General features: G+C 43.7%; 5 protein-coding genes across 5 annotated transcripts in view; 4 read left to right on the top strand and 1 right to left on the bottom strand.

Moving 5' to 3' along the window:
- Positions 1 to 7,589, top strand: part of mtpn (myotrophin) — a 13,384-nt gene extending 5,795 nt beyond the window's left edge. Inside the window, exon 4 of the mRNA XM_041964013.1 lies at positions 6,228 to 7,589. Within this exon, the coding sequence (XP_041819947.1) occupies positions 6,228 to 6,314 (87 nt within the window). The 3' untranslated portion in view covers positions 6,315 to 7,589. The remainder of the gene's footprint in view (positions 1 to 6,227) is intronic.
- Positions 7,590 to 41,315: 33,726 nt separating this feature from the next.
- On the top strand, positions 41,316 to 50,966 carry LOC121625976 (protein FAM180A). Its single transcript, XM_041964308.1, has 3 exons — positions 41,316 to 41,531; positions 49,155 to 49,252; positions 49,631 to 50,966. The coding sequence occupies exons 1-3, from the start codon at positions 41,441 to 41,443 to the stop codon at positions 49,958 to 49,960; spliced, it is 519 nt and encodes a 172-aa protein (XP_041820242.1). The 5' UTR covers positions 41,316 to 41,440; the 3' UTR covers positions 49,961 to 50,966.
- Positions 50,967 to 79,675: 28,709 nt separating this feature from the next.
- Positions 79,676 to 115,074, top strand: sema3c (sema domain, immunoglobulin domain (Ig), short basic domain, secreted, (semaphorin) 3C). Its single transcript, XM_041964412.1, has 17 exons — positions 79,676 to 79,811; positions 93,085 to 93,245; positions 93,845 to 93,907; positions 97,380 to 97,499; positions 100,535 to 100,625; positions 101,946 to 102,065; positions 102,156 to 102,298; positions 102,372 to 102,486; positions 103,005 to 103,074; positions 104,452 to 104,596; positions 104,859 to 105,081; positions 106,927 to 107,015; positions 107,874 to 107,915; positions 108,155 to 108,312; positions 109,183 to 109,250; positions 110,714 to 110,844; positions 112,782 to 115,074. The coding sequence occupies exons 1-17, from the start codon at positions 79,676 to 79,678 to the stop codon at positions 113,205 to 113,207; spliced, it is 2,301 nt and encodes a 766-aa protein (XP_041820346.1). The 3' UTR covers positions 113,208 to 115,074.
- Positions 115,075 to 115,926: 852 nt separating this feature from the next.
- On the bottom strand, positions 115,927 to 120,529 carry cd36 (CD36 molecule (thrombospondin receptor)). Its single transcript, XM_041964119.1, has 11 exons — positions 120,407 to 120,529; positions 119,915 to 120,075; positions 119,670 to 119,811; positions 118,546 to 118,637; positions 118,332 to 118,381; positions 118,127 to 118,196; positions 117,665 to 117,852; positions 117,424 to 117,542; positions 117,259 to 117,332; positions 116,525 to 116,579; positions 115,927 to 116,434 (listed from the first exon to the last, which is right to left on the bottom strand). The coding sequence occupies exons 1-11, from the start codon at positions 120,527 to 120,529 to the stop codon at positions 116,258 to 116,260; spliced, it is 1,251 nt and encodes a 416-aa protein (XP_041820053.1). The 3' UTR covers positions 115,927 to 116,257.
- A 4,000-nt stretch (positions 120,530 to 124,529) lies between these two features.
- On the top strand, positions 124,530 to 141,655 carry gnai1 (guanine nucleotide binding protein (G protein), alpha inhibiting activity polypeptide 1). The gene is made up of 9 exons (XM_041964365.1): positions 124,530 to 124,979; positions 131,686 to 131,728; positions 133,026 to 133,167; positions 133,401 to 133,558; positions 135,490 to 135,618; positions 137,483 to 137,612; positions 137,802 to 137,955; positions 139,304 to 139,531; positions 140,428 to 141,655. Exons 1-8 carry the CDS (start codon positions 124,862 to 124,864, stop codon positions 139,492 to 139,494), a joined length of 1,065 nt encoding a protein of 354 aa, XP_041820299.1. The 5' UTR covers positions 124,530 to 124,861; the 3' UTR covers positions 139,495 to 139,531; positions 140,428 to 141,655.
- Positions 141,656 to 144,179: the final 2,524 nt, after the last annotated feature.

Below are 144,179 nucleotides of genomic sequence, written 5' to 3'. Positions count from 1 at the left end.
TAGCAGTTCACTACTCAGTAAGTTCTTTCCTGTAAAAGTTGCTTGGGTAACATTGGCAGCATGGGCAGGTAAATCATTGATTTAAACTTCTGCTTGACACAAAACTGTTGCTTCGTTGTCGTTGTCAGTATTTTTTTTTTAATCATGGGCTTATGTTATTGTGCTAACAAGTTGGTAGAAAGATGCCTTGGTTTTCTGATATTGGGGATGCCTCGGCCTTTCCTTGGAGGTAGGTTTCCTGAGAAGGAGGAAGTACATGCTGTAGTTCAAGATGAGATCTGACCTGTTTGCTAGATGATGCATTTACGTACATAGGAGTTTTTAATATCATATGGTCGAATGTCACCCCCACATAACAGTGCTAGGCTTTGGGTTTATTATCAGCAGACTGGCTCTTATGAAAATTAAGTGTTTATTATTGACTGCAGTCATTTTCTTTTATTTCCCTTGCTACCAGTCATATACCTACAGCAACAGCACATCCCCCTGAAAGCCAGTAGCTCTTCTCCTCCTTCTGCTATGCAAGTACCACCTCCGCTTTGGAAATGAGAGCCCCTTGGGTGGACCTTAAAAAGCCTTTATTATTTATGATTTCATGCGAGACAAGACAGCTCATCTGAACGGGGATTAGGGTGGAAGGCGAAGATACAAGCAGACCCACGGGTTTGCTCCTCTCATGGCTCTGTACTCATCTCCACTAAGCACCAACAAGGATTAACACTCAGATGCAGCCAAAAGGTCATCAGTCACCACAGGGACTAGATCTCAATACATGAACCCCTGGCAGCTCTTAAAACTCGCCATGTGCCTTAACCCGAGATGACTAGATCGTCCCTCAGCCACACATTGACTGTGCTGCTGCATATCCACTCTATCTGGCAACACCTGTAGCACCACAGCCCCCACCTTGCAGTGGATAAAAGGAGCCCGCTGAGAATACTGAATTGTGAGTGTTCGACTGTCGGACGTGTTTGTGTTTGCAGACAAAATGGCTCAGCTCCCCGTCGCATCACGGGAGCAGACCCCTGCCCCCAGACTGCGTGCTGTGCTGCTGTTGGCAATGAATTATGAAAGGCCATTTTAACCCCAATAGGTGACCCAGCTGATCACGGCGGAGAGTGCTGACTACAGCCTGCAGAGATTCACCAGTTAATTTTAAGTCCACAGTGAAAGGGCACACAGGCAAACATACACACAACTTTGTCTCCTATGAGGAACTATGTACATGACTATGAAGAACCGCAGTATTATTTTATCACGTCAGTTCCCATTGTTGCCCTGTCTTCTAAACTGGACCCTGTAAGGTGTTGTTATTCTTGTGTGTGTGTGTCCTTGATACTAAGTAGGGTTGGCCATTTATTTTTCTCACTGTAGTCCACATGTAAGAATTTTAAAGTACCAAAAGTTCCAGTGGGCTTTAACAATTCGACAAGCTAAATTCTTTTTCTTTAGGAGGAGGGAGGGCACGGTCTACAGGCCTGTAGGCGCAAAAACTAGGGCGATAAAATATTTTTGGATTCCTCTTCTGTATCGTTTCTTTTCTGGTGATGTGATGCAAAAAATTGGGAGTACACTTTGCTACGGTCACTGAAAGGGTAACTAGTAATGAGCAAAATAAGATATATAGGCATTTTTCCCATAAAAAAAGTATTAGTTTAATATTCATTCCCTCCTGGTCATTTTTAATTCTCTGTCACATCACACGCGCACTTAAAATGCACAAAAACAAATCACAGACACCCAAACAGCAGTGCACCATAGATCCATTTCTTCTCACTTTATCTAACTTTATCGACCATATACACGCACACACAGACTCTCTGTCTTGTAATACAAAGTACTCATAACCACTTATGCATAAAGAGTTCAACATTTTGCCAGTTTGCTGTAGCTGTTGATGTTCCGCTCCATTCAGGCCGTGATTGGTTGGCTCACGAAAAGTGAAATTGACGAGTGTGAAAAGTTGGACATGTTTACTTTCAACAAAAGGCACCTGATATAGCTATGTAGCCAGCCAGCCAAACCCAGACCTTGCTTATCTAATCCTTATTGTCTGCTCTCTTATGGCTTCTGCTGCAAAGCTAAAGACTAACAGTTGAACTGGTATCGCTGGGCCCAGTCAGCTGCTCCCTCTCCTCTCTGCTGCTGGTGCCTTCAAGCTCACTACGCTCATCTGTTTAACTGCTAACGAAGGTAAAAGTGATTTGTTGTCAACCTGACCCGCTGGGATTTCTCTCTGTGTTCCTGATGGTTGAGTTGACTTCTTGACTTTTTTGCAGAGCGAATCAATCGTTTGTTGAATGTCCCCTTCGTTTAGTCACCACCGTAACTAACCCTGGCTGTCAGCGCAAATTCCTAATAATATGAATTGCTCTCATGGATTGGTCATACACACCAAAAATGGGCACGACGCACAGGAGGAATGAATTTTTTGTTCCCTTTCTACCTTGAGCACTGCTGTTGTAAAATGGTGCAAGGTGTCTGTAACCTGTAATACCATTTCCTAATCTTTCAGCAATCCCTTAATTTGGAAATCGTAATTACTGTTAAGACGTTTTTTAAACAATGGAACATGTCCGTGTGAAACCCAGTCAGCCTAAATTACTCTCTACCTCACATTCAAGGTTTGGTGCAGCTCCTTAACCCCTGCCATATATATTTATTTCAACCATAGCCCAGTTGACACAGCTTGCTCCAACACAGGTATTGATTTTCCTTTTAATTTATTTATTTGTTGCTGGATGTTATAACATTTGCCCTCACAAATTGGTAATGTTTGGCTACTGCCAGCAACTCAATAATCAGATGTAAGCATTGCATTTTAAGTACATTTTGAGTGACACTCAGACCCAATATTTGAAGACTTATGCATGGGAGACCTTTCAATTCCGTTCGCTTGTGGCATAATGAAAACTTAATGGACATTCTGGCAGGTCAGTGGCATTACGTTGCTGACCCAGTGCTGATTTGTATTGCTCCATAATCCATGATGATGATGATGCATCTCCGTTTGACTGGAGGACACCCTGGGAGTCTATTCTTATTCATTAGGCTGTGTCTCACTTGGCCACTAGCTTCCCTTTGACTGAATAATGTTTGGAGAGTCAGGTGTTCACAAGGGGTCATTATTCAAGTTGGGGAAAGCTCATTAATGTAAGTGGTGTCAAGAGTATGGCACTGAGCTGGATGGTCATTGGGGATGGCATAGTGGTACAGGGAGGAGTATGGGCCAGAGCTATTATTGTAACTGTACCATAAATACCCACAGGGAGTATCAATGTGTGGCAGACCCTCAAGAATACTGTACAGGGCAATTCAAGTGTTTGGTTTTCATTATGAGATTGTTCCACCTCAAATATGGTGGTATACAGAAGGTATATAATTGTATTTGTCAGACAGACGCCTTGTTTGTTCCCAGGTAAGAGCAGTATTGATGGTGAAAGAACTCAGGTCAAGGCGTAATGCTGTTTCCTGGCATCTAAATGAGGCCTGTAGAGTCGGTTACTAGGTATGGTCTTGAACCAGCAACTAATGACTTCCCCAGAGCTGGAGAAATGAGGGAGGGGAAGAGAAAGCTTCCTCCTATCTTCCCGTCCTTCCCTTCACCCCCTCAACTCCCTAGAGTGGAGAGCACAATGATTGGTTACCAGGTACCTGATATGAATCAGTCAGCAGCTATTGGAAAAGTGGCACTGCTGGTACTTTATCACTGTTTATTCTTGGATAAGCAGTGTTATTACAGATGGACAAAATAACCGTTCATATCATAAAACTATTAAAGTATTATCGGAGTGGAGGGATCCAGGTGTCCCCAGAGGAATCTGGCCTGTTCTAGATGAGATGAGACAAGATGAATTACATTGAAAGAACCCTCTGTGTATTGAAATTTGAAGACCTGGACACCAAAGCCGCCATAAGTGAGTCTCGCATTTCACACTGTACTCATGTGTCCTGAATTTAAATTGATGCTACACTGCATCATGTTTTCATGTCTGTTATGAATGCAGTGAATACAAAAGTCAAGACTAATTTTATGCAAGATGATTTACAGCTCTTTGTCTGGACCTGTTGTCCAGCACTCCAGGAAGTTACAGTTCTTAAGCATGAAGTGGTCTGGCACATACAGACTAGACGCCCATATTAAACAAACATACAGTGTTCAAGAGCTTTGGAGGTGCTGTTGCGTGGATTTTGTTATCTTTGGAGAGACCCAGGTTGGCTGTTTTCCCAGTTCCAGTCTTTGTGCTAAGCCAAGTTAGCCTGTGGCTGGCGGTGGCTTCTCCTGTCAAACTTTTCCTTTAAAGTCTCTAAAAGGCATGTCTAATCCTGTCAAATTTGGGTATTTTTGTTTAAAACACTCTTTTCAGTAGTGAAAATCTACCACGATGGGACTTGGGTCACCAGTCACTATAGTTCAAATGTTGCACAACAGGGCTTTAACATGACTGGACTGTTGACAGGTGCACACTTCATAGAAATGTGTAGCATGTTATGAATTGGCAAAGCCCTCTCTTACTTTGTCTTTCGTCCCCTTCCCAATTAGAGATGCAGATCTGACAGGTTACCCGCTCTGCTCTGTTGAATCTTTCCTGCTCGGGATGCACTGTGATGCTCCTGCGGCATGGAATATGCACCCAGACAACCATCCTCACATTGCTGGGCTCTTGAACTGGGTCACATTGTTTGATGGCTTGCTTCTCCACGCAACAATAGACTCTCTCTGCCTTGGCTTTGTAAGCCCTTTGCTAAGAGGCTAAAGTTGGCAGGCCAAACAAAGGGACGTCTCTCCACTACATCCCCCTCCACTCCTCTATTGCCCATTGAATCTACATGTGCATTCAACCCGTTGCCTGTCTCGTTCTCTCTTTTTTCACATTTGTTTTTTGTCCTTTGTAATCGGAATGATTGCGTCCACTCCCATCTTTTTCACATTCTTTCTGTTATCCTTCAGAGCTCAAATGATGTGTGCCTCGGCCTCTGTGACTTTGTTTTGCATGTGCTGTCTGGATAAAGACAGGCTGACAGGCAAGTTATTAGTGACTGAGTTAGGGAAAAATCAAAGTGACAGAAGTTTTGCCTTAGACTTGGAGATTGTCCTTTAGTTAATCGATCATGGATGGTGTCATTCTGTCAGATTTTTTTTATTTAATGCTAAAATCGGTTGCTAGATATGCTTTGGCAGCCATTAAGATTCCCGGTGGTCTGCCCAAGAAAAGTCTGTGCACTGTCATAATTATCTATATCTATATTATCTGTCAATATGTGGCTATGAATCTTAATACTGTGGCGGGCTCCCGCCAGTTAAAGGATGTATGGGAAACCCTGCGTTAAAAATCTGTCTCTTCGGCGGACACAGAACATCAGAAAGGGTTTGCTAGCTGAACTGCTAACCTTAAAGTGACTGTGGCATGACTTGCAACAGTCCAAACAAGGAAGTAGTCTGCTGGAAATGTCTTAATATGTGGCCGACAGCCAGCACTTGTGGAAGGCACTGTCGGGGCCTGTGGAGGCAAGAGTTATAGGAAGCGTTGTAGGCACGGAGTGACCAAGCCATGTACAATGTAGAGCCAACAGTATGCTGGCGTACATTGCTGCACTCTTAGGACTGTAGGCTCATGGTTGACCACCCCGATAAAGCCCTTTTCCACACCAGCAGCTTCGCCAGGGGCCAAGCAGCCACATCAGGAACTCAGGAACCTTACTTGTGCAACAGGTCTAGTTCCTGAGCCATAGAGAGCTAAATTTCTGACTTTTAAGTCAAGGCTGGCCTCTGTTCCACAAACTGCTTTATCTCAGTCTCACTGACGGTTTCCTTCCTCCACTTTCTGAAAAAGTGAAATGAATTCTGGTGTCAGCTAGCTATCTATATTTAAGATAGATGGCCATCGGCTACAGCACTTGGCGTTTGAAGTCCAATGTTTGCGACTTTGACAAAGTTGAGAACGTCCTGCTTGAGGGCAAGTTCATAAAAGAGAGTGAATGGGTGCCAATCGCCACGAAGAGCTCTTTTGATTGGACTTGGAAAAAAGTGCTCTGGAGTTGACCATCTTAACCTCTGCATGTCATCTACGTGGCTCTATGGCAGACAGCCATAAGACACTTCATTTGAAAAGAGTCTATAGATTCAAGTCTGAACCCCTGGCTCCATGAAGAGGGGCTGGCATCATACTGTGAGGAGAATGCACCTACTAAGCATATTTAATATTCATGTACCCTCTCCTCCACAGGGAGCTGACAAAGACCAAAAATTACCGGACGGCACAACTGTCTCTGAAGCCATCGAGAACGCTGACATAAAGGCTCTGCTCAAGTGAGACACCACAGTGCGGGAGGTGGCTAGACAGGTGGGTGAACGGACAGACAGATGGATGCAGTGGTCCCCTGACAGAAGATGGACTTGCCCCTTTTACCCTGATCAACCTCTGTCTTAACACTGCTTTTGTCTGTTTGTTGGGGGTAATTTTGTCTGTCTGGTGATTTCCTTTACTTTGTTTTTTTTTTTTTTTCCCCTCCCTCCTTCTTCTGTTCTCCAAGTTTTTTGAGATAGGGCTCTCTCTTCCTTTGGCCTCTGTTACTAGCCATATAACAGAAGGACTTGTCAGTTATGTCTCCCTTAGGGACCAAACACTGGGGGAGTGCTCTCACACCTGGGACCCAGAACACTGCTCAAACTAGAAATCACTTGCTAATGTAAACGCAAAGCCTAGCACTTAAATACACATTTTATACGCAATTCTCTCTTAAAACTCTAAAGGAATCAAACGGTAATAGATCAGTAGCGTGTTCACATTTTTTACTACTTCAATATAAGTATTGTATGGCGAGGACTTAATCTCATGACCAGTAATTGCACTGTACTATATTAGATAGAGTGAAAGAAAGGTTGTAAAGTTTCAGTATATTAACATTTAATTGTGTGTGGCCTCTTCCTCTACCTTGATTTGTTTTTTAACGGACCCAAACTGTCCCTCAAATCTCGAAATTTTGGAACGTTGGTTGAGAGAGGCCCAGAGGTCAGATTTTTCCTTTTCTACTTGGCATATCACTTACATATCAGATGGTGTTTTTTGACCAATTTCATGTTGGTAATGCATAAAAGATATTCTGTACTCTTCGACCAATCACCATGCTGGCTACCAGAAAGACTTGAATGTTGCAGTTTTAATAATCTGTTACTGAATCCCCTTTAGAAGCAATGTTTGCAGCACATAGCAGAATAAGGAATTTTAGAAACGTGTTAATTTTGTCATCCCTGCAGTGAGATTTCAGAGCAAAATTCCCTTTTTGTTGCAGCTTCTGTGTGTATTTTGTAATTGACGGGTCTGGGGACTCTGATGGGTAAATGGGGGTTAGAGTTGAAACTGGATGGTGGGGGCTGTTGGTATTCCCCTTGCCTTGGTTGTGGTTAGAAGCCCTGCCTGTTTTGCTGCATGTTGAAATTGCCTCTGCTTTTAAGCTATGAAATGGTCGCTGGTCTCTCTTGGTTGCTTTAAAATGAATAACTACAGTGTAATGGACAAAAAAGATGCTCTTGCTGACTTTGTTGTGACAAAAAGTCTGTAAAAACATAAATAAAAATATCGAGAAAAAATGTTTGTCATCTGAACTTAATTTCTAACTTAATCAGGTTAAGTGTGAAATGAAATCACCCATAATGTTTCCTGGTGCTAAACCAAGAACTACATCAGCTTTTAAAAACACTATAGCTCTTTAATTTACTCAGAATTTGTCCCCTTGTATTAACGCTCCTTTTATTGTGAGATAATGTTGAGTCACTCATTCCTCTGTTGTCCAGTGCCATAGAATCAGATGAATAACGGGTAATTTTCTAGTACAAGGGACATCATGGCAGTTTTACCCTCGGTGCTCTCGTAGCCTTTGGCAATCTAATCAGCATCTGTGAACTTAAGCAACTCTGTCCCAAATGTTGAAAAAACCACACACTCTAATCTTTGTTGTCATCCCAATCTATTGCCTCGAGCTGTTCCATTATGAATCACAGACTGCCTTTGACTCCCACTAGATTCGTCTGAATGCCTGGATTCAAATAAACTCTATATTATAATGGGCCAGTCAGTTCTAATACAGAAAATGCACCACAATCTACAGAAAATTCTAGCAGTCATACAAAGTATCGTCATAGTCAGTTTTTATCAGTGTGACCGCTGCATCAGGAACTCATGTCTCATGAGCAGAACAGAACTGGAACTATTGGAACCAGTTGCATTGTCAAAAACATGTACTTTTCTGAACAAAACTTAGTAAAATTATGAAACCTTTAATTGTTGTGAGCTACTTGCTAAATGCTGATTTGGCACCTGTTGCATTGTTCAGCCCACATTGCACTCTGAAAAATGAGCTTGTTGAGAGCCATGGAAGGTCAGAATTCTTTTCCCAGCCAAGAACTGGACTTTAACGGACCAAGAAGGACAACAGTGTTATTGTGGCGAGTACTCTTCCGGGGTTCTGCCCTGTGGACTTGGGACGAGCTCAGCATGGCGTGGCCTTGCAGTTCACCAGACGGACCATCTGGTGACCAGAGGAGAAGAAATCGAGCACACAAACAATCGCGCTGCCTGATAATTTTAGAGCTACTTTGCAATCATACCAGTTCCTCTCACCTCTGACCACTCTGACAGGGAGACAAGGGGAAATAGAAATTCTTCTCTTCCAGTGTTGTAAAACATCATGCGATAATTGCTAATCCTTTTTGACATGTATTCAATTGAAAACAAGACAGTATATTTAAAGTTTTACCTCATCAAAACTGATTTTTGCAAAGATATGCTTCCTTTATGCTACACCACACTTGATTCAAAACTTTAAAGGACAACTGTGTAGGATTTAAAGGGATCTGTTGGTAGCAATGGAATATAATACTGATAATGATGTTTTGATTAGAGGATAATCACCTCAAACTAGGAATCATTGTGTTTTTCTTAACTTACAATGAGCTGGTCCTCTTCCACGGAGTCCGCCATGTTGCACCGCCATGATTCTACAGTAGCCCTACAAGGACAAATCAAACATTGGCTCTAGAGAGGGCCTTTTGTGTTTCCACCTTACCTGAAGGCCACCGTAGATCCTCCTGCACTGCTACATGCCACTAAATCCTACACACTGGACCTTTAAATCCTATATAAGACATTTATGGCTACAGCACCATCAAAATGGCAAATTCTGGATGTCTTGTGAGTCACGTCAGACGCACTTCCCTGAACTTCAGCCTTCATTTGGAATGTTTGGAATTCATGGGATCTCGACCAGAATTTACAATGAAGTCGTGAAGGTTTGAACGCTGCTTGCCTGCATGATGCAAGTTTGCGACGATGGACCTGCCAAAGAGTCTGTGGGATAGAAGCGAGTGGGAGAAATCAATATAGGCATGTAACAGAGCTGTGGCATGTGGTGAAGGGTTGCATCAGGACCTGTCAAACAAGCACATCCAGAGGGAAGCTGCAGACTGAGACATGGCGAGAGAGGCCTGTGAAGTGCTCCATGAACTGCTTTGTTAATCACACAGACACATGCCTCTCTAGGCCACTTGCCATGTTTGTATACTCACGCCTGAGAACAAAGACAAATCAATTACTGCAATGTGGGCAAACATCGAGATAAAATGACTTGGCCACGTTTTGACAGCCTCGTCTGCCCGCTCCCACCTCCCAACCCGTGCCATCCTATTTCTGCTCATTTAAATTACTTTCAAAGTGAACGACCGGGGGAAAACTGAGGTCCGCTCTTGGTTGACAGTGACATTCTCGGAATATAAAAGACCCCATTTTTCCCTTTGTCGAGCCAGCAAATAATCTTGATGTCTGCAGAAGAAAGCCTGCAGTTCGGGCTGATGATAAATGTGAAATGAATCATTGGCAATACATTTTCATTTAGTCTTTGAATTGCTTTTCTTTTTGAATTGCTGCACTGGCTCCCTGGGCGATTCCCGGGCTTTCAGGGAGGCACTAATCCTGCTCGGGATCATCAGTTTAGTATCATGTTTACACTCTGTATGGAACACAGCGGTCATGCACTGTGCAGATGCACTGATTCCCAAACCTCCTTTTATTTATTTACTCCAAAAACAACCAAGAATGTGGAAGAATATTCCATAAATCACAGGAAGTGTAATGAGAAGTCGCAGGTGACTTCACTTGAACTCTGCTCCCACCTGCTGTTTTCCAAAGAAAACTGCGGGAAGTTATCCGCTGAATCTGAGGGAATTTTTCCGCACATGCATGCAGCCGCAGTTTTTATTTAAACAGTATTTAACACTGAAGATATAATTCAACGCCGCGCTGCCTTCACATAGACTCAGAAAACTGATTGTCTCTACAGTATTTACCAGATGCAGCAATTAGCACATGTGTGCCCACAGACATGCATGCACAGATATGTATGCCGTACCCAAACACACACTCTCTGTGTGTGTGTGCGTGTGTGTGTGTGTCTCATCTGGTTTATTTTTTTCCGCACAGTTGCTGCGGAGACTTTATGTGGCGCTGCCCTTGTGATCAACCAGCTCAAAATGGTGGTTAATGAAGTAGCAAATCCAAATCATTAGCATAATTAATATGGACTCCTGATTGCCTTTTGGGTATCTCTCCCTCCCTCCCTCTCATCTATTATTGACTCCTTGTCTTGTGCATTAGTTGAGCTTATGACTGATTTTCAGCAAATCTATAACTTATTTCCCCAGTTGTAGTTCAGCAGTCACGTGACCTGAAGGTGAGCCAAGCGTGAAATCAACCATTAAACCCAAGGAGTCCAACAAATTGAAAACCGCTGTACATTCTTTGATTGAAGATTTGTATTTAGGTCATTGTTGTATTTGGTTTTAATAAGGCTTGTATAGCTGCGGGGACGAGGGCGTAATCGCCACAGGCGACGGAGAGGTCACGTCCGCTGCAAAAGTATGAAAAATGCTAATGCTAGCTCATTTGTTGCCCTCAAAATTCAGACCATGCCGCGTGGTCACTGAGCTCCTTCCTCTTCGTGTTGGTTAACATGTCAACAAGCAACGGTGGCCACGTTTTCCGTCCTCCGTGCACAGTCGATCACTCACAGTTCCACCGTACAGTCTGTTTAAAACCACTGGTGAGCATGTTAAATATACGCCAGCATGTCCGGTTGGGCGTTCCTCTGCGTCTGCAGGATGATCCGTTCAGTCTGCAGTTCTGTGCACCAGAGTGTGCATCGACTGTGGTGCGCTCTAAATCCTGTGTGTGCAGCTGCTGGTTGAAGAGTTACCGCTTAAAATGCAGAGAAACACTTGGCATTCTGTCGTTTTTACTACACAGAGAGAGACCTGGCCAGCTACCATAGGCACGATAACACTGTAAATCATTTATTGAGGCTTTAGTCTGTGCATCCAAAAATCTGATGAGGCAACACGTTTGTGTTTAACTGTCGCTCCCTGTACGTCTTACATTCGGCGAAGGCACCTCCTCAGCAAATCTCTCCTCAACGTTATTCGTCGCACAACCCAGCTACCATATGTTGTTTATGATAATACCCCCAACAACCATCAGCCAATCATGACACTGGAGTAATACAAATCATGCTGTATGGGTGTATCCTTCATCAGGCAGACACTGAACATCTGTACCAGCCCCGTTTGGATGCTCTGCATTGCTTCATGGCTTCTGCATGGCACTCGAGTGAGCACATATTGGCTGTAAACTTGCAGAGCTACAGGAGCCAAGTGTTTGTTTGCGCCTCCGCTCCGGTGATAGCCGCGGCCGGAGGCATCGTGCTCTCAGGTCGTCCGTCCATCTGCACGTCCGTCCGCTCGTCCCGTTCTCATGAACATGATATCTCCGGAGCGCCTGGAGGGAATTTCTTCAGATTTGGAACAGACGTTGGCTTGGGCTCGAGGATGAACTGATTAGATTTTGGTGGTCGAAGGTCGTCGTGCACGCACACGACACATTTTTAGGCAAGAACTCAAGAATTCATGAGCTAATCATGACAAAAAGTCACACAAATGTCTAATAGGATAAAATGATGAAGTGATGACATTTTATATCCAAAAGGTCAAAGGTCACCTTCGCTGTGACTTCATAATGATCTTCAAAAACTCTTTTCTGGCCATTATTCAGCACCACAGCCCAGGAACAGAAAGAGAGATTGTGACCATGTTTCACATTTGGTCACATGCTGAATTGGTGGCACTAATCTTGGGCGTCCACCTTGAAGCTGTGCTGGTTGTAGAGATCTTCTGTTGGGTTGAAGATGTGTGTGAAGCATCCACGTTTTGCACTTTGTAGCTACTTTGCAGCACCGTCCATATTTGAATCGCTAACACAAGCTGATTGTTTGTGCTAATATTGTGAGAGACAGGTTGTAAACTTTAGCATGCGGGTATGTGCACTACATATAGTATACTGGGTGATTACATACTGTATCAGCAACAACCAGCTGGGCTAAAAACGCCCGTTAACAAGGAAAAGTTAACTCAAAACTTTGTTGACTCAGTCAAAACACTGGTAAAGTTGTATGCTCAGGTAATAAGTTGTGGGTGTGTTGGAGGTGTGTGCATTTTATTCTCATATCTGTATTTGTACAGGTGCATGTACACTGTTTGCATAAACTGTCTCTGAAAATAACGAAATTAAAATAGAGGATTGGACAGAGGTTGGAGTAATCAGTCTAGCATTTTGAATCTTCACTGCCAGCCCCAACAGTTGTCAAGTAAAAGGAAGTGATGTCGCCCTCTCCCTCCGCCCGACTGTCCTCTCTACATCTCTGAAGTTAGAGAGAGAACGATGGAGAGTGGCGGCGTTGCCAAAGGCCATTTAGCAGCTATAGAAGGCAGCAGCAAACATTTAAAAGCAGCCAGTTGCTCTCTAACAGGCCCGTGTACACATGCATAAGCGTAAATCACTTCCAGGCTATTTACTTATCGGCCCCTCTTTGTTTGTTCTCGGAGCCAGTGTGCGATGAGCCCGACGTAAATCCCACTAGATGCCCTCAGTGCAAATGTTCTTAGTCGAGCAGCCATTTGCAGAGAAATCGATGCAACCGCAATGCTATTAGGAACATTTTAATTGGATGTAAAAGTGGATTCATTATTACTGTTATGACGGCTGAGCACATCGAATGCAGCGTGGCTGGCAGCCATGGTGGTGTGCGCCACTGAGCAGGCAGAGACAGCCTGGGCAATCTGTCTGAAGACGCCGCTCCTGTGCCGCATTCTGGCTTTCTGTTTCAGCGACTCCTCTTGTCCACGTAACTTTATTTCTGAACTTCTTTGCAAAGCCAGATTCAACGAACAGGGGCCCATTTTGGCGCCCAATCGGTCCCATATAATGCCATTATGTGGTCACTAAAGATAAAGGTATATGCTTATGCATCTCATAGAAATATAAACAAAGATAAGTGGTTTAAAACTGAAATAATAGATAGATAGTGGATAGAAAATCAACCTGGAGCCTTTTTATTCAACAAACCTAATCTATAGTCATTAACGCTGATTCCAGATTCAGCTCATGCCCTCCACAGTCATAAAGAATGTGTTTCAGGTAATCATCATTTCAAAGAACCTCTGAAGCCTTTCAGCTACCCTCTCAGATCCTATAATCAGTTCATGAGTACAAGGCAATCTGCTCTATGTAGCAGGTTAATATTCCGATCAATAGGTTGATGCAATGCGCAATTAGATGTTTTGTTCGCTTATCTGATTTTGTAGACGTGAAAGTTTTAACTCTCATTAATATTTTTTTCCCCTGTAAAACAAACAGTGTATGGATTGCAAAATGTTCTGAACAAGTGGTTTTTTTTTTTCATTCCAATATTTGGCTCAAGGCAGTGTTTCCCTTGTTTGAAGTTTGCAGACAGGGCCACAGTGTTGAGCTGCAGAGCTGCAGAGCATGTGATTTAAGGACTAGAGGATGATGATTGGGGACACACATGTTGAAGAAGCAATCACGTGCAGAGAGGCATCTCAGAAATGAAGGATCGGAGTGCGGGGGCTTCAGGCTGAGACAGACTGTCCTGAGGCGCACTTCTGTCAGGTAAACACAAGAAGATCGAGCTAAAGTGGCCGAGTTTCAGTCCTGTCACCGCAATTGGATATTTGAGGAGTGGGGGAAAGCGCTGCCTCGTCCAAATGTTGGTTTCTGTTGTGACATGTTGATGACGGGGTGTGAACTTATCCATGGATCTATTGTCTGGTGCCAACAATGTAGTACTCCAGTGCCAGTACACCACCAGAGACCTTGATGTGTTTGGTGACCATGTGCACTTCAGGACCACAGTCTACCACATTTGTATCAATCGTGAAAAAGAGCTGACTGAAGTTACTGTTACATTGAGAGCAAAACTAAAATTAAGAATTAACATACATTAACATTAAACCAAATAACTACAGGCTACCTCAATATGGCGGAAGTAGAACAGGAAGTATTTTTGTGCAGCTCTGTGGCTGCACAGGCCTCTTTTAGCTCATTGTTTTGTGTTTTTGTGGCACAATTAACTGTACGATTTTAATCTGACCATTCTCTCATCTGTCCAGTTCAAGCAGACGCAGCCATTTTCATTAAGAAAAGCTCAGAATAATCCACTGTACACTACTTGCTCGGCACCAAATGGTAGACAGCTAGCTAACTAGCCAGCAAGAAACTAATTTGGCTAGCGTCAAACAAGCAGCTGAAGAAGCAGATGAGGACTTGGTGGAGATTAAAGTAAGGCTAGAAGACGGCTGTACAGTATATTGGATTTATAATCATCAGATGGCCGGAAATACGACTCAGTTGGAGGCTATTATCAGGCTGTTTCTGCTGGATGCGCAAGTACATAATTGTTTGCTAACACGTTAGCCATATGTCAGGCTCCGCGTCTGTTAGCTTGTTTCAGAGCTCCTCTGCTCTCCATTCGCCAGGAATCGGGTCTTGCAGCTTTAAAAAGCGGCCGCTCAGTGTTTCACAATAGTTGTGAACTTTCCCGGCCAACTTGCTGTACCGCGTCCCTTCGCAAAGACTTAGGAAGGACTCGCAGCAGCCATTTCTCTTCGTCAGAATGAACGAGGACACGGTACCCTCTGCGTGCTCAGACGGTGTGCGAGTCGCTCTGTACCCCACGGTGCTGTGAAATCTTTGAAAGATCTTCTTTGTTTTTCCTATTGATTCATTTGTTTTCTCAAGGCGCTGTTTGTCTGTCTGTGGCAGAGTGATAGAGGGAACCGAGTGACTAATAGTCCAGGTAGCACCCGAGGCAGAGACCGAGTCCATTACGACGGGGGCTGATGTCTCCACTTGTGTCGGCCCCTTTGACTAATGTCGGCATCTGCCGTGCTACCATGTGTCATGATCATCTCTCTTCTTGGCCTTCCATGACAGTATGTCTCTGTCCTCGCAGGAGACGGCCAGAACTATGTTCAATGAGTAAACACACAATTTTAATGGGAGTTTCTGATGTTTGTGGTGTTCACTGTGTGAAAAAGAAACAAAGCAATTACTGTAAAACAGAGATGCTCGTGAGCAGCTGAGAGAGAGCAGTCTTCAGGACATCCAACAACATGACGGAGAGATCTTTCAGGGGCTTAATCATCAAGGACCATTGTTGCCTCAGTGGTGGAGAGCTGCCTCATTAAGACCAGCGCTGTGAGCACATTAATGTCCTCCAGACTCTGATACACTCCTTTATACAGCGGTTCAGTAGCAGATTCCAGTAATGGGATACTCTAACAAACACAACAAAAGTCTGCTCTGGATGTTTTTTGTGAAAAATCAACATATAGACGACGCAGTGGAGCGTTATCTCGCCAAAAGCTGTAAACCCTGAACGAAAACAGAAACCGATCAGTGCTCACACCTGTGTGCGTGGAGAGCGGTGAATCCTCCCAGCAGTCCCAGACAGGCTGTATGTCACAGCATCGATCAAGTCATTAAACAGTCGGTGGAGCCGTGTTTATCATGGTTATTCTGTTAATAAAGCGTACCATTTTTATTGTGTGGCGGGGCCAAGGCGTCAGCTGCACAAGGGTCCCGTTACGCTGGGCCGGCGAGCTGTCGGTGGAGGAGGTCGAGTAAAGCACGGCGCAGGAGGGGTGCTTCGTCATCCGGCGAGCGGCCGACACTCTGCTATCGTGTTGTGGGACGCCCGTTCGCCCATTTATCTGATCGCGCTCTGCTTCAGTGACTCCTCCTCATGAAAGATATTACTTCTACACTCATTGATTTACAACTGCACTCTTTAAAGTAGCCTACTTCCAAGAGTGATGTAGGACATTCGTGTGGATGATACCATCCACAATGACAACTGGAAGCACACAAAACAATTTGGGCGACTGCTTGACTTCCCCAAGATTGCCAGAGCCGACAGTCACCCTGGAGCAGTTTTTATGTCCAGTAATATCTGCACATTGCAGCCACATGTTTACAGCTTAGTTGATGTAGTTGAGGTAAGTGAAAGCTCATGATGTGGCTGTTGGATCACCAAACAGCGCCTTTAGACGTTTTTGGACTCTTTGTACGAGGTTTGTTTCAAATCAAAGGGACGTGGGAACAACTCAGCAGTTGTAAAGACAGTGAGGTGTAAAGACAGACAGAGGGTTGTTAATCAGGGATCATTCCCAGATGAGTGAGGGAAGTCGCCACAAGTTGTTTGATTTTGTGGTTAATTTAGGTTCCATTCCACATACTGATACGGTCAAGCTCCTGCTAACTGGTTGTACCCAGAAAGCCGCCGTGGTGAGGGCAGCAGAACCTTTGCTGAGTTTCCATGCACAGACTCTTGTTAGCTGCATTTCCTGTTTTATTTTGTAGTGGCTCTCCTTATGCATTTCTGTATGCTTTACTTCCTGTCATAGTTTGTGTTATACCTGCTTTCAATCATCCAATCAGTTCCACCACCTGAGCTCGTCAGATCGCCTGTGACTTCCTGCAGACCAGAGTTCAAGTCTTTGTTATCCCTGCTGTTGCTTGTTCGTGTTTTTTCTCTGCCTGATGTTTTAGTTTTGATTATTGCCGGGCTGACCTTCTGTTCTGCTTGTCACCTCGAGACGGTTACATTTTTGAGTTTTTCGACTTGGAGTTTTCGTGTGATCCTTGCACCCGAGTCTCTTGGAGTTTTGGTCATTACGTTATCCAAATGTATCACAAAATTTTAACCAAATTTCCAGATAATCTGTAGAAGAAAATACAAATGGACGTTTTCATGAACAATTGCACCATTGCAGAAGATGACGGCATTAAAAGAGCGCCAGTCGAACCCCAAACTGTAAATGAATGCAGAAAACACAAAGGAAATATGACAATTCTGTTCGGTTCATGTATTAATGTGAGGAAGGTTGCATCAGATCTGTTTTGAGTGTTGACAATTGAAATGTTCGCTATGTCAGAACTTCTTTGAAAAAGGGTTTGGGTTGAGAAACTCAAAAACCACCTCAAGTGCAAACTGTTTTTTGCAAAATTGAGGAAGTTGGAACTTTCTGTCAAACTTTTCCACTGTGATACTTCAAAATGTGCATGAAATACATGGATGGGAGCTCAGCTTGTGTCTCTCCCGGCCTCAGAAAAGACAAAAACAGGGTCAGTCACTAATTTCCTGTAGCTGTTTCTGTTGAGATCGCAGCTCCACCTGAATTTCCCAGAGGCACCGCCGCTACACTCCATCGTTTCTTAACTTCTTGGGATCACTATCCAGCTACACAGTCAGTTTAAAGGACTTCAGAGTTAAGCAACTTTCAGGAATGACCATTAGATTTCTGAAATAGACCCCAGCAGAAGGTAGTGAGGTTTCAGGCTCAAATCAGGAAGATTCATCGATACAGAGGCCCCGGGGACTCCCACTCAAAGCCGTCAGACAGATCGCAGCCAATTATAGGGCTTTTTTCAAATTATCTCTGAGTCCTAAACATCCCCATGCTCTGTCAGAGCTGGCACTAGCTGCAGTGGCTAATGGCTGCTGGCAGCCAGGGCACTTGTTTAACCCATCAGCGAAAGCTTCTCGGGGGGGCTGATTATGCTTGTTTGCATCTGTCTTCTTTTTCCCTTCACTTGCTGGGTGGAATTAGAGGGAACCACAGCGCAGACGCATCATGGGTGCCGCAGCAGGCCGGCGAACGGTGGGCTGAAATTACGATGTCAGCCCCGGCCGACGGCGGAGGCTTGGGGTGCGGAAATTAAAAGGAGGAAGTGAAGTATTTACTCGCTCCAGTGGTCACCGTGCAAAGCGACGGCGGCACAAATACCTGTACACCTTCATCTCCCTTTTGTTCCTTCACTAAGAGTTGAGCTTTTCCTCCAGGCTTAGGAGGTAATTCAATTGCAATCTTTTAAGAAGAATAGATTACGTGCACTCTATTAACCTTTTCAGCACCTTAATCCTTTACTGTACACTTTATGAATATCAATGCTGCATCCTAGCTCCGTGTTTGCCTTTATGGCAGTTTTGTGTTGTACTGGATGTTGAGGGACAATAGAAGAGCGACTACGGTCGGATATGCAAAGATTCTTTTGTTGGAAGAGACTGACGGCAAGACGTTGTCTGCACAGTAGAAATTAGATGTTTTACTTGGCACATTTGCTTCACATGGAGTCTCAGGTCTGGTTTGTTGCCAATAGAATAAATGTGCTGTTTTTGGCAGACGGGATGGAAATATTTCACTATTGTTTGAGTTCAACACCACCGTGCATGCGGCGGTTTGATTTCAAAAGAATTGGCATTTTTAATCACATTGTCTTGCAGTGTTCTGCTCTTGTTATCAGTGAGTGTTATTAGGGGCTGGTGGCTCACAAAACCACAAATCACTTTTTAATGGACGGCACACAAATTGGATTTCTGAGAATTTGTTTGCTCACTTTTCTTCCTCTCTGAATCTTCTCCGGCTGCATGAGTGCATGTGTACTTTTAGCAATATTGCTCAGACTGGACTGGAAATATTACGTTTATGTCGTGTCAAACTGCTTTGGCTGAGATTTTCAATCAAATTATGCACTCAAGGCAAAAAAAAAGTGGCTTCCAGCTGCACTACTTGTCATGTTTTTCTTTTCTTTCAGCATACAAGAAATCAATGCTCTCCGCTTTTTTTTTGTGCTCACAGATTTTCCATAATAGTAATACTAAACATAATGCTTTTTATGGCACAACACGTTTTAATTTAATCTCCATCATGTTCCTGGAGTTGACGCGCCACACATAGTGTAAACAAGCTAGAAGCAGCGTGGAACTGGGACACGGCGGTTTACTCCGGTGATTGCCCGCATTGAGGACACCTGAGTTGGTGGTCACATGGGATGATAAAGGCATATATATCACCTGTGTCACTTCAGAATGACGGTGACTCAGAGGAAACAAGCGAGGAAGCGTTTGTCTGTCATTTCTTTGTCTCGCAGGACATCCGTGGCCGGCGACCATCAGATCCGGCTAATAAAATAAGACAGAACAACTCATTCAGCTCATTTAATCAACTCTTTGAGATTGATGATCAGAAGCTTCCCTTTCAGCCTGATGAGATATTTGAGAAACTTTCGACAGATTAAACTTCTGAGGGCTGGTGACAGAAGATCCTCACTCACATTTCCTGTATTGATATCAGCGGATGCACTACAGGAACTAATTGGGCGCGACAGAAGTTTTATGATTGCTCCGACTCATAATAGCCGGAGCTGCAGTGCGGCTGACCTTTACTTAAAGAACACTTGTGAAGGACTTTCTCGCTGTGTTTTCCCTCCGTCCTCTCGACGTGCCCCCTCCCCCTCTTGGCGTTTTGTTAACTTTTACCCACTTTGGCGCGACGCTCCCGCCGAGGCTGACACTGGCAGAAGGGGCGAGACACTATTTTCCCAACCATCCCTCTCCTTTAAGATCATTCCCCTTCAAAAATAACCTCACTTTAATTCCTTGTGGTCCCGCCATCTGGCTATTATCTTTACAAGTGGTGGGCAAAGCTGAACAGCAGGCGTAGGCTCGTATTTATTTATTTATTTTATTTCAGATTGTATTTTTAACATCCAGAGTTATTCCCAGGGATCTGCGGAAAGCTACTGCACACTCAAATATAGTGTGTGAAGGTTAATTTATAGACAGATGCCCCCTTCTTTATGCTGCTGACCTCCATTACGAAGCATAATGTGACACATGACATTGATGGCAACGTGTCTGAGACTCCTGAGAACATGGTGCATTACCAGGTGTTATTATGGAAAACAGGCTGTTAAGGCTCAGACGTGATCAGCCTTCCCTCCCATCTGGAAGACTTATGGTGTGCTGATCAAACCTTACAGCCATCCCATAGTCATTCCTGTCCACACTCTGACTTACACATGTCACATTCATCGCCACAACCAGGCCATTTAGCTCGACCATCACCCCTCCATCCACTATCTCCCAAGGATCAAGTGCAAGCAAACTGCACCCAAGCCTCCATGACGCTCGGGACAAACGGGATGGCGCATGTAGAGGAAGAGGATGCCAACTTTTGATTTGAAGAGTGGGCTGCTAAAACATAAATTTCACTTCCCTGTTCTCGCTTCAGAGGCCAGTGGCTCCCTGGCTTCGATCTCGTGCGCTTTAAGATGAGACAACATAAGGAAGCGAAGGGAGAGGGAGCGGCAACAGCAGCAGGAGGAAGAGGAGGAGGAGGTGTCTGTTAAAAATAGAACTTAGGATGATTAAATGGAGAGATAGCATCTCCTGAGAGCACTAAAAATTGTGGCAAATTGCACTCGGTGTAGAAAATGATTAGCCACGTGATTTTCTCACGGTAAAAAACGGCCGCAGTTTACCCCCCCGGCACACTTCCAGGAAATGACATAGAAATGGTACAGCAGATATCTTAATTTCTAAATCAATATGCCATTAGGTGTACCTTCATCGGGCGTTTACTTTGCTTTCATTCCACAAACGACCAGGTAATTGTGGCCTGAATGGGAAAATAAATACTCAAAAGTGTTCCACTTAACCCAAATAGATTTGCAGTCTAGTTAGCATCAGCTGACTCCTTTAAGCCTTCCTCAAGCCTTTGTACACATGTGCCACACACAGACCTCTAATCAGTGTCTCTATCATCTCTAATCATTCCATATGATTTCAGCTAAATTTGTAAAACAGCACTAAAGATGACATGCAGTAGCCGCGTGTGACGCCGCTGCACAGGTGTTTGCAATCTTAAAAGACTGATTTTTTCAAAGGACACAAAGGGCTAAAATGCTGACAGAAGCTCGGGAGAAGCTGGAGAGGGAACAGGTGGCTTTCAGGTGATGACTCAGAGGGAAAAAGTGGAAGGAGGGGCGGAAAAGAAAAGTGTTGTGCTGGTCCTGGATGTTAGAGAGGAGTCACCAGCTGTTAGCAGCCAGACTGACTTATCTCAACAACCACTGGATGGACGGCCATGAAAGTCAGTTCAGACATTCTTGGTCCCCACAGGATGGATGCTACTGACTCTGGTGATCCTCTGACTTTACCGCTAGCGCCCCCATGAGGTCGACATTTGTGGTTTTTAATTTGGTACAGAGAGAGAAGAGGAAGATGAAGAGGGAGTGTGAGAATATGGGCAGAAGCGTCAACGTCTTTTGATCATGAAGCCTAATGTTACTCCACAGTTCTGTGGTTTATCAGTGAAGTGCATGAGGTCCACTGCAGACTGGAGTCTGCGTTAACTGTGAAAAACATGCTGACAGATCTGCACACACCTCCTCTATGAAACGTCTGTATCCTCACTGCTCTGGGTTATTACAAACTATGCTATGCTAACTATCCAGTCCTCGTCCAGGTGCGTCTCTCCCTCTTCATGTCTTTGCAGTTCTCGTGCATTAGCCTCATGTTGTTGACTGGAGCTGCTGTGGCTGCACTGACATACAGTTTGCTGTCTGCTGTCGTGTAAAACGCTCTCAAATTGTTAGAAATTGTTGTTAATAACTATCAGATGTAAGTTATCCTGGTAATTAAAATTAAACTTTCTCTCAGCATCCCTGACTGTGACCGACTCCCAGCGTCTCTGCATCAGGTCCAATTTAAAATTTGTCTAACCCTGGATTTCCACCCTCCGTGACGTGTCTCCGATTTGTCCCTGTCCCTATTTGCTGTTGAGTTGCTCAGATTGTGTTTATTTGGTCATTTTCCCTTGATTTTTGGCCGTCTGCGACTCCTACAACAGAGCTGATCGCTACCATTCTGGACAATACGTACAACTGCACCGGGCATGTTCCATTTCCTTTTCAGAAGCGTCCCAGAAGCATATCTCCGCTCTGCAGAGAACACGCACTGAGTCAATTTTTTTATGGACAACACACAGGAAGTCAGACACAGGAACAGCTTAGTGAATCTGGGAAATGCTCAAAATAAGACCTTCTGTGCAGACTCATCATACATCAATCATACATCAACAATAAATTAAATAACTGTCACCTAAAATAGACAACCCCCCCCCACCTGCTTCTGAAATGCACCCAAAATGTGCTGCATATGCAACATCATGGAGCCGCGCCCGGCAGCAACCCTTCAGTCCCATCAGCCCCAGCTGTTACTTTGTGTTACTGTAAAATTCTGCTAATTGGCACATGTTAGCATGCTAACATGCTCAACTAAGATGCGAATCACGGTAAACAGTGTACCTGCTCAGCATTAGCACTGTGAGCCTGTTAGCATTTAGTTCAAAGCAAGATAGTGTCATGAGTCATTCTGTCCCAATAGTCATTCATTTCATGTAGTTGTTTGTTACTTTCTCAAACTTCTGTTGAAGTAGTTAAAAGTTTTTTTCCGGCGCTGGTCCAAAGATTAGAGAGCGAGAGTCACTGGAAGGTCAACTGCTGCACCTGCAGGATGAAGCTGAGCGTGGAGAGTGAAAGAGGGACCAGCAACTCAAACTGGTGCCGCTGGACGGCTTCCAGGTGTGAACGTGTAACTGCGTGTGATCGGCGCGCCACTGCAGCTAAAGCTTCCCTGAATAAATAAAGGTTAAAACAGAGGGCAGGTGATTTTTGGCAGCGAGCGCGCAGCATAAACAGCTGCGAACTGAGACGAGGTAATTGAGTATAGGTCAGGTTTAACATAAGAAATGTGCCCTTTCGTCTCATTATGTGTATGTCTCTGTTCCTGTTTGACACTTCATCATTTTCAATTAATCCTTTGTATACAGCTCAGCTGACCACATTCACCTCTCAGACGATTTCTATTAACATCCACAGAGCAGGTCAGCGGTTGTCCTGTTTATCACCACTTCTGGATTGCCAAACTTTTCTGTTTCCTGCCTTCCAGCTTGCTGCTGTGGCTGGTCTATGGTTAAAGCTTTTTTTTATATATACACACTTAGCGAGAGACACCCACTGGTTAAGAAATAGGCATCTTTTACAGTCGATATAGCAGCGGAGACTTTAGTCTGGAAAGTCAGCTTTTAAGCTGAGCACATTGTCTGTGGGCTTGTTTACAACATTCTGCATTGGGAACACAAATAGTTTTTTTTTTTAAGTTTGGAAAGTCATGACAGCTTTTTAGAGCGCACATTCATCCAGCAGTTAACAGAAAGTTGCTCTATTGACTTGAGGATGATTAAGCGCCGCGGCAGACTTGATAGACAGAACATTTCGCTTTGAACGCCTCACTGCCTTCCTTTCCAATTCCTCGGCTGTTTTACAACCCAAACCGCCACACTCTGCTTTCTCATAATTAAACAAATATTTCTTCAAAAACCGCCAACAAACAAATGCGCTCACTAATGAAAATGCTATTACATCCCTACCATGAGCCAGAGCTCAAGGGGCGACATATTCTGATTTCTATTATTTCTGCGCTGATTGTTTGGTGCAGGATTATTGTGACATTGTAGAACTGTGGATGAACACTGAAGTAAATAATAATTTCAGGTTCCTCGACGACGTGCAGACAGCGACAGGTTTTTATTGCCTTTTAATTAGAGTTTGGCAGCATCGACATGATCTTGTTGAGCGTGTTGTGGAGTGGTTTTTCACGGGCGTTCACAAATGATTCCAGCGCTTCCTCTTTGTGTCATGAAACCGGCTCTGTTTTCCAGGCGTTTCCATGAGCTTGAAGTTAAACCATTTGTTAAGAGCAACCCTCTGTTGGCACAGAGCGTCTGATTAATCTGCGGCTGTGGCAACGGCAGGCTGGGCAGAACAATGGAAAGTTTGAGCTAGTTGAAAGCCACCGCGCTCTCGGAGTGGAACGAGGGTTGACAATTATTGATTACATGTGATGGAGAGCTCATTTGGAAAGGTTGGAGCCGTGTTGCCCGACAGGAACTCCAGTCATTTTGTTTGTCTAACAAGCTGTGCAGCCACAAGTCGGTAATTTTTCTTCATTAAAAAGCCAAAATTATATTTTTGATTTATGTTGAATGCACATAAGGGTTGCACATATAGCCGTAAAAATAGATGCAGGGAGACAATTATTCAGACTTAACACGCATCGCAGGTGACAGTTATTTCCCTCCGGTCATGCATCCATGCGTTCGGGCTCGCAGGCAGACCTGTGTGAGTGTAGCTCAGTGCACGGTGCATGTGCATGTGGGTATTTATCCAAATAGCTTCCCGCCCAGGAGACATTTCTATCAGCTGGTAACTACTGAATCATCTGACCTGGAGAATTAATCTGACTCTCCTGCTGCTGTTTTATCCAGCACTGTTGCACAATATCATAGTTTCTCCCAGTTCAACGTCTGGATGCTCCGACGTTTGCATTTCTAGACTGAATGCATCGTGACGGGTCAACGAGGTCTGTCTCATTAGCGTCTGAAGGATGCAGCTTTGAATTCTGACACGACCCGTGAATCCTCGTAACCCACCATTCATTGATTTGTTTGTCTACTTGGGGGCAGAAACAAGCTATAAATACTTTGACAGACAGTACTCCCACCTTATGAGGTTGTTATGGTAAACAGTAAAGAGCCTATTAGCCTACCTATTTACATATCCAGCAGACATTATTATACATTCTACAATACAGTATTTTTTTAGCTAACTCCTTATAAAAATATTTGGCTTCAGGTTTAGTCTCAGAGCTAAAAACCCAAAAACACTGATCTGAAATATGTGTGTGAAATATGAGTCAGTTATTAACTCCCTGTGGGTCTGTCTCTATGACTAAAGCTGGATTTATGGTAGACACAGTCCTGCAGTAGATTCTTACAGTAATGCAAAAGTTTTGATTTATAGTTGAACATCAGATTTCACCAATTATCAACCACCGCAATGCCACACACACGCGTATTGTCATGATCAGGCTGTATTGTGCTTTAAAGGTCCAGTGTGCAGGATTTGGTGGCATCTAGTGGTGAGGCTGCAGATTGCAACCAGCTGAATACCCTTCACCTCACTCTGCCTTTCCAAACATGTAGGAGAACTTACAGTGGCGACATGGCGGACTCCGCCATTGACCCGCTCCCCCTGTAGATATAAAGAGCTCATTCTAGGTAACAAAAACACAGTGATTATCATTTTCAGGTGATTATACACTAATTATAGATACTGTGTTCAATTTCTGCCAATAGATCCCCAAATCCTACACTGGTCCTTTAATTGTATGTCCCACAGTAAATGCAGTATCATTTACTTTGTGGGCTTCACATCTGATAGACCTGGAGATACATCCAGCTAACGTTAGCATTATTTCACGTTGTCTCATTGCTGAATAAGACACCACTGCCATGCATTCACTGTGTTTATGTTCATTCATCCATAGATTTGTGTTACTGAAAAAGAGACACTTCCCTCATGTCTTTCCTCTCAACAATCTCTAATGAGCCACAGTTCTTGCGTCTTCATGTGGTGTCTTTGTAGTCACTGTGTCTCCAGGGGGGCATCACAAAATCCTGGACTCATTCTCCATGGGACCCTCCTCTCATCTACGGCTATTCCTTCTGCTGGGCCCTCCTCACATTGCAGTTTACCGCTGCTAAACTTCATTTAATCATCTGTTTGTGGGCAGCGTCCTAGAGGAAACCGTGGAAATGTTTAGCCTCACATGTTAATGAGGAGCATCTGAATGCATCATTAATTCTCCAGTTAATTCTCTCTGAGGCTTGACCATCTGGCTCAAGTCTTCAGTCTGGCCTTCAGGCCCCGTGAAGGGCCGGTGGTTTGTGGGCCAACTGCTTTGATAGAGTCCAGCAACAGAACAGAGACACGCCTAAAATCCCAGACAGCTAAACTTGACCCACAGTTCTGTCATCAGCTCATAAACTGGAAAACCTTTCCAAAACCCTCCACAAACCGCTCCTCGCCGCCTTCGCTCCAGCTCTTCTCTCAACGCATGCTAATGTAAAGAGATTCGTGGTATTTCGGGGGCATCTAGATCATCATTTTGTCCCACTGAGGTGTCAAAATTATACCTGCTCTTCACCATCCCCCGTGTGCTCCTGTCGGCGGCGTCGGCTCTCCAACGACACCTTTGCCGAGATCCTGTCTCATCCCCGCCGCGCCCCCTCCACTCAAGCCCTCGCTGTCAGCAGTCACTGGCTATTAATTGCACAGGGCCTCGGCTTTGGTAATTATGTTGTCAAGCGCAAAGGAGTAGTGAGTGCAAATAATGTGAATGGTACAGCGGCTGGTCTCTCTCTGCGAGGCTGATCCGTCACGATCGGGGGGGGGCACATCGCTGCAAGAGGAGAAAAAAGCAACCCAGGAAGCAATTGAGCATACAAAGAACATTGTCACCTCATTTGCAATCAGGAAACTGCGGAAAATAAAGGAACTATATTTTTCTCCTCGCCAGAAACAGAGCAGCACAAAGAGATCGTGTCTCCTGTTTTAAGGTTTAGATCATGTTGTCAAGGAGAACTGATAGCACGGGTCTTAATTACGGTGTAGCTACTTGGAGTTTAATTATACAAAGAGTTTTGTTTATCTGTGTCTCTTCGCCAGTCTTTGAGAAAGTTTTACAAAACTTGAATGCTAATTCGTCCTCATGGGTCGAAGTTCTGAATACGGAGTTGTGTTGCAGTTTCTGCCCTCGTGCTCGACGCGATTAAATATTTATGTGTTGGACAAAGCGTGGCGTCTTCAGGGAGGAGCTTGCCTACCTGCAGGTGGGAGGCTTGAATCAGTGGCGGCAGCTCTGCATCGCAAAAAAAACCCCAAAAACTGGCTTGTGATGTCATCAGGAAATTAAAACTAAACCGCTTTCATCATTCCTGATCCAGCTTCGCCGGGTGGAAACCGTCCACCCATGTTGAAATAGTGGTCGGAACAGGCAAATGAGTCCGAAGCATGAAATCCAATCCTTCAACCTCTCTGGTTTCTACTGAGCAGAGCGTGATTCTCATAATTCTCATGGACTTATAATTCCGGACACGTCATCTAACATCATCAACTTCACTGACCAGAACAGATTTTTTTTTTAAATACATAAATAAACAAGTTTCCCGACTCTACTTCCAACCTAATATCTTTTCTCATCTATCGCTCTACTGGGACTCTGCGGCTGTGTGTGCTGTACTCAGAGCTGATAACGCCTTCGGATTTAATAAACATTCTTTGTGCGATTTATTTTATACATTGTAGTAAAGTTTTATCAGTACAGAGCAAACCTCAGCTGGGAAATGCAGGATTATGGGCCCAGCGTTGCCCATTTGTGCCCTGGAGTCTGTCGGACGTAGCGAGGGATGATGGGGAGGGGAGGCGGCGTGGAGGACTCTGTTTGCTGTGGGAGAAGTGATCAATGGGGGCTCTGGCTTGCCAGCTAACTGCCAGGGTCAGTGTTCCCCTGAGCGCTGAGGAGCATCAGTGAAGAGGGGGAAAAAAATCCATGCAACCCCACCGGTGGCCTCATTCTCTCTATTCACCAACATAAACGCGTGCATGAATTCCTAGAAAATTCTATGCTAGGTTGCAAATCCCTCCCTGCAGATGAGGAGGGGGTGTGCGCAGCTGCGGTGGGACGTCTGTTCCCGGTTGCAGGGGTCAGAACAGTCGCTGCCAGAGGGCCCCAGAACGCGACCTCAGGGGCGGACCGGGAGGCGTCACAGTAGAGGACAAATGATGGTAAACAAACAAGCAGACGCACCCGAGCAGCAGAGCCAAAACAACATAATGACCCCGCATAACCCCCCCCCCCCCCCCCCCCCTCCGACGAAAGGGGAGGCAGGACCCTGACCTGCGTGCGCACCTGCACGGTTCTCCTCGCGTCTGGGTCGCCGCCAGAGTTTCCACAGCTGCGAGGCGTCGTCTGCGGTCGTAGCTGAAAACACTGACCTTGACGCCGCGAGCGAGAAGCGCATCCTCACGCCAAGAGGAAGGATTAAAGTGCGGGAAACGGACAGAAGATGAATAAAAGACAAAGAAGGTAAAAAGGGGATGGGAGGGGCTCGGGGAGTTCGAGCGAGAAGGAAACGGAGAGACATAATGGAATAAGTTATGAGTCGGCAAGATGGACGGATAGAGAGCAGGGGGAGATAAATAACAGACATGGCTGCCGGGGCGGAGAGACACATCTGGGGCAGTGCTTCCTCACAGTCTGGGCCGGTACGCAAAGTTGGGGCACAGAAAGATTAAAATGAATCCAAAAGATTATCCTGAAAAAAAAAAATGGAGGGATTTTGATTGAACAAAATCCAAATTTTTGTGTAAAGTCTCTTCATTTATCGTGTTTCTCCCCAAGAGAAACAATGAAACGCTGAAGGCGAGAAGTCAGAGGAGAGCTTACGCCACACAAATGCCCCTAAAATCAATTTGGATCATCAGAGGGAGGAAAAGAACTGAAGGAGGCCGTGTTTTGAAGAGATAGGAAGGGAAGATGTGGAGGCAACAGACTCTCCGACTGTTTTTTTTTTTTTAGAGAGAGCACGCAAGGACATTCAGATCAGCATTTTATCCTTCCTTCCTATCGCTTTGCTGATCTGGTGCAGAAACCCTGAAAAAAGCCAAAATATTCACTTTGAGATATCATTGCCTTTGTAATTCTACCCAAAGTGTGAGAGTGGCAGACACATGGCACTACATCTGTTGCACTCGCAATCGTCTGCTTACATCCTGCGCCAGTGGGCACGCACCAAGAACAAAGAATTAGTTCAACATTTTTGGGGAAGCGGGCTTTTTCGCCGTCTTGCCGAGAGTTAGATGGGAAGATTGATAACGCTGTCGTATCTGTACGGCAAACATGACGCTGCAGCCGGCAGACGGCCGGGTAAGCGTCGCCTGGCTCTGTCCTCGCGTCTCCAGGAAGTCACCGCTCCGAGCCAAGACGCAGTCCAACGCTCCGGAAAAGCAGAACTCATCTTTTATGTGCAGATTAAAGAAATGAGACATTACATGTTAATTAGTGAGCTTTAGAGATGGTGCGGCTTTGCTTTGAAGGCGCCTTTACCTTTGGGCAGACAGGCTGGCTGTTGCTGCATGCCTGTCTTTCCTAAACCAAGCTAACTCGAGCTCCTTCACAGACAGATACGAGAGCCTGTCAATCAAGCGCGCTTTCTAAAATGTTACTTTAAAGAGGAAATCATAACTGATGTGAAAAACTCACAGCATTAGCTGCTGTAAAAGGGCAGCAGAGGCCTTCAGAGAGAGAATATGAGGATTTAGCATCTGTTTAATTAATCCTAAAGGAACAGATATCTTTGAACGAGCTTCAAATGCAGTCATTTTGTCACTTTTCCACAAGGCCACACAATGAATCTTGATATTTAAGATTTCAACACACGACCCCGACTCCAAAAACACATGTGATGCTGTGTAAAATAATTAAAACAGACTGCAGTCAATCAATGAAGCTGATGAGGTCAAGCATTTAATATATTGACTTTGTGCTGTTTTCAGTTGAGTTGATGTCAAAAAGGATAGCAAATGATCACATTCTGGTTTACTTATGTATCTTATATGCTGCAAAAATTGTCCCTCCAGTTCAAACAGATTGAGATTTGGATGATTTTACAGAAGCTGTTCAGCTTTCCCAAATAAAAGACTTTGTTTAAAGCATATTGATGCAAAGATCCAATGCACATCTTCAGTCAAATTTGTCTCAGCAAATACACTGTGCCCAGAACAGTGAGGGCAGCTCTCTTAAGGCTCTAAAACACTGATAAAATCTGTGTGACTAAAGAACTAACTAACTGTTCGTTCATGACATTTGGACTTGATACTCCTCCAGCGGTCCCAGTTTCCCCTTAAAAAGCCAGCAAAAAGATAATCGCATTCACCGCAAAGGGAATCAAGACTCAACTTCCTGGACTTTACGGCTGTAGCTGAGGAGCGAGGCAGCTCCTCGATGACTATGTGCTGTCACTGACTGCTCCTGAGGATGTGAGGGACCGGGCGAAGCAACCAGAGCGTGTCTGCTCCGGAGCAGAAAACCCTGATGGAGGAAGCTCTGAGAGCTGACTTTACAGCAGTGCAGCTCGTGAGATGAACGAATGAGACGTCACATTCACAGGAAGCAGCCCGAAAAGAGAAAACACAGACAAGAAGAGGAAGAGCGTCTGGGTGCGAAACTACAACAAGCTAATCACCTGCAGTTTGCGTTCAGGCGACGTGTTCGTGCACATGCTTTTAGCAGGCGCACTTTAAGTTTCTTTGCTCACTGTCATAAATCTGAGTGCGTATGTTGCATGTTTGTGCTTTGATGAGGGCTTAAGCTTTGAAATGCAAAAATGTAGATTTTAATTGTATAATCCAGACTTTGTGAGCCGGGGATACTGCGGGAGAAGCGGCGACAGATCAGATCTAACAAGGCACTTTGCTCCGCGGTAGACAGCTTTGAGAGGATTGGGAGGAAAGAGAAGTGCGAGATTTTAACAAGGGGGAGATTTGGATTTGGTCGGCTTTGTGACTGCCTGACAGTCACAAAGACGCGCGCACAATGAAGAGAGAAAGGCAAGTTCAAGCTGAGCTGCCTCCCCCCCTCCCTCCAGATGTTGTTTTGAAATCGCATACAGAAAGTCAAAGCTTGAACGTTGTCGGCGGCTGAAAAGACGGCGCCCAGATCCAGTCACAAGCTGAGAGATGAAATGTGTTTGAAAGATGGATGCATCGTGCGTGCACACCCCTCTTGTTGTTGTTTACGAATTATTACAAAGTTAACACAGACGCGCCGGCGCTCTTTTCATGTGTTTTCCATGAAACACACCTTTTGTCAGCAGCACTGCCAAGGTCATAAGGTGAAATTGGGTTTCGAGTAATGGCGTGTCATGGAACTTTTTGAGCTTCATAATTCATTCTGCACCGACATCCAAATTCCTCCTCATCCTCAGACCCCATTTCTCAATACAAGTTGACAAAATTCCATTTAGATGATTTGAGTCTGATTTGAGTGGTATTACCACGGCGACAAGGCCACCAAAAATTATCAAAAAACATCACACCTAACCCCTAAATGTCCAAAGGAGGTGATCGCTGCTGTTCTAAACAACACGTGCCATCCCAATTCCACGGAGAAAAGTCTATTTTTGACAGACGTGGGGGTCGATCTGCAAAGAGCAGATCAGGTCAGGCAGGAAGTCAGCCACAGGAACGGTGTAGCGTTTTCAAAATAAAACACCCTGTGCAGACTCCCGGTCGTACATCAACAATAGCTAAGCTAACTCTCTGGTAAAATGGGTTGTTTTATATACATGCCATGTTAGCACGATGCAAAGAGCAGCTAGCCTAAATGGCTACATTTGTATTCACAGCAGATAAAAAAAATACATTGATGGCAATTTTGAGTCAAATTAGAGCGTATGTTGGAGAAAAGAGGGGTTACAGCAGTCTCCTCCCCTGTCATCAATGCTGTGGGACACTCGGGACATCAACCGAAGAAGAAAAACCATTTCAGATGTAAATTATACATTTTGCCTTTTAAATTATACTGCTTTTATCTATGCTGAAGGAAAGAAGGAAAACGTCGGTTTAATAGTGTAGTTTATTTGGCCGAGTTGGAGATATCGTAGATGTTCCTGATTTGGATGGAGAAATATTTTTCACTCATAATTACGGTCTGACACAACAGGAACACAACAATAAACCAAACACCCGAATGCAGGACAGCTTGAAGGCAGATTTTCTTTTTCGCCTGAGCCGCTGAGGTACAAACACAACGCGGCCGTGGCTCTCCGCCTTTATAAAACCACCTTTTCAGGATGAAAATACCGCGAGCCACAAATCGCACGCTGTGGTCGAGCATTTGCGCCATCGCAGGCTTGAGAGAAGCTGCTCTCAAAGCACTTTGAGTCATATTTCCTGACTTTTTTTTTCCTTTTACAGTCTTTCTCCTGGCTGTTTTTTTTTTTTTATGTCAGCTTTTTGGGATTTTCAGTTTGCCACACATCAAAAAAGTTCCACATCTCTGGAGTCCAGCTGTGTTGCATCGATGTGTGTCTGTCATGCGGATCGGAACACTTTTATGCGCCCATGCAAAACACTGCAAACAATATTTTTGCCTAATTTTCTTCCTCTTACTCGTCTTAGTCCTGCCTATTCAGTGTCTTCCAGGTCCTGGTGGGATAAAGCCGCCCCTCTACCTGTTTGTACTGCATGATCAGCAGAAGGCTCCAGTCTGATCCTGCTATTAGCCATCTGGGGTCTGGGCTGCAGAAGCTTTGATGTGGTGCACAGCTCTCCATTTCAGGGCCAACAGCAAACACTTCAACCCACCTCCCAAACTCACCTCCCGCCTCACACACACACACACACACACACACACCTCACAACCTCCCCGTCCTGCAGCTGACCTCATTTTCTGGGTTCAGCCGAGTCTCCTGCTCCCCATCTTTCATTCACCTGCGTGATGTCTCTCACAGGGCAGCGGTGTTGTCATGTGAACCAGGTGCAGGGAGGTTTTTGTCCGCCGAGGTTGAGCTGCCACGGGAGCCACAGGTGTCACAGAGAGAGTGATGCAAAGTCTCGAGTCATGCGCTTTAAAGGGAACTGAAACAAACAGCAGGTTATATTTTTCATGCCCTGTCTGCAGAGCTACGGAGGCCTGGGAGGGACATGGAGGAAGATATAACACTAGGATGCTTTTTATAAAGTCTGTCCATGAGCAAAAGAAATTCTTTGCATTTTGCTGAGAAACATTTTGCTGATCTTACACCAGCAGGACAACAATTCATTGAAAAGTCAGGTTCCTATGGTTCGTCCCAGTGCTCCTAATAATAACCACACCTGAATAAAAACAACCAATCAGAGCCAGTTGATTATTGAGTGTGGGCCAACCTGAAGAATCCAGCTGATCTCAGAACTCAGAGCTTCAGTTCTGTCATTTTCCCTCCAGTCTCTCCTCTTCTTGTGTACGTTGGTGGATTACAGTCAAACAGCTTCGGGATTACTGTGAAATATTTGTCAGAGTTGAAAGCTGCGTCTTTTTGCGTCCACTTGCGTCTTTTTGCATTACATGCAGTTACGCCGCCCGCTGAATTTAGTCTGAACACACAGGTGCACACAGAGAGTCCACACCCCTCCAGTCTGTTTGACGCTGTAGACTAACTTGCCTGAATATGTATAAAAAATTCATTTAAAGTGAAAAACTTTGTGTTTGAAAGGCCCGGGGCTCATAGACGCTGCTGGTGGAGCTGATTTTACTTACTGTATAAATCCACTCCGAGCAGTTTCTCAGCCTGCCGGCTGACCTGGGTGCATATTGACCAACGCTGCTGTATATTCTCTCTGAATATACGCAGGAACGGTCTGTGCAAAGAGTCAAAACTGAGCCGAGGCTCTTTCTCATCAAAACTTTCAGACTCTCTGACTGACAAGATAAGTTTTATTCGGTCTGAAGTCATTTTAGTGAGCCGTAGTGGATGTCACGAAACTGAAACACTGGTGCTGAATGAATGCCATCTAAAATACAGTTCCCAGTACACGTCTGAATATTATACCCAGTGGAAAGGTACAGATACTACCAGAGAAATTGCCTGATATCAGACAGAACTGTCAACTCTTTACACTCCATTCCCATCCTTCCCTCAATTTTCCCCAACCAATCACAAGAGAGCAATGTGCTCGCCTCAATCTACAATTTTAGGATAACGCTGATTCAAATCATCTCAACACACTAGTTTCGCCAGGCTTTTAGGAGCAGAGCGGAGTAAAAGCAAACTCCAATGCCAGCAGCTTCCGTCTTGTGTATAGTCGTCGCCATTGTTGTTATCACTCCTCCTTGGTTCTGGTGCACAGCTTGACAACAGCATGATGGCGTTGGTCCAGCCCGTTATGGGAGGAATCAGTCAACACAGTGGATTGGAAGGATTTAAAGGTCTGGACCCAGGCAACCAAAGAAATATACCACACCAGTATTATATGTGAAGCCTACGTCAGGTGCACCATCACCAACATCCCACAAAGCAGGAAAAACTGTCTAAGAGGGCTGAATCAAACCATCCGTCTTCTTCTTTAATTTGCCGAGATTACAGTTCCACAGACGCTTCCTGGAAAGCAAAACTTGTCCTTTACCTTGTTGTTCTCTCACGACTCTGGGCCCAGCCCGCCTCGGCGCCTCCGGCTCACATCCTGACAGCTCCCCCCCTGGGGCCAGTCGATACGAAGGCGCCGATGATCGTACCAAACAAACACATCCTCGTTTCTCCAGCTGGCAACGGCACCTGGAAATAGTTGGTCCGATCCATTCGTCGGTCATGGTCACAGTGATAGATGATCCCACTCTGCCCGTGTGTTCGCCTCTCACCACAACTCCATAAGCTGCCTTTATTAACATGCAGGAGCCCGCCGACGCACACTCGAGCATGAGTGGTGCAGCGATTACACAGGAAATGAGGTATACACATCCATCATTATTCTAGTTATTAGGCTGCAGCCGCTGGCAGCCGGGCGACACAGGGAAGAGAGCGCCATCCCCTCGGATTCAGACCAAGAAGCTGGAAGGTGTTCACCCTGCCGAAGTGCCCCCGAGCAAGACGCTTCATCCTCACCGGGTCTGTCTGATCTCGAGATCAAAGGAGCATTAACACCGTGCGATTTTCACTGCAGTTGCTGCTTTAGCTCCAGGCGGTCTGAACATTTTTGGCTATTCCTTCACCGGAGAACAGAATCTCCTAAAGAGCCTCCAGAAGCCTGTAAGCTCCACATATTAACATTAATTGGCATTAACAAGAGGTGTTACAAGATTTTGATTCAGGGGAAAGTCAAGCAATTAGCGCTGCTTTGTTTGCTACTACTACTGTGATATTTAACTGACCTGTCCCCCAAGGTTGCAAATAAAGAGTTCAAGTTTAATCTAGAGCTCTAATGGGTTAAATGAGCCTCTATTTAGAGGTGTTTACGCTGATTATGTTAGAATTAAAGCATCTTAAGTTTGGGATGAATGTATTTATCACTGCATCGCTGCTGCACCTCTTGTCATTGACTGTGGCCATAATTCTGTGCCGCTAGTTTAATTTGGTTTGCATTGCACACTGAACACATTGTAATAGTGGCCGCCATCTGGACTGTGAATCAGGTCATTACAAATTAATTGGTCAAAAAGTACAAGCGGGAGAACAAACGAGGGAATCAGGAACTTCACCGAGACATTGTTAATTTCACAATGGCTCTGAAGCTTTATTTACTCCGATGACTAATTACGATGTTGCACGGTTAATAAATAGTGGAAGCCTCGGCAAGGAGACAGGTGGTGTGTTTGGAGTAGAATGGCGCTGTAGCTGTCTCTGCTCCAATGTGCAGCGGCAGGCAAGGAGTCTTTGGGTTTGCCAAGTCCATTTAAAGCCTCGAAGCTGAGCCGTGACCGCGCCTCCATTCAGACGGGCCCTGATGAAACTGTTTGCAGAGGTGTGATGGACAGTTGAGGTAATTATTCTGCTTGAGGTATGATGATTAGGCATTGTGGTCGAACACTCATACACTCAGTATTTTGCTGAGTTGTTTTGATGCTCGATGTGCCTCCTGCCAGCGAGGTGGAGATGTGCGAGACAGCCGATTCCAACGCCGACCTCCCTTGTGGTGACGGCTGCCATGCTGCCGTTAACTTTGGTCAGTCAATGGATCTCGGTTTTAAACTTTCAAAGAGTTCCTTTCCAACTGTTCTCAAAGTTTTATCTCTCAGCCCAGCCTTCCGAAAAACAAAGAAGCCATAATTATCCTCACGACGCACCGTTCCCTTGCCCCCGTCCCTGCTTTTTTTCAAGTTTCCTGCAACTGCTCATTGATTTAAGTGAATACGATCCTCCAAAAACAAAAACAAAAATCACTTTCACCTTCCCTTTGTGTGTCTGCTTTATTCTAACCTCTTCTCAACCTTTATGATCAAGCAAGAACAAAGTCTCATTTTCAGTGAAGGCCCGACGAAGGCAAAAAGCTTTTCAGCAGAGCTTTGGTTGGGGATTAAAAATAATTAAAATTTCTAACTCGGAGCCTCTTAAAGGCTTTGGCTTGGTTTACACAGACTGTGAGCACAGCAGAGGTGAACTGCAATGTAGTAACAATATACACACTTCTCAGTGCATAGCTGGAGGCTGTCCTCCAGGAAGCGGGTGTGTTTTACATCCACTACATGCAGCCTGCTGTCGTAGACTCCAGGAGCCGCTGCAATCTGTCAGAAGCAATATTCAATCCATTATAACATGGCTTTAACTTTGAGCTATTACTCAGAACACTCTGCATGAGTCACGGTCCCTCAGCCTGAAAGAAGTGGAAAACCTCAGCATTTCACGGCTCAGCATTTTCTGTATTTGCACAATCAGGTCAGGTGTTTACTTATTATCCACAGTTTTGTAAAAGTGCAGCTGCAGACTTTTTGTGTGATAGCAATTTGACTATTAAGCGAGCCTCATGCAAGTTCAGATGTACAGTGGCCTCGCACCGATTTGCATATTCGAGGCATTCCAGTGATTTACAGCATAGACGCAATTAAACTAAAGGATGTCTCAAGGGTCCCCACCTGGTTTGAACCCAAACAACCCTTTGATCTCTGGTAAGTGGCTGCATTCATATTGTCAGACCTTATCTGAATAGATTTCAATTATTTCTGAATTCATGCAGCATCACCAAAAGAGTTGGGGAGCAGCAGCGATCACCGCAGGATCTTGGGTAAGTTGTGGCTCTCTGGATGTGTGTCGTAACACTGCCCCCTCATGGTCACAACCAAAAAAGCCTTCACAGTGCATCTGCAAGGACTGTGTGTGTCTAACCTCACACATTCAGGGGTCAGTACCATTTCTCTGCTCTTACAGTTGTTCCACCTGCAGGCAAACACGGAGGACCTGAGCGGCGGGAAAAGACTTTATCCCTCGGAACGCCATCTGCCTTCACCTTATGTCTCCGTCATGCGAATCACATGCAGGGAGGGGAGTTACAGCTTGTCCACTGAGGCGTTCTTCCAGCTTCCTCATCCATGTAAATGAGTTTTATGTTCTGCAGGCTTAGAGTGGTATCATACCTTGGTTGCCCATCTGCTGCGAGCAAACATTCAATCAAACATATGGCAGCAGCAGAGCAAAAGTGAAGTCATCCAGCGCCGTGTACATTAATCAAACCTTTGAATGCTACCAGATTAACACGATTATGTTTATGTCTCCTAATCAAGCAGGCAGAGCTGTTTTTTCAACTGCCTCCCCCTCTGCTCCTCACTTTATCTACCGGCATCATATTTTGAACGCTGGGTTGTTGACAACATTTTTTTTTTTCCCACACGCACACACAGACATGAAACCGCTCTGAAAGTATCGGGATAAACGTTAACGAGTTATGGCTCCCACACGTCCACTCAGCGTTTTTATCGCCCCTGAAATGAAATGGGAGCCCCCATCCTCACCTCGTGCTGCCATTTACGATTGCGTTTTTGTCACTTCAAATGCTGGTGGGAACAACAACAGGGAACATTTAGCTGGGAAAAAAATAATAACAAAGTGGCTAACCCATTGAAAAAGCAGAGATACCAGACCTCATTGCTTATTCCAGCAGCACAACCTTGATAAGGAATGGAGGGCTCTTTTCACCGTTACATTGTTAGAGTAAACATTTAAGTTTGATATCTGCAGCCTCTATTTGAATAATTAATCGTTGCTCTCTAATCTACTGATTGGATATTAGTGCCTTATGTTTTAACTGCTTTTACTCAGGACCATTACTGGAATATTGTATGTATTTTATTTTAGCAGATGCAGCATCGGAGGCTGAGCCAAGAACCATCTGAAACCCAGAGCACCTACACAGTCTATTATATGCTTTGGCACCAGAATGGGGACTTTGTGTTTATTGCACATATTCTGCGACAACAAAGAGCACAAGAGGCTGCAGAGGAGAGAGGATAAAGCAGTGGAAAGACTCTTGACAGCCTTGAATCAAGATGCTCTGAGTGGCCCTCACGTCGCTGTTGATCTTGACTGTTGTCACGTAGCTGTTTTTTTTTTATCCTTTTTGCTTTCATTGTTTGTCTGGCACACTACCTGCAATCCAACAGGCCTTTTAAGCCAGGACTTTGTTCTTTGCAATGCAGAAATGCAGTTAATTAACCTTGTATTTAAGCCCAAATACATGAAAAGAAAGGTTTGTGTGGGAGAAACATGATTTCCATTTTCAACAGAATACATTAAAGGGAAAAACAATATTAAGGCTTGGATCTTGTTGAAATAAATAACTTCATAAACTGATCTAGGATTGTTTTGTGATAATATTGTCAGGGAGTGGGGACTTAGGGAAACTATGAGGGGAACTATGAAGGAAACTATGGGTGGAACCCAGATGCAGACACAACAGGGAACATAGACTAACACGCAACACCGGGAACGAACACACGTGTACACAAGACACAATGGAGCTGGGGACAAGACTAAGGCAACACAACACTCACTAACACACAAGGCAAGACTATGGACATTACAATAAAAGGGAAAACTCAATCAGGACAAGAACACAGACAAACCAAGGAATACGCTAGATTCAAATTAAATGAATTTATTAACACAAAGCTAACTCAACAAAACCCAAATCTCTGGGAAAACACAAGAACTAACTTGGAACAAGACAACTTAGGACACTGACGAGACTAGCAACTGATGTTAACATAAAACATGGCACGACTAAGACAATGCAAGAGACACACATACATGAAACATGGCACAATGACAACACTACGGTTACAAAACTAGCAAACCAAAAACGCTCCTGAAGGAGGAAAACTCAAAGGGCTATGAAACGGAGGAATAGGAATCTAAATAACAAAAGAGAACAGAAAATCGCTCTTACGAGGAGAATAAATCGGCTATGCTATAACTATGACGAGAAAACCGAAACCATATATAACGTTACAAACAAATATCACTATGGAAGGAACAGGGCATGGAAAACTAATGAGTAATGACTAATGACTAAACTAATGAGAGAAACAGACAACACTAAAGACAGGGACCCTACATAAATCAAGACAAGATCAAAGGCAAGAAAAAGGCAAAAAACTTATTAGAACTGTGGACAATAAAAGACAAAGATGATACAAGGAACAACTCAGACCTGAACAGAAACACGGGCATCAACAAAGGAAACGCAACAAGAAACACTTACACGAAACATGACAACACTTACTAAGGGACTATGGCTTGAACTATGACTGTGAGAACGTAGACAGCAAGGTTACACAGACAACACTAAAGAAACATGCATACTCAGACTATAAGAACAACAAGAGACAATGACAAAACTAGAACCAAACTTACATGGAACACGATGCGGACATGACAAGGAATCACACGACAAACACTTACTATGGGTGCTAAAGCAAGGGCAATAACTGTGGCAAGGGGACAAGGTAAGGTAACGCTGACGACGACCCGACAAGGACAAAGGGGAAGACACGGACTTAAATACACTAGGGAGGAACACTAATGAGACACAGGTGAAACACATCAGACAATCACACAGGGGGGAAAACACAGGAAGTAAAGTAACACAAAGACACATGACATGAACCTTCAAAATAAAACAGGAAGTAACCAAAACCAGGCAAAGACAGGACACAATGGGAAACTTAACCAATGTTCAAACACAATGTGGCAAGACCATACAAAAACTCTTACATAAAATGTGGCATGACTAAAGACTAAGACATTAAGAATACACAGAGTAGAACACAGAAATGAACATGAACAAAGAAGACACTAAACAAAACCCGGCGTGCATGGCACGGGTCATGACAAATATTGCAGTCACCGTTGCTGTGATCTGGGAATACTGTCACATTGCGAAAACATAGTTCAATGGGGTAAGATGCATGAATGGTCACATGATCGCACAGCTTTTAACCAGACTAAGTGTCGACAGCCATGCTGTCAGCTCTGTGCGGCTTTACTTTGATGCAGCTGTGCTTTGAGCTAACTGCTAATGCTAGCATGGTTATATGTCATATATATTGTTTAGCAAGTAGAATGTTTAACATGTTCTCTATCTTTTTCTGTTGTGTTAGCACGCTAATATTTGCCATTTAGCACCAAACACAAAATACAGCTGATGGGCATATCACTGGGTTTTTTGCAGGTTTATTTGGTCAAAGAAGTGCACAAATTTGACTTATGACCTGATGGTGGCGCCACATGAAATTCAGAGGATCATTACAAATAACATTTCATGCCAATCCATCCAATAGTTGCTGAGATATTTCACTTAAAACCACAAATATCAACCTCATGGTGGCGCTGGAGGACAAATCAGGCGATCGCTAGAGTCAGTGGGATTCCTCTGGGGATCATGAATGTCTGTACAACATTTCTGACAGTCCATGCACTAGTTGCTGAGATATTTCAGTCTGAACTAAAGTAGTGGATCAACTGACTGACCATATCTAAATAAAAACCCAGGTCAGCCAAAACATTTGCAATGTAAAACAAGCTGAACGCTAAAATTATTGCTGGAACTCTATTCTACTCTAACTATTTTACCTTCTAATAAAAAGGCGGTTAAACGTTTGGCTTATTCACAATCTGTTAAATCATCCGATTGCTTGTTTCTTGCTTTGCCATGTAGCAATGTTTCCTTTTTCCCAGCTTTTAGCAACTTAACTTCATACGAACTTGTACGATGTTATTAGAACTGACAGAAATAATGGCCAAAACAATGAAAGTAAGGGCTGATAAGGATGGTTGATCAAGCTGGAGCACATTTCAAAGTAGAGCATCCATCTCTTGCCCGAGCACAGGTTTGTTTCCGGCTCATGGGGCGCCATTATGCTCAGTCAATGAATCAGCATGTCAGTCAGTCTCCTAGTTATCCAGTCGGTTGGAGAGTCACTCTGTAACTGAACCAGTCCGCCAGTCAAGCTGTGAGAGGAGAGTCCAGCCAAGAGGGCAGGCGCTACCCAAAAACCCTGATGATTTCCAGATGAGAGCCCAGACGGCCTGGCCTGAGTGGAGAACACACACACACACAGAGGAGAAAAAAGAAAAAGAGAGCGAGGGAGAGGGGATGGATGGAGGGAAGGAGGGAGGAGGCAACAGAAAAATGATACAGTGAATGAAGGAATGGTCCTGCATACGAAAGTAGTGCATGTGAAATGCCAAAACTCGGCAGCCTAGAGCGTCGCGCACAGCGTCGTGATGTTCAGTCACGCGTGTTGCATCGTGTGAGCAGATCTGTGCATGAGGATAACCAACATGAGGCGGTGGTGGGCTCCACTCATCGTCGTTTACCTGTCCGTCCACCTGGCGGCCGCTCAGCACCACAGGAAAGGTAGGTGGACTTGCACGGACTCACCTGCTGCATGCGTGCATTGTGTCTGCATTAGACCGCAGCGTCACGATCTCAGTGAAAATCTGATTCGAATGATCCCTCTTACACAAATTGTAATAATTTGCATCCTCATTTCAGAGATGCAAGCCTGTCAGAAAATGGAAGAACACATGATATATGTAATGTGCTTCTGTATGTGTACGCCTGTGAAAGAATGTGTTTATCTTCTATCGGGATGATTGCGACATGCAGGACATCAACAGATCATTTTCCAGAGGAAGGCGACTGGCCTGTTGTTACTGGAGCCACTCACTGAGGAAATTCCTTTCTCAAGACTCACATAGCTCTGAATCTTTGGACAAGTCACATGATGCTAAAAGCGGCTACAGGAGAGAAAAACACCGTGGCTGTTGTTTAGTTTTATTGTTTCGTTTCACAAGAATTCACGCAAAATACGTGCAGGTGCCAGAGTTTTACTCCAAACCTGCTTCCTAGGAGCTTCGCCCTCGCTGCCAGGAATCGCATTCAGCTGGAGGAAGTTGTGGAACAGCTGGATTTCATCTGGTTTAAGGAGTTTAGATTTTTCAAGGGTGCAACGAAACAAGATGCAAACACAGCATTGATATATTAAGCCCCTTTAAACGCAAATGCAACGTTAGCATTTTAGCACGTTGGTTTTTTTTGTCCTCCTTTTAACTCTTCCTCTACCACCTCCTGAGGGAAATATCTGCTTCTTTCACTGCTAAACACTCCACTATGTTCACAAGATTCAAGATTCAAGATTTCTTTATTGTCATTGAGCATGACATGTCAATGAAATTTGCATTGCAACCCCCATGTTAGAAACAAGATAATTATTATTAACAAGAAGATTATAAAATAAAATTAAGATACTAGAATAAAATAAACCAACATGCAATAAAAATATTCGTGAATGCAAAAAAAATATATCAGAAATGAAAATATACTAAGACAATAAAAATATACTAAACAATAAACAATAGAATATACCAGTGAAATGTGCCAACAGAATAAAATATACCAGTGAAATGTACCGACAGCAGCTGAAATATACTAAAATGTATATAAACAGTAAACAATAAAACATACCAATGAAATGTACCGATATACTAAAATGTATAGAATTTAGTTAAGCGTTTGTGTACTTAAATGTTAAGTACACAGAAGGTGCAGGTGGAGGTGAAGGTGTAAACGTGCAGTGTGCAGTGGCTCATAGTTCTCACAGTCTCTCACTCCAGTGAGGGGCTGCTGGGGGTGATAGCTCTAACAGCTCTGGGGAAGAAGCTGTCCCTCAGTCTGTTGGTGGTGGTGCGGATGTTCCTGTAACACTTTCCTGATGGTAGCGGTACAAACAGTCTGTGGCCCCGATGGCTGGGGTCCATGGCGATGGATCACAAGCTACTGTAGATGCTAACTCTGTTGGCCACTCGGTGCCGGGCAGGTAATGTAAAGTGGATTCATGCGGATTTATCGATGCAGACGAAAACAAGGTTGATGAGAGCCGTGAGAGTGAATCAAAACAGTAAAATAGCAGGCAGCAAAACCAAAACAACAAGCTGAAAGGCACTAAAATGCTCCGTTGAGATGAGAGGAACCAAAATTTTTTTTTTTGTTTATTGTTACAAATCATCACATGAGCACATTTTCTATTAAAAAAGAAAAAAAAAATGCAGAGCCTAACATCAACTTTTCAATCCCCAAAATTACAGTAATTTGCTTTTGCTAATCACTTTAATTTTTTGAACATTGTGGTTATTTTGAAAAAGAGCGCCTGTAATAACAATAATCTGTTTACAATGTGTGTGAGTGCTTGACCTGCAGGTAGCAGTTAATCAAAAAATTATGCCATTTGTTTTATCATGTCAGGTGGTGTGTGTTTAAGGGCTCAGTTTGTGTAAAGAAGACCAGTATGTGGTGGATGGAAAGTGGGCATATGTGACCATTTTCCAGTGTATCCAGCCTTCACCAGTGTCCCCAGTATTCTAATATCCACAGTGTCAAATCCAATCCGGTCTGGTGATTTCCTCTCATAGATTTGTCTCACAGTGGGGGTATTGTTGAGGAGGTCTGTGTTTACATTGTAAATAGCATCACTTTCTGTCCAAGTTGCTGGAAAAGTGCAGTCTGTTTGGATCTCAACATCATTTGGAGGTGAACTGAAATGCTAAGCAGAGGAAGGGCCATTGCGGCAAAGTTTTTATTCTCTCGTGTGTCCTTTTCACCCTCACTTACCGAAAGCCAGAGGCATCCAGACGTCCATTTTCTTTTGTTTTTGTTTGTTTTTCCCTGCCGCTCTCATCAAGACATCCCTGCAGCCAGGAATACTCTTTAGCCCTGCTAATTAATGGATCTTTGTTGTTCCCTCATCTCCTTGCAAGCAGTTAGCGGGAGATTACAAGTTCCCTGCCTGTGCATAATGACACTGGGGGAAGCCTGCCCAACCAAACACTGATTGTTCGGAGCGCTGGATGAGGAGGGGGCTGCGTGAGGGATGAACAGGCTTAGAGCAGCAGGAAAAGCTGAGATGCTGTTAGCAGGAACATCTATATTAGATATTCAACCTGAGACAGAACGAGACAAGTCGGCTGCAAACTACTAATGGCCTTGTTGTTTGTTTAATTTGAATATTAAATACTAATAAATAGCTTTTACTCTACGATTGGGAATACAGTACGTATAAATTCAATCTATGACCCCAGCACATGTATTTCTTAATAGAGTTACACAGTGTTTCAGTGTTCCTCATATATTTCAACACCTAAACTATAGACTTAAACTGGCGACTATCTGAATGGAAGCTGTTTGTAGCTGAGTCTGCCCTCTGTTGCTGCATTCATGTCACATCAGAGTGGCCATAATCACCACTTTTGAGCTTGTAATTCAGGATATGGTGTAATATTGTCAATGCAGAAGATGTGGACTGCATGAGAGGATGTTTCTCCCACATCAGTTTTGACATTTCTTTTCACATTTGCAGATTTGTCGTGATCCCTCGGCTTTAGGGGATGTTGTCATTGCAACTAACAGTTGCTAATTGATCTGCACATTTGACTGAAGGTCTGGTCACCCCAGAAAGGGGCTCTGTAAAATTACTCAGGACATCTTGGCTAAATATTTGAGCTCTTGGTAAACTCCAGTAGCTGCTAAGCTGACCGCTAACACTAGCCAGCTAGCCAGTCGGGCTAACAAGACAATATGTTCAGTTTGAGTTGTACCGTCAGCTCCTGGTTGCTATCACAAACCAAACCATCCTTCTGTGGAGCAGTTTATATTCCAATAAGAAGGTTAAAGAAAGCCGGATGGTGTAACGCAGTTAATAAACAAGAACTTCCTTCATTTTGAATGTTTCGTGCTCACCATTCCCTCAAACATCAGAACTACCAAGATGGCTTGTGATGGATCAACGGTGCAAATTTGCGAGGGTTGAAGCTGATGTGAAATTTTTTTGCAGATATACTTTGCCTCAGTGTGTGGATCCACTAACAGCAGTGATTCTCTCTGATTCTGCCTCCCTTGGCCCTCAGCTGTTCCCACTCCTTGTCATCACCTGACCTCCACACCCAGCTGCACACCTGTTCCCAATCCCCTCGTCAGCTCCTCGGTATCCTAACCCTTTCCTTCAGTTCCCTGCTAGATCTCTTGTGTGTTTTTAACCTTCCTCTGCCTGTCTGCCTCTCTCATTATTATCCTTTGACTGCTTTTTGGAGGTCTTGTCCCTTTTTGTACTGCCAGTCTGTTGCTGAACCCAGTTTTGGACCATCCACACTGAAAACTTTGCTTTTTAGCTCACCCGCTGGGTACAGAGTCTTGCATTTGTGTCCTCCACCTGTTTTACTGTTACAAACGTGACACATAAAATAGATTTCAGTTTCTATGCAGGAATTTTTTTGTTTATATCTTTGTAAATGAGACACGTGGCCTGTTTCTACAGCAGTGCTGCTCCAACAATGTGAGCATTAATCAGACAGTTTTATTCCAAACTGCAGTTTCTGCTACTGGAGGCATAAAACATACACTTCCCTGCATGCCAAACAACTATTGCATTACAGGAAACAATGGCAGAGAGTAGTAGACAACTTTTATGTAAGTCATAAATGATTAATTTGAAATGTAAATCAGCTTTGGGTTGGTTGTCCCAGCTGTCGTTTCCCTGTAGCTCCTCCATCCTTTAGTAACATAAACCTTGCTATAATGAGATGTTTTCCCCTGGGTGTGGTTTTGTTCACACTGACAATGTGGTGTGTTGTCATTGTGAGCTGGAGTGTCTCTTCAGTATCTGCACAGGAATTCCTCCTCCACTGCTGATTGTGCATTCACTCAATGAGGAGTATTTTTCTTCACCTACATGTTGGGATGCACTCATGGCTGCACGTCAGTGTTGGATCTCGGGAAATCATCTCACTTCTGCCTTTTTATGGTTGATCTTCTCAAATTTGCCAGTCATTGTGGAGATGGTGTTGAAAAAACAGCCTGATAATCATGTAAATAAAATTAAGAGGAAATATTTTAACATTTATATATAGTTTGAAATCTTAGAAGGGCAGTTAGATGAGAAGAATGATACCACTCTCATGTCTGTATGGTAAATATGAAGCTGGAACCAGGAGATGGTTAGCGTAGCTTAGCAAAACACATTGCTCTTGTGGTTGCCAATAAAAGATCTTTGATTATATTTAGTAAATATAAATATTTATATATTTATAAAAAGAAATATAAATTATATACAGTAAATATGAAGCAACAGCCAGCAGCCGGTTAGCTTAGCCAAAGGACTGGAAGTAGGGGAAACAGGTAGCCTGGCTCTGTCCAAAGGTAACAAGGCACACCAACAAGCACCTTACCTCTCAAGCTCACTAATTAACAGGTTTATTTTCCGTTTGTAAAAACAATACGCTGCAGTGTTTTCAGTCTTGTCATCATTGAGAGGTTGCCAGTGGAGACTCCAGGTAGTTGCACCTGAGCAAGAAATAGTCACACATCCACTAAAATAACATGTTCTTTTTCATTTTTACACTCATTTTGATTTTTTTACAGAACAAAACAAACAACATTGAACATATTATTTAGTGAGCTTTGGTGGTGCTGATTGGATTTTGTTGCTTTGGACAGCGCCAGCTAGCTTGGCTATGCTACGCTAACTGGCTACTGGCTCCGGCTGAAGCGGACAACAGTAATGAGCGGTGTCAGTCTGCTCCTCTAAATCTTGGCAAGAAAGCAAATAAACATATTCGGCAAAATTTATATCGACAACGAGGGGAAAATAGGATTTACAGACTTGTGTGGTGGCTGGATAAAAAATGCTAAAGGGTGGTGGGGTTGCACTGGGAGACTCTTGGCGTCGGTATTTCTAAAATCGAGCTATGGTCCTGTTGGTTGGGGCAGATTTGACAGGTGAAAGGTTTGAGATAATATACTGAGGATTACTCGGTTTTTAGCCAAATTGGCATGTTGTATTTAAAAGCTACAGATTTTCTTTACATCGAGAATGGTGGCTGGATTATGAAAACAAAGCTGGAGCTGCGACTGGCAGTCATCCAAGCAGGAAGCAGATACGTGGGGAGATCAGCCAGCGCATGTGGTATTGGCTGGCTGAAAAAATGCTTTAAAGCTTAGCGTATCTGGTGAGGCTGTGGGCAGCGGGGATGATCATTATGGCAGGACTGGCAAGGCAGCACACCATAGATGCCACTGTAGGGTGGATGAAGCCCACTGTTTATACTGCACACCTCATTAAGATCTGTGTGTGTGTGATCTGTGTGTTGGCTTACATGCAAAGTCAAGCACTGGATGGCAGCAGTGTGTGAAACAGCGGAAAAAGAGAGTGTGGTGTCTGGGGACGCTAAGGAAGGTTGAACTTACCTCATTATGCTGTGAATCCCCTTTCGGCTCAAATCAACTAGCTTTTCACTTCACTTTACTGAAGTACTGCATCGTATTGGTTTTGAGGCTTCGCACAATAGAGCGTGATATCATCAGTATAGTGGACATATTATGAATAGCATGAAATGGGTATTGCAGTAAGGATTAGATGAGTATTAGATAACATATTAAGACTTAAAGGTGCAATGTAAGATAAACTGAAACTGAAATTAGCATCCTAACCAGCTAGCTTCATCCCGTCCTGTTTTGTAATACCACGTAGTATCTCAAGAGGCCATACTCCTATGGTACAGCTCTGTTGCCCCCTCTGTTGCTCCCCCTGGAGCTCCAAGCTCTCAGCCGATGTGGACTAAAGTCAGCTATTAGGGCCACTAGCTGCACGGATAACAGCGCTAACCAGCTAACAGCAGCTAGTAGCTACAGCCAAAGAGTATATGCAGTCAGCAGCAGTTAGCGGTTACTCTGGTGATGCGCTGCCTCCTGTTTGTGTGGAGTAATACCTTCGACAGGTGGCCAATTCTTACACATGGCACCTTTAATTGAAGTCAAAAGTAGTCAGTATCATAAGAGATATTGTTATGTTCTCAAATTCAGAGATCTTTTTCTACTGTGGCTGACACAAGTCAGCAGATCCACTCACTTCTATGGAGCATTTAGCATCATTAAGCTCATTGTTTAGGTTTTACAGTCAGATATTTTTCTCAGGTGTTGGTGGAGGCCAAAACGGAGCTAAAAAGAGAACAAATATTAACTTAATTAATTAATCGGGTGTCTAAAATCACATCTCCAAATGAATGGTTGTATTACTATGTTACATTATGTGTCTGCTGGATGTGAAAATAAGCAACACTTTCACCACAACAACCTCATATAATTGCACGGTTATATGCTGTGGAAATGTGTTTTCAGCTTGCTCTGCTGCCCTCGAATAGTGAAAAAAGATGCAAGATGGTAATAAGAGATGTTGGCAGGCAGACAGAGCCATTATAGCCATTTCCTCATTGCTAGTGTTTGTGCTACCATAAGATAAGCTAAGATAACCACCTGCTGGCTGTAGCTTCACAGGCAACAGACAAATGTGAGAGTGGTACCTATCTTGTTATCTTACAGGATTACTTTTCTCTGCAATGCTCGAAGACAAAAGTAAAAAAACAAAAAAAATCCACTGTCGTTAGCTGCCAGTACCTCAAGACTGTACTTAAACTAAGTACTTGGGTTCATGTACTTGGTAACTTTCTACCTCTGGATAAGAGATGTGTGACCACGTGGAATTGCCTCTGGTTATCAGCTCCAGTAAAATATGGATTTCATGGTGTTTTGGCATCAGCAGCTGTGAGTGAGGTGTTTCATTCCAGCCCTGTCTGGACACCTCAGATTACGGGTCCCTGGTCTGCTACACATATGGACTGACACTTTGATTTCTAACTAAATGAAGTCAGCAACACCTGCCCCTCTGTGAGCGTGGATATCTTACCTCTGGATGCACCAGCCACTGCCACTTGTAAATATAGGAGCATCTGTGGCTCGGGTCGAAGACCAATTACCCTCTGCACAGCTGGAACCAGATTCTATCACACCTGCATAATATTTGAGCAGTAATGCATCTGTGTTTGCTCAACCTCTGGCCCACCCACATGCATGGCACATCGGATAGTGCGGTGCCTAATTTCTTTAAAACGCGGGAGATCCTCTAATCTAATTTCCTGTTCTTATGTGTTCCAGCTCTGTATCCATCCGCACATAGGATAAAACGTGGGACATATTCGCTGATCGACCCCACGTTCCAGCGTTCGGTGGAGGACGTCAACCTGCTTTTTGAGGTCAGCTTAGACCCTGTGGCTTTAGAGGTCTTGAAATAGTTCATGGCTCAGCAGTTCATTGCTGGAAACCAATTTAAATATGTTGAGGACGTGGAAAAGATGTTGCACATTTATGGTCCATTGTTCACTCCTGAAACCCCCTGATTGAAAAAATGAAGATGCTGTGTGCTGCTGCTGGCCTGCTAATCATGAACAGAAATGTGAAATATGTGTTTACCCAGAGTTTTCTGGACATTGATGAATGGAACATTTATTAAAATCTTATGTCTTCAGTTGACTTCACCCAGTGGTGCATGAATGGTGTCTTTAATCGATCGGTATACTAGGTTTTTTGTGGTCTACCTAAGCTATTTTCGCTGATGGACACATGTGTCTCAGATTCTGCTAGCCGGAATGCAGATCCAAGGCGTGGAGCACACCATGCTGATCCCAGACGAGGAGCTGGCCTCCCTGAGGAGCGTGCAGAAGCTGGAGGTGATCTGTAACGACGTCCTGCCCAAGAGTCTCTCCGACATCCGGCGTCTGACAGCAGAGCTCGCCTGGCGCCGGCAACCCCTGAGCCGGCAGGACTTTGAGAGGACGGTGCTGACTCTGGTGTACACGACTCAGACGCTGGCTCGAGTCAGCACCCAGCAGCAGAGAGAGGCGTGGACGGACGCTGTGATACAGCTGTTCAGAGCCGTTCAGAAGGACCTCAGACCTTCCTGAGGTGGTGTGTGCGTCCTGGTTTTCCACACGTCCCACATACTAATTCTATACAGTATGCAGTAAAGTATATACTGAGTGTTATAGCATACTATTTTACTATTTTTGCAGTTATACAAGAAATCAGTGTTTGACTAAATAATTGAATTAACCCAAGGTCTGGTAACTGCTCTGCACATTGAAAATGATGCTAAAGGGGTATCGGAGCCTTAATAAGTGATGCAAAGCGCCTGTGTGTGACGAGTTGTTCCAGAGCTTTCAACCACATCTTGCAGTCTTCCTCAGCTGATTCCAGTCATTATTTCGACCAGCTGAGCTTTCAAATGCTTCTGCTGTTAAGATTTTCTTGTCAAAACTGAACTTTCAGCACTTGAATTCCGCTCCTGATTTGCTCAAATATATCATAAATAATAAATAACGCATTTACGATGAGAAAGATAAATATTTTTGAATTTTTGAATCCTTTTTCTTTGTTTTCTATGACTACCCGTACTCAAAAACCAAGCGTATTTAGTGTTTATCCCGATACCCATAATTACAGTCTTGAGCCCTGACGCACACATTTAGACACCCCCAATGTTAGACAAGCGTGTCCCATGTCTGGAAAATCATGAAACACAGTAAAACCTAACTTGACACTCACTCACTTGACTTAAAACCACTTTGAAGAATTATTCAGAGCACGACTACACACGTACAGCTGGTGTGAATGCTGGTGCTGGTGTGAATGCACCTAAAGACTTGTGACAATCATCAACAAACATGCAGAAGTTGTAGTTTACGCCACGCTGGATTCAGTCATGTATTCTTCTTGTGTTTTAAAAATAAAAATGAAGCATATCCTTTTGTCAATGATTGTGAAAAATAAGTCCCGTCTCTACAGATTTAACCAGAAACCATTCAACATACTATGTCTCCTCCATGTGCATCTATTACTTCATTATACATGTTTACACTACAGATGAAGACAGGAAACAGAGGGGTGTAACTACATCAAAGGTCCCTCTCTGGAATCAAACTGGGGCTGTTGTGTCTTAAACAGGAGACTGAATCCCTGATTTGATTGGATTATGAATTGTATTCCTCCTCCCAGCTGATAAACGTGCACTTCTTCCCTCCCCCTATCTTCTGATTGTAACTGTAATGCGTTATGTTTGATCCTAGTTATTTGTTCATTACATGAAAATTAAATAAAACCGGCAAAGCGCCTGTGCTCCGTGTATTTGCGCGAGGCGCACAAAGGCCTCATTAATCAAGTGCGTCCCAGTGAGCTCTAATGAACTTCCGCGTGCTGGCAGCCTTAACTGGAGCACTGTGGCAGTTGCTGGAAATACATAATGAAAGCAAGCACTTGACTTACTCGCAGATAATGTGGGTATTGTAATGGACTCACAGTTTGCACAGCGACTTTTCTGATTATTGTGACCTACTTTAAATCAAACTGTAAGCAGTGCATTAGCTTGACAACTCCACGCAGAGTCACCTCCACCCTCCTGGGCTGACTGTGTTTGAAGTTCATCAAATGACTTTAGACGGCGTTAGATGCTTTGCTCTGTCGAGAGAAGATTGCTCGGCTCATTTGATGTGTCACTAAAAGCCCTTTGAATGAAAACCACAGATTTGTACTTAAGAGTCTGTGTACATCAATACCCCTGATTGCTCATTTGAGCAAACTGTAAAATGTTTGATAGATGTTTGCTTCAAGGCAACACATTTCCCCACTCGTTTTAGGAAATAGGTACTTGCTGTAATAGGCTTTCGTGCAGTTCACTCATCTTGGAGTGGATAGAAAGTATATATCTGGTTTGCTTTCCCTCCTTGAGTCAATTGGTTTTACATTTGCTTACATTCTAGTATTTTAGCTTTTATCCAGCCTTGGAAATGCTGGTTGCCCAGTGTTTGTCGTTTCCTGCCACCAGAACTGCACGTTCTCCACAAGCATTTAATTTCTGGAAATGTATATGATGATGACAGGATTTTTTTTCTGGCAGGATTTTCAGTTTCTTTCTCAGCATGTCAGCATTCATCCGATGCCCAAACGAGCGGCGCTGACTCGGGAGGATTGATTGATGAGGAGGTGAAGACTGTAGTGATGGAATTTCCTTCCGAGACAGAGGATCAGCCTTCGCTCCCTGCACCGCTCTAATGATGATGATGATGAGTTTTGGGATGTTTCTGGCCACCACTTGACAGAGTGTAAAGAAGCAGGGTTATCGAAGAAAGCAGTTCTAAGCATCGAGTTTCATTAAGACCTCTGTGGTCCTACAACCCTGATCCAGAAAACCTGAATAAAAACAGGATACAGTCATTTACAAATGCTGCAAACGTTGCTGCATCAAATTCAGAAAAGGCAGATATTTACAAAAATCAATGAAGCTGAGGATGTCAAATATCAAATATACTGTTTTCTACTGTTTTAAGTTGAAAAGATTTTACACAGCGTCCCAGCATTTTTGGAATCAGGGTTGTACTATATGACAGGTCATAGTTTAGGGTGGTGATATCATTCACTTCTGGTATGAAGCACCAGAAAAATCCTCCAATACTTGAAACAAAATATGTAAATCTGTATAAGTTTGTATTTGTTTCTTTTGTCTTGAGATGAAGTTGATTACTGCAGCTGTTTTTATAGGCCTGTGTTTGCAGGCTGAGCTGCACCTTGTAAACAAACACAGGATTGTCAATTGTATGAAAGTCAACCATCAGGGAGGACTTGTGCAATATTTGCTAAGCCAGTTATTTGATTTTGCTCTGTAGCTTCACTAAATCCAGAAAATATTGGACACATTTTCCTGATATTGAGTTGTAGCCCCATTTGCTCAATCCACGCCTCAATTGTCTCAAACTTTTAAAATTACTCGCTGTGCCGCTTCTCTTTGCCTCCATCTCCTCCTCTGTGATTATGAAATAGATTTGATAAGAAAAATGAGGCTTTTACCTGGGTTATTGACTTATCAGTATACCTGGTGAGAAATGAGCCTGTAATATTTCATCCATTTACTTTATTACCCCTCAATGTCATGTATAACCCTCAGCAGCACAATTCATGTTGAGAGAGCAGCACCAAGTGGCTGCAGACGGAACTGCAGCGGTAGAGTTCTCCCTCTGAAACTTCATGTTCTCAAAGCTTATAGTCAACTTTATCATATAATATCTTTATGTTTCTGTCAAATTTTGATATTAAAAAGACACATTAGATAAGTTCTAATCATAACTACATTACTTCTATTTTAGGACATAATAATAGGAAGAGCAATATAACTGCTCCTCACCCAAAACATTAACAGTTACGCTTGTCAATTAAAATAATCAGAGGTGTGCTGCAGCCTGTAATGCAAGTTGATCATGAAGAATTATATCTCTTAAATGTAATTTAATGCATCATTCATAAGGAACAGTAGATGTATTTAATAATAAGTCATTTGTCAGTGTAAATTCAGGAAACCAATAATTTATATATTTCGTAGTAGCAGCCACTGTGTGTCCAGACACTACTGTTGCAGTGTCAAATAACAAAAGACAAACATTACATTGCAAACAAAGGTTTTTTGTCTCCTCCTCCAAACTCTACAGATAAGACATGTTGCAAAAAAGTCCCTGTTCCTGCCACAATTAATGCAATCAGCAGCAATCATTGAACTGAAGGACATTTTACTGAGAAGCATAGCTGTTAAATTATTATATAATGAGCAATAAAACATAAAATGACTGTAACTGCCTCCCTTTACGACGAACAATGGCCTGTTTCTAATGGTAACGTACCTGAACTTAACTTGTTTTATCACTAAATATTACTTATCAGCCACAGATTCTCACTAGGTGGCAGCATTTCCAAATTAAACTCCCTGTTGAATCCTCACTCATGTTGTCAGTTTTGTGTTTTGTTATTGATTTGTGCAGATGTTGTGAGGAATGAAGTAATAGTACATCATGTAGCGGCAGTAATCCGCTTCTCTTACGCTCTGTCCTGAGTTCATGTTGCCCATATTGAACTCATTACAATATATTTTTGTTAATGCTGACACAAGACGTGGGCCGCTGACAAAACTCAACCACGTGGCGTTTCCAGATTGATTTCTCTTTTTCTGTTTTGGGCGTGTTTGCGTTTGAGGTGGCTTGATTGGAACTGAATCTTGTCAAAACTGCAGTGCGTCTGTCCTGGTGGAAGTACTTTGTGATCACCTCCAGCTGAACACCCAGTTGTTCTAACTCAAGCTTATCAGCCGCATATGTTTTCCCCGCAGCTGTCAGACATATTTTCATGCGTCAAATCTCCCTCCGCTGCCAGAGGGCGACCGATGAGATATCACAATGTGTCACATGCATACACACCGTGCGTTTCTGCAGAAAATTAAACAACTCAATACAACCTCAGAGAGATTCGATGGATTTTTTCCCGTCTGCTTGTCAGATGACTTGCGGTATAACTTGGCTTTGTCTGCCCGGATATTATGAGAAAATGATTCAGGATCTCGGGCATCAAACACAGAGCCATTAAAAACATTCCTCTGGCGAAAGTAAGGCCAGATTCTATACTTTGAAGATCCTCTGACACAATGTGCAAACATTTCCTACTTAATTAGGCAAATCACTGTCATTTCAAAGTAGGAATGAAGCACAGAATGAAAGCTGTGACTCAAAAACTCCAGATGTAAGAGGGTGATTCATGAGCTGCAGCCACAAACAGGCTGAAGTCATCGGCATGTGCCCGTCAGTGAGCATCGTGCCAGCGTCTTGAGTGGGTGAGTGGTCTTCCTGCAACTGCTAATACCAGTTTAACTGACACCACTCTGCATGGTCTAAAAAATGTCCTCTCGGTAACGATTGCACAACTGCGAAGGATTTAGCATTATAGCAGCTCATTAGTCAAAACCACAACTCCAGAACCAGGTCATGGTTCTTGTTGCAGCCCTGTTATTCTGCGTGGTTAATGTGCTGCGTATAATAGTGGCTGAGCCTTGGACAGAAACAGTGCCAGCGGGGGAAACTGCAGATGGTGCAGATGGATGGACTGAGGTGGGATGCGTCCGTCAGGGAGCGGGATACCTTGCTGTGTGAGGCAGCCAATTAGGAAGCGAGAGCGAGAGAAGGCAGCAGCCTCCTGCTCTCTCTGGGCTTCCAGAAATCTCTTCTCAAAAAGCATCACAACAAGCTGGGAGACCGCCACAGCAAACCGCATAGAATGACTGAAACAGAAAAAAACAGTGCTGCGCGCATTATGACCGTCCTCATGGGCTGTCGTTTGGAGTCAGGATTCAAAGTTTTTGCTCATTTACGTCGTTCAAATCAAGCAAGTGAAGCAAACACAGCTATCACAACCACTTCTGGGAGGCTTGTCAGCTTTCCCGCCAAGTTGATTTGTTGGGTATAACACAGTTTTTGATAAAGCCATAGGAGAAGGAGAGCTGGCAGGCCGTGGGATAGAGGATAATGCTCTCAAACGCTCCCAAACTCTTATCGCACATTGTTATGAAGGGGTGCAGGATTCACATGGGAGCTGTGGTATGCTGTTTTTCATCACACTCCGGGTCCCTGATTTCACTTGGCCTGGTGCAGTCACAGGTGGAGCAATCCGCCCAGGAAAGTGAGTGACTGATGATGCCGCTGGGGATGTTCTTGGTGATTTTTTGATGCCGTCTTATCTCGCAGACTCTCTTAAGCTTTTTTTCGTTGGGGGATGGAGCTTAATCCTCCAGTCAGGGGGGCCAAAACAGATGAGATCTATGTGAGAACTGTTTCAAAGCTGCACCAATCAGTACTTTTTTTTTGAATGAAAGGAATAGTTAAATATTCTTGCTGAGAGTTAGATGAGAAGATTGAGACCACTGTCATATCAGATGGTTAAATACAACCAACTATCTTAGCTTAGCACGAAGACTGGAAACAAGAAAAATAGCTAGCCTCTATGATAAAATATGCACACCAGAACCTCTAAGATCACAAACTAACATGTTCTATCTCATTCATCTATAGAAACACAGACATGCAAAAAAAAAAAAAAAAAAAAACGCTGTCATTGACAAGTCTGCATTTTAGTGCCTTATGCTAAGCTAACCCTCACAGGCTATGGGAAAGAATATGAATAAGCATATTTCTGAAAATGTGGAACTATTATTTTAAAATGGGTCAAATTACCACGTTTGACATACAATGTGAAATAATCACCTGATGCTACAGTTTTAATCTCTTTCAGCTCATTGTTTGGATTTCACAGACCACAGCTTTACTGGTTTGGTACAGTTTCACCATCCTCGTATTCATTTCCAGCTGTTTCAACAGTAAAAGCTAAGATAATCCGACTGTAGGGCCCACTGACAGGCAAAGTTAGCAGCTAGCTGGTGAACAGAGTGAATCATTTAGCAGCTAAAGAGCCAGATTTTTCCCACAGCTGCTGGTAGAGACCAAACCAGAGTGTGAATATTAGACTTGCATTCATCAAGTAGCAGGAAACATGATTTCAAATGAATGCTAATATTTTCTCGTTTCTGCTGGATGTGTAAATTGGTAATAATATGTCAATGTTTACAGCTTGTTCCACTGCCCCCAAGTGGCCAAAAAAGACATGAATTATTGTTGCATCAAAAAAAGGCTTCAGACATATTCATTTGGCAGCAGCACAAATGTGGAAGAGTCCTCCCTTTCCTTCTTGCAGTAAACAGCATTGTACCCACTTGGCAGAGGGCCAGGGCAGCAGTAAATTCTCATTTTAACTTGTCACCATTGCTGAAGATGGTAGCCTTGACAAAATGGCATATTCCATCTCATGTTCTCCCTGCAGCTCTTTGACTTGTCATTTACAGGAGACATGTAGGACTAAAAGAGGTAATTTAAACGGAACAAAAACAACTACAGCTACAGAAGATTATTTGATTTTGATGTGCTGAAGATGTGATGTGATATGATATGAAGTGCATATTGTCTTGAGCTGCCCTCATAATGCGGGTCTGCGGGTTTGGTCAAATGTCTCTCGTGCTCCAATCCACCGCTTGCTGATGAAATGTTATGGCAGAGCAGGAAGAAGAAGACCCCAAATTGCTGTGGTTCAAAGCTTTTTTTGACCTCAGCCACCCTGTAATTGAAAGCCTGAACATCCTCAACACTGCATCACACAACCACTGTGCCACTTTTTTCCTCATGTAATGAATCCTTGCATGTTAGCTCTGTACGGCCGCATTAGCAAACATTCTTTTGATATAAACTGTCATATTAAGTTTCATGGCACTCTCATATTGTGGGCTGAAGAAAACCCACAGCCAGAATTCCTCCTAATATAGCTCTGCAAATTTGCAAACGTATCCTCGCAGAGGTTCTTGAACTAACTGTGGGCCAAAGATAGACCCTGGCGGGACTCCGTGGAACCAGGACGAGTGATGCGCACACAGCAAAGGCAGGAGAGGTGGGTTCAACAGTAGTCATTCATCGCTTAAACACAGCGAAGCGTTAGATTTCCTCTGAACGAATGTTTGTTGACGCTCAGCCTTGCTTCCATTGTTATCAGCGGTAATTGATACAGCAACAGCAGGTGGTCGAGACTCAAACACTCGACTGTAGATGAATTCAACTCGATGCGGCTCGGCTCTCTGATGCATTTCTTTGTTTAGAGAAGAATTAATCATTAGGTGACTCTGAGGCTCAGCGGTGTGCCGGCTTTGTTTTAACTGCGGCCATCTCGCCTTAGCATAAACACACTCAGGAAGCGAAGCGTCAGTAGGGGGAATAGCAGTGTTTGTTTCTCAAAGAGCAAAGCATGAAATGTGGTGTGTTTGTGTGTGTGTGAGAGAGAGGACTTCTGCCCTGGCCATGAGGCAGAGGCTGCTGCCCTCCCCACTATGTGTTTGGTGTCAAACCGACTGTGAAGAAGTGTACAGGGCCCCTGGGAGTCGTATACCAACCGTTTACTAACACTGTGCTTACGCTCTCATTTCTCCATCTGATCTGTTTATCATCTGCACACACTCCTGAGGTAGAATGAACTGTGCTGGCAGACGTCCTCACCCTGACCTGGCAGCGTTAAGATGTGTTTCATTGCTTCCATTCTCCGCTTTGTTTTCCCTCGCAGAAAGGAAACATGTTTATGAGCAACAAATGACAGAAAACAAAGACAACAAAGATTCACTGGTCGCATTTTGCGGCAGTGCAATTTGAAGAAACAGATGTGGCTGTGTTCACAAAGTGGCTCTGCAGATGCTTTCAGTTTGGAATTTGGACAGCAAAGCTCCAGTCACCACACAGCAGACAGACACTCGCTGTGACATGCGAGACGGCATTTTAGATTATCGCAACTCATTAAACCTCTTTCCAAACTCACATCTGCTGGAGCTTTATCTCCAGTGTCACAGCGAGAGACCAGGTGGGGTCTTTTCATCCAGAAGAATCTATAATTGATGTCTAACAAGCAGAGTTGTGCATAGCTTGTGGGCATTCCTTTCAAAATCCCAGCATATACATGATTGCATTCCTCCGGTGTTGTCGTCTGGCCTCTTGCCGAGTCCACCCAACTTTACCCAGGAAATCCTTGTCTGGCTGCGGTGCCAGGGTGGCCCGAAGTCACATAGCAGGTTTTAAACATTCTTCAGAGTCCAGACCACGTGAAACACAGCACATATTTCTCCTGTGTTTCACTGACCGCAAACAACAAAACCAGAAGGGCTTATGTTAGCTGACTGAATCATTGACGCTATTTGATGACTCACTTTCGGCACTGACCTCGTAAAGAATGCACATAATTTACATTCTTTTTCGGCGAGGTCTCATATTGTGCACGGCTAGCTCAGTATGCCGAGAGCAATGTCGCGTGTATGCACAATATGCAATCAATACAGATCTGCCAGTAAAGCTGCTACTGTATGCGGATTAATTGTGCCTAACAAATGTGATCTCCATAAATAACATCACAATCCATTAGGGAAGTCAATATTAGAGAATTTCATAGTGCAACTTCATAAATACCCAGACCGGTTATATAATGATTCATCGGTACAGCTCATGTAAGTGAATTACTACAACTTGCAGGACTAAAGTAAAGCAAAAGCCAGAGAACAGCTTCTTCTTTGTAACTATGCATAGCATTTTATAAGCAAGCTCACCTGTGATCTGCACATAAATGTCGCTTGAAGTCGGCTTTGTAGAAACGTGATCGTCTTCGCCCTGCTCCTGCTGGCCTCACGCGCACATTACAACCACCAAGCAAGAGCCTTATGTCGTGTGCTGCAGCTTCAGACGGCTGCAGCTAATATACATATCGTGACTCCATGTATTGGCTCTGTTGGTATTTTGTGAGTTTGGCAAATGCCAGTAAGCTGAGAGGCTGCTATTGATTTCTTTGCTGTACCACAGATATGCTTGTGGGTAATTACATAAGAGTAACTTTGAGGGGAACTATGGCCGGGTCCCTTTAGATAAAAACAAAAAATATAGAAATAATGTTTATTAAGAGTGTTTATTTACACTTACATCACAATCTTTGGTAAAATTAAAAGCTGCAGCATCAAAATCTAACCTCTAACGATGTTAGTGGCCTTATTTCATCACGTTTCTGTGCTTTTTCTCCTGCTTTCACACAATTCTGATATGAAGCATTAAGGCAGAAGAATTTGAATTGAGCAATCATGTTAGCTTCACAACCTGCCTGTTGTCCTTCCTGAATGTGGAGGTATAACAAAGTGACCACTTTCCTGCAGAAGGGATGGACCCACTTTCGGCAGATGGACGTCCAACCCAATCTGGAACTGAGACAAAGATGCCCGCCCCGCAGTCCCCTGAGGAAATGAGTCCACAGGTTAATTCTGGTCCAATCAATGAGAGCCCTGCATGGAATTACCTGCAAGTATTCCCGATCTTCCACTCAGCTAATTAGCACTATTCATCTAACGGGGGCGGAGACGGTCCCATGGCACTCACAGGGTCAAACTAATTAAACATTTTGGCTTTGTACGGCCCCTCGCTGCTACCCTCCTCCTCATTTACTTAAAGTCTCAGCAGCTCCGTGGGGGTTGGGCGGGGCATCGCTTCTGATCTGCAGACGTGCACTGGCTCTGATTATTGATCTGGACCTGAAGTCTGCTGGGGGTCACCCAGCAGAAGCAATCAAGAAAATGGGGAGTGGCAGGTCACAGGCCTCTTTGTAATTGAACTTTTTGTGCGGCAGACAAAACGACAAACAACTCAGAGTAATATAGAGAGGGGGAGGAGCTGGTCGGGATGAGGACTCACGAGTGCTTTCCATACTTTCGTGATTTGTCTTCGATTGGCAGACAACGATTGGTGCTGAAATTAAAAACTGGGGGTGATAGATGGTGGGCGTGTTTGTTTGCTCTAAATTTTTGAATATCCTCCAAGTTCCAAATGATACCTTAATTGTGCCTCTTGCTCACATGTGTTTATAATCCCCAGGATGGCCTGACTGTTTGCCGTAATGAGCCTCTTCCTTATGACGGAGCAGAGCTAACCTTGGACACATCAGCAGCCCCCCTGTGAGAATGAAGTCATAGCTATAGCCCCCTTCTATAGTATAATCACTCCGAGCAATTCCAGTTTCAAGCATCGAGGGTCTTACACTCAGCAGTGCGAGTGATTCAAAGCAGAACTGTTAAAAAGTGGAACATTTGATTTTCAACGGTTATACTGTTAAAATGCTGCTTTACCTTCACGCTGCAGCACCGCTCTCTCAGAGGAAACAGCTGAATGAAACGGTGAAAAAAGTCAAGATGATCCTGCAGATCTTGTTGCGGATCTGTGATTGTTTTGAAATATTGTCCGCACCTTTTTAAAGCACCAGAAAAAAAAAACTGTGTTTAATCTTTATCCAAACTGATGGAGAGAAAATAGACTTCGCTGCTTTCAGTTTTACACTCAGATGGTTATTTAAAAGCGATGCCGAAGTCCAAGCATGCAAAGCAGAAACAATAATTAAAGGCAGCAGTTTTTCAGATGTCTCACTACTGATGCTGGGCATATTGATTCAACTGTCTGAGCCTCAATCAGTGAGTCACTCAGGGTTTGATTGGTTCGGTCTTCAGGGGCCCCCAGATTGAAATGTAAGCAATAATAAATAATGAAGCAATAAGCCGTGTTCATAAAGCATGTCAGCCACCTGCATGACTTCTTTCAATGCAAACAGCACATCCTGTAGTTTGTTTGAACAGAGGAAATAGAGAGAAAAAAATGCTTGCATGGGAGATTTTTTAGCTTCTGACACATTACAATTTTATCGTTTTTTTTGTGATGGTGTCAAACAACAGTCTTTTTACACCTTTTGAACACAGGAACAGATTGATGAGTAAGCCTACAGCCATGCTAGCAGCTTTATGAGGCTAAATTCAGACATGGCAAGGCTTTGAGCTAAAAGCTACTTTACATATGCTAACATGCTTACAAGGCAATGTTAATATGTTGGTGTTTAGAAAGTATCATTTTTGCCATGTTTGCCGTCATGTTAGCATGCTACCACTGGCTAATCGGCCCCAAACACAACATACAACTGAGGCTGATGGGGATCACCAGAGCACATGACTCTCTGTACATAATGTGATTGGATGCGCTACTGAATGATAGAAAACGTTGGTAGCTCCAGATGTAAAGGGCAGTCTGGGCAGCATTGGTATGTTCACACATTTTCATGGCAATCCATCAAACAGTTGTTGAGATCTTTCAGCCTGGACCACAGCGGTATACCTGCCAAAAACATTGCCATTCAAATAGCCACAATGCTAACGGGCTGAAAACATCCACATTAAAACTGCATAATTTGCCCACCTATAAAATACTAATGTTAGAGCCAATAAAAAAAATGAACTGAATGCTTAAAGTGCATACTGAATTTATCTGTGATGTAACTCAAGGCAAGTGTTATGTTCCAGCACTTTCCACTAATGCGGTGTCTGCACAGTGTATATGCAAGCTCACTGTTAAAAACATCATCCATCAAGATGAGTAACAACAGGTCTCAATTGAGGCTCTTCACAGTGAATTAAAGCTAATCGAATTTTTGTTGGCCGATGACAAAATGCTTTCAGACGTTGATTTATCTTGTGATTGGTCATGCTCGTCAGTTGACCCCTGACCTCAGGAGGCATATAAAACAGCAGGAAGTTTACACAAAGCCCCAATTTGTAAGTGATGGGTGAGACAAGGCTAATATACCCTCCCTGTTGCTGCTATCTGTGCACTCTAATGTGACAAATGGGCCTTTGTTTCACATGAATTTATACATTCTGGGGAAGTAAGACTCATATGGTGAGTCTTTACATTTATTGAGAACAGTCCAAAGGCCATCAGATGTAGCCATGAGAAAAACTGTATGATGCTATTAATCACGCATGCATAAAAACTGGAAACATGTACAAATAAATACCAGTTGGAAGCATTTTCAAATCTTTACATTGTTGGTATCTGTGAACGGAGTTAGCTGGTTCAGACTAACGTAGCAGAATAACAAAACTCTAATGTGGAAAACAAGATGAAATTTTTGGAAGGAAGCATCTCTGCAACCCATTGTTTTTAGAGTGGAGGCTCATTGTGTTTCCAGAGTGAAAACAGCTGCATGAAATCAGCTTTTATCCAGTAATGACACAGATGACACGTTGTTAAATTCAACATCTGCCGAATGCACATTCATCCTTAAAGCTGTAGCACAACATATCAGTAGTTTCTGGATTAGTTTGTTCGTTTTGCTGTGAAAAGAAGGCAAAATATTTGGTTCGAAGGACAAGAGTGCAGCGGTGCCTGTTTTTAGGAGCGTATTCACAAAGTGGAGGGTCTGTGTAGTGTTCAATAAATAATAAAAAATGAGCTGGTGTTCACCGGGAGTTACAAGGCCGGGAAATACTGAAACCATGACCTACAAGGTTAGACACAATCTGAACTTCTCCATGTACTGTGTGTTTCCTTCCACAGGTGAATGGCTTTCGTGGGTGTCTGGGGGCTGGTTGGTGGAGGGGAATGGCGGGTGAAGGCGAATGCACCAAACCGTGCAGCTCCTCCGGGACTGAATAATTTGAGGTGGGTATCTGGGAACTGAAGGTTCACGGTTCATGGCGAGCGGTTGCCGGGATTGCAGCTCCGTGGGGAAGTCTGAGGCGTGTCAAAGGGACTGCAGTCGGCTTCCAGTCCCGACACATGGGAACTGACATCATGCATCTGTGTCTAATGCCAGGGTCGGGTAAGGGATACGACTTGACCCGTGGCCTTTGGTGAAATTCAGCCATTCGTCATGCGTCGCTGGATCAGGGGCTCCGGCTCCTGGCACATCTGTTCATAATGCAGGTAGCGTGTGGGGGGCTGCGGCTTCCGTGAATCCATACAATCTGCTGATGTAAATAAATTGATGGCAGTTGAACCATGTGTTTCCAGAGACAGTGGCTCTCAGCTTAATGAGGTTGTATATCCGTTGAGTTGAAGCCACTCTCACCTTTGAACTTTGAATTTACAGAAAGAATCTTGATAAGATGCGTTAAGATATGCTTGAAAATGTCAATTCATCGAGGAGTTTATTTCTGCCCATTGATGCGTGAGGTATCCATCCATCTTTACACTTTAAACAGTGCCATGATTGTTGCAAAGTGTCCCATTTAGCTGTCCGCGGGTGTTTAAAATGATTGTGAAAAGGGGCCTTCAGGGAGCTTCAGGTGTTTACATTGTCTAAGACAGATGACGCTAGTTCCCTTTAGCTTAAACACTCTGTGTACACTGTGGTACTTTATGTTTGGCTATCTTTAAAGCCAGACTTCAATAGACTCTCGTAGTGCTGGTCACACAACAGAGTTCCTCAGGCACTCTTAAGATGAACAAGGAGAGAGGCCTTAATTTAGTTGGACATATCAGTTAAAACAATGACCTCACTAACTGCCTCTATAACTAAATAAAGGTTTTTAATACTTTAATGGACTTGGTGACATGGTTTATCGCTATGCTAAAATAGTCACTGTGTCAAGAGATGTTAGTTCAGTTAAAGATAAAAAGCAGTTTGATTGCACTTGATGAGGTTTCCAGGGTGTCAGCAAACATGTGAGTAGACGCTGTGAGGCCTGTGAGTCACGACAGTTAGCTATGATAATATTTCATATGAGGTAACGTTAGAGGGGATTTTTGTCGTTCTTAGACTTTGCAGCTCTCTTGCATATGTGAAAGAAGTTTTAGGAAACTTTTTGAGGCTCTAGAAGGAGCCGCGCAAAGTCTGATTAACTGCCTCACGTGATGTCATTCGAGTCAGCGTCTGCAAGTGCGAAAATGAAAAAAAAAATGTGGCGTTGTGGAGTTATATAGACATGTACTTACCAGATCTCAGCAGCCCACTCCTCATCTTTGCTTGAGGCTCAAGGCTACATTAGCCGCTGCTAGCATGACACACTTGAATCTGACCTAACTTTCATCATTTGAGTTGCATTGTGGGTAAATTAGGTACCAGGTTTTGACAAAGAGGAATAATATGTGAAATGAAAAAAGGTGATATCTCTTTTTTTTCAGTTTTGTTAGTTTTTTAAACTGTCCGTCATGACTCCGACAATGTTAAAGGTCCAGTGTGTTGGATTTAAGTGTAATATATTACATATAAAACACATTATGTATAATCACCTGAAAATAAGAGTCATTGTGTCACCTTGGAATGAGCTCTTTATATCCACAGAGGGAGCAGGTCCTCTTCCAAAGAGTCCGCCATGTTGTACCGCCATGTAGCCCAGAATGGACAAACAAAACTGACTCTAGAGAGAATCAGTTTTGGCTTTTTCCACATTTTTTGCTCCCACCATTGGGGAAGATGAGACAAAGGTTGTTCAGTTGGTTGCAATCTGCATCCTCACCACTAGATGCCACTAAATCCTACACCCTGGTCCTTTAAAGGGGGACGATGCTAAATCAGTGGAGGGTTATTTAAGTGCTTTTTGAATAAAACCATTCAACCATTAACAGTCACTGTGTTTTGACTTGTGGAAGGAGTTGCGGCGACAGCAGAAAATCTGCATCTCCTTCATTTCCCGACTCGGTCAGAGAGGTCAAGCTGTGATTGACACCGGCACGATGATAGACAGGTGACCCCTGACCTTAAATGAAGGCTCAATCGGACAATCATGACACTGACATGATCTCCTTAAAGCTAGGAACGCCCACAGAATATATGTTGCCATCAACCGCACTGAACACAACGGCAAGTATTGAGTGACCATGCTGCTCTGAGCCGATTGAAAAGAAAACCCCTGTGGGGGGAACCCCCTCCCCACCTGATTGAAATTCCTTTGGAGAGTGGTGATCCACAGTGACAGTCAAATTACAGGAATTCAGATGAAGAAGATAAAACAAATCTCAGCCCCCCCTCGAGCAGACTTTCATCTGCGTCTGCCTCCTCAACTATTTGCTGAAGTCATGTAAATTATGAAAAATGGTGCTGGGGTGGAATGTGCTCGATGCAACAGGCTTTTTCTTTTCCTTGTGAGGATTATCTCCAATTGATGTGTTGTATCTCATCAGCATCAGTCACTGAGGGTGTTTACTGTCAGAGTAATCACTGCAGATCTTATCAAAGTTTGTATTCACTGGACAAATCAGCCACGCTCCTGATCAGAGAGTTGAACTGGGGGTTAAACCAACATGTTCCTGACATGAGAGAAATCAACTGATAAAGGAAACATCCTATCAGCTGATCAAGGATATTTTTCGGAGGGTCAGTTAGGAACATATACGTTCATGGTAAGATTTTCACATTATTCAGTTTTACGCTCACTTGTTCTGTTGTTTTAGAACTTGTGAAATGTGCCGATATCAAGACAGAAGGTGGGCATGTTCCACATGCCAAACAGTTGTAGGACTCATGTCTGTGGGTGTTTTCATCGTAAAAAAAAAAAAAAGAAACAAAAAAAAAACATGGACACAGTGACAATTCAGGGCAATGAGGGATGAAATTCAATAAAATGCAGCAGAAGGCACAGTAACGAGATGGGAACTGGCAAGGCAAGTTAATGGTCCGTAGCTGACAGCCCAAAATGGATTTGGCTCCGTGATGATGTTGAATGAGAAAGGGTTCTTCTGTGTAGCATAATGTACCATCTTGGACCACGTCTTTCTTTGTCCATCTCTGGCATGCTCATCATTAAAATAACTTATTTAACTGATAGCATCTGCTGAGTGGCTATGTGTCGCCTCTGTGAATAGCAGTCTTTCACTGTGAGGCGCATGGACAGATACAGGGGAATAAATGAGTTCATAGACTTGGAGATAACGCCACTCCGCACTAAAATGCGTACAAAAAAGGGTTACTCCCAGAAACACATGTATCATCAATCTTTTATTATGGGTTTGGTTCACAAACATGAGAACGTGACTGTATTTAAGAGATGTAATATTAGGAGTTCCACTTTGAAGGACATTTCACGTAACGTGTCACGCATTTTAAGCTTTTCACATATCATTTAACGCAGTCTGCATGGTTAGGTTTAATGCAATAAATAAATAGAACAAAACTACTTGTTGGGTTTAGGAAAAGATCATGGTTTGGTTTAAAAAAACTATAATGTAATTATATTACGTAATTTAAAAATGTAAGTTAACTTATAAGTAAAAATAAGGCAGTGTTGACTTTTGGTTTAATGTGGGACTCCTGGGTGAAAGTCCTGTGAAGTCCTGAAATCTCAGCAAAGGCTCCCTTGAAAAAGAGATTCTGCAATCTCACTGGCATATACCTAGTTAAATACAAGTTTAAAAAAAATAATTAGCGAGATCACCTGTACCCAACTTTGAGTCCACAGGGAGTACATGTGCTGCTGACAATCTGCCGCCTTTAACAGTTGTTTCTTACTGAGCAAGCTCGGATGCAAACATTTCCAGAGCTTCTTCCCTGATTTCAACTCAAATGCTCAATAATTTCTGAAAGGCCTCATTTTCTGTCATCACAACCTGAAGAACACTGGCAGCTGTCTTCTCCTACATCAAGGAGGTCATCTCTTCGATCTTGATTTGACAAGCTGGATGAACACATCAACATAATCGTCATGGATGGACCAGGTGTTCCACATTGGGGTGAGTGACCTTAAGGCCTCTTGTCTGCACGGATAAACTTCGAAGGCTCCCCAAACACAGTCCGCTACACATCACATCCACATGGGTAGTGGCAGTGGCCTCTTGAGCGTTCACTAGTGTACTGTAACGGTTGTTGGTAGCCAGCTCAGTATCATCATGGATTTTCAGGCATGAATTTCTTTGGCATCTCCTGCTTGATGTTTGAAATGATGAAGATCTGATCTGACATCACCACAACCCGCTTAAAGGTGGCTCTAAGCGTGCTTTGACCAGTGGTGGTCCACCTCGGTGCAACTTTAACTCTGTTAAACTGGTAATGGAAACGCAAGTCAACACAGCATGGTTTGGCCAAAAGTGCCAATGGGCAAGCCCTACATCAGGAACCCAGAAGACTTGTTCCACTCCCTGTGAAGTGAATCCCTGCTGACCTCACCTTAATTCTACCAGACCTATCATCTCAGTATGTCCTGTTACCAGACTGCCTTCTGAGGAGTTTCTACTGAAATGCTGACACGCCATTCCTCTCCAAAGACTTGCTTCTTATTACATCCTGCCAGCCCCATGATCTCCAAGCATACCTCTGCCCTCCGAGACTACCTGGCAGGAACGAGCTTCTCCGAGTAGACTGCACTGTCATTGTCTCAGCTTGCATACATGCCCTGTGTTTTATACTCCCTGGACCAAATTTCCATTCCACTTATACAACTTTCTTCCCAGCTTCCATTTGGGCAACACCTTTGCCTTCTTCTCTGTACTTAATCCCCTCTAACTTCTGCTCTCAGCCGTGAGACTGGCTCAGGAGCTCATCAGATGGTCAACCACCTGAATGGCGCCCAGCGCTATCATCCCTCCAAACACCCAATTTCTGGCTAGGTCTGCCTTCCAGCATGGCATCCCAAACAGTACACTCGAGCTCGGTGGCCAAGAGCTCTCCCCAACCAATCATTCTGACAACCTCTCCGCCCTCCAGCAAGTCCATTATTCTAGAATCTGCTTCCAGGACCCTCCTCCCAACAGCTGTCACTTGCCCGCATCCAAAAACTCGATCCAAACTCGGAGTCTCTGGGGCCAGTTGTCTCATCACGTCTAATCCCAAAGTGATCGGCTTCATCCAGAGAAAGAGCCAAATAGCCACAGACACGGCATTAATCTCGTCACTACAATGTTTCTAAAAATCCCTGCTACCCAGGCCCGTTATTGTGTTACTCATTTGAATGTTGTCCAGCCATTTGAAAAAACAAAGAAATCTCCTTTGTTTCACGTTTTAATTCATGTCGTCCCATGAAACCAGGGGTTTAGTTTAGCAGCCTCCTATTGTCTTTTAAATTCAACAATATCTCTTCACACAGTCTCATAATCTCCCATTTAATTTGTATATTCTGTTCCAATTTATTTGACACAGTGTGGAAAACAGAAGATCGAATTCAATGCCAGTCCCACTTTGAAGGATCAGTGCCCTAGGGTGAGCTGTCCACTTCATTTTAACCGAAAGAATTTAATTTTCAGCGACAGGCAGGATTCAAAATAATGCCAAACATGTGACGCTGAATTTTACAAGGCAAAAAGACCAAATGTGCCACCCTGAATTTTAATATTTCAGCTGGATAAAGGTATGAAATAGCTCTAATCAATCCTTGGAACAAACATATGTGGAATAAGTGTCATTGTGATTCAGTGTGATGAAAATATCTCTGTATGACTTGGAAGCTACTTGGGGGGAAACCTAAAACTAAATTCTAGAGGTGGGATGTAATCCTTTGGAAGTAGTCTTGCCGATCCCCTGTGACCGATCAGTATTATTTAATATATTATGATGCATGCATCGAGAAATGATCATCACAGGACTCTGCTCTGCCCTGACACAGCTTTCGATATCTGGAAAAGAGCTCAGAAACCAGTAAACAACATATAAATCCAACACGAGGCTTGTAAAGCTGCCTCCGAAAACCACAACTACTGTAACGGTGGTTGTTTTACGTCTAAGTTCATTAAGTTTATTAGACAGACTAATAAAGTTGTGGATGGCGTTCTCTATTAAATCTATTCAGGGTTGAACTCGGCCCTACTGCGGCGCTGAGTATCACATTCAGCACAGCAGCTCCGCAAGAAGCAGGAAGTGGAATAAATCATAACCAGATTCCATTAGTTCCCCCGTGGAAGTTAATGCCTCGAGTAAAGAACTTTTAATTTGATTTATTATGTCCCCCACCCACTGAGATGGAAGTGTGGAGGACAGGAAAGGATGGGAGAGGAGACACACATGAGAAATCACCAGCATAATGTGCGAGGTAGAACAGGGGCAGATGGGCTCCATCGTGGTCAAAAATAGCACAAAGTCATGCAGAAATGTGCTCTTCTTTTCTGCTAAACACTGTGGCGCCCTGTTCTTTTTTTTTACATTTAATGACAGTCAAATCAAATTACCTTCTCCAGCCTACAAAAAAAAAAAAAAAACAGTTAACAGGAGCCACTACAGGTGAATGCGGTAAAAATTTTAACGATTACACCATGAAACCCCCACAGCTGATCACTTTCATTAATATTCTGTTTAAATGTGCTAATTATCTGATTAGATATGCCTGTAATTTGCATACATTTCCAGAGGCGTGTTCACTGGATAAAGCCAGGGTGAAAAGTTGTTTCGTTTTTGCCGTGACGTTGTAAAGGCTATGAATGATATAGAAACAAATCCCTTGGTAAAACCCTTTAGAATATAGATCGGGATGAAATTGGAAGTTTGGTGAATGAGTTTGGTGTGTGTGAGTGCTACTGAAGTGGAGATTTCAGGCTCGGATTCTGAGAAAAAGCTAATTTTGAGAAAATTCCACACATTTTTATTCTAAGGCTATAAGACTAGACAGGTGAATGGGCTAAAACATCAGCATGAAACTTCTCTCGTTGATTAGTTACATGAGAACAAAAAAAATTTGTATGACAAATTTCCTGAAATGTTAAGTTTAAGTGTGTTGTTTAGTAAGTATGCATGAATTTGAATGCATTTGCAGACCAGAAAGCTGAGCTAAAATGAACACCTCATTGTATATTTTGGACATTTTCTCTGCACTAGTCTGAAAGAACACGTCGTGGAAGGAAAATAGCCCAAAATCTCATGAAAAAAACAATGTTTTCACCTGTCGATCAGCAGCCTTTTTGCTTGTTTGTTTGTTTGTTTCTTATCTGCTCTGTTTTGGACTGAGCATTTTGTGAACATGTGCTCCACCAGGTGCTGCCAATCGTTCCAGATTGTCCAGGCAATCAGGACTGTACCAAGTGTGACTGCTGGGGGAGAAAACAGTGGCTTCTTCTCTTTGTGGTCCAGTTTTCCTTCCAGCTCCAACAGTAAGTCTATCCTGAATGTAATAATGGAGAGTTGTTGCACGTTTTAGGTCAAGTTAAAGTCGAGGAGAAAACCTGAATGCTGCTCGCTGACTTGTCTCACCCTCACTGATGTGTAGGTGGTTTTGACGATCGAGGATTCAGACCGGAGGAATTTCTATGTGGGAAGTTTCTCTTTTGTTTTAGCAGTTATGGCTTTGAACTATGCGTATACATACTGGAAAATGGTCAAACCGGAGCTCTGAACCGCTGTTGTTGTTGTTGCTGCTGCTCCAAGCCACTCAGAAACGCCCGCTTACATCCTCATCAGCCGTACCAGAGCGGCAACACGTGACTCTCTGGAACAAAAATGTAGCCAGTGGACGAATGAATCACTGGCGTGACTTAACTCATTGTTTCCTCTCTGTCGCCTCCTTTCCTTCGTTCCTCCTCCTGGGTCATCTGCAGCATCAGACGTCCTCCTATTATGGAAAAGACCCCCTCAGACAGAGAAAGTCACACTCCAGCTCACCTTTCAGCCCCTGTCAGTCCACATTACAGGGCAGAGGCGAGTCAGCGCTGCGGACTCCATCAGCACTGTACTCGTACAGTAATGTATGGATTCCAGCTGATGACTTCAGACACTGAGAAGGAGGTGCAGGGAGATTTCCCTCTAGCTGTTTTGACGTGGAGCGTGACTCCGGCAGAATTCCTCACCTCTTTTTGCCGGGGTGGCTCAACCTCTTCATTAATCTCTCGGAGTGAGCTGTTGAAAGTGACGGACGCCGCCTATTTCTGCTTAGCATTTATCAGATCTGCCCTTTGGTGCCTAGCAGCTAATTAACGATCCCATTATTCACATCTTTTTTTGTTTTTCCTCCCTTTCACGGGTTTACAGAAGTGTCGGCCGCGAGCATGAGCCGGCTCCACAGATGGAATGAACATGTGTAAATTCAGATCAGCCGCCCTGATGGGGAAAAAATCTGGTTTTTATTGCTAGAAAAAACATCAGCTAGAGGTTCAATCATGCATCAAGCTGGAAAATGACACAATGCATATGTCCTTGATATTTCAATATCAAGCAATCAGCAGGCTAATTGGGATGTTTTTACTGTTTTACTCTGACTGCTCGCTTTGTTTAAGTTTAATAGGGTCTGGATTCAATGGAAAATGAAATAATTACTGTTCAGGACAACCTCTCAGACAAATTTTAGAGGTCTTGTGTAGATGACATCTTGTGTCCAGCGGTTTTGAAATGAAAAATGTTTGCATACAGTTTGTAGATGTGCCTTTTGGTGGAAAACGATATCAGACACACATTATTATTTAAAGAATTTTCATGTCATAAAACTGCAACATTCAATGCTCCTTCAAAATAAGGGATTTTCTGTTTGATATCACTCTACAGAGGAAGCGTGCTCTTGGTAACAATGACGGGCATTTTTCGCTGTTTGCCAGCATTTAATCATCTAAATAATAATTAAGTAAACAATAGCAAACAGCTTAATCGATGGCAAAACAATCACTGGTTGCAACCGTGCCAAATCTTTAAATATCTGTGATCATTTTCTCAGCAGTTTTGGGAATTAATTTAGAAGTAAATCAGTCACTGGAAAGCTGAGAAACATGCAAACTCATGTCCTCACTTCCAAAACAATACATTGGAAGGTTGTAGAGTACCAGCGATACGAGGACTAGACCTTCAACTTGTCATTACTTAATATGGGTATGGTCCAGATGATCTGTGCAGGCCGCATAAGAACACTGTGATGGTAGTCGAGTGAACTTGTGATCTTTCCTGGTTGTTCAGCTTCATAGATAAATGGACTTCCTGTGTTCAGTCGATCATGTTTCTCGCAGTCTGGAGTACACAGGAAAGGGCGAAGCTGTAAAAGAACCGCGAGTGGTTGAACTTCGCAGGAGCAGTGACAGCATATGAGAGCGCTGCAGCCGAGCCCACGACTGGACATTATCTTACCCACCACATGTGCATCGCAGGAGGGCCTCCCCCGACCTTGGCCTTCGCATTTAACGTCAGCGTGACGAATGAATAACATCTGCAGTGCTAATAAGGGACAGGTTTGAAAAGATGTGCGCACAGATGAGAAATGAAGCGAGAGAGGAGCAGCGCCTGCATGCACAGCGCCAACGACGCCATAAGACCTGCGAATGGTGTAGGAGGGCGCTGCGGATGGGATGTTGCGTGACCCGTCTGTATTTCGGACCTGAGACAAACATCATGTTGCCACACGTGTCTTTTTTTGAGGATTTACCATCACTCACTATAAGACATTGTCCCCTGTAATCATGTCTCCTGTCAGACGTTACACCTGCGTGGCGCTTGCGGTCTCTTTGGCTCTTCACACTCATTAAGTTAATTTACTGCTGGAGCCCTGTCGTGGGGATAGTAAAGGATACGCCTCATCTCTATTTAGCTCTCACCCGCTTCCTTTCACTCTTCTTCTTCTCCACCAATGAAGAGCATGCAACCGGGCCCAATGAAAAAACCTGCTTCGCTCTAGTGGGCCATCCTGACACTTTAATTGGCGAGGCGTAAATCAGGCTCCATTGTCAGAGAGAAAGGTAATTATTTCCTCCTGTCTCAGCCACCAGCGAGCCCCGCTTCCCTCCCCCATTTTACTTTCTCTGTCTGTCACAGGCTTTCATCAGACCTGGCTCGCACACACACTCCCTTTTCACCCTTTCCTGAGCTGTGATTTCAGCAATGAGCTCTAATTCTACCTCGAAGCCTAAAAGTGTGAAATCCTTCACATCCTGGCTCATACCTGCAGTGAAGCGACATGTGACGCTCGGCTCCATAGCGAACACAAACGCGCCCATTCACAATGAAACCGGAGCTTAATATCCCTCGCTGGTAGCTCAGTATGGAAATGGTTAAATTAAATGCATGTTGGTTGTGGCAAACACATGGTAACACGTACTGTAGCATTCATTTATCCAGCCAAGTCTTTCGAGACTCCTGACTCCTCTGGTTTGGGCTTGTGTCGAGGCTACAAATATGCACTGCAATAAGCGTTTGTGTTTGTGCAGGTTTGGCTTCAGGCCCTGCACATAGCATTTTAGCTCCCTGTGCTGAGCAAGCTCTCCCCGATGAGCCCATCTGAAGCCACCGTGTGTTAACTGTTTCTGAACGTCGTCTCCACGGGTCGGGCCTGCGTGCTCCTGAGCATGTTTCACTCACAGCCACGTCTTTTTTATGGCTGACCACATCGGATGAAGAGCGTCCCGTGTTATTACATTACTTCACTATCCACCCTGGTGATGAAATCCATCACTTCTGTGGCGAGACTGCTCAGAGGAGGACGGTCGAACGTACTGAATGGTCGGGACAGTTTAGGAAAGCATGCATCAGCAAAGGAAAAGGGAATAACTCAGCTGTTTTTAACCATTCTGGCTTGCATGGCGGTGCTGGTTTGCTCCACCGCTTTGGTCCTGACTGAAATATCTCAACAACCATTGGATGGAATTTGGTGCAGACATCCATGGTCACCAGAGGATGAAACCCTGTAACGTGACACCATGAGGTTGACACTTTATTTGTTTTAGAAAAATGTGTTGACAACAAAAGTTAGTCAGACACTCATGTTTCCCAGACAATGTGCCGTAAAGACTTCAGTGATCTCTTGATGTTTTGGATGGATCTGGTTCATTCGCGTCCTCTTCAGGATGAATTTGATAACTTTGAAGTTTATTTGTTTCATATAGTGCCATCATCAGGTCAGAATTTAAATTTCTCCTGAAAGCCAACTAATTCCCATCAGCATCAGCTGTGCTTTAAATTGAGTGCTAATTAGCAAATGCTAGCACATTAGCACACTTAACTAAAAGGTTAGCATTGCTCTCCAAACATCACATGACTCTCAACAGACATTTTTTTAAAAAAAAGGATAAAAATGGATGCGGCAGAACCAGAGATATCGTCTTTTTTATTCCACACATTCTTCCATAGCATTACATTACCCACAATGCAGCTCAACTGCTAACAGCTCAGACCCTCAAGCCTGTTATGCTAGTCTATGGCAATGTAACCTCGAGCTGCTAGCCTGAAGCGATGAGGAGGGCTGTAAAGGTCTGGTAAGCTCACTTCTTTCCTCAGATTTTCCTCAGTTTCAGACGTTAGCCCCAACTGACTCATGTGACTTCACTCGAGGCAACCACACAGCTCCCTCTAGAGCCGCAAACGAACGAACACAGTACTCCCCAACACCTGTAAACTGACTTTGAAGTGTAAAATCAATTCTCCTCTTAGAGGGTTAGCATCATACCGCCTAAACATCAGCATGTTAGCATTGCGAGCTTATTAGCATGCTCATGTTAGCATGCAGTAAGTCTTCTATGAAACTCCATAATTGAGTTATGATTTCTGGAAATGTTTCCAACGTATTCTGTAACTGATGATACTTGATGAAAATATGAATAATGGAAATGTTTTATTCATAGAATTGTGGGCAAATCAGCTGTTCACACACGTCCACACATCCAAAGCAGCCTGAATGTGTTTGACCTTTCTGGCTTCACCCAGTGTGAGGTGTAGTCCTCCACCTCTCTGATGTTTTGTATGTTAAAGTTTGCCGTCTAGTTAACAGAGGGAAGGGAGGGAGGAAGATCATGTAGGGGAGGGGTGAGGAGGAGGAGGGGGAGGGGGACTTCAGTGGAGAGGGTGTAATAGGACACCAGCCCTCTCTGTCTTTCTCGCTCTCCTCCCTCTCTCCTCTCCTCTCTCCTCTCTCCTCTCTCCTCTGCTCTCTCTCAGTCAAGCCTGCTCTTTGAGCTCTTAGATGGAATAGCAGCATTTTTCTTCTCTGGTGTCACAGGAGGAAACTGGAAACAAGGTGTCTAAAGAGGAATAAATAAGATCCAGATCTGCCTTGCTACCTGGCTTCGTTCAAGCGGGACCAGCCCTGGAGGAAGCTCCTGAGAGGTGAGTCCTGGACCTGATGTGGATCCCGTCTCTGTAGGCAGAGGCTCTACCTGCTGTGCTGCACCGTGCTGCGGCGGAGCGGATCACATAGTGGAGGCAGAAGGGAGGTGGTAGGCAGGAGGCTAACAGGTGCAGGAGTCCCACCAGTGAGAATTGCTGCCGGTAGCTGGAAGTAAATTTAATCTGACAGTTGTCGGGTCTGCCAGATTTAACAAATTTCACTTCACCACATCAGACTGAAGCGACTGGCTTTATTTCCCTCACATGCTTCTGCATCTGTTTTAAACACAGCCTGAATTTCCAGAACATGAGTCATGACTTTGCTGCAGATTTGAAGCTGCTAAAAACAGTTTTTTCTCAGATTATTCGGTTAAGTTGTGTTTTTGTGTAACTTTGTTGCACTGGAGAAGGTTTCTGATCTGTTTTAACCCATTTCAGTTCCTCTAAAAAGCACATGTTTAATGCTGTGAAGAGGATTTTCCAGAATCACATGGTTTGAATGCTGCGATCACAAGATTCACATAATTTAATCAGTGGATACAAAGTTTTAATACTTGCCTACAGGCGTTTTTCTGTTTCTGGCTGTGCCTGCAAGTCATGTGTGAGGGAATGTGTGGTTGTAACGGAGCCACTGACAACTGAATGACAGGGTGTGGTATGAACACACACCGTCCTGCTAGAGCCGGGACAGCGATGAACAAGTTGCTCACCATTTCCATTTAAATTGTTGTTCTCTGGGAAAATTACACTCAAATCCTAAATAATTCAGCCGAACACATGTGAATCCAGACGAGACGACTCTCTGCCTCAGTTTGTCGTAGTTAAATTGTGTTCATGTGTTTAAAGCATTAACAGGAGCAGATGGGAGCCAAACAATCACAGACCCAGTTTGCAAGATGGAAAAAAAAGACTATTTGCTTGTGCAGCTCTGCAGTTTTCTACTTTCAGCAATATTAGTGTTTGAGCAGTGCCTCTGAAATGCCGAGATGGAAAATTCATTAGGCTGTCAGCCAAGGAATGCACAATAAACACAATTATCATTTCACCCCACTGGAAATGTAGCTCTCCACTCTCTCATGCTGACCTCCTTTGTGGAGACATTTAATTGCCGTCGCAAAGATTCCTGGCAGACCCGGCACTGGAATCTCTGAACTTTGGAGAGCTCAACAAAATTAACTGAAGCATTTATTATTTTTGTTCATGGCAACAAACACGAACGCACCTTTTTATTGGGAGACGTTACTGTGGTGCACAAGTGTGAGGGAGGCTGGCGGTGAGCTCATTCATGCCTCGGCGTGGTGATCGGTGTGTGTTTGTGAAGCAAAGGAAGTGTTTAAGCCTGACCTGGTGCGGTGTCATTGGAATAACTCCCCTGGCGATGAGTTTAGCAGCCGTGAGCGGAGCCTCTCCCCGGGGGATCGGCCATCTCTCTGGGCTCGCAGGGAGGGCTAGGTGTGGACAGTTAAAAGGGTCGATTCACTCAAAATAACCAAAAAGAACAAAATCCTCACTTAGTGGGAACTCAATCCTGACGCCAGACAAGGAGGTCAATATTCTGCAAAACCCCAGGTTACATTTAATGAATTTAAAATTCTCGCTTTCTCCAATTTCTGCACAGGATGGTTTAGCCTCAGGAAAGATTGTGGTTATGGCAATAAACTATGAGCAAATGTTAAATTTAGACAACAAAAACACTTGGTTAAAGTTAGGCAAACAGTGCGGTCAAGGCTAGTAAAAAGGCAGTTGTTAATTGGTTTACTGCATGAAAGTCAGATGTGCTACAAGCCCTCACTTTCTGCCTCGCAGCACAAATGACAGACTGCTTACTGCGCTGGCACTGAACGACGGCACGGGATGTGAATAACGACATGCACGATCATACAACATGGACTTCATTTCTAGGATGCTGGGCTGGGTGTTGGTTGTGGTTCTCACAGCATTTATAAAACCATTTTAAAATATCATTCAAATGTGTCTTCCCAGAAACTGAGGTCTCTGCTGTGCTGTGATTGATAATCTGACAGACATCAGAAGTTTGCATGGAAAATAACTCACATAAAGACATTCTCCCAAATCTAAAAGCTGCAGACAAGAAATCACAAAAAGGAGGACTTGAGGCTTGACTTGGACTTGGCTGCTGTGAGACCTGAAATCAAAAATAATAAAGTCTCAAGTTCTGACCTGGTTAAGTCCTGAAACAATAAAAAAAAAAACAAGAGACAGTGACAGAAGGGACACGTGTTGCCAAAAACCAAATTGAAATATGCATGAAAAGAACTTTGTCTCAACTTTTAACGCAGCCTTGAAAGGAAAATATCAAATGCTGTGTTTTTATCATGGACTGCATGCAGAGGCTGTCTTGAAGTCTTGCAGTTCTCACATTGTACTGAGGTGGAGGAAGAAATCTCAGACACTCGTCTGTCAAACCTGAGCAAGTGAAACCAAAACTAACAAAAAAATGCATGGTTTTAACATGTATGCATTGTTTTTGAGTTAAGAAAGCGGGACAAACGCTGAACCTCAGGATGGGGTCGTCCACCCGGAGGCTAAAGCTGTGGGAGACGCCCGAGCTGAAGCAGGCTCTGGGGGAGGGCGTGTGTGTGGATGATGCAGCAGGAGAGGGGCTGCAGCACAGCGGCCGGGGGCCGTCTGGATGAGCCCTCATGCTGTTTTATTTCTCTCAAGTGCAGCCAAAGAGATTTCTTTCCTCTGCGGTTTTCCATCTGTTATCCTTATGCACCTGAACTGCTGAATTCCACCTCAGCTATATATCAGTCACGCTTCGCTCCACCACACATGCCCATATCCCAACCTATTTGTACACTACACCCCAACCTGAAAATTTCATAGCAATCATGCAGCTTTCCTGTCTCTTGGCCATCAATTTTTCATTGCGCATCTATAAGCCATGAGAGCAGAGATACACCACCTTGTAAAAACATTATCATCTGTTTGTACGTGAATGCGACATTGTCCTTTATCTAGTGCAATGCTTTTCATGCACACAGGTAGCATGACAGCGAGTTTGGGCGGTTAAAGCCGCCTTTCTCCAGCAGTGGAGTTTTGCATTGCAGGAGTTAGCGCCCCGCAGGCAGTACAGTACCTGCCACTATCAATAATTGAGCTGCTCTTGTCCTGTTACAGAAAAGGAACAAGAGGAGGCTGAGGGGAGCGTTTCTCCTGCAGCTCTTTTGTGCAGATTTAACTCATCCATATTTAAGAGAGGTGCATCGCGAGGATATAGTAAGTGATGGGATTTAACTGACATGTTGGGCTCTCATCTGTTTCTCCAGTCAGTGTGGTTTCTGCTGCACTTTGTCTTATAAGTCAGCATTTCTGGACCCGTCAGACTCGGGATTTAACTGTAACTATCGATCGTGTGTTTTCTGTTTGTCCTGCAAAATTAATAATCCTCATCGTGACTGATGGTATTCAAATGAAATAAATATGATAAGAGACAGTGTCATGTGAATATTATCATAGTGTTAACTCAAAACGTCTGCATCCCACAGCATTGATTTAATGGTCTGCAGATCCCTGAGGTGAAAGCCACGATTTGGAAAACTTTTATAGACTACTTTAAATCATTTTAATGCAGTTTTTTCCAAGTGGAAAATTAAAAATTTCACACCATGCATCCATGTCTTTGTTGACACCGCCACTGGGGGGCGCCATTTAAAACTACACTAGTCAACATGTGATGTAAACAATGGGTCAAATGACTCTCTGTGATCTGAAAAGTGCTGCTTATTATGACAAACCCACAGAAAATGATGTTTCACAGCTCTATGGAGCTGTCTAGCATCTTTCAGCTCATTGGTTAGCTTTTTTATTTTTAGCAAAAAAAAAGTTAGCAACTAGCTGGTGAACATAGTTTAGCATTTAGCCGCTAAACAGACAGATATTTCTATCAGTAAATAATGGAGACCAAACTACAGCTAGAAGGAGACTGACTCCAAATGAATGCTAATGTTTTCCGCCGGATGTGTAAGTAGGTAGCTGTTTGCTAACACATTAGCCATATCAGGTTAGGTGCTATGTCATTGGAAATGCATTTACGTTGTGTTTTAATTAATGCTGCTTTGACCGTACTTCAAAATGTGGCGTAGCCCTGCTAAAAGCAGTTCAAACAGCATTTACATGTCTGCTAGCTAAAAACTTTAAAACAAAATGTTTTGACATGTTTTAGGCACATTTCATGTAGGTTTATTTCTTTCTCTTTTGTTATGCAAGCATATGTTTTACTTTTCCAGCCGCAGAAATTAGGGTTTGTTGGGAATATACTGAAGAAGTGGCTAGCTAGCTTTAGCGGTGTTAGCCAAAATGGCTGAAGAGACATTAGCACAAATGTGATAAACGCTCTTATTTTTTTTAAAAAAAATGTGACAAATGTCCTCAAAATCATTAATTTTCTCTTTCAAACACCTCCAACAGGCATTGTTGACTGTGCAGTCATGGGCAGGCCGGAGGGGCGGGCCAGGCCACCTCTGGCGTCCGTCATGGTGCTCTTCCTCCTGGTGCCCTCTCTCCTCTCCACCGGGGTCTTCAGCCTCCCACAGCCCCTGCCAAGAGTCTTCCTTTCCTTTGAGGGTAAGAAGAAATAACAAGCATGCACCCCCTGAAACGAATGTACACCATCAACTTGGCCTTTGTCTCCTTGTTGTGTTTCTCTGCAGATGTAATGAGACTGCACTGATGCCATGTGTTTTGTGCGCTAATGCCGAACAAATGCTTGATTATCACGGAAAGCCTGGGGGCTACATCATTATGGAGCGGTACGCAGCTCACCTAGACTTTGCAGATCTGATGCAACTGCGTTGGGTTTTTTATTTTTTTTTGGGGGGGGGGGGTCGGATACACCTTTGAGTTTGCGCACATAGAAAAGTTTCAATCACAGACACACCGAATCCACGTCCATCCATTGTCCTGCTGTGTGTCAGCAAAAAGTCAGACCTCTGCAGGAGGTGGCACTGCTTCTCAGAACTAGCCGGAATCTGTTCCTCGTTAAACTTTAATCACACCCCTCCATACTGCACGCCTGTGGGCATTGTTGCTGCCTCTGGTTTTGATTCTCTTGTTTTATTTAATTTCTGACATAGATTATTTTATGAATTTTTGATGCTCGCTCGATATGAGAGTGTAGCGCAGGGGTATGTGGGTTTAGCTCGCGTGTGTGCTTGCGTGAGTCAGTGTAGATGAGCTGGCCGATGGCTCACCCTGAGCTGGTAACCTTTTCTCAGTGGCTGGATAGTGTGCAGGGGCTGAGGGAGACGTTTGATCACCTTTCACTACCTCTCGCTGTGGAGTAGGCAGCACGGAGCAGCTGAGGCTGTCCATCAGCAACGTTTCTGCACTCAGTTAATAAAGCTTTACAGTGTGAGGCTCAAGCTCTCTCTGCTCTGTGACTACATTTGCCTCACTTTTGCCACGTCTTTTCCCAGCGTTCACTCATTCTTTCCTCATATCTTACATTCCTACTCTGTCCTTGCTTCCCTTTTCTCTGATTATTGTTTCCAAATATCCGAACCAGCCTGCAGCCTGTTTCTGCTCCGCATGCCGTGCGAGTTGTTAAACATGACAGCTTGATAAAAAGCCAAAACTAATGACTAAATATGGGGGGGGGAACCTACAACATCACTATCATATCTTCGGTTTTGACTCGCTCTTTGCTCCTCCGGTGTTTCCAAATAGCCAGTTTAAAAGGTCAGAGGTGGCCGTGCTGAAAATGAGCCAATCCGTAATCCTGGAATGCTCGATTCCCTTTCAGAGCACGGATTAGATTTGATTTGTGTTGATCACTGTAGTTGTGTTTCACCACAGGCAGGACCATAAAAGGAGAGTTTGACTTTGGTATCTGCGGTGCTCTAATTCTTTAACCGGCTCTGGACTTTATTCTTAATGAGTGTTTGTCTGTACGATGACGTAAACCTGTGCTTTAATGTGCCGTAATCACTGCGATACATTTAGGTGAATTTACGAGGAAAGAGCAGCACAGAGGATGTTTGCATAAAGCTAAAGAGCAAACGTCACGTGTGAATTTACATTCCAGCTTTGATTTAGCGCCTGAGCTTAAACCGCGAGGGAGCTATTAGTAGATGCACCTTAATTTTTGAGTTAGGAATCATTCTAAACTGAGGAGGATGGGGGTCATAAGTCGCTCTTGGCTGCAGGAGAGAGTTTCGGCCTGGGTGAGCACCAGATGCAGGAAGACTCTTAGGGCCCGAGGTGCAGGCTCATTCCTCTCGTAAACGCTGGAAGTCCTCAACGAGGGAAGAATTCAGGGAGTATGGGCTCCATCCAAAGCAGCCAGAAATATGAATGAAGAGTCATGGAAGAAGACTGAAAGACGGGTGTCCCAGAGGGGAGGAAGGCGCAGGTGGTTTGGCACCTGCTGTGGGGCCGAAAGGTTAGTCCTGTAGTCTTCTTCTGCTCTCAGATATGAAGACCTGTTCATGATTACAAGCTGGAACTGACTAAATCAAGAAAATAAACCAGTCGGCGAGACCTCTGGGTTGTGCATAGATCTGGACGCTGGACTATCCTCCCCCCGTTCCTCCTCGTGTCACAGCTGAAATCCAATCCAGGGGTAAGGCAGGTTCACGGGACTCCCGGCGTAGCCTCACATCCTGCAGAGAAGTTGCTGTCTCTGACATTCCTCTCTCCCTCACTCTGCTTACTCTTGTGTTCCTCGGGCGAACACAGCCAGACCACAATTAAAACCGCATAATAAACAGCGAAAAATGCAGCTAACCCAAATAATAAACTGAAGCAAAGCCTTTCTCTTCCGTGCCTCGGATAATAAACACGGCCCCCCTTTCCATGCAGCCAAGCTATTTAGGGATCCCCAGTGTGATAAAAGATAATTACTCCTGTACTTTTGCTTGAAATATCTGTGTCCTCTCAGTGCTTATTTTGGCCTGTTTCATGGCACGTTTGATGTATTTGCTATCAGACTGAGGCTGAAACACGACAGCACACTGATCTGAAAGGTTGCACGGCAACATTCTGATCAATATCTGCTGCGGTGGTTTTGCCTCTGTTTTATAGATCCTTTAAAATATTTTACGACCCACATCTGTGGAAAGCAATCATGAAAATCTACACTGATATCATTGGTATAATATTCGGCCTCATTGCACCAAAATTAAAAGTTATCTTTTATAACTTCCAGGAATCCTGACTTGTTTTGAAAGTCTTTATCAGAGCTGTCAGTCTTTGAATCGGTTCGAGCTCCAGCATCGGATGCCTTATTTGGATTAGTTCAAACGCAACGCATCCACCCATGGTGCCTCTGCTGAGTGACATGCTAGCATTACTGTGAGTCAGTTTTATTTAATAAAGCCAAACAGTAATTTTGTAAAGTCAAACAGCTTTAACTCTTTTCCACAGTTTTTCCATTTATGGGGCCAAAAGCTCTGAACGCTTCCCCACATTTCTTCTCAGATGTTTCGGTGTCGTGATCGTCTGTTCAACGACAACATAATTTGAGGCATGCAATGAGTCAGGCTGGTGGAATTTTAAGGTATCGAGCAGCCTTTTTCTTCTGGAACTATAATAAACCGATATGTCAAGGCTGAAGTAGGGGCTTGATGTTGAAACTTCTACTTTTTACACCTGAAATGTGTCTGCGACGCCAAGGATCACAGACGATCATAACAAATCTTTATCTTTTCTTTGGTTAGATATTTGCTAACTAATTCAGGTTCTTATATGGCTGCTTGTGTTCAGACAATATTTAACATTTGGCTCCTTTTTTAAAAAAAAAAAGGGCTTTTGCAGAAAAGCATGCTCGCTTTGCTCAAAATGAGCTAATAATCAGCATCCTCTAGCAAAATAACACTGATCATGAGTTGCATTTTGATGTGCTGGGATGACAGATTGGATCAAATCATTCAAATTATGTCAAACTTGCACAGACAAAATGCTAACTGAGAGAAGCTCCTGTTCTGTTTACGAATCTTCTCTGTTATTGTGAGGTATTAACATTGCTGCATTACCTCTTACAAGCATTAACGCTGACTAACACATTGCTTTCATGTGCTGTAAAGTGAGAGAGGAGTTCCACTAACACTGAGAAACACAGGAAGTTTAATGTGCTGCTCATTGGTTCTGCTACTGTATCAGAAGTTGGCTTTACTGAGGCCAAAATGCCATTCCAGGAATGGTGGGATCAAAAATTCAGCCTCATTTATTCCTTCAGCTGGCAGGTGGGTCAGTGATCTGTGTTTATGATCAGGATCATTTAACCTCATCAGCAGTCTCACCCTGTTCTGGCAAACCTCCAGTACTCAATACAGTATTAACTCAGAAACACATACAGTATGTACGTGAAACCATGGAAGATGTTTATTTGAAAGCGAGCGGGCCTGCGCGTGCTTGCTTGTGGATATTGTATATTTTGCACACACATGCTTGGCTGAGAGTCTGGCTGAGACATAGCAGAGATTGATTAAGATGATGTCTGCGGTTTAATGAGCGCTCCCTCACGCTGGTAGGAGCCACATGGGCTTTGTTCACAGCCTGAACAGAACCAGGCTCGGAGACCGGGAACCAGGCACCGGAGAGCGGATACACCCGATCCCCCCTCGCTTTTATCATGCCTCATTACGACGTCCACTCACCCCCCATTATTCATACAGCTATGATACTGCTCATACGCTGCAGGTGGATGTCAGTCTGCTGAGGATGTTTACATGGCGGTGAGGGTTTGCAGAGGTTTGATGTCCGTGGTAAGTGCCCGAATGTTCCCCGGACTTGATTGCATTTCGCTGGCACGACGTTCTGCCGAATCATCGTCAAACCATGTGGTTTTCCAGCTTTGCAAGTGATGAAACAAAATCTACAAGCCGCTTTGCTAAGTGGATCCCTCAAATACCTGAAGCCCAAGACTACCAGGACTATTTTAAGACGTCCGTCAGTCTGAACAGTGCTGCGCTTTTCTGAATGCCTTCGAGAGAAGAGCTTGCCTGGGCAGCCGATATTAGATTAAGCTCTTGTAAGGCGATGCCTCAGATTTAAATCCAATGGAAGTGGAGGGAAGAATAATTTGATGCACATGGATCTTCTTTTTTTAACTGCTCATAACAAATCACCTCACTTTCTTCAGCATTTCATGGCAATGTCTTTAATTGAACATCATGATCATTTGGTGGGTGAAAGCATGTGTAGCCTTTAGGGGTCAACAGAGTCAAAATGTCAAAGATCAGCGCCGACAAGTAGCCAGAGGCAGGCCAGGATGTCCACGTCTGTGCCTAAAGGTTAATTCTTTTCTTTTCGCAACAGCTTCCTGTCTCTGTTTTACATTAAAGACGCATGTTAGCATCCCCACTCTCCTGTGGTAGATATAATAAAGCCTGTGAAGTAAAATCAGTGACGCTCTGTGATTATGGGGAATTCCTGGCAGGACAAAGCTTCGGCCTGTCAGAGCTGTCAGCAGCAGCATACAGAGACATGCTGCAAATAGCTATAGGTTAGCTGTGCATGTGTGTGTGTGTGTGTGTGTTCTCTGAGCCTGAATACTGGCCTACATGGCGTGAAGAGAACTATTTTTTGTGCATGTGTGTCTGCATATCCCCCCAGACTCATGTCCTAAGATGTCCATCTAATTGCCTGAGTTGCAGCATGGACATTTTCTGCAGCAGGGTTAGCGAGTGTGGTGAACTCCAGCTTGCACCGCCTTGGGGCTGACAGTGTGTGAGATGTTTGACAGCTCCTCTGTCACTCAGCCTTTCTCTGCCTGTCTCTATGTGTTTAGCCATTCCTGCGTCTGACCTTGGTAGCCCTGCTGAATGCTTTATTATTCCTCCTCTGCAACATGTTGAAAGGCGATCAATGGACATCAATACGAACAAAGAGAGCATCTCTTCAAGGATAGCCAAGGTCATCTTGTAAATCCTTTGCATTATCCAAAATCAATGACCTCTTCTTAAGAAACTGTTTATACAAGTTTGTTTTGACTCCTTCCTTTCTCGAGTTTTTTTCAAGCTCAAGTTATTGAATGTAACTGCTCTCATATGGAAGTGTTTACATCCACTTAGCAATGCTCAACATTGCAGGGGTAACAAAGGCATTTGCCATCTCTAGATTAAGGCTTTAAAAGATTCCTTTTCCATTTTTGGAAATATTTTGCGACTCGACTGGATTTTCTTTAAGCGCCCGGATCAAAAGAGAGTGCGAATCACACAGCCACACTGCAAAAGTTGCAACAGGTGCATTCGTCATTGTTGCCCTCACGGCAAATCTGTACTTTCACTCAACACCACAGATACAACAGCTCAACCTGGGCGACATCACTGAGGAAATATAGATTTTTTAACCTGACACAGTTTCAGCCTTGAAGATGGCACAGAGGAGTCCCACCTGGTTGAGCATTTTCCTTCTTCCTTTGGCTGTCCTCCATGACTAGTAAACACATCAACTCTGAGAATCCTCTGACCCATATCTCCTGCAGGCCTCCCATCGCTCTGAAGGTCTCTACGAGAGCCTCCCTGACAGTAAAATTGCAGAGATTTACTGTGGGCTGGAGGTGAGCAGTAACTAGAGGCTCCTGGTGTGGGCAGGGGAGAGGTCACGGTTAAGAGGACGGGTGGCTGACGGTTGGTTCTGTGCGAAGGAGCGGCCGCCGGTGACATGTGAAGGGGAGGCCAGGTGCTAATTGGAGCATTTGGAACGCAAACGAGCTGGCTGGCCGGGCCGCATGATGGACAGGTTGTCAGCTCAAGTTTCGGCTCCTACAGGGAATATTAGCCAACACCTTCAGTCGTGCAATGAAACCGCCCGTTGACATTGGTGCTGGATAACATCACTCTGCACAAACATACGCACACAGCCAAGGGAGAAAATACACTGTGGGCTCACAAGTCATATTTAGATGTGGCGTCTGGTCTGGGAAGCCAGTGTAAGAGAAGGCATACATAAGAATTCAGGCATTCTGTCCGGCCATATGATTCCAATTACAAACGTCTGGATATAGATAATTGCCGGCAGACTACAATCGGAAAATTAATAAGAGGTAATAGATATAAAGTCTTCCCTTTCTGAGCCAACGCTGGCTTCTTTCCATGACAAGTAGCTGCTGTTTGCATTTTGAGAACTGAACACAGTCTGCCTGGGAATGTGGAGTATGTCTGTTGGACAGACAATCGGACGACTCTGTCAGCCGCCGCAAGGCGTCCTGGGTGGTCTCCACGTACCGGAATGACACCTTAACTTCCACTTTGACAGATGTATACGCCACCAGCCATTACTATACACCAACAGGCTGGTTCCCAAAGAGAGCGGATGGCCGCTCCTTTGGCACAACGGTCATTTTTTATCTCTGGAGGGTCCTGTCAGTTGCCAGGATAAAGTATTCTACTGGTGCAGTATGTGTGAGTGGGCCAGCGCTGTGTTAGGTAAGTGCAGCCATCCAGAACTGAACCCGAAGAGCTCTTAGCATGGTCCAGACAAAGAGCGATGGTATTTGGCACCAGATTTGAAGTCAGGCCTCTGTAATGAAACACAGTCCATCTTGTGAGGAGAGATGAATTGCAAGGGGGCGGTATAAGCCCCTGCTTCAATATTTATCAAGACGGGTGATTGGGGTCCTCCCACCGGCTGCCCCTGACAACCACAGAACAGGTTCTCCTTGAACTGAATGGAAAGCAAGCCTCGTTAGCATGGAGTTAATTTATTCATGCTGGCCTTTCAGGTACAAAGCCAACTGATGAGGCCTGATCTGCATGGGAGACACCAATGTCGGTTTGTATTTGGCCCACTGTCCAAGCCTGAAGTGTTAATTAGGTGCAGGGACCCTTTGGCTTGTGTTCAGACTGTGGTGTTAATCAAAAACCCAACACTCCAGACAGTGTCAGTCAATTTGGTTAAAGCTGTTCACTCCACAAGGGCTAAGCTAATATTCTGACAAAATAATCCCACATTGTTGGTCCATGCTGATTTTATCACCTTTTCATGTGGACATGAAAAGTCTCTGCCAAATGAGGGAGTCACCTCATGAAAGCCCATCTGCAAACAACAGGGGGGGTCTTATAAACTACAGCTGTGTTTTTACAGTCTTAACCACTTTTCTCCCACCAAACTTCCCTTCGCACTAAACCACGATGCCACACTGTATCCCTTCATGTTCCCTCACCTCTTGCTGTCACCCATCAAAGTGGAAGAAGAGCCGAAGGCTTTTGAGTTGACACCAGGTCAGTCGGTTGGCACTGGCTCCTCGGTCTCTCATAAAGATCCCACATACTTTCCAGCCACTGTGAATCTCTAATTTTTACGATGCCGCATTACAACAAACCGCTCCTTGTATGGACATCCCAACCCAGAACCATGGAGGCATTGTTTACTGCCGGAGGCATTGCTGTAGAACTCGGTTATTTGACGAAGCAAACAATTTTAGAGGCCAAGTCTGTCAGAAAGTCTTCTGGGTTGAAAACCTGAGTGAAGCGTCCTTGTGGTTGTTGCCTTTCCTCTCCCGACTATATAATCACAACAGAAAAAAGCGGAGAGGCAGCTAAGTGAGCGCTGCAATCTCCTCTGCACTTTAATTGCTGCCATACAAACAGGGGCACAGTGACAGGTCGCTTCCTGTTGCCCACATTTTTTTCCTTTTTCTGCTTGGCTTTTCACTGCAATCACATAAAAGAAGATTCTCTCTCTTTTTTTTAACTCAGGGAGACTCGGTAGCGTCTCTCTGGAGCCTGTGCCCATAAACAATCAATACTCTTACGGTTTACAGAAAGCTGAATTACCCGCCGCAACGATCACAGCTTGTAGTTTCTTCAGATATCTTTTCTTCAAAGCTGAAGTGACAGCACAAACAAAAAGCACAGCCTGCTGCCAAGAAGCAAAGGGCTGTATTTCATTTAAGTGTCCTAAAAGGATGTCAGTCAGGGATCCTGTTTAAAGATAATGGCACAACACCAGACAACCTCCGCAGATCTGACTTTGATCTAGGGCTGCAACTATCAGTTGTTTTTGAAAGAAAGGGGTGTAATAAAAGACTATCCAGATGCAGTATGGGAACTGGAGGATCTGCAGAAATCGGTAGGATCTATTGAATCCAGAATTTTTGGAGCTTGACCCGTAATCAGAGCTAGAAGTCACTCCATCTCCACCTATGCTGCTTTGAGTTTAACAGTCCTTTTTAATGTGTCTCTCACAAGTTCCCCAACTTTGTGGCAGTGCAACACTAAATTGCCAGAGTAACTCCTTTAAATAATTAATCAAGGACTGAAAAACTGTCTGCGGAAAACTTTTATCTACTAGCTCTTTTTTATTCCTTTGCGCTACAGCCCATCCTCCAACCTGTGAGGAATGTTTCCAGCTCATACGATCTCTTCTGCAGCAAAGAAAGCAACCTGCTGTTTAATATTGAATGACCGCTGGTCCAACAAAAGGCTTTTGTGCTGCTTCCGCTTGACCACTTCACACAAAAAAAAACCTATCAAAGTGAGAGAAAGTCTCAGCCCTCCAGTCACCACCTTGCCCCTTCCCAATGCTGTCCAATGCATGGATCCGGATGGATTGTATCGCCACTGGTCTGCCATCCAGCCAGTGGGGTACTACGGGTCAAAGCCCAAAGTCAAAGGCAGGACACTGGGGACTGCTGTGAGGTCCGCAGGGAGGTTTAAGGCCCACCTGCCCACATACATAATAGAAAACCCACCAACTGTCAATGCTCAAACCCTGCTTCCACTTTCTCTCTCCAGCTGCAATGAGGACAGCAGCAAGAAAGACCAAACAACACAGAATAAGACATTTCATCACTTACATTACCTTTGCACGAAATACCACCCCTATAAACCACCTCTTTCTTTTTGCAAAGGCGGATAGATCTGTTATTCTGTTATTTGTTTTTCTACCCCTCGGCATCTTTAAAATGCTTAAATCTGCATCACAAAAACACAACACTGTCCAAAACAAGCTGCTTGACAATGCCTGAGTAGTGATGTCCACAAACGCTTTTGACACCCTTCCCTCTGTGGAAGTTGTGTGATTTCAACAATGAGGAATGCATATAAACTCACGACTAACGAACCACATGTGGTCCAGAGGATTTCTTCATCGCAAACACAAAAACAGAAAACAGTTCTGCTCCGACTTTTGTTTTCTGCTTCTGACATCTAACTTTGACAATTTGTGCAAACTGTAAAGTTGCGGTTGTGGACGCCACTGAGGAATGCATTTTGGACACTAGTTGCAGCCTCAGTCTACAAAGACCTCATTCCAAGGTTATGAGCTGGCATTAATTCTGTAAACACTTGGTCCCAGTGCATGTATTGAATGACTCTGAAAAACCTTGACAATTGTTCAGAGCAGCCTCCCTCCCTCATAGAGCAGGTGCACCATCTGGCATTGTGAACTCTTGATGTTGGTCTACTACGCTGCAGCACGGCAGGCGTGACTCATATGTTTGTGAGAGATTGAAAGCAGAGCACTGAGAAGACACTGGATCCAATGGTATGCGGGCTCCAGAGGGTTTCGGTTTGTCTCTCGGCAAATAATCTGGATCCACGCGACACACCCACGCTGCACCTCTTCACAGCACCAGGCTTAACTGGCCTTCCACCCTCATGAAGGAAAATGAAAGTCTCCTATTTCCCCCCACTGGGAAAACAATAGAAAGTTCACCATAATATTAAACAGTTATTTCACCCCACACCACACCCCTCTGAACAATTTGTTCCCCTTGTGGAATGTTCTGGAGGGAAGCTGCCAGAGGGGGAGCTAAAGGGACAGGAGTGTACCATAATGTTGGCAGTGGGAGGGTGTTAAAAGTCCGTTTTTCAGTGCACAAATTAAACAAACTGCAACAGCAAAAGAAACATTGCCAATTATAAGTATGGCAGCACCAACTAGTGCTAATAAAGTCACCTGTTTATTAGCAACCACAGTTTTTTTGCAACAGTTTTGTGTCATAATGTTTAATTATTACAGATTTGTAAAGAGTTAATGTTGTCATATTTAAGAAAGCCATTAAAAAAAACATAAATCTTGGTGATCCTTTCAGTAAAGACTTTGGACTGCAAAATTACGTAGCCAAAGACTTTGGCGTAAAGTCTTAGCTCTTTATATTGACAACTGTTTTTAAATTTGTTTTTTTAATTTTCTAGCTACATTATATGCATTTGTAAATGTGCCTAATTGTAATGAACAAGTGAACCTTAAGTTAATTGAAACTGCAGTTTGTCAAAATATGGCTAAAATAGCGACAGTTAAGCTAGCTTCATTTTTTGCTGACTTCATAGTAAAGGTGAGCTCAGTGAGCAAAATGCTGATAAAAACTGTGATATGTCCCCCAACAAGCTTTTTATAGAGCATTTAACTGCTCTATAAACTGCTCTATAAAAAGCTTGTTGGGGGACTTTTTTGTCAAAACAATGTGTAGCTCATGTGCACTTCTCAGGTTTGTCAACTGCACTAACATTGGCCAAGCTATTGCTACTCTAATGTTAGCTCTTTATAGCTTTAGCTAACTTAAACAGCAGACAAGTAAAGTCACAGTGACCTACAATGTCACATTGTTGATAAACTATTTAATTAAAACCTCACTTAGCCCCACTCCAAAGTTAGCTTTTGTGCCCGAAATTCCATAGTAACTAAGGCTTAGCTTAGCTAACAATAGAATGTAGCTATGTTGCATTTTTTAGCTAGCAGGAAGCTTCAAAACAGATGCCTCGTCTTTCACCTCTTGCCCTTTTTATACGGGGCCTCATCCCCAATTTTACAAAAGTTAAAAAGCTGCGGTTCTTTGGCTTCTACCCTCTAATTTTTAACTCAAGCACTGAGATTACTTCTGCCCATATATGCCATAATGTGCGATTGTAAAAGTAAAGCTCTCTGCCCAGACCGTCCATTGTAAACAGCTGCGCGTTTAATGACAGCTCAGCTCTAATCTGCTAGAAGAATGTTTAAATTAAGATTCACCCCCGAGTGTAAAAACGAGTCACAGTATTGTGGTCTTACAGGGTTTCCTGAATCACCTCCAAGAACTTATTTTGGGAAGATATGTAACATAGATGTATTTTGGCAGAATTTTGAGCCCCGCATGTTTTTAATTAGCTCTTAGTGAGCCTTTCAGCCTTGGTGGCTCACGCTCTGGCAGAGCAAAGCATGTAACATCTTAAGCCTTTTTCGGCATTAGGAAAATCCAGCCTCCCCGCAGCGCTCTCTGTGATGCCTTGTGCGATGCTATCTCCTCAGCTTCGAAGCGATCTCTCTTTTACAAGTTTCTCCTCATGAAGCGCGCATCTGCTCTACAGGGCGCCTTCACTTTTGATTTTGTTTCTAGCGGTCAGACGATGCTCTCGCTTCTGATGATGCGGTGCGGTGCACAGAAATAACCTGCTCTCGCTTCAAGGCGTGAGCCATGTAAGGCGATTTTACCTGAACACAGCGGCTGCAGAGAGTGAGGAGTCGTGGGAAACTCGCCTGCGACTCAAGTGGTTAACTCGTCTTTACTTAAAGTTAAACGCTCCAGCATTTACGGGGCGAACGTGCCAAACAACAGCCTGTGATCAGAGTGAGTGGTGCCACAGGAAAGCCACTTTCCCTCGAGATAAAAGGCTCCAGCCTCAAAACCGCATGTCACACAATAATGAAAATGTGACTTTAGCCCAAGGCATTGAAGCAAAGCACAAGGCAACCTGTTTGTTGATTAGACGAGGGAATACAAAAGAGCGCAGAGAGGGTCAATGGAGGGGAGGAAATAGAGGGTGTAGATCTACATTGCCCCCCGCCCCCTGCTCTCAGTGCAGATTGAAAAAGTGATAAATATGTATGAGTTTGGCTTTGACAGTGAAGGCCTTTGATGGTATGGTTGAGCGTTCTCTATCTCCGGAGCTAAAATAGGCTGAAAATAACTGTCTGAGAGTGTTTACTTCGCGTGTGTGAACAATGCGCGCTTTTAATGAGTGGAAGAGGAAGAGGAGGACGTTTTCATCGAGTATACACTGTATCTCCCCTCTGTAGTCACAGCTTCTCTTTAACCAGCTCCATGAAAGCTAAGTGAAACGTGAAGTGTCTTCAGCAGCAAATCACTGGGAGATCAACGTCATGGTTAGTTTAGCATCTCAGCCAATGATGAAGTAAATCAGACGATTAATAATAATAATTAAGACTTTCCTCCAATTTGTTGAGATTTTACATCATTTTATTATATTTGATTACAACCATAGTAGGAACTGTGCTGTTACAATAGGGGTGACGAGGAACTTGCCTGAGCAAAAAAATGCTTGCTATGTATATTGTGCTACTTGCCCATGTACCAAAAGGCTGCAGTTTAAGCATATTTATAAGCAAATTTACTTGCGGTGAAGATACTAATTTGGCACCAATACCAGAGCAATACATTTTTGAGACCTTGCATTGAGGCATTTCCACAGAACCCCTTTTTTAATTTGACAAAATAAAGGTCTGAAACTAAGCAGCCGTGCAAGAACATTTCCTGCATAAAATCTGACCTGAAATTCAATGCAAACTTTTGTTTATTGACAGTTTCGGGTGCTACAGACTCATTACAGTTGTTTGATACCAACTCTTAGTATGTAAACTACCGACCATCAATGTCAAATGGCAACACTATGTGAGAGCTGACCCATGTTTAAAGAGCAGCATGCAAATCCTAAAAGTCTTGTTGAGTTTTCTTCTGAGATCCCTTTTAAACCGCCCATGCTCAAGCACAGAGACCTGATTTGGAAATCTCTTGGTTCGATGAGAGAGATTAACGTGGGCTTGTATGTAGCTCTCTCTCTCTCTCGAGTTTAATTTAGTCGAAGCAGGAGAGACCCCCTCTCATCTCAGTGTGGAAACAAGCTTATTTGCATGTTTTCCTTAGCTTTTTTTTTCCTCCTCTGTGTGCGTCTCTCAGACCTGCAGGCCTCCCAGTCCTTTGAACACTACAGTATCTCAGACAAGGCCATGGACTACAGGATCCTGCAGATGGACGAGGACCAGGACAGGATGTATGTGGGCTGCAAAGACCACGTCCTCTCCATGGACATTAACAACATCACCCACGGCACGCTTAAGGTCAGACAGATGCTCCCGTCTCTTTTCTCTCGCTACCACAGAGGATTAAATAAAGTGTGTAAGGCGCTTTATAAACTGCTGCAGTGCTGTTATTCTAACCTGTGCAAAGCACCATACATTTGTCACGATCAGGACAGTTTTGGGGTTATTTAAAAGAGGCGTGAAAATGCTGGAGGTCTCTGATAACTGATTGGGTATGCGGTGAAGGAGATATCTTCAGTGTAATTGACAGGTTTGAAGTGCATAAACAGATGGGGAAGCATTTAGGTTCCCCCCGGGAGTGCTGCACCGCAGTCATTTTTCCGAGTAAATTGCTTGATGTATTCATCGAGCCAGACCTTTCAGCACCTCTCTCGGGTTTGAAAACACACGTTTTCCACAGATGGTAGCTGGCTGTGATCACTGACACTTCTACTGAAGCTTTTACATTTCTTTTGTTCATGTCCTCCTAATTTTCCCCATGATTTCTGTCCGTGTAAGCAGGATATGATCAAACCTTGACGTGGGCACATGCATGTTGTGCCTCTTCCAGTCTGTTACTGGCTTCCTGTGCTCACTTCCCTTCACTTGTTTAAATGCTGGGCTGTTTTTCCCACCAGGTGTTTTGGCCTGCGTCCACAAGCAAGATAGAAGAATGCCAAATGGCGGGAAAGGACCCAACGGTAAGACCCCTCATCCTGGATTTCTTGGAACCTTTAAGAGTTCTACCAAAAGATAACAACAATGCTAATAGCTGCTAGTGGTCAAGAAGATGTTCATGCTTCAAAGTTTAATGTAGTACTTATTTTTCATCTTCAAGACCACAAAAGCACAAATTCTTCTGCAGGTTTTAGCTTAGTTTTATATCTTCTTCCTCACGTGGGTGAAATGTTTTCTTTCTTGTGCTGTTTCATGCGTTATCTCTTATTTTTACTCTTAAATGTTCTGTTTAAAGCAAAACTACGCAACTTGAAATACATGACAACACGTTCTTCCACTTAAGAAACTGAACAGTTGAATTCTTACCAATAAAATGCACCATTGCTCATTTAAATACTTTCAGGGTTTTTTGCTCATGCAGCCTTACTTGGTCTGGTATGACCACTAGCTTATGGTGGCTAATGCTACCTAGCCTCAGGGTGAATATTGCTGTATAAATACTGATTCGTTGTGCAGACATTATGACTTAGCTAAATTTTAACATCATCTCATAACTATCATTGTATAGCAGGGATCGCTGCTAAGCAAATCGACCATGTGATATAAAATGTCAATGTCTAAAATGTCAATGTCCAGTAATAAGAACATTGATGAAAGCAGTCAGACTCAGTGTGGGATGCAGGCTTGGTGACAAATGAATTACTCCATCTCATAACACCATCCATCTACCTACCCAACTAAAAGACCGCTATTGTCCCAACTGTCTTGAACCCCCTATTTCTGCCACGACTTGGTCTATTCCACATCACCACTAGCATTGGCAGCAGTCCCAACTGTCTTGAACGCCCTATTTCTGTCACGCCTTGGTCTATTCCACATCACCACTAGAATTGGCAGCAGTGGACTGAACCATCTTGCACCTGGTCTGCATTGGTCTGGATGGATCCACATCCACATGTTAAACTGACTGAGCGGTACTTCCTTTCTTTGGAAAAGGTCTGCACACTGTAGCTCCCTTAAGTGTAATTAAATGGCAGTTCTATTGGTCCAACACCTGCATTTTACTGTATTTGGATGTGCACGCTGTTTTACATCCCATAATCAGTGGCAAAAGTTTGCAAATGGTTGCTAACCAAATGAATTACATGAGGAAAAACTGCATATTCAACTAGCCCTCCTGCTTTTACGCCATCATGGTCAATATGTAGACTAAAGGTTTTGTCAGCTGTTCCCAGATCTGTTCCTCCAAGTGGGTCTTCAGCGGAACTGTGCGTGCCGCCTCCTGGGATTTCCTCCTCCCATCTGTGAGTTTGTGTCAGGTCCAACCACATGTGCAGCAGGGAGCAGATGTCTGCAGGGTCACCGACTGGCCCGGAGCCCTCCTGGCCATCGGCGCAGTTTGTCAGGACGCGAGCGAGGCGTGGGAGGATCGAGGGCCGCGGAGCAGAGTAGAAAAATAAACCAGAATCAAAGCTCGCAAATGGGACGCGGCTCATTGACGCAGAGATTTCATAACCCGGCCTGATTCTCAGCAGCACTTGTTAGCTGCAACAAGATTTAATGAAGACATACAGTAGGACTCAGAAGACTGATTCCTCCTCCGCCTCTGTTTTCCCCCTAATTGGGTTGCTCTGGAATGAGTGCATGCACAGCTGCCTATAGACACCGCAGTGGAATACAGAGAGAGTTTTTAAAGTGCACCCAAGCAACTTTTTATATAAATTGAAACCCTAATTCTCAAAGTAAAAGCACAAGTTGCCATGAAAAGCCTGAGACGCCGACCAGCGCTGCCTGCCTGTCCTACATTCTGCAGCATCTCTCCATCCCCTGACGGCAGCTGGAGGAACAGAACCGGGGCTTTGTGCAACATGCTGCTGCAGGAAAAGAGAAGCTGTTTCCAGCCACTGAGTGATTTGTGCTGCTCTGAGTCACAGACAGGCTCCCAGAAATATTTGGGTGAGCCATCTCAGTGTGGAGCCACTCAATGGCCCCCTTCTTCCTCCTGCCATCCCCCCTTTTTCTGTACTTTTAGCTTCTCTTATACAAATTTCAGTTTCTCTTCCTTACTATTTTTCCACTTTGTCACTTTTTCCTACTCTTTTTTTTTTTTTTTTTTTTACCGCAGTATGTTTCATTTTCTCTCTTCCATAATGCTCCTTCCTCGTGGGTTTCCTCATAAGCCCCCATCCCTCTGTTATGGTTACCCTCCTCTTCTGTATATATTGAGTTCCTCTTCTCCGATACAATCTGTGGTGAAACGGGGCTTGCACTGGACGGTGGCATAGAAGGAGAACCATAGACCAACCGGGTTGATTAGCCCTGTTTGTTCCACTTTAAACTCAATGTGACCACCACTTGAACTTGAGGCCATGAGGCTGGGTGCAGTCATAAAGGCTGCATGTGTGTGTGGAGAGGAAGCTACATGCGCTGTATATGTGGCTCTGTGACAGCTGACAGATATGGCCACAGACCCGGTGGGTGTGCGAGGGTTGAAGGAGGGTGCGATGAGATAAATGGGTGATAAAAGTGAGGATAAAGCAAGAGAGACAGCGGGAGATAAGGGCGAGGAAGATAAATAACAGAGATGGGCGTGTGACGGTGAAAATTCCGTTGTTCTTCGTCGACAGCCCTCAGCGGAGCCGAGCGCCGACCGTGAGCTGCAGCAGCTGCCATTCCTGCAGCCCCGGCCAAGTTCCTGACGGCTCCCTGGATGCGTCTTCCTCTCCTCCCCGCTCCTCTCCTCTCCCTCTTCCTTTCTCCACTCGTTTGCTGCAAGCTCAGGCTTAATTAGCCGCAAAGTCCAGCACTCCTGTTGCTGCCGCTCGGGTTTGGGAAGTGAAAGCAGAGATGGAGACAGATCAGTAATCCGCCTTACCTAGATATATCACATATACCACTGACGCTCTTTTTTCCACCGGCCTTAATACCAGACCAGCGAGCTGTGGGGTTGTTTGATCGTGCAGCATGTCATTGTATAACCATCATAGCAAGTGAGATAACTTTGAATTACTCCCTCATATGGAACAGGATACTTCTGGAGAGATGAAAAAAAAAGTTCTGTTCACTTGGCTACACACCAGGAAGTAGACTTTATCCTCTGTTAGTGCATTGTGTCATAGCTGAGATTAAAGAAAACATGAACAGCAATCATTTTTTTTTACAGTGCAGTGGGATTGGAGGAGTGTTGCCAACTGCTTTTCATACACTGCTTTTCAATGTTAAAATGAGCGAACATTAGCCATCATAAGCTACTGGTCATACCAGACCGAGACAGGCTAAAACTCCTGAGTGCTTTGAATTGATCAATGGTGCATTTTATTGCTTGTGAATTCAATTTTCCATTTGTAATCAGAACAATGTGTTATTTCCTCTCTCAAAAACGTCATATCTTTAGCTTTAAAAGGCCTCTCATAACAATAACCTGTGGGTTTGACGGTCTGAATTCTTCTTCTCCAGCGTTTTACGTGTCTCTCTTTGTTTACCTGTATTTTCCAGCACGGCTGTGGGAACTTCATCCGGGTGGTGCAGCCTTATAACAGAACGCATTTGTTCATGTGTGGCAGCGGAGCGTACAGTCCCGTCTGTGTGTACATCAACAGGGGCCGCAGACCGGAGGTGGGACCCCGCTGACAGATTCACTTCACTAAACATACAAACTCGTGCCGGTATGAACCATGTTCTGTGGACGCTGGCCTGGTGGTAAACACAGCCAATACTATGAGGCCAAAACTGTCCATGTGCTCAGTAGATTATTCACTCCAGCTGGCCATTAAATCACTCGAGGATACACTGCAGGCTGCTGAGTGATGCTACAACACTGACGCCTCAAATGTGGAGAAAATAAGAACGTTTTGTGCCTCTAATCATAAATTGTAAGTGCTTATACTTAATGTGTGGATGTGGTATAATTAAATCTAGAATAATGTGAAGGGGGTTTGGTGATGGAACGTTCTGTAAAGCTAAAAATAGAGAGAAAAGAAAGAATATGTGATCCCTCTGTGGTTATTTAAAAATAAACCTAATGACATTCACTTAATGGAGTTAAGTCATCCTATTGCTCACTTGGGACAGTAATTCAAAAGTCTCTTCCTCTTTATTACTCCCTAAAAACACTGTTAATGTTGACCGTTTGTGTTGCCCTGAGTGCGATGAGTGGAAGGACACAGACCAGGGGGGAATGGAGAAAGTGAGGTAGCTTGGTAGCTAACCGGCTGTTAGCAGGCATGCAGAGGCTCTTTCCAAGTTGAAGATATTCAGAAACTCTGTTAAACTCTGTTGCACCATCATCTACTATGTTTACATGAGGCAATTTTGTGCCGTCTCAGACAAAATGGCCAAATCGTGCAAACCTTGCTGGCAAGTTTTAGCATCATCAGTTACACTTCCGCTTTAAATGACAAACAGAGGCGTCAGAATGCCTTATGGAGGCCATCCATAACAAATCCTACCATGACAAAATTATGGTCAAGCCTTCGCCATAGCAGGATTCATCATCCTGGGGTCGGAACGGTTGCAGGTAGCCTACCAGAAATACCTGGTGTGGCCTACCTGAGGTGCAGCTACCACAGTCTGGTGCAGAATGGTTGGCGAGCTGTGGGCTGATAAGCTGATGAGAGGCAGGTGAGCAGACTGGGAGAGGTGGTGAGCTGATGGCGGACAGGTGTGTATGATGAGCAGAGCTGGGAGCACTGGGAGCACATTAGGGAATCTTCTGGATAGTGTGAAAACTGTCAACCTTATTTGATAAATCAGATTTTATTGAGGTTCAAAACAAAATCTAACATGCTTTGATCGATCCCTGCAATAATATGAAATATAATTTCTTTACACCACTCTCTACTGGAAATGAGAGCACCATTAATGTAATTCAGAGTCAACAAGTACTGGAAAGGTGTGAAGTGGATGACAGCCAGCATATGTGAAAGTTAAATTCATGTGAAGCATCAGATGGCAGTTTTTCTTCTGGCAGCAGCGTAGCAAGCATCGCCATGCGGTAAAAAACAAATGTGAGAGACTCCTCAAAACGTTATGTAGGCAAAGTTTTTATGGACTCGGTTTGATGGCACATGAGAGGAGATGCTGAGGATAAGAGGGAGAAAATGGAGCTCTGGTGTCGGGGATGGAGGGCGCTCTCATGTCCGGCCACACGGCCCCGTAAGTGAGCGCAGGGAAGCCCTCCAGGAGAAAAGTGCTCACTGAGTGAACAGCATTTAGCCACAGACGGGAAACCGCTGCCAAACGCTAATAAGCAGAGCGAGAGAGCTCCCGACCAGGCTCTTTCCGCACTGTGGTGCCTTTTGTCATTCGGGGGCTTTTTGTTTGAAAGGCAGACTGCTCTGTTTGCAACTTCTGAGCTCTAACAGTGTCTGAAGAAAAGGGATCTGTTAAGTATAACAAGCTGCAGCAGTGGGAGGTTGACGGCGAGCTCAGCGTGGACCTTTGCCCTCAGAGCACGAACCAGACTATAACGGTGCTTTGAAACTTGATAGGATGGTTGCAACAGACATTATTTATTATTATTTATTAGCATGTGTCTGTGGTTTTGTGTCTTATTTTTGTAAAGCGCTCCTCAGATGCATTGTGAATTACACACTGCAATAAATGTCCTTCTTAAGAGTTAATTAGTCTTTTAATTAGTCTGTAAATCTTTAAAGGGTGTGAGTGTGAGTTAGACCACAGAAACATTCAGCAATACAAACAGATGTCACTCTTTGTAAGAAAGTTATTTTAAAGATCCCCTCCAGACAATTTTAACTCGTTTAAATCATTTAAAATTTGAGTAATTTGGAAACTGAATCCGCGATTTTACAGCCTGATGCAATAAATTTCATGTGTGTGTGCTGGAGGTTTCAAGTTTCCACATCACACTTGCATAAGTCGGCTGGCATTGGCTTCCAAACTACAGGTATGTGTGATGTCACATCTTTGACTGAGATTTCAGGTGAGCACAGAGGAGAAAACAACCCTTTCTGCACATGCATATTTATTGACGATGAAGGTCAAAAGATGCTAGTAAAGTGGTAATAAACAGAAGACATTTTTTTAAGGATGGGGGCTTCAATGATCTGTTGTAGCATCAAAAATTCCTCATTAAAACAGATACGTTTTGCACTGTGGAGGTTAATGACAGGACCTACCGTAGGGATCCAGTCTACCTCCATAACTTCTTGGCAAACAGACGCATTTCCCTGGAAAAATAATCCCCAGATGACGTCGCTCTCATCCCATTCAAGGAAGCTGCATTGCCACCATGGGTAAAATCTAAATAGAATGGGACAGGAAGCTCTGTAATTCACCCAGGTTACTGTAAATGGGCTTGGACCATCCAGACCGCTGGCAGGAGGGGGGTGAGTCTTGGCAGCCTCTCCACCTGAGATGGAGAGATGGCTATCCAACACATTAGCAGGGAAATTCCTCCTTTCCTCTCGAATGGAATGTTCTTTTTACAGTCCCACGTGGGCCAGTTAAGGTAGAACAGGGATCGTTTCTGCGCCTCCTTAAATCCAAAAAAAGGAGGGAAACGCGAGCAGGGCTATCTTGTTGGACATTTGGTACGCTCATGCATGCAGTTTTATTGCAGCAGAGGCCACTAGACGGAATCATATAAACCTGTCTCCCAATTCTCTGACTTCCTCTTTTCTCTGTGACAGGAACAAGTATTTCACATCGACTCGAGGACTGAATCTGGAAAAGGGAGGTGCTCCTTCAATCCACAAGTCAATACAGTCTCCATCATGCTCAGTAGGTGCCTCTTACCTCCACCTTTTTGCTAGGTTTTCAAATTAAAAAATACCAAAAAGAAGAAATTTATGGTTTGGCCGTTGTTCGCCTTTGCTGCGTTCACGCCATGTGGGATGGATGGCGGAGACGGGCGAGACTATCATGTGACAGAAGCGTTGACATCACGGTACAACTGGAGATGGTTGTATGACCTTAGAATTTGTTCTGTGAGGGTTTAGAGTGCTGCAATATAACACTTTATCTATGAACTCTGACATATATATTAAATTGGGGTTTTATTACATTGCGTGCTAACGCGATGGGCTAACTAGCAACACCTCCACGTTCCACTTACTGAGTGAAATATATTTCATCAGACATCTTGAATAACCAACCAAAAGAACACCTTTTATCAACATTTATACGTACGGGGCTGTCAGCAGCAGTCAGCGGGCCTAACGCACCACAAATGACAGCACATCTCCAACTAATGGAGCCTTCAAATGTCAGTCAGCTATTTTATTAGATATACTGCCGTAGCCACAGCATCAGTATGCTTATTTACATTTCTCTGCACAAAAAGTGAGCTCCACTCAAGGCTAATGCAGTGCCTCCGTCAGGTCAGGCCGTACCCTCCCCTCTCCCCCTTGCTCTCCTTTGATCTCTGATTGGTCGAGGGGTGTTGGGTTGCCGTTGACACGACTAAAGGCGACACATTGCACCCTCAGCTCCCCTTTCTGACACCTGAGCATGGCCGTGTCAGCAGCGGCTTTGCCAGCCAGCCAGCGCCTTCGGAGATGCCAAGGAGGGGAGGCCGGGACAGCGCGAAGGGGCGGAAAGGAAGGCGCTCTGCCAAATAGAGTCAAAGGCGAAGCCGTGGAAGCAGAGATGCAGCACTCCGGTCCTCAGAGGACAATCACAGGCACCGTCTGGGCTCCATAAAATCTGCACTTCGTGTTCCCCATCGTCATGTTTTGGACACTCTGAGTGCTGTCGACACTCGCTATTTAGCAAGCCAGCTTGGACGCGGGCCACATACCCCTTATCCTCCACTAACTTGCCCCATATCCTTCAAAACACATGGTCTGGAACTGATGGAGGATGAAGTGAGAGTAAAGGAATGATAAAAAGCATGAAGCTGCTCTTATTGGTAGCAGGACACACACAGACTGTATTATTTATCAGCCATAAAATGAAATGTTGGTGTATGTTATCCAGAATATCTTCACTGTCTGAGGCCGTTTCAGTGTTTTCTTGGTTTCGAGAGGAGCTGTAGATTTATTTCTAGGCTCTGCAAAACATGTGAGCGTAATGCTGATTTATTGCCTGTGTGTCCTGTAGACCAGGAGCTGTTCTCAGGCATGTACATTGACTTCATGGGGACAGATGCTGCCATCTTCAGGAGCCTGACCAAGAGAAATGCAGTGCGGACAGACCAGCACAACTCTAAGTGGCTTAGTGGTGAGATTTTAAACGTACTGTATTGATTGACTGTTTTCATGCATTTATCGCTGTAAATAAAGCCTCCACGCATTCCTTTATTTCATTTAGAGCCGATCTTCATCGACGCCCACCTGATACCTGATGGAACCGACCCCAATGACGCCAAGTTGTACTTCTTCTTCCGCGAGAGGCTGACGGATAACAGCGGAAACACTAAAAATATCCACACCATGGTGGCCAGAGTGTGTCCCGTGAGTGCCTTTGTCTGGGCCCAATTAAATCAGGAGTGTGCGTTGCTTTGCTAAGTGCAGCTCTCGTCTGCAGAATGACATCGGGGGGCAGCGGAGCCTGGTGAACAAATGGACGACCTTCCTCAAAGCCAGGATGGTGTGTTCGGTCCTGGAGGAAGACGGCACCGAAACTCACTTTGACGAGCTGGGTGAGTAAAACGAGGGAAAAGATTGTTTTTAGATTTTCCTTTTATTTACTGAGAGCTCCATTTTATTTTCATGCTCTATGGAAAAAATTTTAAACAAACTTCGTATTTTAGAAAACTGGCCAGAAACCATCCTAATTCATGGACGCTCGCTATTTTCGTTCCAAAGTTTCCAGCGATCGCTTTCTCCATAAACAATCTGTGGAACTCCCTTTGTTTGGTCTGGATTAGACCTGTAGCCTTTTATCAGTCTTCATAACAACTGGCCTGTTGTTTTTGTTCTTGTATTCATTCATGAGCATGTTATTCCAGTCCTTTCTTAGCTGCGAACACTACAAACATCAGCACACGGCATTTTAGTCCTGCTTTTCCATTTACTGGTCAGACCGATCCGTCTTTCACCACGTGCTGTTATTAATTCATCACTTTTTGGCAACCTCGCCTGCAGGATGAGGAGATACTGGATATAGGGAATTTGTTGAAGGTGCTACACGTGTGCACATGTGTGTTTTCCCTTTCAGAAAGCATGTTTTTGCTGGAAACGGATCAGCCCAAGGGCCTGTTGGTGTTTGGAGTCTTCACGTCCACGAGGTGAGGCCGGCGGCGATAAAGCCAGCTGTAACATTCCTGCAGGTCTCAGTGGTTATGTTAATCACAGACTGGGTGTCAGAGGGAGGGCATGTCTTTGTCAAAGGGCATCTTACATAAAGACATCGTGGTGGCAAGCAGCAGTTTATCATTTATAGTACGCGCTGATGCAGAATATCTACGACATGGTAAGTATTTTTGTTCTACGAGCACATCGTAATCATACACTGCTGGATTTCTGAGTGCAGAGAGAATTTCATTATTGCGTTTTTCTGATAGATAAAACCTGAACCTGGCCACCTTTTTTCTTTTCAGTGTATCTTAAAAACCCAATGTTGAATGGTTCAGTGAATACAGACAGATAAGCAGATAGACGAACACAAAGACTGACTGACTGACTGACTGACTGACTGTGTATTATTTCCTTACGATAGTACAACCCCAATTCCTAAGTGGGCCTCTGCATAAAACATAAATGAAACAGAATGTGATAATTTTCTCATGTATATACTCAACTGAAAGGGAATATGTTTAATGTTTGACCTCATCAGCTTCACTGGTAACAGGTGATAGCATCATGATTGGGTATGAGAGGAGCATCCTGGAAAGGCTCAGTGGTTCACAAGCGAGGATGGAGCGAGGTTCACCACTTTGTGAACACATGATTGGATAAAGGAGATTAATACATGAGCTCAGGAGCAGTGAATTTCTTCTACTTGTGAAATGATGATGAGCATCATTTAAACATAATGATTTCTGACATAAGAAATGGAGGAAAGAAACGTTTATCACATGCTTTCTAAACATCTGTGGTCAATTAAGAAAACCACACTGAATAAACCAATCAAACTAACTCTTGTTGTCCGGCCCACAGTTACAGTCAGCGGGGTTGGGATGGCCAATTTGGACACTTGATCCGTCTGTTCTGATCTCTAATTGAGTTTGTCTGGTTAACCTACGGTGACACTGCCACAGGCCCTCGAACCACTTGTTACCTCAGGATCAGAGAGCGGCTACGGTCGTGTATCCTGGCTCAAAGAACACCCAAACCAAACACTGAGGCCCTTGAGGTCTCTTAACTCAATGTTATTCCTATCTCCACACTGTATTTCTTCCTCTGTCTCCACTTTGCACAATATGCGCCTGTTCCCCTTTTTTCAACAAAGCTTCTTTTATGTGCAAAGCAGCGTGGTTTTAAGTGACTAAGCCAAACCACATCAGATCAGTGAGGGGGGAAATAGGTGAGCTGACACCCAGACTGCATCGCACACCCATGAAAACAGATCTGCAGAATATTTTAGCTGGGTGGGTTTCCAGGTTGTGACTGCAGTTGAGTTCCCACTGTTGTGTTTCATTAAAATATGCGTCTCATTTCCTCAGCTCCGTCTTTAAAGGCTCGGCAGTGTGTGTGTACAACATGGCCGACATCCTCACCGTCTTCAACGGGCCCTTCGCCCACAGAGAGGGGCCCAACTTCCAGTGGGTGGCCTTCCAGGGGCGCATCCCTTATCCAAGGCCCGGAACTGTGAGTTCATCTCGAGGCCACTCACTCATTCATTCGTTGGTTATTTCAGTGCATGATTCAACAAAATTACACATGAAATATTCATCTTAACCCAAGAAGAAAAAGTCTTGTATTACCAGCCTCCTTCCTGAAAAATGAATAAATAACATCAATGATTTAACAACCTTTTGCCAAAGAAGGAACAGCGACACAGCTAAAGAATATTCATATGCAATCAACAGCTGAACTAAGTATTTCTCATTAAGTTCATGTTGTCCTCCAGTGTCCAGGTGGAGCTTTCACACCTGACATCCAGACAACAAAGGAGTTCCCGGACGAGGTGGTGACCTTCGTACGGAACCATCCGGTCATGTTCAACCCCATCTATCCAGTGGGGAGGAGACCCCTGGTGGTCCGGACCAACGCGGACTACAAATACACATCAGTGGCTGTGGACCAGGTCATGGCTGCCGACGGCAACTACCAAGTGCTCTTCCTGGGTACAGGTATGAATGTAGACAGGTCCTGCAGATCAGTTCGTATGTTTGGTTTTGTGATATATGTGAAGCTCATGTTAAAATTCTATTCAGAAATTTACATTTCTTGTAATACTGAAATAAATTAAGAGGAATGTTTTCCTCAGTGCAATGAGCATTATAGTCCTATACTGGATTTTTGAGGCTGATAAAGTGTAAAGAATCCAATAACAGCAAATTAGCTAAAATTCTTTTTATCTTAAACAAACTATTCTATTCATAAGGATGCTTAAGAAGAATAATAGAAGAACTGTGACCAAAATATGTTCAAAGCAGGACATTTTACAGTTAAAAAAATTAACTTTTCAGACAAATCTTTGCAGTTCTTCTACAGCAATTTCTTATTATCAGCTGACATATATGTAAATGTGTTGTGAGCTACGTCAGTGGGGTGCTTCACAAGTAAATGATTGTTGAGTGGAGTCCCATTGCCACAGCTGGTTATCAGGTAAACCGATAACAGAGGGGTTAATATACTGTGAGTGTGTTGGCAGCGTGGCTCAGCATGTAGATTCTTATCATCATCATTATGCCACAAAAACATCATAGACAGGGCTGCGAGACAAGGTCCTTCAAGAGAGGACTTTAACCATATCACTTCATCTTAACTGGTTTTGATCAAACATCAATCTTTTTATCTACCTCCACCAAAGATCATGTTATCAGTTGATCCTCTTCGTCTGTTTGTCAGCAGGATTACAGAAAAACCGCTCGCCCAATTTTTTTATGAAACTTGGTGCAAGGAGGTCTAGCAAGGGTCAAGGAAGAACCCATTGAATTTTGGAGCGGATCCAAATCACGCGGTGGATACACAATATTTCAAGATAGCGATTTGGCCTTGGTGGAAGAAATGCCTCACATCTTGAAATGCAGCAGACGGTAGTACAGTTCAGTAGTGACAAACAAACTTCCACATCCACATTCACAGGTACCAGTAATCCTCTGGGGCAGTCGTCATGGAGCACTAGGGGGACAGTGGCATCGTGGGAGAACCGGTGCAATTGTAGCACCACTTTTCTCTCAGATTAAGCCAATGCAAACCTCATTTCTATTTTTCACAAATGTATCTTAGACATGTGAAATCTCCAGTTTAGAAGTACATAATGAAAGCCGAGCTGAGATCATTTAATCATTTTGGAAATGTGTGAGTTTGGAAACATTGTTTTTTCTTCTCTTATTACACAGAGGTTAAACAGAATAATATGTGCGTGCGTACATAATTAAGCATGCATTCGTGTCCGCTTGTGCACATGTTTGCATTCAGCAGGCCGCCGTGGGACTCTCTCTCACAGCTGCTTGCGTTTATCAGGCAGCCCCCTCCGCTCGGCCTGTCCTGCCTGGTTTTCTTGAAGAAAAGCCAGCGCTGTCTCTCCGTATCTGAGCCCGAAAACGCTGCTTTGTCTGAAGGATGGCGGAGACGCTCTTATCAGGCATTTCCAGGAGCCGTTACCGTCACTCCCTCTCCCGCTGCTCTGCTGCTCAAACTCCCAGGACAAAACAGCCGCATTGATGATGAGAGTGTTGCTTTTTGCCCTTTCCGCGGCCCTCGTCCTCCCTTGTGTGGGCTTAAGAGCTTCCATTCCCACTCCTGCCACAGTCGGTTTTGCTGTGGGGGCTGGCCGTGGCTATCATGCCTAATTCAAAAGCAAACACGGGCAAAGGAAAACAGACTCGGAGTTTATTTTTTTTCACCAGCGGTTGTATTCTAGTTTGACTGACGGCGCACATGTCTGGGCACAGCCGTATCTGTTTCACACGGTCATTTAATGTGTGTGTGCGGTTACAACGCATGACATGTCTGCTTTCTGCCCCCAGACAAAGGTACAGTGCAGAAGGTGATTGTGCTGCCAAGCAATCACTCCCTGCATGAAGATCTGATCCTGGAGGAGCTGGAAGTGTTTAAGGTCAGCTGTCTGTTTTCTCTTCTACTCCACTTTCATCCTTTTTCCCTCCCAAAATCAAAGGCCGGGAGGAGGAGGGCGAGCTTGGCCACGGCACAAAGGCCGGAGGGGGGCAGACAGACAAAAGAAGGGTGGCATTCAGGAGATGGATGTTCTGTAGTGTAATGCAGCGTGGAGTGATGGGAAACAGCTCGCATGCTGCAACAGTTGCCCCGAGTGAACCCTCGCACATGCTGTTTTATCTTAGCTTAAATCACTATAAGTGCGATCAACCTGTGATCAGACGTAAAGACCATGGCTGCTTTGTTGTTATTCACCGGGGAGATTTATTCGCAAGAGACAATAAATAAATTTATCCTAGAAGGTTAAAGACATCTGGAGAGAAGCTGATCTAGACGGCGACCCTCTCTGCTATGACTGAGTTTGATGAGCTGTTTTGTGCGATAGAAAATACGTTCACGTTTGTTCACTTTCTTGCCAAGACGTGGTCTGCAAATATGAAGCTAACACGTGCAGCTAGTTAGCCTAGCATACATAACCCCTCCATTTAAGTTGTTTTTGCGCTTCTGTTTCCGGCAGGATCATAAAAATAAGAAATTACGTGTTAATTAGTGATCTTAGAGGCGCTGGAAGTTGGATTTCTCACCTAGCCGAGCCATGCTAGCTGCGTTTCCACTCTTTGTGCTAAGCTAAGCTAACCAGCTGCTGGTGGTAGCAAGAGAGGTATTAATCTAATCATCAGACTCTCTGCAAGAAAGCAAATATGTTTACTTCCCCAAAATGTTGTCAGCTATTTAAAAGCTTGATAGAAATAACCGTCTAAACGCTCTGAACTGGGTCCTTCTCTGTGCTGTTTTTCAGAATCAAGCTCCTGTTACAAACCTGAGAATATCCTCCAAAAAAGTAGGTGTCCTTCCAACTTTGCTTTCCTCACGTATTAACTTGCAGTTTTATTGTTTAAATGTGTTATTCATTGTCTGTGGCTACTATGTGATGCATGAAACAGAAATCTCCTGCGCATAATAAGCCTTCCAAGGAAATAATAAGCCATAATTTTTTCACCGCTCTGACTCATTTTCCTGTCAGCCGGCCACTTATTAAGACAAACAGGGCGGCTGACATTTGAACTGTTTGCTTTGCAGCAACAGCTGTACGTCAGCTCGGAGTTCGGGGTCTCGCAGGTCTCCCTGCACCGTTGTCACGCTTACGGCTCGGCCTGCGCTGACTGCTGCCTCGCCAGAGACCCCTACTGCGCCTGGGACGGACTCAGCTGTTCCCGCTTCTATCCCACCGGCAAAAGGTGCACAAAGGTTTACAGTTTTCAGGGCTCACGACTGCGGTTTTGTGCCAGTATTCAGCATCTTAAAATTTCATGCAAAGAAGTATTTGGTGTCCAAAAGGGTTTGAAAAAATTAGCTTTTAAACCCCAGAACAAATTTTTCAGCATTAAAAAGTGATGACAGGTGTCGATTAGAGAGTCCATTCATGGAGGCAGCTATTCATAACTTTCCCAACTGTTACATAAACATTAGCATAGTGCAGATTGCTGTATAGAATACAGTATTTCTGTTCTGTTCACTTGCGTTCAATTTTTGCCATATTTCCCATGAGAATCTAATGAGGTTTTGGGTTTCCAACAGACAACCACAGCAGCATTCATCAGTGTGTGCCACGGCCATCATATTGAATGTGACACTATGTTAAACAAGAACAGAAAAGAGCTGCTCTCTGCTGATCAAAACTGGAACCCTTCAGCACACTTCAGTGGAAGCCGTGTCACCGGTTCTGCTTCTGTTGTTTCCCTCCCTTCTGTCTAGACATAGCACAGACAAAGAGGTATGAGCGACACCTCACCTCTCCGGCCTCTTTAAGGACCAGCTGCCTGTCTCTCGACGCTCCAGTCAGACGCAGGTCAAGTTTAGTTTGGTCGCAGAACAAAAGCTCGGCGCCTGTTTTTCCTGCAGAAAATGTGTCTGAAATGTGTCGGCTGTTTACGTGCTCTTTTCCTCAGGCTGTTATATATATGCGTGCTCACCGCTGTGTGGAATAACACTCAGATTTTCCTCATATTGTTCTGGCACCGATTGTCCCCGCCACAGTTTTACTATGATGAACATGAAGATGTGTTGGTGAGCTGGTGTGTATTTGAATTTTCTGTCCTTGTTTTTAGGCGAAGCAGACGGCAGGACATTATGCATGGAAATCCTCTCACTCAGTGCAGAGGATTCAACCTAAAAGGTAATTAAAGCTGCACTCGTGAATATTATTATAGCAGCATCATCAAATGACTATGTGGAGTGTGAAAGGTGTTGCTCATAGGGACAAGCACACCGTGAATTTACCCAATTTTGCATTTTCCCTTGCAGCTTAGCCTCTTTTAGCTAACCGGCAGTTAACGGTCATCAACCTCACAACAGCAGGCAGTTGTTTTTAGCAAAGAAAACCCACTGAACGCCACCCGTCCAGCACCACACAAGCAAGTAGCTGGCGAAGAAAAGCAGCCTGCAGACATTTTTCCAACAAGTTGGTGCAGACCAAAACAGAGCCAAAACAAGAGTAAATACTCAACTTACGTTCATCAGGTGGACAGAAACACAATTCCAAATGAACGCTGATGTTGCTACATGCGAGAGGATGTGCAAATAGGCTAGTGTTTGCTAACAAGCTAGACTTAACAAATTTAGAAGGTGATGATGTGTGAATTTTGTGGTTTCAGCTTGTTTTACGCTGCCCTCAGGTGTCGACAAAGCCGTTTTGTACTTAGTTTCAGTCAAACAGCTTAACATTTCAGTAAGGTCTAGTTTTAGCATTAACTTTCTCAGAACCACTAATAAAATCTCAGAAAGAAGTTATAATATGTTATTATATTAGAATTAAGGACAAAAAAGCTTGGAACAGTTGAAATGTCCTCACATAAAAACTGCCTGGTCTGCCTTGACAGACAAAAAGCAAGCATATATTGCCTTGATTTAAGACGTTTCATCCGACTTAGATTTTGCTTTTTGCAGTGAAGTAATGCAACTTTGAATATTGACCGAACAAGCGACGTGTCCGACATACTTCCACAACAGATTCACATTCACAGAGACAAATTTACTGTCTTTGCAAAACCATTTGGATGAACAGATGCTTGTGGCTGTTCGCGCCGAAGCTGCAGCTGCGACTGCCGCCTCTCCGGGGGGAGTTCGTGCTTGTTTGTGAGCGCAGGTACGACGACAGCATCCTTCACGAAAAGCCACGCCGTCGACTGGCAGGGTGCGGTTTAATGAGAGGAGAGGACTCGCTCCCCAGAGTGCTCCATTTCCGCGAATAGTTTACGTCTCTAAATTAAGACAAGCTTGGGGAACCAACCATATGGCCATTACCACTAATTAGTCAGAACCCTGTCATACATCCAGCTGAGTGATGAAGCATTTAGCCGCAACAAAAACGACACAGTAAATGAGACGAAACGGAGCTGGTCCGACGCACTAGAGGCTGTTTTGTTAGTCTGCAGAAACCGATGAAGTCTGGGTGGAGTTTGGTTGTGCTGCAGGTGTCGGACTAAGCTTTGTGTCAACATTTCAGTCTCACTGTTGGGACTTCAGACAGATTTGAGTCCATCTGTGGGGTTTATGTCTGTCAGCCAGTCTGAGGCTGAGGTGACTCCAGTGACTCTGTGTGTGTGTGTGTGTGTGTGTGTGTGTGTGTGCGCGCGACAGCCTACAGAAACGCGGTGGAGATGACGCAGTACAGCGTGAAAAACAACACCACCTTCCTGGAGTGTCTTCCCAAGTCTCCCCAGGCCTCGATTCGCTGGCTTATTCAGAGGGACAACGACAGGAGGAAAGAGGTCAGTCTGACGTCCGGAGAGGTCAGAGGTCAAGATCACAGCCCGCCCCTGCTCGTATGCAACAAGACGGATCCCTCAGAGATCAAACTGATTAATGTCATTCCTCTGATTTATAGGGAGCCGCTCACATAGTTAAATATTACACCAAACCTGTCATGCGATCATATGAGCTCACACGTTTGATAAGGACTTGTCTCGCCTGAGGAGCGCCACAGTGAACGCTTACTGGCAGCGGAGCGTCCTAATGAGCAGTGATAATGATCAAACACTATAAAGACCTTTGACTAATGGCTTGATTCTCAGCGGGGAAACATTTTACAAATATTTGACAGCCCTTTAACCCTTCGAAAGGCTGCAAAAGATTAAATAAAGCTGAGAGAGCAGACAAACGTCTTTTATGGATTTGGCTCTGGCCCCTCTGGAGTAGACTTGGAGTAATGGCCGTTTTATAGCCGTTTCCCCATGAGAATAGAAGTTGGCCTTAAAATGAATCACTTTACTTTTATGGTGTGTAATCATTGGAGTCTTTTCCAAACTAAGGCCTGGCTGATTTTAAAGCAGTCAGTGGAAAAGGATTAAATAGTGTTGCATTAAGGACGTAAGCACGAGTTTAGTCTTATTATTTTAAATTGATGACGACGAAGGCGCTTCAACTTCTTTCAGCACCTCCGCTTTGACTCCCTTCTGGAGTTCTTTTAGTCATTATACTCTGATCTGTCAGTATTTTAGCTATTTCAAAATTTCAGCAGCAACCATGTGTAAAATTTCCTCAGAAAATGTGTCTTTCCTGTTAAGCATGTGCATCTTTAACGCGCCACAGAAACCGAAATAAAGGCAAGGCGAGCTTTGTTTATATAGCACATTTCAAGTACGAGAGGCAATTCAAAGGGCTCTGCACTGGCAAAGAAAAATGTTTGATTGACATTCAGAACAATCAGCAAAAAAAAAAAAAAAAAAAAAAAACAGAATAAAGTCAACAAAGATACAGAAAATACATTTTAAAAATTTGATCAAATGGAAAATTAAATACAAATGGCATAGATCAGAATACAGTAACAGTGCAGCAATAACAGAGGAAGTAAGAGTGGAATGAAACAGTCCGGCTTGCCTTTTTCTGAGTATTTTAGAAAAAGAAAATCACAGTAGTATATACAACACAGAGGAAAGAGAAGGACACCAGGTCTTAATTAGTTCTTTTTACTTCTGGACAGTATGTGATATTAGCATTCGATAAATTAAAGGAAAAATCTGCATCAGGTGGAATTATACTGGAGGGATGAGCAATAGATATTCCCTCATTTGGTGTTTCAGGGGCTTTTAAAAACGTGGTTGTTCGAATTGGTTGAAAGCAATGACTGTAAATAAAGATGTTCACAAAAAAACAAAATAATGCTGCCAAATTATCCCGGATACTGGCACCGAATGGTGGCGTCATTTGGATCTGGGGTGGAGCTTCAGTATCGAGCTCAAACGCAGGTTAGGGTGAGCGTCAATTGTGACTTTTCACCCCCTTTTCTTAGCATCAAATAGATCATTAAAACTAAAACTAATCAGAATTAACTCTTATGATAAGAACTACCTAAAACGACAGAAATGATTTTTTGCGTAAAAGAATTTTTACATTTACTTAGATTTTTTTGTTTGACCCATGTCCCATCTGCTAACATGGAGTAGGCGGGGTGTACGACCTATACTGCATTTAGCCACCAGGGGGCAATGAAGATGTTTTGGCTTTATTTTTAAGGAGCTGTCATGTCATTGATTGGTTGTGGTGCAAAGTTCAGAGCATAGCACACAACATTTTCATCAAACCTCTTTACCTGCATTTAGTAAATACTCGTGCTTTTCCTTCGATTTCTCACCTGTCTGTATAGATTGATATATTTTCCAAACCATGTGGATGGCATTATGACACGACTTAACTGTGCTAACCACAGGTGAAGCTGAGCGACCGCGTCCTCTCCACGGAGCACGGCCTCCTCATCCGCTCCGTCCAGCTGTCCGACCAGGGCCTTTACTACTGCCTGACCACGGAGAACAGCTTCAAACGCACCGTCGCCAAGATCCGCCTGAGAGTGCTGAGCGAGGCCATGGTGAGCATGCTGACGGACAAACAGCAGTCGCCGTGGGCCTGGGCCAGCTCGTTGCACCCGAAGGTCCTGTTGGCAGCCTTCAGTCCTGCGGAGAGCCTGGCCGTCCAACAGTACTGCAAAGAGAGGAAGGAGCTCCAGAACCTGCAGCAGAGGCAGCAGCAGCAGCAGCCTCCGCCGCCTGGACCTCTCAGGGGGGACCTGGCCAAACTGAAGCCCCTGCTGGACCGGAGGAAGAGCCGCAACCGCCGCAATCACCTCCCGGAGGTCTGACACAGGGATCAGGCTGCTGCAGAGACTGACGCACACACCTCCCTCTGTTTCTATACCCAGATCCTCATTTTCCAACCCTCATCTCAAACTGCAGAGCTGCACTGTGGCAGCACAGTCAAACGAGGAGGTGGGCGCGGGGAGTTGTTATTCGCAAATATCTCTCTTTCTTGCATGAGGCACTGTGACCAGATGGCTGTGACATACACCAGTACCCACTCACAGGCACCCACAAGCCGTTCATCACAAACCGAAGTGGCCCTGCTGTGAGTGCCACTCATGAACTGTGGTCTCAGGTGATATTGCTAATAATTCACCACGAGATGCAGCTGTGATATTGTCATATCTTAGATATTAGAGGGGAAATTGGACTTGCTGAGCTCTCAATGGGTTTGTCCACAAAAAGAGGAGGTCATGGTGGTAAATAAAGGTGATTTGAAAAGGGACAAAAAGGGAGACGGATGCATGTTTGACAGTAGCTGTGTTTCCATCCACGTGTCAACTTTTGAAATGTCGCAAAAAAAGAAAAGAAAAACATGCAAATTAGGTGCGTTTCCATCAATAGATGAATAAACTACACTACACAAAGCTTAGCTTGTCAGAAGTTGGCAGTATAGGCAACATTACGCATGGCTGTAATAAACAGAGTAGAAGAAGTAGAGGTTGTGAAGCCAACTGCCGATAAGCCTGAAGAAGAAACACAACCAGTCGCCTTGGCGATCTACAAGAGAAAAATGAAGGGCAGCAGCTTCTTCTTCTTCTCCTCTCAGAGTGGAAACAGCTCGTCAGTCATGTAAGTCAAAAACGTCAAAACTTAATGGGAAAAGGTGTTTCCGCCTCCCAGTATGCACATTAATAGATACACGAACCAGAACCAGCTTTCATCCACCTTTTCTAACGCGATACTTTAAAATGCGCATAAAAATCCGTTGATGGAAACACGGCTGGCGAGTGCCCTCTCTGTGTATTACACTCGTGTTTTATTAGGTCCTGCTCGCATTTCTATTTTTACTTTGAACTAACAAAATTGTCTCTGTTCAGTGAGCTGACATGCAGGGTCATTAAAAGTGGGTTGATCGACAGCAGCTCTGTTCATACGACGTCCCCGTAGAGAGTGCTGTGTTACAATGCTGCGAGTTAAAAATGGATTAGTTTAAAAGGCCAAACTTGACATGCAGTGCTGAAGTAATAGTAGAAAATGTCAGTGTGAGCTGCAAACATCTCACATCATCTCTCCTGTATTTATTCCCATTACTCGGACGTACATCATGCAAGAGAATGTGCCTCACTGTAATTCAGCTGCATATCATATCGTACGTCCCTTGTTTCTTGCACAGAAGCATGTTTATAGAAATTCATGAGTAACGTAGGAGTCTCTTAATCCGTGCCGGGATTAGATTTCAGCAACCAAATTAGCAGATACGCACATTTTAGTACAAGCTGGAAATACGGAGTTTACATGATGAGGTACAGCAGATGCTGAGACATGACAGTATCCTTCTCTGGATCCACAGTTTCCACATTGTTTATGACAAAGTGGACACTTTTAATTCAGTAATAATCAGTGAGGTACATCATTTGTGAATAGACTTTTTTTTTCCGAAGCGTAGTTAATGTAGATAGAGATTATTTGTTGCTTGTGTACAGTATTTTTTGTTCGTTTCATCCTTTTTAATTTAATGTGGTGCCCGGTTTTGTGGAAATGTTTTCATTGTGTATATAATTTCATCATACTTCACCAGCTACGACTGTATCTGCAAATTGCAGAGATATACTACAGTATTATTTTCATTTTGAGAAAAGACTTTCCAGCTGTACCTTCCCTCATACAGATCTCTGCTCCACGCTGAATAAAACTGTGTGACCAGCATCGCGTCAGCTTCAGCTCAGTGTAATTTCAGTGTTATGAAACGTGTATTTCTATTTATTAATGTCGTGATAGCCTGAATAAATCTGTACGGATGAATCTCGGTTTTACAGAAAGATCATGCATTTTATTGCCGGACGTTTTTATTAGTGTAATTTCTCAAAATGTGAACTTTCTTCTTGTGTTATTGAGCAATACATCATCCCTCTGTCTCTAATAGATTCCGCAGTGGGGCATATTATGCTACTGCATATATTAATATTGCTTTAAAGGAACAGTCACACTGTTGACACAATCTGATTTTGGGAAAAATGCTCATTTGCTCACTTGCTGACAGTCGGATGAGAGGATCAACACCACTTTCATGTCTGTACAGTATATATGAAGCTACGGCCAAAAGCTGGTTAGCTTAGCTTAGCTTAGCACAAAGGCTGGAAACAGCTACTCCGGCGCTGTCCTCATTAACACGTACACTCACATGAATGCATTTTGACAACTTGGGTAATTTATGGCTTTAATGTTACGTGGAGGCTTCGGAGGAGATCAGTGGGCAGCACCTGAGATACCCCCAGACTGCACCGCCTCGAGGGGTCTGTTTCAATCCCAATGAAACACTCCTGTATATGTGTGACCTGTCAGATTCAGACCCAACAGCAGGATCAAACCCATGAGGCTGCAGAGGCTCGTTTAAATAAAAAAAAATGCAGATTTTCTGCTGTATTTTGGACCAAGGGGGGTGTAGACAAGTTCTGAACTACTAAGAATAAGACAACCAATGAAAAAGTCCTTTTCAGCTTTTATTTATCTTGAAGACAGTATTTCAGCAACGGATATGAACATTTGTGTAAGATTAGATTCATGGCTTTTTTTTCATAGAATATCAAGCTAACTCATTTCTCCTCTGTGCAGATTGACACCCTGACAGCTAAGAGGATTCTCCACCTGCTCTCCCTTTAATCCCTGATTGATTTAATGTTACAGTGTTTGCAATTAAAACGATACGTGGCAAGGAATTCAGCTTTTGGGCTTCACAGTCATAGTATTCCCCCTCCCTCGGTATCAAAGGAGGTGTGACATAAATAACACTGAGATCACGACAAAGTGCAAGTCTACGTATAGCAAAAGGTATGATTTCCCATAGCAGCTTCAACACACTGTGCACAACAGACACTTCCGCGTGATTCATTCACGCAAGCTTGCTTTGGCTGTCTCTCCTCCTCACCACGCAGTAGCCAATGAGACACAGGAGGAAGATTCCCGCGCCTACGCCCATCAGCACCTTCTGTATTATCCCCAGCATGTCGACACGGGAGAGGAGCTCCTTCTTGAACATGTTTGCCGTCGCGTCATCCAGCGAAGCCGTCTGGTTACATAGACGGAGACATAGCATCGTTATCGTGCACCCCAAACTAACAGGCTGCTAGCGCTTTGCTACTGCAGGGCTCCATCTTACCTCATCCACCCAAACAATAGGGAATATGGTGTAATCCTTGATCTCCTTTAGCACCCTGCAGGGAAAGAGGCCGTTAATTGGCATTCAGTGCATGGTGTTGTCTCAAGCATTGCTTTTTATGCCTTTATTGGGCAGTAAAGATACAGGCAGGAGAATCAGGTGCAGCAAAGGTGAATGGCTAGAACTGCACTGCAGACTATTTTAGAGGACGAGATCGACATTTTGGGACATACATCTGTTCAGCTTCGTGCCGAGAGTTAGATAAGAAGATTAATATTACTCCAATATCTGGATGGCAAGTATGAAGCCACAGCCAACAGCTGGTTAGCTTAGCTTAGCATAAAGACTAGAAATACCAAAGAAGAAATACTCTGTCCAAAGGTTTGCCTCATTAATACGTAAAAGTATAATCTATACAAATAAAATGAAAATATGAAGCATGTTATCTTAGCGGTTAGTTTAGCATTCCAATAAAACTAAAAACATAAACCCCATAAAAAAACACAATTTTTTTTTTACAACTATTTCTTGAATGAACTAAGGAAAAAAATATATAAATAATGTTGTTTAGTGAGTTTTGGAGGTGTTAGATGGCAGATTGTGTTGCTCTCAGTCTATATGCTAAGCTAAGCTAAGATAGCCAGCTTTACATCTACCACGCAGACACAAGAGTGGTCTCAATCTTCTTGTCTAACAGAAACTTTCCCATTAAAAAAAGGTGAAGCACAACTTACGTGATGGTTTTTGACGGTCCATACATCATATTCACTTGAAGCCTCTTGGCAAACCTCAAGGTGAAGCCAGTTGTCTGACAGAAAAAAATAGCACAAAAACTTGGCATCAGAGTTGCCGCCCCTAAAAATCAAACGTCACACAAGTGAAACTTCACGAGCTCTTACAGGTTCCACATCCAGGAAGGTGGAATGGCGCTCCTCGCTGGGATTAAGACCCAGCACGTTCTCCCTCAGACTCGGACTGCCGTGAAGGAAGTGGGGCAGAGAGATGTAGATAGACATGCCTGTTCAGATAGCAAGGACACAAAGACAACTTAAAATGCCGAGCTGCTGAGCAGAAAGATGAAACAGTAGAAAGTTCGGGGGTGCCTTCATTTCCTGTCGATACTGGATAACAAACGCAAACCTTGTTGACAGGCGCTGACGTCCAGTACTCCAGCCAAGGTGCAGTTCTTCATGATTTCTGGATCCGTGCAGAAACACTGGTTGTCTGGGTTGACCGAAGGGGCAGCCAGGGTGTCTGGCTGCAGGGTGTAGCGGTATACTTCAATCCCTTTCAGATCCAGGCTCTCCTGGTAATGACCTGACACAGACCTGAAGACAAAACCGCACAGAGTTTAGTTCAGAAATCTTCCAGCAGCTCATGTACCCAGTAATCTTTGGCATTACATCCAGAAAATTATTCCAGTGCACGGCCATAGTTTTGGTATTGGAAGGGTCTGACCTCTAGTGGTTACTGAGAGAAAGGTCCATTCTCAAATTAAGATGCTACAACTCCCATCATTGACACTGACCCACTTAATGTCAGTGAAACACAGTCAGACTGGATCAGATGAAACTGCTCTCACAAAACAACACTCTTCATCACCTGCAGATGTCCGACGAGAAGAAATAAAGAGGCTCCGACTTGTCCAGAAAGGGAGGGAATGAGGACGCGTCTGAGAGACAGGGGAGAGGAGATCAGAGTCAGACAGGAGGCTCATCTGCATCTTGAGACGGAAAGTGAATCATAGGAGGTGCTTCAGAAAAAAGAAGTCATTCAGCTTTTTTTTTTTTTACAAAAAGAGCCGCACCTGTCCCGTTGATCATGTCACAGTACGTGTTGTTCCAGAAGCTTAAACTCCTGTTGGTTAGAATTAAATTCGTCAGACATGCAACATTTGATTCGGCATCCTAAAATATTGTGGTGTTCAATGAAAAAAACACAGAATTGTCACATGTCGAAGTCAATTCAACGGCCTAAAATATCACAATGACACATTTCACTTCATTCAGAACTGGACTCACCTCTCACCCTGGTACTTGTCAATCATTCCCACTTTAGAGATGTCATCCTTTCCGCTGAAGATTGTGTAGTTGCCATCATAGGTATCATTGTACTAATGGAAATACATTTCATTCCATAAACTGATCAAATCGTGTCATTTCTGGGTGGATTTTGTATGATTATTATGTCTGAATATCTGTTTACTCACATTTGTAAATAGGCCAACGTCAAGGTTCCAGACTTTGTAGCCCCACAGCAGTTCCTTGACCGTACGGCGCTGGAACAAGGAGGATTTGGTCAGCGTCATTATCAGCTGCACCCCACCGTGACCTAATTGTGGCAAAGCTCCCTGAAAAAAAAAAAAAAAATACAGAAAAACAGCAACAGTTATCATTATATTTGGAAAAGCTCAGAAAATAGTCATTTCTTCATCAGTGATGACGTCAATTATAAAAGGGAACGGTGTTGTTTCTAATGATACACATGCAAAACATGCAGAACTGCTGTGCACACAACTGCTGCGGTTGGCCGCGGAGATAAGGAAAATAACCTTCTTTTATGACTGTTGTACGACATAATTACTTGCAAATAAACTCTGGTTAGAAATGCTTACACTCGTCATTTGAGCCTTATCAACGTTTGAAGAGAACACACATTGTACCCATAAATAAAGGCAGACTAGATTTGATTATGGCTTCCCGATTGTCCATAATTTCCAGACACGGTGTAGCATCTTGCGCCTTTGCTAATGTCCACCTCAAGTCATGTACCACCAGTCCCACCAGTACGTATTCCTCAAAGTGAGGAGTCCTCCTTCTCAAACAACTCTTCATGACGTAGTGCACTGATTCCCAAACCGGGTATCGGGACCCTCCATGGGCCAAGATAAATCTGATGGGCTCGAAGTTCATAAAATCCATAAAATCGGTTGTATTTCTGCTAAGCAAAGTGTCTGTTGTACCAATTGTTCTCTAATCCTTGCTTGACTTGTGAAAACCTTAGTTTTTAGCTCTATGACAATACAAAACAGCCGCAACCGCCGCTAAAATGAGCACAGCTTGAATTGGCGTGGCGTTTCTCGGCTTTGGGGCCGAGGTGCAGCCACTGTCACAAATCACCGCAGAGCGGGGTGATGCTCACCTACCATAATCAGGTTGATGGTGGTGACGTTGTCGTCCTCTGATCCCACTGACAAGGATGGCTCGAAGATGGCGCCCAGGGGCAGCTGGTAGGAGATGGTGTTGTCCGGGTAGAACATGATGTTTTCTTTGGGAAGATATCTCGTCCTGAAGGGGGGGAGGGTCTTAGTTAGACGTTTAATGTTGCTTAAGAAGAGATCATCAGACAAATGTGATGGATGCTTTCGTTCCTGTGTTTGTTCAGCCTTACCTGTACGTGTAAGGTCCTTTCTCAATCACCACGGGAGCCGCCCCGTACTTCACCACTTCTAATGGGTTTTTCACATCGAAGAAAAAGAACTGCCTGTACACCGCTGCCCCCGCGGACACCCAGTTGTCAAAAGCCGTGGTCCCATCCTCAATGACGGCTTCCTAAACCCAGCAGAAACACAGACAGTCTATTTACAACATGCCTCAAGACTGCCAGCAGGCCAGCACCCCCATTGACACATGAAATAGATGCTCTGATAGAAAAAAAATGTCTCAGCCGGTTCAATTTTTCTCTACATTGCCAAAAAAAAAAAAAAAAAATCACAGATGCTGATCTCCTGATGGATGAAAGCAAGGCTTCTTGTCGAAGCAGCTTTCCGAAATGCACGTCTCTCGTTCCTCCTGATTCACCTTGATCTCCACGCACACACTCGCATTCACGCCCTCCGTCCCACCCCGTCCTCCAACCGAGAGGTGAAACCGAGCACCATACCTTCTGCACCGTGTCCTCAATGATGGTGTTCCCCACTGGGATAAGGATGCCTCCCAGGATGGCCACCAACGCCCCGAACACAGCTCCGGCTATCAGCCCGCACCTTCTGTTACAGCAGCCCATGGCGGTGTGTGTTTCCCTCTGTCCGACCGTACGTCTGTCTGTCTGAATGCCTGCCCGGCAGCCTGATCTCCTTCTGTCTCTGTGTTTGTGGTGGGTGGGTGTGTGTGTGAGTGTGTGTGTGTGCAGCTTGTCTGTGTTTGTGTCCTGGCAGCAGCAGCAGCAACACAGGCAGGCAGTACCGCCAGAGGATCCGAGGCCAGGTACAGACTCCTGTGGGAGGTGCCAGGGGACCTCCTGTAAATGAAGTTACATAATGAAAAGAAAGGGTTAAGGTTCATCTGAGAGACGCCACCCCCCCAGGTATCAACACGCACTATCTGTGCAAGAGATAACGGCTACAATAGACTGAGGAGAAAGGTTGAAAGAGGAGGCGAGAAGTGGTGCATGAAAGTTCATCTGTGATCCCAGAGTCGAGCCATTTGCTGTTATATTACAATAACATTATCATTATTAGATGAAGCCAACTGGACCCATTCTAGAGGATTTATCTGGATGTGAGATGTCAGCTGTGGATGTCAGACGACCTGGACGATGACACCCTTCACAGACATTTGATTGTGATTACATTCCTCCCTGATCTGCTTCTTATCTATCTGTTCATCTCGAACTGCTGCTCGTCCCTGCTACAAGCTTCCCAGAGACAGAAGAGGAGGAACATCTAAATTATTGAGAGTATTCTCATTGTGCAGGGAGTGTTGTTTTTTTTTTTTTTTTTGTATTTGTGCTTGTGTAGTTATATCATGGGGGATATTAAAATGAATTGCTCTTTATCTCTCTTAAAGATATTTCGCCATGCTTATCTTGATTAATTGTTGGGATACGCAGTAAATGATTTCCTTGTTACGCTGGTTTTTGGAAGCTATTCAACAACAATATAACTTTGTGCACGTTGTTTTGTGTTGCATACCCTGGCATGCTACACAACAATCACTTCAATGTGGTTTAGCTGGTAGGATATACGTATGTGTTCAGTCCCTGACGCTCTAAAAACCTGGATCCTACACTTCCCATAATGCAACTGCATAGCACCTTTCTTTATACCCTCCCTAGTAAATGCAAGTGTCTTACAAAATCCACACCCTCGGTTTGTACAGGCTTTCTGTTACAGATCTGAAATCTCAAGCCCAAATCATCACAACTCTGATGACACCACTGTGACATCGTCAGTGGTTATTTTCCCCCAACTTCCAATAAAATGTCAGAAGACATTATGCAGCTGCTGTACACACAGGGTGTGTACACACAGTGTGCAGAACGGAGGATTGTCCCTTTAAAATGACACCATCAAAAAGCTAGAGCGCTGTATGGTGCTGTGCTGCAGGGCTGAACATACAGCACGGCCAGCCCGTATACAGTACACTGCTCTGCAGCACTGTGAAGTGACACCTGACCGCCACTGGAGGGCAGCACCTGAATTTACTGTTGATCTTAGAAGCGCAACTTCAACAGCTGGACTGGATTTCAGCTTCTGTAGACAGACCGGGCCTATTTATATATACATTTATACTTTTATATATACTTTCTGTTTCTCTGGCAGCTGATGGAATATCTTTATTGAAAGCACATTATTCATAACAACATTAACGCAATTCACTTTTGTCTGTTTGTTTTCCAAAGCATTGTTTGTGATTCTTTGGACCGGGTTCTTGTCATCTAGCTGGCCTCCAGAAAGATACCATATTCTGAGTTTGGCAATGCACTTCTTGCAGGGACTGCAAGAAAACAGCAAGCAACATTGGATGAGAGCAATGCAAGTATTTTGAAATCGGAGGAATGTCACTGCGTGTGTCTGCCATCACTGTACAGCAAAGACGGCAAAGACATCAGCAGCACAGTTTCATCTATGTTAGCATCATCTCCCATCAAATACAGAAGAAAAGCCTGCGCCAGCTTCTTTCGAAACAGAATTCATCCTTTTCGTATTACTAATTTGGCATTAAAAATGTTTATTGTGATGTCCAGTCTGGGTTTTAATACATTTAATCAGTTGTGCTCTGCCGAATGAAACTAATTCCTGCTCCGACGTGGTAAATTTGTGTTTAACAAACCTGTTCTTTCCAATTCATCTGGAGTGATCATCGTGTACACAAAAGCCTGTCTGCAATCCTTTTTTTATGGTTTATTTGTTTGTATGATTGAATAAATAAATGAAACCTCTGCAGCACATAAGAGTCCAGAAACTGCTTTCTTGCATAATATATAATGCACACATATGACCTCACATTAAAATAAATGTCCAGTTTCCAGATGAAAGTCGAATCGGAGGAGGTTTTTCATAATGCCTAATATAAGCATATGTGTACACGGGCATACATCTTTTACGACACTGTCCTTTTCAAAGACCACGAATGCACTCAAAGTCTAAGTTATTTTCTGTGTTAGATGAAATGACATAAACTTTTTTGCTTAGGGGATACACCCTCTGGCTCTTGTTGTCTCAAACCTTGGGGGGGGCAGAATGACAGAGGGAAACCTCCAGCCAACACAGGACAAGAATGGAAAGGTCACCACCACAAATTTGCATGTACGTATTCCAAAAAAGCCTAATTTGAAATGAAAATGACATGGAAAGGCAGGGACGTTTACACCGTGGGGATTTGTCTGGAAAATTTTGACGTGAACGCCGTCAACCTTTAGACTGACTGCTGACTTTGACGACTCGCACTTGAGTTTGTCCAACAGGCTAAATTATTTAAACCACAAACAATGGCCATGTACATGTGTGATGGTAGAGTGCCATGGCTACAGGTTTCGTTCCCATGGGAACAATGTATGGTGGAAATGTCGCCTACACACTTATAGTACAGCCTAAACAGGTAATGTAGGTAATATGATCAAAGAAGTACGGATATGTGTCTATGAATATATAGAAAAAATATTGTATGGGTCTTTAAGAATTTTAGATGAACTCTATTTATTGATACTCACAAGAAAAATAATTAGCATGTTTACTGTATATCAAAATAAAAGTCACATTATATAGCCTATAATGTGTAAATTGGATGGGCTTTAGTTTGGGTGGCATAAGTAAAGTTAAGGATGTGCAGGTTTGAAATGCGTTCCGTTGTCAAGAAGTTTCCGGTTTGGGCGTCTACCTTCAAAATAAAGGCGTCAGACTAATACGTTCAAATTGAAGGAAGTTTCATGTTTGATGTAAGAAACCTGATGAAAACACACGTGTATGTGACCTTTTTTGTCTGCAAGAACTACACACTTTAGACTGATAATCATTATTTGAAATCACTTTAACAATCCAGTCTTGATTGTAAATACATATAACTTAATTTCTGCAATGTATTATGTACTACGCTTCTGCAGGCCTACTTCAGAAGGAGTCGAACATTTTTGTTTGAATATGAAATACTAGGCTGTCCAAGTCAACCATACTTTACAGGTGGTAAAGATTAAAACAAACATTGACAGCACAGTGCTCTTTCATCTTTGATGGATAATGGGGCTGAAAATAAGGCCCAGATGAGGACTTTGACACATACGCTTCACTGTACATTTTATATCAATTAGTTCTGGGAGTATTTTGCCCAACACTGTCAAATGCCTTTATTTGACAGGTGACAGAAAATAAAAGGAGAGAAGCAGTGAGAATGACATATTACAAAGGTCCCCAGCCAGGATCATTTTGGTTTTTAAATTGACACCATCAGCTTCTTTTTCCAAGCCGCTTACATATGAGCACGCTGCTAAACTACAGCTCTGCGGGGGTATTTTTATACGTATTCTGGGCATTAATAAATATGTGGTTGACACTGCAATCAGTGTAGTCAGCATTTTCTCTGTTTGAGAGGAGGATGGGCTTTCAGCAGAGTATATAGTATAGCATAAAATAGTTAATACCACAACAAATAATGCTGAGAATGTTTGCCACTGTTGGTGTTCTTTCAGAGTCAGGCTTGTGGAAATGACACCTTTATTATGAAGAATCAGACCGGAAGTGTGGTCGTTGCTGGCGGAACACGCCTCGCATCTCACTCCGGTGGTGGCTGAGCCTACAATACTGGCAGTCGCCGCCGCAACGAATGGAGGCGAACGGGTGGAGGAGACATCACCAAGGAATTGTTTCGCTATTAAAATAGCTTTCCCTCGAACGCAAGGAGGATTTTAAAACGAAAATTTTACAGCGGGCAGAAGAAACGCCACTATTTTTTAAAAAGTCGAGTCGTTTCCCTTTTTTCCCCCGAACACATCGATTGCTTGTCATCTAAAAAAAAAGGGCGTGTGTGCGGGGTGAAGGCAGTTTTAACCATTTAATGTGGGTATATATGGTGTTGTAGATATTTTTTTTACACCACCTGGGTCTGAAGGACACAGTCGAGGATGGGATGCACGCTGAGCACAGAGGACAAGGCGGCGGTGGAGCGCAGCAAAATGATCGACAGGAATCTGCGGGACGACGGGGAGAAGGCAGCCAGGGAGGTCAAGCTGCTGCTGCTCGGTAAGAGACGAGAAGAAGATGGGGGTCGGTGGACGAACTTCGCTGTGTGTTCGCACACCGCAGGTTTGGCTGTATGAGGTGTGGAGGGGCTCACCCCGCCATGAAAACCACAGTAGTGTTGGTTAATTTGTCGGTTAACAGTCATTTTTAGCTGGTATCAGTTCTAAAGTGTTACGGAGTTTCAATTCCGCATCGCTAGCATACTCCCCTCCTTGCTAGCTGTAGTTAACCGTCAACTGTCAACTCTGGTCAGTGAACGCAACATAACGTAACGGAAAACAGTGAATGCTAAACATTACGTGCCAAAATATCAAAAATACGACCTCATTGTGTGTTCAATTTGAGTTTTAACCCGTTTTATTCCAAATTTGTGGTCAGAATTACCAACATGGCAAGTTTTTTTCTTTCTCTTTTTCGCTGTTGTCGGCATTAGATCCTTTCAGACGCCTCTGTTGACCATTTGTATTGACCAAATCCTTCCAACAATGGCACATTTCCTCTCGTCTAGCCCAGTGCAATGCAGTGAAAACAGGCCCCTGGCTCATGGGGGGCCCAGGCCTGGCTGAATGTGGCCGCAAACTTTGTCGAGTCCAGTCATTTTGGGATGTGTAAAGGTCCAGCCCTCGTCGTTCAGACTTGATGAGTTCAGGAAATCACAGAATTTTGTCAGACGCCTCATAGACACAAGATCACAATAGAATCCATTCAAACTAAGCTGATATTTATCAACTTAGATAAGTTAGCAGTTGTATAACATGAGATGCTGATGAAGAGATTGTTGCCTCATGACCGTCGCTCTCAGCAATGGTCCATTTTGACTGACCTTCTGTCTACCACATCATTTTAAAATCACCCACGCCAATATATTATGAACGGCACAGTACACTCAAGTCTTTTATCCCTTATTATCGTAATTTCTTGCATCCATCATACATGTTTCGTCATGCCATCGCTCCTGTATGCACAATTACGTGAAGTGCTTGCATTTAGAAGCCGGCCAGGTGTAAGTTAATGGCATTACTTACATGTGGGGAAACGCTGTTATCCTTGTAAACAGAGACCGTAGGTGAAAAACTTTTCCATCGGCCCCCTAGCTTTGGGAAATGTTTACATACACACACATGGTATGTGGGTTACCAGGACACGAAGTCTGAAGCCAATAGCAATGTGAGGCAAACACCTGACAGAAGGCACACAAATAAGAGCTGTTAGTGGCTTCTGTGGACAGATTTGTGAGCCAAAGAAAGATAAACAACGTTTCCTCACGCTCTTTGCATAATTTGGCACCACTTTTTTTCTACCATTCCTACTGCCGTTTGTTGAATCACACATTAAAAGCCATAATGTTTATGTTTCTTGGGATATATATGACATTTTAAGTGATGTTAGAGCCGTTTTGTTTGAACAAGAATGTACATATTTCCACACTAAAGGTAGACCACATTCCTCAGGTGCTTGGACGCCAGATGGGGCTTGCTGATTGAAAGCAAGCAAGTTCGGTCAAGTCTCTGCTATGCTGCTGCAGGCTGCAGTGTGAGTTTTCATCAGCCGTTGCTCTTGACACAGACCTTGTGACATCAGCTGAACCGCTCTCTGTTTTTGGTAGAATGGCTGTTTTTGTCGTGACAGTTGAGCGCCAGGCCCTGTGGCCCCACGCGTGGCCGCTTTGGCACGCTCTCCTGCCATTTGTGTTTGATCCACTCAGCGTGATAGGCTCCTCGGGTTGCTGCCTGAAGTGACGCACAGACCGGCTGGAGAAAGGAAAAGAGGGGCTGTAAAATGAGAACACTGCTAATGACTGAAGCATTAAAAATGAAAAAGCTCCGCTGCAGAGAACCAGGGGGCCCGAGTTTGAGTTTGAGTTGTTTACCTTGCGGATAAACAGTTACTGAAAATATACTGTTTTGGAGTTGTTGATGCGCAAGCAATTCTGGAGTATACTTCTCTCTGAACAGACCCTGTCAACAAAGATAGAAAGTCAACAAAACATGTGGCTTGGTAGTGGAAGGTTGGCTGTGCTGCAGAGATGTGTTTGCTATGAGAAGAAAAATCTTTTTGTGTATCACATGGAGGTGACCCCCACCAAATGTGTAGATGTTTGTGTATGCAGCAAGCCCCTGGTGATTTGAAGAGCAGCTTCATGTGGTGACCACCTGGTTCTCCAGCGCTGTCTTTAAATGTTAATCACAGGCTTATGTGCGCTCCCCGTCACCGGCATGAAATCATAGCGCTGACGCAAAAAACCCCTCAGTTTGTGCGAAGAATGATTTGAATCTTTGTGAGTCTGCTGGCAGGCCCAGGTAGAGACACGGGATGTGATCTTTTTCCATGAAAACTGAGCATATTTCTCATTTAGCTTTCAGTCTTTATTTGGCTCTCATTTCATTTCCATCGTCTCCAGGACCCAATTATCGTACTATTCATATCTACAGGCTAAAATAGATTACCATCTCCTCAGCCTAATTACTCTTTCTATAGCTGTCGTGCAACTGTGGGAAGATTTTATTAATAATCCTTAGCCTTTGTTAACTTTTCTCATTCTTCTTGCTTGAATGTTTTCCATATTTTCAAAGTCATGTAAATAGCATTGCAAAACATGTAGTGCAGCATGACGGCGTCGCTAATCTTAGAGACCCTTACATTAAACACGGACAATTAAAGTAGATAAATTGTTCACATTCTTTCGTCGGTGTAAGCATCATTGGACATCTCCGTGAATAGTTGTGTCTGTGCCAGTGTGTGCGGGAAGCAATCTTTTAGCTATCGACCTGCCTGTTGGCAGATCGATCCCTGTGGTCATTTCCCCTGGTGGGTAGCACTGCTCGGAGCCTCCTGGAATCCTTCATGAGTGACTCATACTTAAATCCCCCCAGAGGGAGAGGGGGAAAAAAGAGGAACTGGGTAGCGAGTGAGAGGAACAATAAATCATAAAAGGAAAATGACTCTGGGAGATGGAGAGAATGCAAAAGAGGAAGACGGATGTACACGATGGAATAACGGTGGAAAACAGAGAGAGATGGGTGGATGGTGTTGGGCTCATGCTGCTAATGTAGCATCACTAATATGGGTAGCACATTGTGCCAAACTTCATAAGCCCTACTCAGGTCCTTGGACTTATCACCTTAAAGTGGGTGTGTTGGGCCAGCAGCCTGGCCCCCATGAACCTCCTTAACGCACAGAAATGTGCCTTCATGCCATTGATTTGACCAAAAACCAGCACGAGCTGCAGTGAATGAGGAGCCTGACATTTTCACTAAGACTGGTCGGCCAGCAAGAACACATTGCAAATTCTCCAATAGAATTAACTGCGACATATGGTTCATCTATAAATGGAGAAGGGCCCAGGCATGGGTAGCCATTTTAATCTCATTTGTCTCCATACTGCCATTGTTATAAAACATTCCTCGTCCTCGCTGCCTTCATTCTTAGTGGGAGATCAACTGGGGGGAGCTCCAAGAGGAAAGATGTGTTTGTGGTTGGTAGATAGAAACAGCTCTGTTCTCTGTGGTCGAGGGAGAAGAAAAAACCCCTCCATTTTCACTGGAAGGGTTAGCTTGGATTTTCCTAAAATAGTTTGAACCGCTAGAAACAGAAACCAGCTGCTCCAGTGGTTTAGAGTCTATAGCTGTTTTGGGGTGGGCGTATCAAAGCCGTGGGTGTGTAACATGACTCTGCATGAGGACCGATAGGTCAGGCCTGTGGTGCTATGTAACCCTGTGTGTGTGTGTGAGTGTGTTTGTGTGTGAGAGAGTCAAAATCAGGCCACCTCTGTGCTTTGTATTCCTCAGGCCTAAAGGCTTTGACAAGATCCACACCCTAATGATATCACTGGTGTTGAGAGGCCAGAGCCAAGTCGCTTACGTAGCTCATGTCTCATTGATTATAATGGAGCCTTCGATGCTGAATTTATGGTATCCGTCCAATTTTTTACCATTGGAATGTTTCGAATTAGTAATCAGACTTATTACCACTGCAGTTTTGCTGCTAGTTGTTGTCTGTCATTCTCTGAGGCTTCTGTACTGTTACCAATAGAGACAAAAGACTTCCCTGACACTGCATTTTCTTTACCGTAGATTCCCACAATGATTCACACAATTACAGTAGATTCCCACAATGATTCATCAAACATTGCTGTTTATTTTGTCTTGTGATCAGTATTTCTCAACCAGTGTGATGCACCTTGTTACCACTTCCGTTGAGTTTAAGTGGCAGTTCACTCAAATGTCATCAGACTTGGCACTTTCTTTTTTATGGTGAAACAGAAGTCTTAATGATGCTGTTTTTCATCGTAAATTTGAAGTGATTTCCTTTCCGGTTGGGTGAAAATGAACTTTTTTTTTCTACTTTTTGACTGTAAAATTGTAATAGCTCTTTTTTTCATTGGTTTGAGTAGGGTTGCAAAAAATTAATGTCTTCCTTATATTTTAATCTGTATGAATAACAGTCAAAATCCCTAAAATGTTCAGTTTACATTAATTAAAAAAAGACAAAAGCAGCAAATCATCACTATTGAGCTGCTAAAATCAGGGAAAGTTTGATGTTTTTACATGATAAATGGCTGAAAAAGAAGAATAGATTATAAAACATAGTTGCCCATTAATTTTCTGTTGGTTTACTAATCGTTGCAGCTTTAGATGTGTGGTTTTATATGTCAATAACGTACACTTTTGAGCCAACAAAGCCATAAAACAAGCCGCAGAAACCACAGAGAGAGAAGCCGCATTACTTAGTTGAAAGTTTCCTTTATAAGAAGCCAACTTTGAACTTCAGCGTCAGCTCATAGCTCGCCTGAAGTGGTTTTTCATGCGTCCCACTTTGAGAGGCACAGCGTCTATATGTGAAGTGTCTTTGGCTTGGTGAAAATGGCTCTTGGGCAGGCCGAGGGGTGCAACTGCGCCAGCTCACCGGCCAGCCGTGCCCAGTCGAGCAGCGCATCTGCCGTCTGTGTGCCGGTCCCACGGGGATTCACACAGCCAGTGTTTGGCCTCAGAGCGCAGGGAGCTGCCACTGCACCGTCACCCCCTCCCCCCAGGGTGCTGTGGCACCCGAGTGGTGACACGTAATTAAAATAATGTGTCCTCAGGTGAATCTCATCCAATTATATTGAAGGTGAAGTGCCAGGGCTGTACTATCAGCATGCAGTCATTACTAAGTTTGTAGGAATTCAGACAGATGGTGTGTGCACACTGCAATGGGATGCGTATGTTTTTATTTTGTGTTAAAATTTTTACTAATAATGTTCAGAGAGAGCTGTTGCTAACATCTAGAATCAGGCGCAGCTACAAATGGCATGTGTCAAAAATGTCTCTTTGAGTTTGCAACATCAAGGAAAGTCGAACTAGATTAGGCAGATGATTTCTTATGCAAGAGTAAACCATCTTGTCTCTGCTGACAGCATCACGAGGTAACACATAATGGTAGATTTCATGGTATGAGTCCACTTCCCCTTATTCTCTTGTATCTAGAGCCGAGACAGAAGCTGGGGGTGTTTACTCTGGGAATAACCGCTCTCAAGCGGTTTGAATAATGTTCCCTTGTGGCAGAGGAGCGTTACGTCAGTGACAACTGGCCAATCGCCCTGCTCTAACGAAGTCTCTGCTGCTGTAACATGAGAATATAAAATGCAAATGAGTAGATTTCATGTAGTTTATGGTAACGCGTATAAGAGGACAAGAGTCCAGTGAATGTGGTGTATGAGGATATGACAGATGGGTTCGATTTGTGTAAGGAAAAAATTAATAAAAGGGCATTTCCAAGTGACTGGTTATGGGGACATCAAGTACAGTAGAGGGAAAAGAGCAGCAGATGCATAATACATAATGGTCTCAGTGGAAGCCAACATGTCACGCACACACACGCACACACACACACACACACACACACACACACACACACACACTCATAACCACAAAGCCTCCTCAGGTGACTGTGGCCTCACACTCGAGATGTCCTGGATATAACAAGAGCAGTTGCCATGGCACTGTGACGTTTGACAGATCCGCAAAGCGAAAGCCGACAGTCTGATTCCCTTTATGCTCGTCCTATCTCTCCCTCCGCTGTTTTCATCACAGCCTTGTCTCAACTGCGTCTCAACTACAATGGCATCGATCTAATTAGTCAGCACCCCCCCCCCCCCCCCCCCCCCCCACACACACACACACACACACACTTGAAGTGACACCATGTTCTTTGGCACTTCACAGCACTGTCAAGAATAATCCATTTTATTGTTAGTTGTCTGCCACGTTAAGGCCTTGATGATGTGAAGTTTTTCTTATACAATTCCAAACACACAGCTGGTTTATACAGTGTCAGGTTCTGTAACACTAAACCAGAGCAAGCTTAGCGAGCAAAGTAATCAGTATATTAGGCCGGGAAATTAAACACTGGAGTCATACGCACACCTCAAGTTACACACACACACACACACACACACACACTGTGTTGTTTCTCAGTTCTCCATTGATTGAGGTGGTTATGCTCAGGTTTCATTTTCATGGTTACTCTGTGTGCCATTTTTCACATTAGATCAGCGCATAGAAAACTGGGTTTTGTTTTTTAAATGTGCAGATAGAGGAGGTTAGCTGCTTAAACGTAAACGTTAAACCTTGATAAGAAAAATCATTTGGCTTATTACAGGCATCATTAACTTCTTGAAGTTTTTACGCTCTCCAGTTAACCTCTTTTCCCTCTCCGTCTCTTCCAGGTGCTGGTGAATCAGGGAAAAGTACGATTGTCAAGCAGATGAAGTGAGTTTGTTTTGCTGCTGTTGCATCTCATTCTGCACACCGAACAATCAAAAGAAACGTTTCTTCTTCTCCTCCCAGTTTATCAACGATGATTTCTCTCATCAGATATACATAGTGGCGCAGAGAGAGTATTAATTTTCCACAACAGTGTCAAACACCAATCATCCTTTTATAGCATCTCTCTGTGAGTAGTGGTACAAACAGGTACCAGGCGTAATGTATCATGAAGACAACCCAGCAGAATACATTAGTATAGACTGCTGCTTCAGCTACATGCTGTGTGTCTTGCATATGAATTATATTTGTCATAAGCATCCTCATGGATGCACTCATCAAACAGCAGATGTAAACATGTCAGATGCAAAGCACAAGCAGCTATAGCGTTGCTTTTTCTATTGGTTCTTTGCCTGTTAGGAAAAATCATAAATCCACTGCAGTGTGTTGAGCGATATCATGATACCGCATCTGTCTAATGTAAGGGAATTATCGACTTGACAGTGTGCACTTCCTCGAGCATAATACAGCTGAAAGATTACATTTGCACTTTGTTAGCAGGTGAAAGTTGCTAATTTGTGCTCTTTTTCTCATAATGAAAGGCTCGATATATTCTTTATTGTTCTTATTGTCACAAAATCCCCCAAAAAGACCAAACCTACAATGAATTGATCTTACAAGTAGAGCTGATCGATAACAAATCTGCAACTATTTTTAATTAACAAATCATGTAAATCAGTTTCTAGCTTCTCAGTTGTGGATTTGCTGCAGTTCTTTTGTATTCATGGTAGTAAATTGAATTTTGGGGGTTTTAATGGTCCAGTGTGTAGGATTTAGTGGGATCTATTGTCTACAGTACAGTACAGTACAGTACAGTACAGTACAGTTCTACAGTAGCCCAGAATGGACAAACCAAACACTGGCAATAGAGAGGGACTTCTTCTCTTATGCATCTGTAGAAAAAGCTTCTTTTCCCTTGATGATGATGATTTCAGCAGCGAGAAATGAGAGGCGTAGAGATCAGGGCCATTGTGGCCTGACAGTATTTTCGCGGACGTTACAGTAAGCATGAGGTTAGAGTATTAAAAGAAATATTGAATAAGAGCTGAGGAGCAAAGTAAGTCACTCCAAGAAAGCTGAAAAAATGTCATTTGGTGGAGAGAATTGGTCATGAAAGGATCAGTTTTCTGTCTATGATGGGAGCATTTTGGAACAATCTGCTTGTTGTTTGTCGCTGTATCAAGTTTCAGCAGTGCTGGAAAACGGCTCGACTGCTGATCACACTCATCCTCCTTTTCTGCAGAATCATCCACGAGGCGGGCTACTCGGAAGAGGAATGCAAGCAGTACAAGGCTGTGGTCTACAGCAACACCATCCAGTCCATCATCGCCATCATCAGAGCCATGGGGCGCCTCAAGATCGACTTCGGCGATGCCGCAAGAGCTGTGAGTGACAGGGCGCGAAGAGTGTAGTTTGGTGGGTTTAGAGTAGAAACCTGAATTGAGTTTTGTGGTGTTGGAAAACAAGCAGGTACAAACGTTCGGGAAAGTCTCTTAAGTGTCTGTATAACCCCGTGACTTGCATTCAGCTTGGCACAGATTAATGTTAATTATAACGGTGGTGTAATGACTTTGACCGTTGATTTATGATATTGACATGTCCGCGGCTCCTCTCCCAGGATGATGCACGGCAGCTGTTTGTGCTGGCGGGCTCAGCAGAGGAAGGCTTCATGACGGGAGAGCTGGCCGGTGTCATTAAGCGGCTGTGGAAGGACGGAGGTGTTCAAGCCTGCTTCAGCCGCTCCCGTGAATATCAGCTCAACGACTCGGCAGCATAGTGAGTCACACACACGGACACACACACGTAAACAGACGAGGCAACAAAATTTGAGTCAGCCACTGAAAAGACTCAATGGTCCTTCGCACACCAATTTATGTCAAGAATTTTTAATGGCAGAGTGTTCCACATTAGATGACCAGACGCCCAAATTACTGCCAGTCCACTGCAAACACACAGAAACAACTTGCCAAGCACAAGTTGTCCCAGCCTTCAGCTACGCTCAGAGAGCAGAGAGCTACAGTACGATGTATCTGTCTGGACTTTTACACTGTCAATATTTGCCCTCCTCGACCGGGCCTGAAGAGCAGCGGCTGGAAAGACTATTTAATCTTTGACCTTACGCCTCAGCAAAGGGAACATTTGCCACACGCTTAAAAAACAAATGCAGAGTAAAGCTAAACTGTTTGATTCTTTTCCTCGACCAGCCTGAAGCTTTTATATATTGCGCAAGAGTCCACAGAGTTGAAACAAATGATATCATCACAAGGCAGCTCCTGTGTTTTGTTGGGAGAAAGAACATCTGCCTTGTTTTGCTGCTGCAGAGCAGAAATCAGCGGTTACGTTGCAGAGCGAGGGAGCTGCAGTTGTTGGCCATTTTCTAATTGGTTCCTCTAATCCTGCTGTCCAGGGGCTCTTTATGAGGAAACAACATCGCTAAACCTTGTGTGGTTTTTACTCTACTTAATACCTTGGAAGGCAAACAAAAGGCTTGTTTGCGTGAAGGGGAGATTACATGTGTTTGTCTGCTAGCAACTAGAGGTCGCTAATCTTTTTTCCTTCTCATTTATCAACAGTAACCTTGAGGTATTAGTTCGGGTCACAATACATCCAGAGTGTGTGAAAATGTAGGTTTATGTGTGACATCCTGTATGAGTGCAGCACATACTATGGTACCATATATTAAAGCTGCGGCAGCAACACCAAGGCCAGGCCCTGATATGGCTAATAAAGCAAGAAATGAAAAAATTTGATCTGAAATAATTCAAACTCACATTCAGATTCAGAAAAATAAAGTTTTTAAAATTCAGATGGTTGTTATAGAACAGCACGTTAACTTAAGGTTGAATGGAAAAATTAAGATAAATACTAGCTAGAGAGCTCCCAATCCCATGTAGTAATATTCTTTACATGTGATATATCACACATGATATTGTGGTTTGTACTGCTTTGCATATTTTTGGGAAGTCCTGTTTATGGCTTTTACAAAGAGGAAGGAAAAAAACATGATAAGGAATGAACACTGCAGCCTAGAGCAGGTATTTTGCAAAATGTGGGACGGCACCCTGGACAGATGGCTAGGCCAGAACAGGACTAACAGACTGACAAACATACACACTTGCATGTAGGGAGTTTCCAATTCAGCTGCATATCCTTAGACCCAGAGAGGAACCCAGAGGGAACCCACCAAACACAGAGAAAACAATGCATCACTGAAAATACCAGGGCTCTGCTTAAAACCCAGGCCCTGTTTGCTGTGAGGCTGTCGCTCTAACCAGTAAGCCATCATGTCCAAATTTACCATGCGCAAAATATATACCTGATCTTTCAGCTGTGCGTTCCGTTTTTTAGCTTCACCTAGCTTTGGGTGAAACTCAATTTTGTTGGAACTGAAAATGTCAAATTGTATAATCTTGTCCTACTTGCAGTTTCTTGTAAAATGTTGCTGTGCAAAGCAGTAAAAAGTTCAGTCATGACTTGTTTTCAGCCTGACATGTGGAATCTAGCCTGGTTTATCACTGAGAATGCATTGCACAGGGAGTTGTTTGTTCAACCGGCAGTTATATGCTTGACCTTGATACTTCTGACACATTTTCTCCCACTTGTTTCCCCTCCTGCTCTCTGTCTCATTCCCTTTTCTCCTCCCCCGATTCTCTCTCTGCTGTTTTCATTTCCCTCCTTGTGTCCTTTTCTTTATGTCCTCCTCTCAGCTACTTGAACGATTTGGACAGGATATCCCAGGCCACCTACATCCCGACTCAGCAGGATGTCCTGAGGACCCGAGTCAAGACCACAGGCATTGTGGAGACGCACTTCACATTCAAGGACCTGCACTTCAAGTGAGAATTTCTTCACTGTAACAGCTGGCTTACGCTCAAAGTGTTTTAGCTGATGGCTTAATTAGCTTCCCTTCCTGTCACTGACTCAGTCACTCCCATAGAAATTCCCTTCGTACATGTAAAGCTGTAAGTTGTGACACAGGCTATGAAGGTGTCGTGAGCATCAGCGATGACTCAGCTATGGCCTAGAGACAGGAAGTGGGGGCAGCAGGCCTGATGATGTCATGATACCAGAAGTTTGGTTGCTGATGCCACTGTCATTTAAATGCATACTGCTGGTCACAAAACAAAGGAGAGAAATATCATGTTATATGGTGCATAAACACACACACACACAGTGTGAGCCTCACAAATGTTTCTGTGTTTACTCCGTCCTTTTGTATGCATCTTAAACAGTCGCGATGACACACCATTATTGTCACACAGTATTACAACACAGTTTGGTAATTCTGTAAGGTAGCCATCACTCTGTGTAATGTATAATAAATTGTATAGCCACTTCTGTGTAATGAATTACACAACTCTTAAATGACTAACGTGCCAGTTTTCCACATTCACTACCAAATTGTCCCAGTTTTCACCACAGTTAAAATAATTATCATACTTATTTACCTCTCTTATACAGACATCTATCATGTTCTGTCCCACTATTTAATATCTAATATGATATAGAGACATAAACAATGCACCACATGTCTGACTTCAACACTGATTAGACTGTATGTGTGTCAATCAATCAATGTGTCGTCATCAAGGCTGCTTCTAGTTTATGAGTCAAAGGCAAGCGTCACTGGTTATGATGCTTGTGGCTCTTTCTGACAGCCTGTCAGTATGCTAACAGTTAGCTGTCACATCAAGGAGAAAGTCAGCCCTTCCTAAAGAGCTCCCGGAGGCTTACTCCTTCCTTTGCAAATTACCCGGCAACAAAAATGCTGCATTCATGACATCCATGGTGCTGAAAGGTGAGCTCGGTAGGTGTGCTCAGTGCTGAAATCCTGATGAAAACTCCCATGGTGTGTGCATAAACACATACATGTACGCATGCATGAATGTGGGGGATACTTAAGGGTTCTGGTTTGGGGTTTGAAAATATGGTCATCCTAAGGCAAACAGAATCAGAGGGGACTGACCTTCTTGTATTTGAGCACTAATTATATCTTGCTTAATTTCTTTTGACAGTCCCTCCTCTGCCTTTAACACCATAGTAGGTCCAGTCGCAGCTTTTGCAGTTTAATAAACCGATAGGAGCTATTACAAGAGCTAAAAAAGGATTTTGCTGGTTCTCTTAATGTGCCACAGCTGTGTGCATTTTTTTGTGATTATTTCACATAGTGTCCCTTAGGACTCTGATTCTGAAGTGCTCTTCATAGCTGGATCAGCTTGCCTACAAATTGCCCCCGAATGAATTCATGCCACTTTGCTGTGTATTTAGTCAGAATGGCCCAACATTAAACACTTTAAATTGCCCCAACATTTATACCTTTTGACTGAGCAAATGGACAGCAATTAGAGCAAGAGCTTAAAGTCTGTTTTCCTCTGCTGTTGCACAGTCTTAGTGTGCCCAGTAAAGTAGAGACGTATTCTCTACAGTGTTAGTAGAGATTCTCTGCACTGCTAACATTTTATCAAAAGTATTTTTCAGTAACTATAGACAAAGAATTTCAGTTTCATTTTCCCGTTATTATTAACTGCCATGACTAAACCCTGCAGCAGAGCAGCAACAGCGACTCTTCCGGACATTTATTTTTGTCACTTGGTTTCATAAACTCTGCCAGTGTTATGTATGTATGTATGTATATATATATATATATATATATATATATATATATGTATGCTGAGAGAACATGTCTACTTCTCCCACCAGAATGTTTGACGTCGGTGGTCAGAGGTCTGAGAGGAAGAAGTGGATCCATTGTTTTGAGGGTGTGACCGCCATCATCTTCTGCGTGGCCCTCAGCGACTATGACCTGGTGCTGGCTGAGGACGAGGAGATGGTGAGTACTACAGCCACTGACTCATGGAAGCACATAGCAGCAGGCACTCCCCGTTCATACATGACGGGAAAATTGTCTCCGTTTACGGGAATCGTGATGTGTCAGAGAAGTAGAGATTAAAGGGTAGCTTTCCTTTCACGATCGTGAGCAAAGCACAATGATCAGCATCACCTCTCTTTTTCCCCTTAGAACCGAATGCATGAGAGTATGAAGCTGTTCGACAGCATCTGCAACAACAAGTGGTTCACAGACACCTCCATCATCCTCTTCCTCAACAAGAAGGACCTGTTTGAGGAGAAGATTAAGAAGAGTCCTCTTACCATCTGCTATCCAGAATATGCTGGTAAGGCTGCCAGCACATTACAGAAAATGTTCTGTTCTGCTGTGCACTCAAATAGCCCCTGCCTGCCCTTAAATCTGCTGTGCCTCTGCTCAAACTTTATGATTGCACTCAGATATATTGTTGCTTGCACAGATTTCCTGCCCTCCAGTTTCGACCCTCCTCCTTGCACTCAGGCTGCTTCTGTGAACTCGTGAAAGTGATTTCTCCTCTGTGCTCAGATTTTTTAGTGCAAGGGCATGTTCACTTTGGTTAAATACATGTAATCAAGCCAGAGTAGATGAAGAGTTACCTCCCATAAGGGATGCTAAAAGAATTAAAGCAAACGCACCCACATTGAGGCAGGGGTTGTTAAATTGGTCAACACTACACCTGGCCGTTTGGGGAATTTTGGCTGGGTTATTGCACCAGAAATCTGAGAGCAGGCATTTCATGAGAGCACAGGAGCAGCCGGAGTGTGAGGAGAAGGGCTGAAAATCTGTCCAAGCAGCAATATATCTGAGTGCAAGCATACAGCCTGAGCAGAAGCGGAGCAAATCGAAGTGCAAGCAGAAGCTATGTGAGTCCAAGGGAAGGGTTTTAAGGGAAGCATTACAAAATGTGAAAGTGACATCAATGAGTCATGTGCTGAAATTGCAAGGCCATCCTCTTGTATAAATATAGGAGAAAAAAAGCATAATCATAAAACTTTTTGAATTAATGAATTTAAATTATTTTGGAGAATAGGTTTATTTGCTTCCTTTATTGCTACATATACGACTACAATCAACAGGCAGTTAGCCTAGTTTAGCATAAAGACTGGAAATGGGGGGGAAACTGCTAGCCCAGTTCAGTCCAAAGGTAACAAATCCTACCAGCACCTCTGAATCTTACTAATTCTCACACTGTATGTAATTTGTTTAATCTGTGCAAAACCATAGTGTATAAACCACATTTTATGCTTCTATGGAGGGGTATGGGGACTAGGTCTTGGCTGGGTGCAGTCTTATTCATGACGCTGGCAAGCAACCAGCAGAGACTTCAGGAAGTTGCTGCTCCCAGCCATGAAATAGTTGGACACATGACCCTCCATAAAACCACAATTTATAAATTTTACACTAAGCTAAAAAAAAAAAAAGATGCATGTTAATGATGTTAATGAGTGAGCCTTTTTCCTGCTGTTCCTTTCTCCTTTAAGCATTCTGCTTTGATATGTAGTCACATGTTGTCAACGCCACCTTTTACAAGAGCAAGCAGACTGCCTCGTTAGCAGGATGAAGCCCAGACATGTCACTCAGTCCTCAAACAATACAAATATACAACCTCAATACATTTTCCCATGTTGTGACTTCCTGCTCCTCGTCTTTTCCAGGCTCCAACACTTATGAGGAAGCAGCTGCCTACATTCAGTGTCAGTTCGAGGACCTGAACAAGAGGAAGGACACCAAGGAGATTTACACCCACTTCACCTGCGCCACAGACACCAAGAATGTGCAGTTTGTGTTTGACGCCGTCACCGACGTCATCATCAAGAACAACCTGAAAGACTGTGGTCTCTTCTGAGGATAATGGCAGTGAAGATGACAACATTTTTTTCTCGGTAAGAAGCTCGTTATCATCGTCGCCATCCCTCCTGAGTCTTTCTATCAACCAGAGCTCAGCCAAGGTCCACGCCCTTTTCTCTGGCTCGCATGTGTGTGTGAGCCACAAAAAAGGGATGTTGGGAGTAGCACCAGGATGCAGTGGGAGTTACTGAGGAAACTGTGGGAGCCCGGTTTAAGTGTGTGCCGGCATTCTAGCTTTTCTCTTTCAAATGTGTTGAACAAATTGGCTTCAAGTGGTTTGCTTCCAGAGTGTAAGCTTTCAGAATTATGAAGGAGCCACAGCTGGAGTTGACCTCAAAGATTCAATCTAATGCATTATAATCAAATGCATAATTCAATCCCCGAATTGCTGATATCAGTGCCTTCTTTTATCCATTTAGATGTTTGTGAAATTGTACTAGCAAGCAGGGTCAGGTCAGTTTCCAGTTTTGCTGGTCCAGTCTGGTGAAAAAGACACAGTATATTTTATTTGTTATGTTGCAGATTCTTTATGTTTAGAGACGTTTATGCTCAGAGACCTTTTACGTTGTCGTTTCACTCAAATAAATGTCACTGATGTGAATTCTGTATATTACTGCTATAAGCTTCATGTGGCACAATAACTCGATTCTCTCTCTCTACATTTCGTGATGTTGCGCTGTCTAGTCGATGTTAAAGTGTGTTATTCATGGGCGTCCATTCTGTTCCGCTCTGAAGCGACTGAGTCACATGCTACACCTTGTGGTAAAATTCAGTATTACTGACCCAGTATCAAACCGGTTTGAACTTTTTTACATCGGCCCAACCCCAGCAGCAGGCCAGGCTTTCCAAAGCCTCCTCATAAGGACTCACACCCATCCTTCCTCTTTCTCACCTCCTTCATGTTTCTGTCTCTCTCCTCTTATGTCCTCAGGCAGTGGAGCCAGTTTATCGTGCATCTTTGGTGGGGAAGACGAGAAGAGTCGGGAGGATCAGTCAAGGACCAGTGCTGTACTATATGCCACTTTTAACAGCTTTATTTATGTTTTTGTCTTGGAACATTTTGAACTAGCGTTACAACATTTGTGTAGGATGTTTGTATCATTGTAAAAGCGTCGCCGCAAACTTTTCCGCACATTTTTTTTAAAATTCTCTCTCTGTTTTGTTTTGTTTTTAATTTTTGAGGAGATCATGTTTTTGCTGTTCCTTCTGCCGCTGTCTCTGGAAAAGGAAACTTTGCTGTTGGTGGAAATGCTTCTTTTCTTCCTTCCCTACAAGTAAAAGGGAAGAAAAGGGGTACAACTTTGAGTCCAGTTTGTTGGTACTTGTGCCTTCGCATGCCTTTTACTGCGGTCGTAGTCCCAATGCTTGTTCTGTTGCCTGCTGAATTGTTCTAAACATAAAGAGGTAAACTGTTTTCATATGTTAGTGTCCCTGCTATCTTCTATGTGCACACCACTGAGCTATCGGGAGGAGGACGATTTCCCTCTGGTCTAAAGTTACATGGGTCTCCATGGTGACCAACATGTAGCCTCCACAGTCCCCTACCCCCACCCCCCACTTGCCATGACAATGGAAGGCCTACTGGCCAATCACACAGTACAATACTGAGATGTATATTGTTACATTTACCCCAAAGATCTGGGGTCCTGGTTTTTAAACAGTGTACAAAATATCCATTCTTCCCAACCATTCAGTAAAATGGTTAGTTGAGGCACTGAGCTTATAACACGCTCAAGTGTTAAAAGATCAGAGTAGGCACATTTTAATGTATATTTTAATGTATTTGGAGGAGAGTTTTGGAGTTTTTGGTGTTAAGGAGAGAAAAACTGAACCACAGAAAAGATGGTTGTAAAGCTGAGGATGAGGTCTGAAATGTTTTAAGGTTTCTGGATCCTGTTGATGATTTGAGAGTAGAGGCGCTGCTTGAGGATCCATGAAGCCTTTCATTCAGGTGATGGAAACAAAGATGGTCAAGGGAGCCTGGTCTGTGATCTTAGATCAGTGCTACTTTGTCAAGATGAGTGATAAAAACGGTCCTGGATCTGTTCATATAGAGAAACTGCCACAACTGTCAATGTATGTGTATATTCTCCACGGATGGAGAATCTTTGTAGACTCATCTCCCTTATTTTGCTAATAAAAACCATTTACAAACCACATGGAGTTGCTGTATCATTGTACATATCAATCTTCAACAGCTAATGAAGCGTTTTGTTAATGAAGCCACAATGAAAGCTAAATTATTGCACTATTAATTAGCCATTAAAGCAGTAAGCAGGATAAAGCTGTTTAATTCTGCTCCCCTTTCCAGTGTCTCGCAGTTTCTCCTTAAAATGTCACACTGTTATCATGATCTGAGCGTGTGTCCTTTTAAATATGCTCAAAGATGAATTGTTTTCTTCTATCAGCGATGTCAAATGCAAAATCCACTTTGTTAGAGGATGCTTTTATCAGTAATAGGTCATGCTTTGATGCTTCTGCATTATAGTCAGACTATGTGCCACGTCACGTCTTAATGAGCAGCGAACTCGACACAGAGCTGGTACTGTACTGTTACGCATCTTGTATGCATTTCTCATGTCGCAGGCACCTTGTTATCTCCAAACAGTGTCCCACAGAGGCAATTAGAGACAGTGTTGTCAGAGCCACACACAACACCCATCACATTTATATTCCTCCGTGGCCTTTAAGACTGCTACCTGCAGTAGAACTCAATACAAAGGTTTGTTTGAATGAAAACGGATCATGCCTGAACATCTGGCCACACCGAAAAGGTTGACTTACGTGAACTGATAGACAAACCACCTTAATCTTATTTTCCTATTTCCTGATGACAGTAATGTAAAGCGCTGTGGGCTGTCTCCACACGGATGAGTATCTTCGATGTGTCATCCTAACACAATTTGCATTGTAAATGTGCCCGACCTGACCTGAATACTATCAAGATAACTTCCCTTTCCAATAACGAAACTAGAAGGAGCCATTTCTATCAACAGCGTATGCAAAAGCAAAGAGACAGAGCTGGGAAAAAAAAATACTCAAAAGTTGTTATGGCAAACATGTTAGCAGTTATCACGCAGTAGCAGAGACAGTTTTGGTCTCCACCAACTAATAAGGGAAATATCTGGCTCAAAGCTGCTAAATGTTCCACTATGTTCACCAGCTAGTCGCTAAATCTGTTTTTTGCTGTGCAGGCACGTTTGTTAGGTCTGTTGGAAACGACCCTGATGAGAGCGAAAACCAAACAATGACAACATAGAAATAGATAAGAGATGATAAAACTGCAGAGTCAGATGTTAAAGTTGTGCTTCAGTCCTCAATAGAAAAATGTATATAAAAATAAATATAAATATATAGATTATCAGCGGAATGAGAGCCTGAGCTAGCTGAGCCTGAGGTTTTAATAAAGGTGTTTAAGGATCTTAATAAAGTTTGTCACACCACAACACTGTGAGGGAAACTTCAAACTCAGCGGTTAGTTTCTCGGCTGCGCCATGGCCCGCGCTTTTTTCCCATTTTTGATTTTTGACATATCAAAAATATATTTTTAACAGGTCACTGCGACAAATACGTGTTGAAAATGTCGAGAGCAGCACAATAAAGATGAAGAATACGTTTTTTCCATTGTAATTATTTTCACTCACCAAAAGCGGCCGTTAGAATATTTTTTAAAAACCTTTATTAGCAAAAGAGATGGACGGAAGTGGATTCTCATTTAACCACAAATCAACCTGCTAGCAACCTGTTTGAAGTTTAACCTCAGTGACATATTTTCCAAAGATTAATTCTGTCACCATACATGACAGACTTCAGAGTAATATTACTCAGACAAAACGTTTTGTGTTTTCCTTCGAACAAAACGGACTTAACGGGACTAAAGTGTCATATTTCGTTGCTCAAGTGCGGTGATCACAGGTAAGCTAACCTATGTTATGTCTGTAACGAGCTAATGCATGAGGTTGTTCGGCCGCTTTAACGGTAACAGTGATGTTTGTTTCCTGCATTTGCGTGTAATGTTACTTAATTAAGAACAGATGATTTAACAATTAACGTTGTGGTAATTGCCAGTGGAGGAATGTTACTCAAGTACTGAGTTTAGTACAAATTTGAGGTATTTTTACTTTACTTGGGTCTTTCCTTTTTATGCTATTTTCTGCTTCTACTCCTCCACATTTCAGATGGAAGTATTGTACTTTTTAATTCATCACAATTATTGGACAGCAGTAGTTGCTAGTTATTTTACAAATTAAGCATTTTACATACCAGACATTCAAAGAGCTCATGTAATATGATGTTTCGTGGCCTGTTAAACTATTAAACTGTCACTTTGGGCTCTGGGTAGTTGTGACAGCCTTTCTCACTATTTTCAGATTTTTTTACAAACCAATCAGTCAGTTAATCAAGAAAATAATCATCAGATTAATTCACAATGAAAATAATCGTTGCAGTCCTATACAAAATAATTAAACATTAGCTCCTGGATTAACACAGCTTTAAAGGCTGAACATTATGGGATAAGACTAACTGCAACACTGCTGTTCAACATGTAGATTAAACACTAATCTACCAATATCACTAGTGGAGAAGAGGCATAAAGTCAGAGTGACAACAGTTTTTACCTACAGTTTGTTAACATTAGCCACCATAAGCTACAGATGACACCATACTCAGTGAGGCTGTAGC

The sequence above is a fragment of the Chelmon rostratus genome, chromosome 22 (genome assembly GCF_017976325.1).
Source record: "Chelmon rostratus isolate fCheRos1 chromosome 22, fCheRos1.pri, whole genome shotgun sequence".
Taxonomy (NCBI): domain Eukaryota; kingdom Metazoa; phylum Chordata; class Actinopteri; order Chaetodontiformes; family Chaetodontidae; genus Chelmon; species Chelmon rostratus.
This window is presented reverse-complemented; position numbering and strand designations above follow the sequence as displayed.

What these genes read in the sequence shown, in the direction of transcription:
- LOC121625976 (XM_041964308.1), top strand. Translation starts at nt 41,441, where the DNA reads ATGAGGATAACCAACATGAGGCGGTGGTGGGCTCCACTCATCGTCGTT. An exon ending in CGCTCAGCACCACAGGAAAG is followed by an intron (nt 41,532 to 49,154) that starts GTAGGTGGACTT and finishes TATGTGTTCCAG; the next exon opens with CTCTGTATCCATCCGCACAT. An exon ending in ACGTCAACCTGCTTTTTGAG is followed by an intron (nt 49,253 to 49,630) that starts GTCAGCTTAGAC and finishes CATGTGTCTCAG; the next exon opens with ATTCTGCTAGCCGGAATGCA.
- sema3c (XM_041964412.1), top strand. Translation starts at nt 79,676, where the DNA reads ATGGGCAGGCCGGAGGGGCGGGCCAGGCCACCTCTGGCGTCCGTCATG. An exon ending in TGGTGGCCAGAGTGTGTCCC is followed by an intron (nt 102,299 to 102,371) that starts GTGAGTGCCTTT and finishes TCTCGTCTGCAG; the next exon opens with AATGACATCGGGGGGCAGCG. An exon ending in TGAGAATATCCTCCAAAAAA is followed by an intron (nt 107,916 to 108,154) that starts GTAGGTGTCCTT and finishes TTTGCTTTGCAG; the next exon opens with CAACAGCTGTACGTCAGCTC.
- cd36 (XM_041964119.1), bottom strand. Translation starts at nt 120,529, where the DNA reads ATGGGCTGCTGTAACAGAAGGTGCGGGCTGATAGCCGGAGCTGTGTTC. An exon ending in TTGAGGACACGGTGCAGAAG is followed by an intron (nt 120,076 to 120,406) that starts GTATGGTGCTCG and finishes TGCTGGGTTTAG; the next exon opens with GAAGCCGTCATTGAGGATGG. An exon ending in GACAAGTACCAGGGTGAGAG is followed by an intron (nt 118,382 to 118,545) that starts GTGAGTCCAGTT and finishes TCTAACCAACAG; the next exon opens with GAGTTTAAGCTTCTGGAACA.
- gnai1 (XM_041964365.1), top strand. Translation starts at nt 124,862, where the DNA reads ATGGGATGCACGCTGAGCACAGAGGACAAGGCGGCGGTGGAGCGCAGC. An exon ending in ACGATTGTCAAGCAGATGAA is followed by an intron (nt 131,729 to 133,025) that starts GTGAGTTTGTTT and finishes CCTTTTCTGCAG; the next exon opens with AATCATCCACGAGGCGGGCT. An exon ending in TGGCTGAGGACGAGGAGATG is followed by an intron (nt 137,613 to 137,801) that starts GTGAGTACTACA and finishes TTTTCCCCTTAG; the next exon opens with AACCGAATGCATGAGAGTAT.